Consider the following 144179-nt stretch of genomic DNA (forward strand, 5'->3'; position numbering starts at 1 on the left):
ACCGTGCGTGTTATTCACTGTGAAAGCAGCATGGCAGCAGCACAAAAAAACTGCCCTGAGGTTTAAGGCAAGAATACGCGCCCCAGACACCACACAAGACAGCGGTGCTGCCTGCGTGTTAGTTGTGCAGTACCGTGCGTGCTATTCGCTGTGAATGCACCACGGCAGCAGCACAAAAAACCTGCCCTGCCCTGTGACCTAAAAAAAAGCTGGGAAAACGGTCACTACTCGGTCCCTGACCTTATACTTTCAGCTCTGAAAAGAGCTTTTGGGTTTCAAAGAGGATTTCTGGCTGATTTGAACCAAAAAACACAACTCTCCCTAGCAGCTGCTCACACTCTCCCTACACTAGCTGTGTTCTGCATGCAATGTGCAGAAAATGGCAGCGGCAGGCAGGGCTTAGTGCCAGGCTATGATTGATGACTCATAGGAAGCTGGGCGGCCAGCCAATCATAGTAATGCCGCCCACAACCAAGAAGGGTGCGGAATTACTGTGATTGGCAACTGCTGGGTGGGAGAACCGAATAGCGAGTCGAGTAGTGAAATACTCGCTTTGGTTCGAGTACCGCGAGTATAGCTCTACTCGCCAAGTACCGAATACCCAGGAATATGCTCGCTCATCCCTAGTGCTGGCCAGTCACACCCATGACAATACTTGACATGAATGTGATAGCTGCAGAAGTGCCCACAGTCTAAAATCTTGCTTACTGGCCTTGCTGCAACCTTTCAACAAACTTTAATAGGCACAAAACCCGAACAGTAAATCAGGTTTCCAGAAAAAGGCTGTGTTCACAGTTCGGCACCAGACACCAGGCGTCTTTTAGGAAACCCAAAAATTATAGTTTGGGTTTGCTCATCCCTAGTCATCTCCTATCTCAGTAATGTAACTATCTGTCTTCACTGAATACTGATTTTACCCTTGAATTGAGAATTTTGAAAATGAATGATTAGTCCTGGCAGACAAAGAAGTCGATTTCTCTGATTAGACATATTACAACGTTTCTTATTTTCACGTGTATTACTAATGTAATAAAAATTATAACAACGGTTACGCTTTAAATATTGTTTCTAAAACTCTAGGTATAGCTCTAGAAAAAATATACCATAAACACCATAATTTCGGTGATGTTAGTGGCAGTAAACAATGCCAGACTTCTGGGTAGTGGTGGTCTGGTTTCAGCCCTCCTCACCTCAGCCATGTCACTGAGTACTGAACACCTTGTACTTCTGGGTGTTCCAGGGAGGCTGCAGTTCTGAAATATGACATCACTGGAGTATAATGGCTTCCTGGTCGCTTCACATTTGATTTTTCTCAAATCTTTGGCAGTTTATTGTGCGTTTTTTTTTCTCAACACGTTTTTTGTGACCTTGTTAAATATTTGCTGGTTCTGTGATTAGGCTTCAATATATCAGCAAATTCAAGAGTAATGCATCCAAGACTTTTCAGAATCGGTTAAATCTCTTTTTTGGCCAATTTTTCCTGAGGAAAACAAGCTGCCTAATAATTTTGCACACCTTGATAAAGGATGGTGATATCCTTACGTCTCTCTCTCACTCATTACACAAATGTAAATTACCTGATCTGCTTCATCCAATAAGCATTTATGTTTATACAGGCTGACTCTGATAAAATTTAACCCCTTCCTGACATCAGACGTACTATCCCGTCCATGGGGCCCGGGCCCCTATGCCCATGGACGGGATAGTACGTCTACCGCGATCAGCGGCGCCCACGTGGTGAGTGCCTCTGATCGCGGCCGGGTGTCAGCTGATTATCACAGCTGACACCCGACACTATGTGTCAGGGGCGGTCACGGACTGCCCCCGACACGTTAACCCCTTGCACACCGCGATCAAACATGATCGCGGTGTACCGGGAGTTAAAGGGAAGCATCGGCAGGGAGGGGGCTCCCTCCGTGCTTCCCTGAGCCCCCCACGGCAGCGCAATGTGCAGCGCTGCTGCGGGGGGCTCCTATCCTCCAGGCCCCCGAATCCAAGATGGCGACAGGGGCCTTCGGGGACCTGAGGAAGCTGGCTTCCTCAGTGCCTGCAAAGCGCAGGCAAGAGGAAGTCTGCTTCAATGCCTGTGACAGATTGCTGATCTGTCACAGTGATCTGTGATGTGACAGATCAGCGATCTGTCACAGGACAGTGATGTCCCACCTGGGACTATGTAATAAAGTAAAAAAAAATTAAAAAAATGTAAAAATAAATTAAAAAAAATCGCCAAATAAATTAGTAAAAAAAAAAAATATATATTCCCCAATAAATTCATTTTTTGAAAATAATAAAAAAAAAACCAATAAAAGTACACATATTAGGTATCGCCGCGTCCGTAATGACCCGCCCTATAAAACTGTCCCATTAGTTAACCCTTTTAGCGAACCCCTTAAAAAATAAAAATAAAAAACGAAGCAAAAAATAATGATTTATTATCATACCGCCAAACAAAAAGTGTAATAACGCGCGATCAAAAAGACGCATATAAATATCCATGGTACCGCTGAAAACGTCATCTTGTCCCGCAAAAAACGAGCCACCACACAGCATCATCAGCGAAAAAATAAAAAAGTTATAGCTCGCAGAATAAAGCGATGCAAAAATAATTATTTTTTATATAAAATAGTTTTCATTGCATAAAACCGACAAAAACATAAAAAAAGACCTAAACGAGGTATCGCGGTAACCATACTGACCCGAAGAATAAAACCGCTTTATTGATTTTACCGCACGCGGAACGGTGTAAACGCACCCCCCCAAAAGAAATTCATGAAACGCTGGTTTTTGTTCATTCTGCGTCCCAAAAATAGGAATAAAAAGCGATCAAAAAATGTCACGTGCCCGAAAATGGTACCAATAAAAACGTCAACTCGTCCCGCAAAAAATAAGACCTCACATGACTCAGTGGGTCAAAATACGGAAAAATTATAGCTATCAAAATGTGGTGATGCAAAAACTATTTTACAATAAAAAGCGTCTTTTAGCGTGTGACAGCCGCCAAACATAAAAACCGCCATAAATAGTAAGTCAAACCCCCCGTTATCACCCCCTTAGTTAGGGAAAAATAATAAAACTAAAAAAAAAGTATTTATCTCCATTTTCCCGTTAGGGTAAGGCTGTGTGCACACGCTGCGGATTAGGTGCGGATTCATCCGCGCGGATTTTGTAAAATCCGCAGGTGAAACCGCAGGTCAAAAGACCTGCGGTTTTACCTGCAGATTGCTCTGCGGTTTTGTCCTGCAGTTTTTCATCTCCTCATTAGAGGAGATGGCAAACCGCAGGAGAATCCGCAGAAAGAATTGACATGTCAATTCTTTCTGCGGATTGAAAACCGCAAATAATCCGCGCGGAAAATTCCGCACCGTCTGCACTGCGGTTTTTGATTCCCATAGGGAATCATGGTACTGGGGTCCGCAGCAGCCAAAACCGCTGCGGAACCGCAGCAAAATCCGCAGCGTGTGCACACAGCCTTAGGGCTAGGGTTAGGGCTAGGGTTAGGGCTAGGGTTAGGGTTAGGGCTAGGGTTAGGGCTAGGGTTAGGGCTAGGGTTAGGGCTCAGATTAGGGTTAGGGGTGTGTTGGGGTTAGGGTTGGAGTTATAATTGGGGGTTTCCACTGTTTGGGCACATCAGGGGCTCTCCAAATGCAACATGGCGTCTGATCTCAATTCCAGCCAATTCTGAGGTGAAAAAGTCAAATGGTGCTCCTTCCCTTCCAAGCTCTGCCATGCGCCCAAACAGTGTTTTACCCCCACATGTAGGGTATCAGCCTACTCAGGACAAATTGCAAAACAATTTTTGGGGTCCAATTTCTCCTGTTACCCTTAGGAAAATAAAAAATTGGGGGCAAAAATATCATTTTTGTGGAAAAAAATGATTTTTTTATTTTCACGTCCGAGTGTTATAAACTTCTGTGAAGCACTTGGGGGTTCAAAGTGCTCACCACACATCTAGATAAGTTCCGTGGGGGGTCTAGTGTCCAAAATGGGGTCACTTGTGGGGAGTTTCAATAGTTTAGGTACATCAGGGGCTCTCCAAATGCACATGACACCCGCAGACCATTCCATCAAAGTCTGCTTCCCTTCCGAGCCCCGACGTGTGTCCATACAGTAGTTTTCTCCCACATATGGGGTGTCAGCGTACTCAGGCCAAATTGGACAACAACTTTTGGGGTCCAATTTCTCCTGTTACCCTTGGGAAAATGAAAAAATTGGGGACTAATTGATCATGTTTCTGGAAAAAATACGATTTTTTTATTTTCATGCCCTGGCATTATAAACTTCTGTGAAGCCCTTGGGGGTTCAAAGTGCTCACCTCACATCTAGATAAGTTCCTTAGTGGGTCTAGTTTTCAAAATGGGGTCATTTGTGGGGGTTTTCCACTGTTTAGGTACATTAGGGGCTCTCCAAAGGCAACATGACACTCGCAGACCATTCCATCAAAGTCTGCATACCAAAACGTCACTACTTCCCTTCCGAGCCCCGACGTGTGCCCATACAGTAGTTTTCTCCCACATATGGGGTATCAGCATACTCAGGACAAATTGGACAACAACTTTTGGGGTCCAATTTCTCCTGGTACCCTTGGGAAAATAAAAAAATGGTGACTAAAAGATCATGTTTGTGGAAAAAATACGAATTATTTATTTTCACGCCCGGGCATTATAAACTTCTGTGAAGCACTGGGGGTTCAAAGTGCTCACCACACATCTAGATAAGTTCCTTAGGGGGTCTAGTTTCCAAAATGGTGTCATTTGTGGGGGATTTCCACTGTTTTGGTACATCAGGGGTTTTCCAAACGCGACATGGTGTCCGATCTCAATTCCAGCCAAAAACGTCAAATGGCGCTGCTTCCCTTCCGAGCTCTGCCATGCGCCCAAATAGTGGTTTACCCCCACATGTGGGGTATCAGCGTACTCAGGACAAATTGCACAATAACTTTTAGGGTCCTGTTACCCTTGGAAAAATAAGAATTGAGGGTGAAAAGATCATTTTTGTGGAAAAAATATGATTTTTTAATTGTATGGCTGTATGTTATAAACTTCTGTGAAGCCCATGGGGGTTCAAAGTTCTCACCACACATCTAGATAAGTTCCTTAGGGGGTCTAGTTTCCAAAATGGTGTCATTTGTGGGGGGTTTCCACTGTTTTGGTACATCAGGGGTTTTCCAAACGCGACATGGTGTCCGATCTCAATTCCAGCCAAAAACGTCAAATGGCATTGCTTCCCTTCCGAGCTCTGCCATGCGCCCAAATAGTGGTTTACCCCCACATGTGGGGTATCAGCGTACTCAGGACAAATTGCACAATAACTTTTAGGGTCCTGTTACCCTTGGGAAAATAAAAATTGGGGTGAAAAGATCATTTTTGTGGAAAAAATATGATTTTTTAATTGTACCGCTGTACGTTATAAACTTCTGTAAAGCCCTTGTGGGTTCAAAGTTCTCACCACATATCTAGATAAGTTCCTTGGGGAGTCTAGTTTCCAAAATGGGGTCACTTGTAGGGGGTTTCCACTGTTTAGGTACATCAGGGACTCTCCAAACGTGACATGGCGTCCGATCTGAATTCCAGCCAATTTTGCATTGAAAAAGTCAAACGGCGCTCCTTTCATTCTGAGCTCTGCCATGCGCCGAAACAGTCGTTCCCCCCCACAAATCAGGTATCAGCGTACTCAGGACAAATTGCACAATAACTTTTGCAGTCCAATTTCTCCTGTTACCCTTGGTAAAATAAAAAAAATTGAACCTGAATTATTTTTTTTGTGAAAAAAAGTTAGATGTTCATTTCTTTTTAAATATTCAAAAAAATTCCTGTGACGCACCTAATGGGTTAATAAACTTCTTGAATGTGGTTTTGAGCACCTTAAGGGGTTCAGTTTTTAGAATGGTGTCACTTTTGGGTATTTTCTATCATATAGACCCCTCAAAGTGGCTTCAAATGTGATGTGGTCCTAAAAATAAAATGGTGTTGTAAAAATGAGAAATCGCTGGTCAACTTTTAACCCTTATAACTTCCTAACAAAAAAAAATTTTTGTTCCAAAATTGTGCTGATGTAAAGTAAACATGTGGGAAATGTTACTTATCAAGTTTTTTGTGTGCCGTATCTCTGTGATTTAAGGGCATAAAAATTCAAAGTTGGAAAATTGCGAAATTTTCAACATTTTTGCCAAATTTCCATTTTTTCACAAATAAACGCAAGTTATTTGAATGAAATTTTACCACTAACATGAAGTACAATATGTCACGAGAAAACAATGTCAGAATCACTGGGATCCATGGAAGCGTTCCAGAGTTATGACCTCATAAAGGTACAGTGGTCAGAATTGTAAAAATTGGCCCGGTCATGAACGTGCAAACCACCCTTGGGGGTGAAGGGGTTAACAAGGACTGGATTTCACAACAGTATTTAAGCCCTCCAGATGACAGTATCCCAACCTAAAGTCACCCAACACGTTTTTTTTTTTTAAATTGGTGATCACATCCATCCTATCCCCTTCCCATACATGCCCCTTTTCTTCTTCTTACACATGTTTTCAAAACCTGCTTCTGACACATGTACCTCATGGTCAATATGCTAAAAACAATGTTACGTTAAATTAATATTTCCCATCGGAGGCACTTGTGATGAGAGTGAGACCCTTCTTCCTTCATCAACCATGCTATCATGCCATTGGGCTAATTTTTGGAGACACTATGGCTATGCATGGACACTGGGCACGGCCACCTCTATGCTTGTAGTCCTGGCTTTATCATAATTGTTAGGCCCTTCAGACCTGTCTTGCTTCCTTCATCAACTATGATACAGCCCCTTGGGCTAATTTTTGGAGACACTATGGCTATGCCTGGACACTGGGCACGGCCACCTCTATGCTTGTAGTCCTGGCTTTATCATAATTGTTAGGCCCTTCAGACCTGCCTTGCTTCCTTCATCAACTATGATACAGCCCTTAGGGCTAATGTTTGGAAGACACTAAATCTATGCCTACACATTGGGCAGTGGCACAACAAGGACAGTAGTTCAAGCTTTATAATTGTGAATCCCTTGTGATGAAGATGATGATGATGGGTGGTTTCTTCCTGCGTTAACCATAACACAGCTCCTACCCCTAGGACAGATCGCTCTCCTTACACCATTTACACACTTAGGTGTCAGTAGATTGCCTCTATCATCACTCGCTCAAACGGTACTTCTGATATATCACTGGCACTGCGTAAGTGGCGTACGAGTCCTGCTCTGCTGGCAAAAAAACCAAAGGACTTAAAATAGTGTTTGTACATTCTAGTGAAGCAGTGGTGTAAAAACAATCGTGCAGCCCCTGACCAGGTGCCCCCAGGTTATATACATTTGTTTACAGCATACATTTTTTTAACATTTACACATTTTTTAGTGTTTTCCTCAGCCCCCAGACCGCTTTGAAGGGTCCAGCAGACAATTACTCGCATTTTCCATTGACTATCATTGGACTCGCTATTCGTACCGAATACCCGAGTATTAGGGTATACTCGGGATGAGTATAGCGAGTTCGAATACTTCAGTACTCGCTCATCCCTAGCTATCACCACCATTGATCATAGGGATAGGATGCTGCTCGAGTGAGGGACAGTGTAAAAAAAAAAAAAAAAACTACTTGGGGTCCCCCGTAGTTTTAATAACCAGAAAGGTAAAACAGACAGCTGTGAACTTGTCTTATTATGCTGGGAAGGGCTCCATATCCATGTACCTTCCCAGCCTCCTAAGATCAGCCCCCAGCTGTCTGCTTTGCCTTTTCTGAGTATTAAAAATGTTGTTGACCCTAAAAAATGTTGTGGGGTCCTCCTTATTTCTAATAAACATTTAAGGCAAAGCAGAGGGCTGGGGGCTGATATTAATAGGCTGGGAAAATCCATTGATATTGACTCCTTCCCAGCCTAATAAGAGCAGCCCTCAGCTGCCCTAGAAATAGTGCTACATTAGATGCACCAATTCTGCACTTAGGCTCAGCTCTTCTCTATTTCACTGATGCGGGTAATAGTTTTTAGGGTTGTTGTCAGCTGTGTAATATCAGCTGGCATCAAGGCCAGGAGTTAGTAATGGAGAGGCTTCTCAGACTCCCTCATTACTAACCCCTTATTTAAAAATAAAAGATATGCACAGGAAAAATATGTTTATTTGAATAAAGGCACGCCAACATATCCCTGTTTCACCCATTTATTATTAAAAAATTATCCCCCCAGCTTCGACGTAATCCATTGTGGTTCCCACGACATCCAGCGATTCTCATCTGCAAACTATGGAACGTCGTTCTGAGGATGATGCTTCATAGGTCATTCGCAGTCATGTCTCACGAGCAATGATGCCAGAGAATGTGTTGGGGACTGTTTATTGAAATAAACTTTTTTTCCCCCGTTTGTGTGTATTTTATTTTTAAATAAAGGGTTAGTAATAGGGCTGTCTGATAAACACCTCTCCATTACTATCCCTTTGATGCCTTGATGCCAGCTGAACTTACACAGCTGACATCAACCACAAAAACTATTATCCCAATTGCTACCGCACCAGGATAATTAAGAAGAGTTGAGGCTTAACGCCAGAATTGGTGCATCTAATGGATGCAGCATTTCTGAGGCGGATGAAAGTTGGTCTTATTAGGCTGGGAAAGGGACAATATAAATACAGTTTCGCAACCTATTAATATCAGCCCCAGCTGTCTGCTTTGCCTTAGCTGCTTATTAAAAAAAATGGCAGACCCCAAATTATTTTTAAAGGTCACCTTGTTAGGGCTGGCAGAACACACCAGATTATAAAATAGTAGAGAGTGCGTTCGCAGCCCAGGGTCCACCGTGCAGAGGTGGTACACTGCTGCTAGGTAATGGCGGAAGGGAAGAGCGGCGTGAAAATAGTCACACGTGGGTTACGTCACCCAGTGTGAACAGGAGCGGATTCTGTTACTTCACAGAACTGCACAGCTGCATGAAAGTGAATGCCGGAGCCTGTTTAGCTCACAGAACCCAGCCACAGAGCGCACACCAAAAAGCCACAGAACTCCACCCCAAGGCACGGGGTTAGAGTCCTTCTAGGCCACTGAGCGCGCGGCATCGCTGCCACGAACGCCGCTATAGACGCTGGCTAAGGAGTGCGGAGCACTTGCTCTGAGGCGTGCCGAGTCACTGATAGTGACTAATATCTGACTCAACACTGTCCTACCTACGCCTAAGCCTGGGCGCTAGCAGGCTAGGCTGCACAACACATGCGTACCAAGGGTAGGGGTTTCATAATGAATCAGTCACCAGAGACATTCATACGTGCATCCATCACTCACTCCTTATAGTCAGAAAATACTGTCTATCCTTGCGCATGGTTGAGCGGCCATGCGAACCTTTTATAGTCGCGAGCGTCCGGGACCTTCCTGGCTTCTCGGATGGGCCAATCTGAACACGAGCAGGACCTGAGCACGTAACCTTCGATCTCCAATGGGAGATCACACCACGGGCATGCTCAGTTGCCTGACATGAGCACTTAGTCCCTTGAGAATCTCGCTGCTGAGCAGCATGCATTGCCATAGCTGTTCCAGAGGTAGCAGCAGCAAGCAAACCCACGGAGCTGGTCTGGGCAGAGCGCCGGGACTGACGAGTTTGCTGAGCAAGCTCCTCTGCGGCTGGAGAGGAATGGGAGACTGCCGGATGTAAGGCTCGGGATTCTCACTGTGCAGTGACAGAAATCCGACGCCTAACATTACATCCCCTCCTCTCTGAGCCTCACTCTGCTCAAACTCCACAATGAGAAGAGGAGCGTGGATGTTCTCCACTGGCTCCCAGGTCTGAGCCTCTGGACAATGACCCTTCCAATCCACCCAGTAAAACTTTTTGGACATTGGAAGAAGGACTGCCCCTCCTGTCTGTCATCCTCCAAGATGGCGGGAAATGACTAGGTCTGGGTAGTAGTCGAGGAGGCTACCCAGACCTTCAGGTACAATTTTCCTCATGTGCAAAAATGGTGCTGCAGGTGGAACTGGAACTTGGTTATGGTCCTGTTCAGACTACTGCTTTTACTGACTGCGGTTCTGCTGTGAACCTGATTGATACCAAGATTATGACTTTTAATAAGATAGGGACAATCAGGCTTCACGATCCTGTTAAACTTGTGGCAATTGACTCGTCGCCTCTTACCCAAAACGGTATCTGTTGCAGGTCTGAACTTTTTTCTCTAAAAGTGGGTTCCACTCATGTGGAAAAACTAAGTTGTCTTGTGCTAGATAACTTGCCTGCAGGATTGGTACTGGGGATGCCTTGGCTTCAACGCCATAATCCTACCATTGATTGGGTTACAGGGGAAATCACTCAAATGAGGATGCAATAATAAATGTGGTAACCTGGGACATCTTGTTAACGCTGTTAAATCCGTGTCTGTGTCGTCTGGAAGGTATTCCGGAGTACCTGAAGGATTTCAAAGACGTTTTTTCCGAAAGTGAGGCTGAGGCGCTGCCACCACATAGACCCTATGATTGTGCCATTGATTTAGTACCTGGAGCCAAGTTACCTAAGGCTCGATTGTTCAATTTGTCTGGGCCTGAGCGCCAAGCCATGAAGGAGTATATAGCTGAGAGTCTCCGCAAAGGGTATATCAGGCCTTCTGTGTCACCTGTGGCAGCAGGGTTCTTCTTTGTGAAGAAAAAAGATGGTGGTTTGTGGCCGTGCCTCGACTTTCGAGAACTGAACAAGATAACGGTTAGGAACTCTTACCCGCTTCCCCTCATCCCAGACTTATGTAACCAGTGAGCTGGGGCCCAATGGTTCTCCAAGTTAGAGCTGCAGGGGGGGGCCTACAATCTGATAAGGGTTCAGGAAGGGGATGAGTGGAAAACTGCATTACTCACATCAGAAGGACTCTTTGAGAACCTGGTAATGCCGTTTGGGTTAACTAATGCACCCGCTATTTTCAAAATTTCATCAATGTTGTGTTTTCTGATCTGATAGGCCATTTTGTTATTATTTATTTGGATGACAATTTGGTGTATTCCCCGGACAGTCAATCTCACTTGCAACATCTAAAGACAGTTCTCCAGAGACTCAGGGAGAACCAATTGTTCGCTAAATTGGAAAAATGTTTGTTTTTTGCACAGGAGCTGTCTTTTTTGGGGTTGATTGTGTCCTGTGAGGGGTTTCATATGGATCCTAAGAAGGTGCTGGCGATCGCTGACTGGGTTCATCCTCGAGATCTCAAGGGACTCCAGCGCTTCTTAGGATTTGCAATCTATTACCGGAGGTTCATTAAAGGTTTCTCACAAGTGATTAAACCACTCACGGATCTTACCCAGAAGGGGGCTGATGTAAAAAATTGATCTGTACTCGCTAAGGAATCCTTCTCAGCGATTAAGAAATGTTTCATGTCTGCCCCGATGTTGGTACAACCTGACCCGTCCAAACCATTCATTGTGGAGGTGGATGCTACTGAAGTGGGGGTGGGGGCTGTGCTGTCCCAGGGTCCGGCCACCCTTACCAATCTCAAACCCTGTGCCTTCTTCTCCAAGAAGTTCTCTTCAGCTGAGAAAAACTATGATGTAGGCAATAGGGAACTTCTTGCGGTCAAGCTGGCGTTTGAGGAATGGAGGCACTTTTTGGAAGGGGCGGCTCACCCTATCACGGTTGTCACGGATCACAAAAATTTGGCATACCTTGAATCTGCTAAGAGGCTTACTCCTAGACAAGCCCGTTGGTCACTTTTTTTTCACGATTTCAGTTCTCCATTACTTTTCGACCGGGGTCCAAAAATGTTAAAGCGGATGCCCTGTCCAGAAGTTTTGATCCAGTGTTCCCCTGAGCTGCCGTCCTCCATTGTTCCCCCAGGGGTGGTAGTGGCGGGGGTCTCAACTGAGTTGGAACAAGAAATTCTAAGGGCTCAGGCCCTAGCTCCGGCAACCAGGCCAGGGGATAAACTGTTTGTTCCAGATTCATTGCGGCCTAGACTTCTGCAGGCGTTTCATGAGTCTAGGCTGAGTGCTAATCCAGGTATCACGGCCACTAGAGAGGCAGTAACCAGGGGTTTTTGGTGGCCTTCATTAAGGGCCGATGTCAAGGAATTTGTTTCTGCTTGTGGCATGTGTGTCCGTTCCAAAAGCTCGCATAACCGACCTGTTGGGGAACTCATACCTTTACCGGTTCCTGATAGGCCATGGACTCATCTTTCCATGGATTTTATTACCGGCCTTCCACCTTCCAGGGGCAATACCGTGATCTGCATGGTGGTGGATAGATTTTCTAAACAGGCCTATTTCATTCCCTTGGCAGCATTACCCTCAGCAGAAACATTGTCAAGGTTGTTTGTGCAGCATGTGGTCCGATTGCATGGGGTACCCCTGAATGTTGTGTCTGACAGAGGTGTGCAGTTTGTTGCCAAATTTTGGAGGGCGTTCTGTATGAAATTGGGCATCTCACTCTCCTTCTCGTCAGCATATCACCCGGAGAGTAATGATCAGACAGAACGCACCAATCAATCCCTGGAACAAATTCTCAGGTGTCTGACCTCCGCCAGACAGGAGGATTGGTGTGATGCGTTACCGTTGGCTGAATTCGCTTTTAACAACCGGGTGAGTCAGTCCACCAGCATGTCCCCATTCCTGATTAACTATGGGTTTAATCCGCATTTTGGGAAGTTTTCTTGGGTGGATTCCGGTTGTCCAGGGGCAGAGGGGTCCGTTCAACGGTTAAAAAACCTCTGGGCTGAAGTCCGGAGTAATATCTCTCGGGCCTAGGGGAGATACAAATATTTTGCTGACAAAAAGAGAGCCTCGGGAGAAATGTTTCAGGTGGGAGAGAAGGTTTGGCTCTCCACACGTAACATCAACTTAAAGGTACCATCAGCTAAGTTGGGACCAAAGTTCATTGGTCCGTACGAGATTATGGAGATAGTCAACCCAGTGGCATATAGGATGCGTCTCCCCGCCTCCTTAAAAATATCCAATGTGTTCCATAAATCTCTGTTGAAACCCGCAGGATCTGTCAGAGAGAACTCTGAGTCTGTTGTTCCTCCAGTGCTGGTGGAGGGTCAATTGGAGTATGAGGTCGGACATATTGTGGACTCTCGGCGGGTGCGCCGCTCTTTGTAGTACCTGGTCCACTGGAAGGGATATGGGCCAGAGGAGCGCTCATGGGTCCCTGCTCGCTCGGTACATGCAGATCGCCTGGTTCGGGCTTTCCATGCCAAGTACCCGGGGAACCCTGGGGGTCCAGAGGCCCCCCGTTGAGAGGGGGGTACTGTCATGATCCCAGTGCAGATTTTTGAGCTGCACACCTGGGGTTAATGTCTGAAACTCAGCGCAGGTTTTGACCTGCACACCTGGGGTTAATGATTGTGGCCTCTTTCTGGTTCTGGGAGAGCTTCTTAAACCCCTGGGATTCTTCAATCCCTGCCAGTTAAACTTTTGCCTTTGGCCTAGTGTGCTGACCCCTGTGTGCCTGTTTGTTGCTATAGCTTGTTTATATGGTTCTGACCCAGTTCTGTTTCCCGTCGTGAGTTTGCCTGTTGATTTTGAACTGCGTTATTATCTCTGTGTATGACTCATTGCCTGTGACCTGACTACTCTCTGCTCGCCCCTCTTGTACCTTTGCAGCTATCTCTGTGTGTGACTCATTGGCTACGTCTTGACTATTCTCCCTGTCTATGCCCCTGGTCACTTTGTCTCGCAGTTACCCTGCTAGGAGTTATCTTGCAGCTCCTAGCTCTGTGGAGATTAGGCCACGCCCCTAGCAGTCACGTGCTTCAGATCCTGTAGCTCTGAAGTACGCATCTACTCGGCTGCTGCCCGCTCCACAGGTATCTTTGAGCACTGTTCGCTTTACTCAGGACACGCACACTGGCTCAGTGAGCAAGTTCAGTGCGGTGTTCCTGACAGAGCCCTTCTGAAAAAGGACCGCTCCAGCACCGACAGAGGAGGCATCCACCTCCAGGATAAAGGGCTTATCTACATCAGGGCGAAGTAGAATGGGAGCGCTAGCGAAGTGGGACTTAATGGAGGCGAAGGCCTTGGAGACAGTCTCCGACCACAGTTTGGAATTTGCACCCTTCTTGGTGAGGGCAACCAAGGGTGCGACCAAAGTTGAGAAATGGGGAATGAATTGGCGATAGCAATTTATGAACCCCATAAAGCGCTGCACCGCTTTGAGAGAATGGGGTTCCTGCCAATCCATCACTGCCCGTACCTTGGCAGGATCCATTGCCAAACCCTGGGCTGAGATGATGTAGCCCAGGAAAGGCAAGGACTCCTGCTCAAACACACATTTCTCCAATTTGGCATAAAGAGAGTTGGCCCGCAGGAGATCGAAACTTTGCGAACATATCTCCGGTGGGAGTCAATATCTGGAGAGTAAATGAGAATATCATCCAGATAGACTACTACCGAGGTGGTAAGCATATCCTGGAAGATGTCGTTCACAACGGCTGGCATGTTACATAGCCCGAAGGGCGTCACTAGGTATTCATAGTGCCCGTCTCTGGTGTTAAAAGCCGTCTTCCATTCGTCCCCCTCACGGATGCGAATCAGGTTATAGGCTCCCCGCAGATCGAGCTTAGTAAACACTCTGTCATGGTGTGTTTTGAGTTTTGGGTAGGTGGTGTTGGAGTTAACTCTGAGAGCCTCTCTGTGGATCAGGGGAGGGTTTTTATAGCTTCAGGGGAGAGCCATTCCCTGTCGCTTATACTCTTATCTGAGTGTGCCCGACCCTGCTCTGTTCATGCGTCACGCCAATCATTGTCCATCTGCCTGGTATTCTGACCCTGCTCTGTTACAGTTTACGTCTCTGGTTTGTTGACTATGTACCTGCTTTGCCTGTGCTGTGTATGACCCTTGGCTTTGTCTGACCTCCTTCCTGAATATCCCTCCTGTACCGCGCTTGCCCATACTGTGTATGACCTTTGGCTTTGTCTGACCTCCCATCTGTATATCCCTCCTGTACCTCGCTTGCCCGTACTGTGTATGACCTCCGTTTTGCCTGACTCTGAGTTTTCTGTATAGTGTCCTGCCATCTCTGTAAGCAGGATGCTAAGCCCCGCCCCCTTGCAGTCACAGGACCGTAGGTCCTGTGACTACTTGCTAAACTTCAGCATCCACAGGTCCTGTGCATCTGTAATTTCTGGCTGCACCTGTCCCCGGGCCCCCTACAGGGCGGGTGAGTCCCTGCTCAGCAGAGGCTGTACGCCAGCGCTGTCAGGATCCTGACATTATAAGTGACCTATAACAGTTAATTCCCCCCGCCCCTGAGAGTAAGGTGTGTGAGTGTGGGAATTACAGCTTGCATCATGGACCCCATGCAAACATTATCTGACTAGGTTAAACAACTATCACAGATGTTTCAGAAACTTAATGTGGAGCAGCGCTCTATGGCCCAAACCCAGCAGCAGCTGGTTAATACTGTACAGGGAGCTCTCGGTCCTGAGATCAGAGACGTGTCACTTACTTCCCCAGAGTCTCTGGTTAAACTGCCGGACTCTTTTTCTGGGGACAAAAGGGAGTACAGGGCTTTTAGAGAGGGATGCAAATTGTTCTTTTCCCTGAGACCCCGTTCGTCTGGGGGAGAATTTCAGAGGGTGGGGGTGATTATTTCCCTACTTCGGGGTGCCCCCAAGCCTGGGCGTTCTCTCTAGCCCCCACAGCCCCAGAACGTATGACTGTGGATGCATTTTTTGAGGCCTTGGGCAGCATTTATGATGAACCAGACAGGGTTCGCTTGGCAGAGGACATGGTGATGAGCACATGTCAGGGTCGGCACTCAGCAGAGTGGTTCTGCTCTGAGTTCCAACGGTGGTCAGCGGAAGTCTCCTGGGATGATGATGCTCTCTGTGGACTATTCCGTAGGGGCCTGTTGGAACGCCTTCAGGACGCACTGGCTCTGCTTCCACCTCCTGACAGTGTGGAGGATGCCATGACCCAAGCCGCGCGGATGGATCGCCGGCTCAGAGCCAGAGGGGTTATGCACTCTGAGTCGCCCTTGTTTTCCAGTAGTAAAGAGATGCAGGTCAGTCCTGTGCCTATGGAAATTGGTGCCACCTCGGTCAGAGAGAAAGAGAGGAAGCGCTGCCGTGAGAAACAACTTTGCTTCTACTATGGGGAACCAGGACATTGGAGGAGAGATTGTCCAGTGTGTCCAACGTCCTCCAAGCCGACGGGAAACTACTAGGTCTGGGTAGTGATCGAGGAGGCTGCCCAGACCCCCAGGTACTTTTTTACTCATGCCCTAAATTTCTACTTAATGTTGAACTGGTAGTAGACAACTGTCATTTTATTTCTACATCCTTGGTGGACTGCGGTTCATCACTTAACCTGGTCAGTTCCAGTACCGTCTCCAGGGTCAAGATAGGGACAGTTAGGTTGGAGACCCCTCTGAAAATTGTGGCCATTGACTCTTCCCCTCTCACCCATTCAGGGATTCATTATGTTACTAACAGTTTTGTTTTGTATGTTGGTTCCTCCCATGTTGAGGAGATGAAATGTTTTGTCATGGACAACCTGCCCGAAGGGCTGGTATTGGGCATGCCGTGGCTTCAATGGCACAACCCAGTTATGGATTGGGAGAAAAGAGAAATTGTTAAGTGGGGTCCTAAATGTATTGACTGTGCCTATAAACCTGTGTTCTGTGTTACACCTGCAAAATCTGCCTGTGAGTCTTCTGTTTGTCTGGAGGGTATTCCGGAGTACCTCAAGGACTTCAAGGACGTGTTCTCCGGAAGCGAGGCTGAGGCATTACCCCCACATAGGTCATTTGACTGCACCATAGACCTAATCCCTGGGGCCAAATTGCCCAAAGCCCATTTATTTAATTTGTCAGGACCTGAGCGTCTGGCAATGAAGGAATACATAACGGAAAGTCTCAGAAAAGGGCATATAAGACCCTCAATTTCTCCGGTAGCAGCAGGGTTTTTCTTTGTTAAAAAGAAAGATGGTGGCCTGCGCCCCTGCCTCGACTTCAGAGAACTCAACAAGATTACTGTCAGGAATACGTACCCCTTACCCCTGATTCCAGATTTGTATAACCAACTTTCAGGGGCAAAATGGTTTTCCAAATTGGATCTTAGAGGGGCTTATAATTTGATAAGAATTAAAGAAGGGGACGAATGGAAAACTGCCTTTCTCATGTCAGAGGGATTGTTTGAAAATTTAGTGATGCCGTTTGGCTTCACTAATGCTCCAGCGGTCTTTCAAAATTTCATTAATGTTGGGTTTGCGGACCTCATCGGCCGCTTCGTTGTCATTTACTTGGATGATATTCTGATTTACTCGACTGACAAAGAGTCTCATTTGTTCCTTGTCAAAACGGTACTTCAAAGAGTCAGGGAAAACCAATTGTTTGTTAAACCTGAAAAATGTACTTTTTTCGTCCAGGAGGTAACGTTCTTGGGACTCATAATCTCGCCACAGGGGTTTCGGATGGATCCCAAGAAAGTGCAAGCCATTGTGGAGTGGGTCCAACCTCAGGACCTGAGAGGACTGCAGCGCTTCTTGGGATTCGCAAACTATTACAGTAGATTTATCAAGGGCTTCTCACAGATTGTGAAACCTCTCACCGATCTCACATGCAAAGGGGGCTGATATCAAAAATTGTTCCCCCTCGGTGAAACAGTCCTTTCTGGTTTTAAAAAATTGTTTTATGTCTGCTCCAATACTTGTGCAACCATATCCATCCTTGCCATTTGTGGTGGAGGTTGACGCCTCTGAGGTAGGGGTAGGGGCTATGTTGTCTCAAGGGCCAGCTACCCTGACTAACCTTAGATCTTGTGCTTATTTTTCCAAAAAGTTTTCTCTGGCAGAGAGAAACTATGATGTTGGGAATAGAGAGCTTCTGGCAATTAAGCTGGCATTTGAAGAATGGAGACATTTTTTTGGAAGGGGCAGAACATCCGATTACAGTCATCACTGATCACAAAAATCTGTAATATATCAAAACTGCTAAGAGATTGACCCCCAGACAGGCCCGTTGGTCTCTTTTTTTTCCCGATTTCAATTCTCGATTACGTTCCGTCCAGGATCTAAAAATGTGAAAGCAGATGCATTATCACGCAGTTTTGAACCATTGTCTGCCCTTGATCCTCCGTCATCCAATCTTCAACCTGGGGTAGTTTTAGCTGCACTGTAATCGGAACTGGAGCGGGAGATTATGGAGGCTCAATCTTTAGCTCCAAGGTCCAAACCCGCTAAAAATTGTTTGTCCCGCAACACTTGCATTCTGATCTCCTGCGAGAGTTTCATTACTCTAAACTGGGCGCTCATCCTGGTATTGCTGCCACAGGTGAGGCGATAAAAAGAGTCTTCTGGTGGCCATGTATGTCGGGGGAGATTAAGAAACATGTCACTGCATGCGGGGTTTGCGCACGTTCAAAGAGCTCTCATTGCCGGCCGGGGAATTGGTGCCTTTACCAATTCCAAGAAGGCCTTGGACTCATTTGTCCATGGACTTCATCACTAACCTCCCTCCTTCTCTGGGTAATACCGTAATTTGGGTAATACGGTAATTTGGGTAATTGTGGATAGATTCTCTAAGATGGCACATCGTCTGCAGAAGTTCTATCTCGACACTTCCTTTCTCAAATTGTTCGCCTCCATGGGGTACCTACTAACAATGTTTCGGACAGGGGGACACAATTTGTGGCTACGTTTTGGCAGGCTTACTGTAGGAAGTTGGGGATAGCTCTGTCTTTCTCCTCAGCTTACCACCCAGAGAGCAACGGAGAGACGGATCGCACCAATCAGTCATTGGAACAGATCCTCCGGTGTTTAACTTCCACATTACAGGACGACTGGTGCGAGGCCTTTAACAGTCGAATAAACCAATCCACGAGTAGGTCACCATTTTTTATTAATTATGGATTGAACCCTCACTTTGGTGAGTTCTCATGGCTGGATTCAAGCTGTCCAGGGGAGGAAGACTCCGTCAGCAGAATAAGTGATTTATGGGTTATGGTTCGGACGAACATTTCCAGAGCACAAGAGAAATATAAACGTTTTGCTGACAATAAGAGGGATCCCGGTCTGACACTACAGTGTAGGGATAAGGTATGGCTTTCTACGCGAAACATAACCTTAAAATTACCTTCCGCCAAGCTGGGACCTAAATTCATTGGCCCTTATGTAATAACCGAGGTAATCAACCCAGTGGCATATCGTTTACATCTCCTGCATCCTTGAAACTTCATAATGTGTTCTATAGGTCTCTACTCAAACCAGTAAGCTCGGTGGTTGAGGAACCTGGTTCCATTCCAACTCCAGTGTTGGTAGACGGTCATATGGAGTTTGAAGTGCAAAACATTGTACAGTCTCGGTGGGTACATGGTTCCTTGCAATATCTTGTACATTGGAAGGGGTACGGTCTGGAGGACCGATCGTGGGTACCAGCCAGGTTAGTGCACGCTGATCGTCTGGTTAGAGCTTATCATGCTCGGAATCCTGAGAGACCAGGGGGTACGGAGGCCCCCCGTTGAAGGAGGGGTACTGTCATGGTGTGTTTTGAGTTTTGGGTAGGTGGTGTTGGAGTTAACTCAGAGAGCCTCTCTGTGGATCAGGGGAGGGTTTTTATAGCTTCAGGGGAGAGCCGTCCCCTGTCACTTATACTCCTATCTGAGTGTGCCTGACCCTGCTCTGTCCATTGCGTCACGCTAATCATTGTCCGTCTGCCTGGTATTCTGACCCTGCTCTGTTACGGTTTACGTCTCTGCTTTGCCTGTGCTGTGTATGTCCCTTGGCTTTGTCTGACCTCCCTCCTGAATATCCCTCCTGTACCGCGCTTGCCCGTACTGTGTATGACCTCCGTTTTGCCTGACTCTGAGTTTTCTGTATAGTGTCCTGCCATCTCTGTAAGCAGGATGCTAAGCCCCGCCCCCTTGCAGTCACAGGACCGTGCTAAACTTCAGCGTCCACAGGTCCAGTGCATCTGTAATTTCTGGCTGTACCTGTTCCCGGGCCCTCTACAGTGCGGGTGAGTCCCTGCTCAGCAGAGGCTGTACGCCGGTGCTGTTGGGATCCTGACACACTCTCGCTCCCCGTAGCCTATCAAACAGTTCCGATATCAGGGGAAAAGGATACTTGTTCTTAATGGTTATAGCATTAAGACCCCTGAAATCGATGCATGGACGTAATTCTCCATTCTTCTTTTGGACAAAGAAGAATCCCACACCCGCCGGAGACACCGACTTCCTAATGAATCCTCTTGCCAGATTCTCCCTGATATACTGAGACATGGCCTCTGTCTCTGGGAGAGATAGTGGATATACTCGACCCGGGGGAGGCTCAGCACCGGGCAAGAGGTCAATAGGACAGTCGAATGGGTGGTGCGGTGGAGAATACATCTGCATACTGTCAATATGGCTTGGGAAGCGAGGAGAGATCTGCAGGAACCTTAGAAGTGGCGACCTGTACGCAGTCCCTCAGACACCTACCCTCGCAGGCCTTGCTCCAACTGAGGATTTTTCCCGAAGACCACTCTATATGGGGAGAGTGAGATCGCAACCAGGGAACCCCTAGGAGGACCTGGTCGATCCCTTCGGGCATAACAAGGAGGGACAGCATCTCCTGATGAGAAGGAGACAAAGAGTGTCTCAGTGGAGCCGTCTGGTGGGTGAATTGGGACGAGAGTGTCGCCCCATTCACCACTCTGATGGTGACTGGTTGAGGTAGCAAAACCAGGGGATCGGCATGTTGTTGAGCGAAGGCAGATGACATGAAATTGCCCTCCGCCCCTGAGTCCACATAAACCTCCACCATCAGAGTGGAGGAATTAAATTCTAATGTCTCTTTAAACAGGAGCTTGGAGGAGAAAGTCGCGGTGTCTAGTAGGCCCCCTCCGATAACCACTAGACGGGAGCGTTTCCCGAGCGCTGTGGGCACTGGTTAGCAAGATGCCCAGTCTGCCGACAGCGGAAGCAGACTGGAGGTACACGCGCAGACCGGGTCCTGGACCCCGTGTGGGACACCTCCATGGCCTCTGGAGGCTCGGGAGGCTGACCGGAAGGTTGCAGAGGTCTCGCAAAATTTGGAGCCAACTTATAACGTTGGCGGGACCTGGAACGCTGCAGCCCTCGCTCCGTGAAGCGAATGTCTATTCGGTTAGCGACTGTAATTAGCTCCTCTAAAGTGGTGGGCACCTCCCTGGTGGCCAGGGCGTCTTTGACGTGATCAGCCAGGCCTCTCCAGAATATGGGTATGAGAACCTTATCTGGCCACTCCAACTCCGAGACCAGAGTTCTGAAGAGGATGGCATACTGGCTGACCAAAGACGCACCCTGGGTCAGAGCCAGCAACTGAAGTGTGGTGTCGTGCATGACCCGAGGACCCAGGAACACCTGCTTCAGAGTGACCAGGAAATGGATGCCACTCTGTACCAGGGAATACCCGCGCTCGCACAGCGGGGTGGCCCACTCCAGGGCCCTGCCCGACAGGAGGGAGATGATAAACCCCACCTTGGCCCGCTTGGAGGGGAATCGTGTGGCCAGCAACTTCAGGTGCATGGAGCACTGACTCACGAAACCCCTGCATGAAGCACTATCGCCCGAGAACTTCTCGGGCAGCGGGAGGCGGGACAAGGTCGGAGCAGGACTGGCCGTGGAGACACGGGCGACAGCCTCTGTAGCTGCTTGGACGGCGACCGAAGTAACATCCGCAGCTAAGGTGGAACGCTCTAGCGCTGCCATCCTACCCTCCAGCTGCTGGATGTATCTATGCAGTCGCTGTTCGTCCACCATTACTAGCCAGACCCTAGTGCTAGGATAATGTTAGGGCTGGCGGAACGCACCAGATTATAAAATAGTAGAGAGTGCGTTCGCAGCCCGGGGTCCACCGTGCAGAGGTGGTACACTGCTGCTAGGTAATGGCGGAAGGGAAGAGCGACGTGAAAACAGTCACACGTGGGTTACATCACCCAGTGTGAACAGGAACGGATTCTGTTACTTCACAGAATCGCACAGCCGCTTGAAAGTGAATGCCGGAGCCTGTTTAGCTCACAGAGCCCGGCCACAGAGCGCACAGCAAACAGCCACAGAACTCCACCCCAAGGCACGGGGTTAGAGTCCTCCTAGGCCACTAAGCGTGCAGTATCGCTGCCACGAACGCCGCTATAGAAGTTGGCTAAGGAGTGCGGTGCACTTGCTCTGAGGCATGCCGAGTCACTGATAGTGACAAATATCTGACTTAACTCTGTCCTACCTATGCCTAAGTCTGGGCGCTAGCAGGCTAGGCTGCACAACACATGAGTACCAAGGGTAGGGGTTTCATAATGAGTCAGTAACCAGAGGCATTCATACGTGCATCCATCACTCACTCCTTATAGTCAGAAAATACTGTCTATCCTAGCGCATGGCCGAGCGACCATGCAAACCTTTTATAGCCGCGAGCGTCCGGGACCTTCCTGGCTTCTCGGATGGGCCAATCCGAACACGAGCAGGACCTGAGCACGTGACCTTCGATCTCCAATGGGAGATCACACCACGGGCATGCTCAGTGGCCCGACATGAGGACTTAGTCCCTGGAGAATCTCGCTGCTGAGCAGCATGCATTGCCATAGCTGTGCCAGAGGTGGCAGCAGCAAGCAAACCCACGGAGCTGGTCTGGGCAGAGCGCCGGGACCGATGAGTTTGCTGAGCAAGCTCCTCTGCGGCTGGAGAGGAATGGGAAACTGCCGGAAGTAAGGCTCGGGATTCTTGCCGTGCAGCAACAGAAATCCGACACCTAACACACCTCCCATTATCAGCTGGGTGCTGATATTAATAGTCTGGGAAGGTCCATGGATATATGGTCCTGCCCAGCATAATAAGACCAGCTGTCTGCTTTCCCTTATCTGGTTATTAAATATAGGGGTGACCCCCCATGTCATTTTTTTATTAACAAGTACAGTTAAAGGCACTGCTCCCCTCCTCCATTTGGACCTCCAGCTCCTCATCCAGTATTATTATTTTTTTATTCTATGTTATTTTAAGTTATTTCTCTATCCACATTTGTTTGCAAGGTAATTGTCCTGCTCTAACCCTTATTTTGATTCCTTTAACAGGCCCTAGACTTTACTATGACTATTTTACAGTTATTTATGACACCACAGTTCTGGTCCCCACGGGATTTTATGGGATTTGGGTCAATGGTCAAGTTCTGGAACCCGAACCAAACTGTCAACTAAAGTTCGGCCAAACCAAATGAACCCAAATTTCCATGGGTCCACTCATCCCTAGAGATGACGATTGCTACTGAGAAGATTCTATGTAGATGAAGTGGTAGGAGGATGAAGAATTTCTGCCTCTAGCTCCTCTCTTCCTTTTCCATCTACATAGAATTTTATTAGTAGCAACCATCATCTCCTATCTCAGTAATGGGAAAGTCTCTGTTCACTGATTACAGGGAATTGAAAATTTTTAAAATGATCAGTTCAGGAAGAGAGAATCGGATTTCTCAGATAACATATATTACTAAGTTTCATATTTTAATTTGTACCACTGATTTATGAAATAAAAGTTAAAAAGACAGTTACTTTAAAAAAAAAAAAAAATACTCTATATCAACAAACCTTAAGCATGGCTTCCTATAATTTTATGAGGGGTTCTCCACAGGACAACAACATTTCAGCCTCAAACACAAGAGGTGTAAGGTAAAATGACTGAAAGATCACACTATAAAGGTTCTTTTTGCAGTCTGTGACCATGGATACACATTGATCTGCATAGGAGCTGTAGACAATAAACGGCAGGATGTTTTTTTTTTTAGAAGTCATAAAAAATAATTGGTTTCACAAGCATATAGCTGATAAATTTATAGCGAGTAAAAGCACAGACAAATATTGAACTTGATAGGGTTACCCTACTGTTTGAATGAGCACCAAATTTTCTGTAAAGCCCCCGTTACACATAGCGATATCGCTAGCAATATCGCTGTAACGTCACAGATTTTGTGACGTAGCAGCGATATTGCTAGCAATATCGCTATGTCTGATACTTACCTCCAACTGGCTCCCCCGCTGCTCATCGCTGGTCGCGCGAGAAGGTCCTGGATCATTTCTCGTCGGGCGCTTCGTGCTGGGCTTCCTGTGGCACCGACGAGCAACGTGTGGAGGCAGGTGGGAGGACGTCAGGATCGCCGCGTCTGACAGGTAAGTAGCGATCCCTGACCCCTGCTATGTCGCTGGTGAGATCTGCCTGTGTGGCAGCTCACTAGTGACCACTTAGCGATGCACCAGAATTCCATATCGTTGTCGGGATCGCTGGTGCATCGCTAAGTGTAACGGTACCCTAAGACTAATTTCTTTCTTCTTGTTTTAAATCCTATTGAAGTGGTTAAAAATCCCTGTCTACCCCACCTTAACAAGATTTCCATTTATTCCACTCTTCCTGTAAATTGATAAGGTGATATTATAACTTGGTACAGATGGGAAAAATGCTCCCTCAATATATTAATGTGGACTAAAGGCAATTGCCTAATCACTTCTGTCAGAATCTATTCAGATGAGTCGTTATTAATCTATTAGGAGCCAACAGGGCTCTACAGACCTTCACAAAGGAAAGTAATTACTTTGACTTCACAAGGAACAGATTCTTTGTGGCACTTGGTATTTACAGTTACATTGCAATGCCATTCTACAAACAGTGGACCTGTATTTGTATGTAATACACAGGGTGGTCCAAAAGTAGGTGGACAGAAAATAATAACATTTATTTTGATTTATATATAAAATTATATTTACTAACACAAGCATAACATTGACAATTACATTTTATTCTGAACAATAATACAAAAGCCCTTAAATTTTATCAACGCAGGAGCTCAAACTGTTTTCCACCACAATTTGCACAGCTTTGAAGTCAGCCTCTTACGCTTCGACAAATATTTTTGCACAAGTCTATTTGGGTATTGATTTCTTGAAATGCATCTCTTTTATAAGTTTTCAAATCACTGAAACTTTTTGGTTTTCGACTATAAACTTTGTCTTGAGTACTCCCCAAAAGAAAAAATTAATTGGGGTCAAGTATGGTGAACGTGCCAATCAAGTGGGCCTCTTCAGTCAATCCATTTATAATGAAATGTTTCATCAAGATACTCACGGACAACTCTTGAATAATGTGGAGGGGCCCCATCTTGCTGGAAATAAAGGGCATTGGAATTAGGCTGTTGCTGTAACTGGGGAACAAGTTGATTCATTAGAATTTCGAGAAACTTATCTCCTGTGATTGTTCCATAAAAAAAAAATGGTCCAAAAACACCAAAAGTTGAAATACCACCCCAAACATTGACACCAGGCTCATTTAGTTGTTGCTCTAATGTTAAATGCATGTTCTCATTATACCAGTAAATACAATTATGTCTGTTAATATGGCCAGATAATTAGAAAGAAGCTCCATCACTCCACATGTTATCTAAAATTACTGGATTTTCTTCAATTTCTTTAAGCATAATCTCACTAAATTGCAGCCATCTGTCTGGATCTTCCTCCAATAAACCATGAATTAGACGTGGACGATAAGCTTTCCACCCAATAGATTTCAGGACTCGCATGATGGAAGCTCGTGAGATTCCCAATTCTAAAGAGACTCTTCTGGTGGACTTTTTGGCCTTTGAACAAATGTTTCAGCAACAAGTTGTTTATTATTTTCTGTACAGGCTGTTTTGGGTCGACCAGTTTTTGGAGCATTAAGGATTGAGCCAGTGGCATTGAATTTGTCACAAATGCAGTAAATTGTTTGTCTCTTTGGGGCTTGAGTACCAAATGTTTCAACCCAATTTGCTCTAACTGTTTCAGCATTTTGAGATTTCCAATACTCTTTTAAAATCCATTTTCTTTGATCTGTATTTAAATTATTTGCCATCATGGGTTATCTGAATTATCTGAAAAGAAAACAGATTTGGGGGAGATTTATCTGTGAAAACTGGATCTGTGAAACTGACTCAGTTGCCCTTAGCAACCAATCAGATTCCACCTTTCATTTTCCAAAGAGTCTGTGAAGAATGAAAAGTTGAATCTGATTGGTTGCTAAGGGCAACTGAGTCAGTTTCACTTTACACCATTTTTGATAAATCTCCCCCCCTTCATAACCCTATTACACATACTGTCCACCTACATTTGGACCACCCTGTATATGTATGTAAATTGACACAGGTACAGATTGGACTCCAGTGCAGATATTTAGAAAAGACACATCCCAATAAAAAAGTTGATGCATCTATGTCTGATCAGATAGAATAGTCGATGAGTCTTATTGCGCAGTGTATAGGAAACAATATTAAATATCTCTCACCATTCACTTACTTGAGAGTTCTCATCGCAGCAGTAATTCACGCCCAGTTCCATCATTGGTAGGGAGAAAATGTAATGAATTGCAGAAAGTTTTGTAGGCACCAAATGATGTGAATCAGTCATAAAAATAAATGATCTTTCTATTAGGATGGGAGAATTGCCAATTCCTTCTTTCTCTGCTGTCATTGTTTTTCTCTTATCATTCGTGGCTTGCCACCATGCTTCCCTCCATATTTCTTGTGCTATCACAAACTTTTCGAGCTATTGTTTTAATGTGACTCTAATTAAGGTGTTCAAGTTACTTAAACAGGATTAATACACGTTTAAAAATTGGATGCGCTGCTGGAAAGAAGACTCTTGCTTTGATATTCTTTGAAGGTTCAGAAGAAGTTAAAGTGGGCCACCATGAAAGTGCGCTGGCAGGATAACCATTGAAGGGGTGGTCAACCCAGTAGATAGTATTTCCATATCTGAGCTGAAGTCAGTTTCAGGGAGATATATTGAAGTGGCATTTTCACCGGGTTCCTCATCCCGTTATATCTTTGTGGTCTATTCCTGTGAAGAAGTTAGGGAAAGACGAAGAAAATGCATTGCTGGTACTGTCACAAGTGTGCAGGAAGTGTTATGGATTTGCTGTGTCCTGAAGAAAATAAACCAGTTTTGTTTAAAGTTGCTTTGGACTCTGCCTCCTGTCTTTTGAATGCAAGGAAGAACGGGGGACACAGCAGGGAAGAAGCAGCTGCCAGTACAGTCAGTATGGATTGTGCTGACATGACTACAACTCTATTGCTATTTTACAGTAACATGATTATTCTGACCCACTGGGATTCATCCCGTGAAGACTGGGGTTGCAAGATACAAAATAACCTACAGCTTTCCCTGAACACCCTGAACTGATCTTTGCCCCCTGAAAATCTATCAGGGAGGGTAACAACTGGTTCGGGAGACACCAACTGTACATCAGAAGGTACAGCCCATCATAGCTACTGCCTGCAGTGGAAGGTTCTGACTAAGTAGCATCCATCGTGGTAAAAAACTGACCCTGCATCTGAGACTGTGACATTTCTAATTTCTGGTACTCCCTGGCAAAATCCTGTTCTTCTTTCACCTGCATGACATCTCCTGCTTATGATTGGTCAACATCATGTAGGGAAAAAAGTACACTCCCTCAGAGCAGACTCTGGTAACACTCAGTAATGCTTTTCATAAATTATAACCTAAACAGAACAAGCAAGAATATCTTTGCTATGGAATGGTGCAATTGAAAAAATAAAAACTACGCTTTACTCATCTATTTCATGTTGTGGAAGGTTTAACATGATCAAACTGGTGCAAGGTCCTCTTTTAGTGTCATTAACTGATTACTTTCTATTGCCACTCACTGTATGCAAATTGGCAAGGACAGGTTGTAGATGGAAGAAAGTAAAACACGACTAGAATAAAACTGCATAGCATTTACTTGGTCTTTAATAGTGATGAACGAACGTGCTCAGATAAGGCGTTATCTGAGCATGCTCATGTGCTAACCGAGTAACTTTGGCGTGCTCGAATAATATCTTTGAGTCCCCGCGGCTGCATGTCTCACGGCTTTTCGACTGGAACACATGCAGGGATTGTCTAACAAACAGGTAATCCCTGCATGTGTTGAGGCTGTCAATACAGCAGTGAAGACATGCAGCCACGGGGACTTGAACATATTATTTGAGCACGCCGAAGAAAATCAGTTAGCACCGAGCATGCTCACTCATCACTAGTCTTTAACTATGAATAGATGTGCATAAAAGCAATATATTAAAAAAGTAAGCTATGTTTTAAAGGGATCTGTCTCCAAGTTTTTGCTATTTAATCAGAGAGCACAGTTATGTAGTGGAAGAAAGCCTAATTCCAGGCTGTGTTACTTACTGGGCTATGTTTCCCTGTTTCAATCAGTGTTTTATCAGCAAGGGATTATGACTACAGGACAAGCCGCCTCATGCCTCATAGTCTAACCATGACGCCAACACTGATTAGCAGTTTTACGTCACTATACAATGTAAACAGAAAGCTGCCAATCACTGGTGTAAGCGGGGGGGGGGGGGGGGCGGGGATATACAGGTCTCCGCATTTGAGCTCTGCAGCAGAGAAAACTGTGATTCCATTACAATTGCCACAACCATTAAACAAAGTGATACATCACTGGAGTCAGTGTCTCTATCTCTTCCACAGATTACATAGCAAAAACCTGCTGAAAAGTTAATCAAGCCAATTTGAAAATCTGCTTGCTCTAAATGGATTAATAATAATAATAATAGTAAATTAATTTGTATTGATGTATTTTCACCTTGATAATAGTCTTTTTCTTTTGAACAGCATGAAAAACAAACCATTTGCTATGTACAATATAGCAATTAATTTCACTATGTAAACCCTAACATGCATAAATAAAGGCTAATTAGTGATGAGTGAAAGTTCTCGGATGAGGTGTTATCTGAGCATGCTTGTGTGCTAACCGAGTGTCTTCGGCATGCTTGAAAAATATTTTTGACTTCCTGCCTGTCTCGGGGCTGTTCGACAGCCACAACACATGCAAGGGTTGCCTAACAAACGGGAAATCACTACATGTGTTTCGGCTCTTGACCAGTCATGAGACATGCAGCTGTGGGGACTTGAACGTGATGCGCCCCGGGGGCTGCGGGGTACTCGGAGCCGGGCCCGTCGGCTTCAATGGGAGACGGTGTCACGGCGGCTGGGACCTGGTCCGTGGCCCCAGGCGGTCACAGGCAATTGCTTGTGTGGTATTTATGGAGATGAGAATAAAGTTTATAGTTGAATACGTGACGCCACCTGTGGTAATCTGGTCAGAGGTGACAGTGTTGCTTCTCTGGGATGGATGATGGGCGCAGCTGTGATGTTGTAGCCCTCCACAGGTAGGGCTGTAGTCCCAGGGCAGAATAGATGTAGTTGTTAGTAGAGTTGGTAGATGTGGAGTGAAGTGAAGGAGTGGTGCAGGAGTAAAATGAAGGACACAGTCGCATGTAGTTCAATGGGCTTTACTCACTGTCTGGTGCACACAGACGCCCGCTTCGGTACCGGGTCCTCCAGGTCGGGGGTCCAGTAAACTTCCAGGTAAATGAGTACACCCCTCCAACACTCCCTTTCAGTATGTTCCTTTCTAGGCCGTCTCACTGTGCTGATTTCATCTCCTTTCTCCCTTTCCAGCACCTTCACAGTCAGTGTCCCAGGCTGTGTCCCTGTCAGAATTCGTCACTTCCTTGATCCTATATTGCTGCCTTTCTGGGAAGATAACTGTGGGATTCGCTGTGGCTCATACAGCAACCACAGCTGTCAGCTTGCTAGTTAAGTTCGTTGTTTACTTCGCTAGGCTAGGGGCTGAGACCCTTCTGCGACCTATTTTCTTTTCCCACTTGATAGCAATCAGTGTGGGACTCTAGAAATTCCCTTCTTTCCTCCCAGGAGCTTCTCCTTCCAGCCAATCTATTCGGCAGCTACTCCTGACAAGAGCTGCTCCAAGCACATCCTTCCTCCTGCTCTTCCCCTGAGGGGACTCTCTCAACTCTCTTCAAATATCCCACTCTTTCTCTAAGCTCCACCCACTCGCTGTTCCCATTGGCTACTTTGCATCACTCCACGTTCTAAGCTCCTCCCCTTTTCCTACCTTCCCACTAGCTCCCAACACCCTTTCCTAACCAGTCTGGGATGAGGCCCTCCTCCCGTAGGGTACGCCCAAGTGCCCTCACTAACTAGTGTGTGTGTGATGAATGCAGTGTAAAGAGTGTGGTGAGGTGCCCCCATCTTACCTGGTCGTGAGATACCACACCTCTGGATGAGATGCAGTATTTCTGTGGCGACTGGACCCACAGTGGCGCCACAAACACATTTTTAGAGAACTCCAAAGACCCCCGGTTAGCTCACGAGCATGCTCAGATAACACTTTATCCAAGCATGTTCATTGAACACTAATGCTAATCTCTTATCACCCGGTGAAAGATTTTTTTTGCTTCATATACCTCAAACTTTACAACATGTCCACGTCTTTTCAGATCTCAGCTGGAAAGGAAATACTGAGCTGGAAAGGAAATATTGAGCTTATTCGAAAAGTAGCAAATCCAACACAAGTCAAATAAAAGTTTGACATAAACAATATCTAACCTTTCGTATTCTATTAGGTTCTGCATCTGTACAGCTAAAGAATTCATTGCGGCCTTGGTTGTATTAATACACTGAAAGGATTGCGTGCTGAATGGATTTTTCAAGATCAGATGTTCTCTTACTGCCCACACAGGTGACTTAATAACTGAGACGGCTTGAGCAAATATAACCTCTACCCGGTAAAGTATGCAGTACAGACATTTTTCCCTTTTTGATAATATTGAAGCCGTAGTTGTACAGTAAGTAGCGAGAGTTAATGCTCTTATGCACTTTTTACTTCTGGTTCACATATTGTCATCCTCACTATTTTTGAAAACACCGCATAGGATTCTCTGTAATTTAGATTTTTTCGATATTTATAGAGCAAATTTTAAAAGACAGACTTTTTGCTGTGTAGGGAAGAAACGCTACCGAGCAAAATTGTGCTTATACTGTAAATTACGCTTCTAACCGGTTACTAACCACAGACGATCCACAGGGACCCTTACCCGGGATTTATTCATTGCATGGTAGAAATGAACTATGATTATAGCAATACCTAACTTACCATATATAGTTTATTATTTTAGTGGTTAAAACAATTCTGAATTTTGTAAAAAATAAATAAATAATTTGTTACCGCCATTTTGGTACACCCATACGTTTTGGTTTATTTTGGCAATAGCGTTGTATAAGGGCATTTTTTTGCATAATAAGTTGGCGTTGCTGTTAATACCATTTTGAGAAACATCTAACATTTTAATCACTTTTATTGCATTTTTGAAAAGAGGGTCTGCAAACGAAAAATGGCATTTTTTTTACGCTGTTGATTGTATGGGTTAATAACTTTTAGGTGTTGCGTGATCAGACTGTTATGGCAACTCCATATATGTTTTTTTAATTTATTTTAAAATTGATAAAAGGAGGGATGATCTGATTTTATATATTTAAAAAAAACATTTTTTTCATCTTTTATCAGCAGCAATGACAGCTAGCTGTGGTCGCTGCTGTTACGGGCAGAGCCTGCCTCTTCTGTATGGAGCCAACTCAGCTCTTGAGCTCCCCTCACACTTGTGTACCCTAATGTGGATGTACAGACTCATCCATTTGCGCAAAGGAGTTTCCAATTAATAGCAATCTTGTATTTTTTTAAGGTTTCTTTGTGTCCTGTCCTGATATTTTGACATAATATGTTAATGTATTTTGACCACGTATTCACAATTGTTAAATCTTTTTCAAAGATCAATTGGTCGTAATTGAGTGCAGTTTACAGATCTAGTACTTTTTAGCGCACTTGTGGACACAGACAAAAGAGCGCTCCCGTGCAAGAACAATATTTGGCCCCATTGTGGTACAAAAAGTCATCATAATGCACAATTTCACCTGATTTTCAGAAATGGGCCCGATACCCCGAGGCTGCACAGGTTGCACAGATGGTATGGCCGCCCCTTTGTTAGCAAGGTATTATGCATTTTCTGCATACAGTTTGCAGTCATGCTCAGCATAGCTATTTAGTCTGCAAATGTCATCTTTTCCTAAAGATAAACCTGGCCAATGTTATAGAATTGTGTAAAATTATGAGAAACAAGATTTTTTCTTTTTCTTGTTTGCAAAAATTATGTTTGTTACAATTATTAACCATTTTCATTTTTTTTCTTTCCTTATGTTACTTCATAATAATAATACACTTTATTGATCCCGAGGAAAATTATGGTATCGTATCGTATATAAGACAACCTTTTAAAGCCCATTTTCATGTATCTGTTTGGTAGGTTTGCAAATCAGAACAGTTAGTGCTTCTATATAGAATAGTTAATAAAATTTCACTTCTCTGACATCCACATATGGAATTTATAGGGAGCAATGATGGAGGTTAGAAGCTAATGATGTCACTGGTGGAAAAAAGAACTCAAACAGACCCAGGTAGTTAGGAAGATAACCAGAAGAGGGAGACATTGAAGTCATAAGAAAAAGAAATCTTTAGTGTCGTTCGCTGGTGTTCTACTGATGGATTCTATTATGTAGTTGTATTTCCTTGTATATTATCATGAGTACATCTTTTAACTGCACATTAAATTAAACTACAATTGAATTCAACATGTTACCTGTACACATAGTGCCAAAGGGCAGGATTATACAGGTATGCATACATATGGTACATGCTGTATGTATGTAATCTTATCAGATACTGAGCTTATTCGATTTGTTGAGTCCTATAGATCGCAGCTGGATTTTAGCAATATAAATTCATTGTTTCCTTGTGTTGTCCTTAATTGTTTCCAGATTACCCAATTGTCTAAATTCCTATCACATGAATCTGCATCCTTTCCACAGTGTTAGTGATTTTCCACTTTTTTCCTCCTGTACTTTTACTTTTAGCTTTCTTTAGGCAGTGCAGCTTAGGCTAGTTTCACACTAGCGTTACCGCCGCTCAGCTCCTCCCCTGGCCACGCCCCGTACGGTCATCTCCTCCTCTGATAGCATGACACTTCATGCGATCAGCGTACCCTATATTTAGCGTTGGGTATGCTGGTCGTGCGCTGGTAACCTTTTGCCGAGGCTTACGCCCTTTTGGCACTGTGCCTAGCACACAAAAATGCAACACAGTCCGTCTTTGTGCACTCGGCGCAGCGCCAAAAGGGCGCAAGCGCCGGCAAAATCATACCATCGCACAGCGTACCCAATGCTAAATATAGGGTACGCTGATCGCATGCAGCGTCATGCTATCAGAGGAGGAGCTGACTGGAGGAGGTGTGGCCAGGGGCGGAGCTTAGCGGCGGCTGTGCACTGCGCCCATTAACGCTAGTGTGAAACTAGCCTTATATACTAATCAAAGCACATTGAGGGCTTATTCATGTACTGTGCAAGATGTATATTTGGGCTGTTTGTGGAATATCGATTTGGTAGTGAAGGAGTTAGTGAATACATGCCATTTTCCTCCTCTCCATTTGCATATTCATCAATGTATGATGATTGAGAGTGGGCGGTATAAGTATATCTTAGAGTACCATATTATGAGAAGCCAACAAAAAATCTGTACTGAAATTCCATTAGTTTTCTTTCATTTCTTTGTCTAAATTGTCATCGGAATCAGACTCGCAGTGAGCATTTTTAGGAATCATAGAAATCATAGAATTAACAACGTGCAGAAAATGAAGGAGAACGTCTTGTCCAAACATCTGGTGCAGATAATATTCCTCTATGACCACCTTTCTTATCAATAACCTCAAAAGCTACAATTCTGTCTTCACTACACAACCACAAAATACTGGGTACAATTCAGGAGGTACATGCAATACATCAGGTATCGTACACGGGTTCAAAATATAGGTCCTACCAACTAGAAAAGAACTGGTAGGATTTTGTTTGATGAATGTGTGGGTCCAGCAGGTTAATGGTGTTGTACAGTGCATGTGATGAGATGGATTAGGTAGAACGTAGCAGTCAGTGTTGGCATGCACGCAGTGCCAGAGGGTATAACGGCCCCTGTTTCCTGCCATTCTGATTCAGTTGCAGAGGCCATATGAACAATTTGGAACTTTTGCTGCCTGAATAGCGTGCAACTAAGTAATTTGGAGGACGGGCACACTCGTTAGTTTACGAGGGGGGTGATTACAACCTACAACCTGCAGTTACCATCGATCCACCAAACCACTGCACAACCAGTTCTACCCTCGCCTACTGTATCCTCACCCATCTCGTTGTAGATTGTGAGCCTTGGTGGGCAGGGTCCTCTCTCATTCTGTACCAGTCGTGACTTGTATTGTTTAAGATTACTGTACTAGTATGTATTATGTATACCCTCCTCACATGTAAAGCACCATAGAATAAATGGCGCAATAATAATAATAAATAATAATAATTACCTTGTGATTACCTATCCTGACATGGAAGACTAACCAGCCTAATGAGAGATGGTTTTAAATAAAAGAATCATGACCTCTTTGCTGGTAAAGTAAATGCGTTCAGTCTATCATATCCAGGGAGGCAAAGAGTGCCATGTTCATGAGTTAGTGTAGGTCCTGATGCAAAAAGGCTGGGTTCAGATTGCATTATGGCAGTCCGTCTAACGGACTGCGTTACACCGCGGCATTAACGTGATGTAATGCACCTGTTAATGCTGCCATAGACCGCCATAACGCGGAGCATCACTAACGCATGTCCTAAACGGCATGCATAAGCGATGTGCCGTCATTATGTGACGGACCCTCGGACGCGGTCTGCAGTGTTCGAGGGTCCGTCACTGCCAGCGCAGATGGAGACATCTGTGCTAGCGGTATCGCATAATGCAATCGCGCTAGGGAGTAGTGTTAACGCAGTGCGTCAACGTTATACACTGAACAGACTGCATTGACTCTATGTGAACCTGGCCAAAGGCGTGATGAGCCACACAAAACCAGTGTATAGGCAACTGACAGAAGCCAAATGAAGGGAGAGGCAGTAGTAGTACTTTGTAAGAGGCAACTGTCCACGAGTGAGAAAAACAACTGAGTGAAGTGGTCATTAACTGAGATGCTGGGGAATCACAGACAGGGAGAAGACCCAGTGCACAGTCCGGCCCCTGAGCACCAAAATCTAATTATAAGAAAACTTCAAATGGTGATTAAAAGAGAACAACAAAGCAGATTGTTTTTCTTCAAAGGTTTCAAACTAATTAGTACTACAGCGCCTGTACAGCCATGTGTTTACTTTACATTACTAAATTGTACTGGCATGATCAGTGAGGCCACATATTTACAGATTGGTGGCTGCAAGCCAGCAGAACTTAGGAGACTTTTTGAGACGTTAAATAAGGCAAAGTAACATGAAATAAATAGGCAGGTAAAAACCGTCGATAACTGAAATAGAAAGGCAAATAGTCACAAACATGCCACAGTACCTACTGCCCATGTATTTTGAATGGAATGGCATAATAACTTGTGTACAGTTGTGGCCAAAAGTATTGACACCCCTCCAATTCTGTCAGATAATACTCAGTTTTCTTCCTGAAAATGATTGCAAACACAAATTCTTTGGTATTATTATCTTCATTTAATTTGTCTTAAATGAAAAAACACAAAAAGAATTGTCCTAAAGCCAAATTGGATATAATTTCACACCAAACATAAAAAAGAGGGTGGACAAAAGTATTGGCACTGTTCGAAAAATCATGTGATGTTTCTCTAAATTGTGTAATTAACAGCACCTGTAACTTACCTGTGGCACCTAACAGGTGTTGGCAATAACTAAATCACACTTGCAGCCAGTTGACATGGATTAAAGTTGACTCAACCTCTGTCCTGTGTCCTTGTGTGTACCACATTGAGCATGGAGAAAAGAAAGAAGACCAAAGAACTGTCTGAGGACTTGAGAAACCAAATTGTGAGGAAGCATGAGCAATCTCCAGGCTACAAGTCCATCTCCAAAGACCTGAATGTTCCTGTGTCTACCGTGCGCAGTGTCATCAAGAAGTTTAAAGCCCATGGCACTGTGGCTAACCTCCCTAGATGTGGGCGGAAAAGAAAAATTGACAAGAGATTTCAATGCAAGATTGTGCAGATGTTGGACAAAGAACCTCGACTAACATCCAAACAAGTTCAAGCTTCCCTGCAGTCCGAGGGTACAACAGTGTCAACCCGTACTATCCGTCGGCGTCTGAATGAAAAGGGACTGTATGGTAAGAGACCCAGGAAGGCCCCACTTCTTACCCCGAGACATAAAAAAGCCAGGCTGGAGTTTGCCAAAACTTACCTGAAAAAGCCTAAAACGTTTTGGAAGAATCTTCTCTGGTCAGATGAGACAAAAGTAGAGCTTTTTGGGCAAAGGCATCAACATATAGTTTACAGGAGAAAAAAAGAGGCATTCAAAGAAAAGAACACGGTCCCTACAGTCAAACATGGCGGAGGTTCCCTGATGTTTTGGGGTTGCTTTGCTGCCTCTGGCACTGGACTGCTTGACCGTGTGAATGGCATTATGAAGTCTGAAGATTACCAACAAATTTTGCAGCATAATGTAGGGCCCAGTGTGAGAAAGCTGGGTCTCCCTCAGAGGTCATGGATCTTCCAGCAGGACAATGACCCAAAACACACTTCAAAAAGCACTAGAAAATGGTTTGAGAGAAAGCACTGGAGACTTCTAAGGTGGCCAGCAATGAGTCCAGACCTGAATCCCATAGAACACCTGTGGAGAGATCTAAAAATAACAGTTTGGAGAAGGCACCCTTCAAATATCAGGGACCTGGAGCAGTTTGCCAAAGAAGAATGGTCTAAAATTCCAGCAGAGCATTGTAAGAAACTCATTGGTTACCGGAAGCGGTTGGTCGCAGTTATTTTGGCTAAAGTTTGTGCAACCAAGTATTAGGCTGAGGGTGCCAATACCTTTGTCTGGCCCATTTTTGGAGTTTTGTGTGAAATGATCAATGTTTTGCTTTTTTCTTCATTTTCTTTTGTGTTTTTTAAATTAAGACAAATTAAATGAAGACAAATTAAATGAAGATAATAATACCAAAGAATTTGTGTTTGCAATCATTTTCAGGAAGAAACTGAGTATTACCTGACAGAATTGCAGGGGTGTCAATACTTTTGGCCACAACTGTAGGTGTAGTGTGAATGTGTCCGGACTTCCAATACTTTTAGCTATATAATGATTGTATCTATCTATCTAAAAAAATTAGAACAGCATCATACACATGTGTTTTGAATGCAAAGCCTCTCAAACAAATATTCGTTTGCAATGGTTGTAAACTAAATAAAAATCAGGCAGGCCATATGGTGTGGCAATGTTTCAGTTGTGACCCCTTTTCACAGAGGAATTTTTTTTTTTTGGAATGCTGCCTGCTTTTCATTTAGATTACTATCTTTCTATCTATCTACTGTCATGACCAAAATTGTTTTCACCCTTGACATTGTTCCAGAAAATGAAGTATTTCTACCCCAAAATTACAATTAGTTATGGTTTGTTATACACATGTTTATTTCCTTTGTGTTTATGGAAACAACAGAGCAAAACCTGAAAAGGCAAATATGACATAATTTTACCCCAAACCCCCAAAAATGGGCCGGACAAAATTGTTAGCATTAGTGAAGGGCGAGTAGCATCGTTGCTCGAGTCTCCCCCAACATGCTCGAGTAGTCTCCGAGTATTTTGGCGTGCTCGGAGAGTTAGTTTTTGTGGTCTCAGCTGCATAATTTGTGACTTGTAGACAGGCTGAATACATGTGGGAGTTCCCTAACAAGCAGGCATTCCACACATGTATTCGAGCTGTCTAGCAGTCACAAATCATGTAGCTAAGGCGATGAAAACTTAATCTACGAGCACGCCAAAATACTCAGAGACCACCAAAGCATGCTCGGGGAGACCTGAGCAACGAGTATACTCGCTTATCACTAGTTGGCATCTTTCCAAAATTGTGGGTAAACAACTTTGTTTCAAGCATGTGATGCTCCTTCAAACTCACCTGTAGCAAGTAATAGGTGTGGGCAATATGAAAATCACACTAGAAACCAGACGAAAAGTGGAGAAGTTGACTCAGTCTTTGCATTGTGTGTCTGTGTGTGCCACACTAAGCATGGAGAGCAGAAAGTGGAGAAGAGAACTGTCTGAAGGCTTGAGTTCCAAAATTGTTGAAAAATATCAACAATATCAAGGTTATGAGTCCATCTCCGGAGATCTTGTTGCAGCGCAGGCTAGATCAGTGTCAGAGCAAACTATCCATCAACATTTGAATGAGAAGAAACACTATGGCAAGAGACCCAGGAGGACCCCACTGCTGACACAGAGACATTAAAAAAAATAGTCTGCCTTTTGCCAAAATGTATGTGAGTAAGCCAAAATCTTTCTAGGAAAACATCTTGTCTATAGAGCTTTTTGGTAAACCACATCATTCTACTGTTTACTGTAAACAGAAGGAGACTTACAAAGAAAGGAGCACAGTACCTACAGTAAAGTATGGTGGAGGTTCAAAGATGTTTTGGGTTTGCTTTGCTGCCTAACACTGGGTGCCATGAGTATGTGCAAGGCATCATGAAATCTAAAAATTACCAAAGGATTTTAGGTTGCAATGTAGAGCTCTGTGTCAGAAACTGGGTTTGCGTATTAGGTCATGTGTGTTCCAGCAGGACAATGACCTTAAACATACTTCAACAATTACCCAGACATGGATGGAAAAAAAAGTGCTGGAAAGTTCTGAAGTGACCAACAATGAGTCTGGATCTACATCCCATTGAACATCTGTTGAGAGATGTTAAAATTGCGATTGGGAAAAGGCGGCCGTCAAATATAAAGAGACGTGGAGCAGTTTACAAAAGAAAAGTGGTCCAAATTTCAACTTGAAAGCTGTAAGAAGCTTCCTGATTGTTATATGTAGCAAATGATTGCAATCAAATATTAAGTTTGGGGTTTCAACAATTATGTCCTGGCCATTTGTGGGGTTTTGTATGAAATTATGTCCAATTTGCCTCTTTTTCTGTTTTTCTTTGCTTTGTTCCAATATACTAATTAGCAAAGCCACTAAAAAGATTCAAAGTCTCCAAAAATTCATTTTAAACAGCATAAAAAGGCAGCAGCACTTACAGTACCTGCCCAGATCTTGGAACAAATGCACTACAGGGTGCAGCCAGCCCATAAAGTAAGATGTTAGTAACACAGGTGCAAAATACTAGATCAACAGCCACTCTACACATAACCATTCCTGGAAGGGGTGACTGCCCAGTAAACAATTGCACAATAAAGGCCCTTCACACTAGGGTACTGCATAGTGTCTGGTTCACAGCCTATTAGTAATGCTCCTACTTTTCGATTAGGCGGGCAGGCCAGCACACTCTCAATGCATAACAGTGTGAACACCCCTCATGCGAGACAAGACGTGTTTGGGCTTGGCTGCACCCTGAAAAATCTAGTGCAAAAAATGCAAAAATAATGAGGTATTAGTTGATATTTTGGCCAAAATACGTAAGCTCGTAACCTGCGCCAAAGGTCCCACGCTTACGAGTCCCTGCGCTCAACCTTTGGCACAGGTTACAAGCTTACATATTTTGGCCAAAATATCAACCAATACCTATTTTCGTATTTTTTGCACTATATTTTTCGGGGTGCAGCCAAGCCCAAACACGTTTGGTCTCGCATGAGGGGTGCTCACACTGTTATGCATTGAGAGGGTGCTGGCCAGCCCGCCTAATCGAAAAGTAGGGGCGTGACTAATAGGTTGTGAGCCAGACACTCAGCAATAACCTTGTGTGAACAACGCCCTATGCAGGCCTTTATTGTGCAATTGTATACTGGGCAGTCACCCCCTTCAGGAATGGGTAGGTGGAGAGTGGATTTTGATCTGGTATTTTGCACCTGTGTTGCTAACATCTTGCTTTATGGGCTGGCTGCACCCTGTAGTGGATTTGTTCCAAGATCTGGGCAGGTAAGTGTTACAAAGAAACAGACAAGATTATTAAAAAGCGGAAAACCAAAAATTTGGCAACAGGAGCCCACCACATATTGTAAAGAGGTTGTACATAAAAATTGATTGGACTAACACACTGATCAGTATATTACATCAAAGAAAAGAGCTAAACTTCTTGGTAGAAAAACATTCTCCTAAAGTAGTGTGAAGGACTGCAAAAAATTGATCACAATTAGAGTTGAGCGAAACGGGTCGGTCAAATTCAAAAGTCGGCGACTTTCGCTGAAGTCGGGTTTCATGAAACGAAACCCGACCATAGCGTGAGGTCGGCCACGAGGTCGGCGACCCGAGCGCCAAAGTCGCGTTTCCAATGATGGTTCCAGCGCCCTTTTTCAGCCAAAGATGGGCAACGCGGGCAACGCTGTGGGCAACGCGATGACATAGGCATCGGTCACCACCATCTCTGAGAAGGGCATGCAAGTGATTGGCTGGCTTTGTGGGGCGTCACAGGGGCTATAAAGGGCGTGCACACCAACCGCCATCTTACTTCTGCCGATCTTAAAATTAGGGAGAGGTTGCTGCTGGTGATTCAGAATAAGGGAGAGCGTTAGGCAGGGAAGAAGAACCAAAAAACTGCTTCTGCTGGTAGCGATTTCCTCTGTACAACACAACAGTTTGTGTGCAGTGACAGGGGAGGATATATTTTTGTGCATTAGCTCTGTTGGTTATTAGGCTGCCTTACAAGGCTCCCTGATAGCTGCATTGCTGTTTGCACACTGCTGTGCAAACTGCTTTTTTAAAAGCAAAAATACTTTCTTCCTCTTTTCTGCACAGTTACCAAGCGTTCATTTTTCCACCCTTTTGTGTGCAGCAGTCCTGCTTATTAGGCTGCCTGCATCCATACTTGGACTGAGAGCATCATTGTCAGCCTCCTAAAATCTCTAGTGAGATTCAAATTCTCACCAATACTACATACACCCTCCACCTTGTCATACACCATCCAATTTCAGCCTAGTACACTGAGGTGTAATCTCTACTGGGCCTGAGACAATAGTTCAGCGTCCTCAAATCTCCAGTGAGATTCAAATTCTCACCAATACTACATACACCCTCCACCTTGTCATACACCATCCAATTTCAGCCTGTTACATTGAGGTGTAATCTCTACTGGGCCTGAGACAATAGTTCAGCATCCTCAAATCTCTAGTGAGATTCAAATTCTCACCAATACTATATACACCCTCCACCTTGTCATACACCATCCAATTTCAGCCTGTTACATTGAGGTGTAATCTCTACTAGGCCTGAGACAATAGTTCAGCGTCCTCAAATCTCTAATGAGATTCAAATTCTCACCAATACTATATACACCCTCCACCTTGTCATACACCATCCAATTTCAGCCTGTTACATTGAGGTTTAATCTCTACTGGACCTGAGACAATAGTTCAGCGTCCTCAAATCTCTAGTGAGATTCAAATTCCACCAATACTATATACACCCTCCACCTTGTCATACACCATCCAATTTCAGCCTGTTACATTGAGGTGTAATCTCTACTGGGCCTGAGACAATAGTTCAGCGTCCTCAAATCTCTAGTGAGATTAAAATTCTCACCAATACTATATACACCCTCCACCTTGTCATACACCATCCAATTTCAGCCTGTTACATTGAGGTGTAATCTCTACTGGACCTGAGACAATAGTTCAGCATCCTCAAATCTCTAGTGAGATTCAAATTCTCACCAATACTACATACACCCTCCACCTTGTCATACACCATTCAATTTCAGCCTAGTACATTGAGGTGTAATCTCTACAAGGCCTGAGACAATAGTTCAGCGTCCTCAAATCTCTAGTGAGATTCAAATTCTCACCAATACTATATATACCCTCCACCTTGTCATACACCATCCAATTTCAGCCTGTTACATTGAGGTGTAATCTCTACTGGGCCTGAGACAATAGTTCAGCATCCTCAAATCTCTAGTGAGATTCAAATTCTCACCAATACTACATACACCCTCCACCTTGTCATACACCATCCAATTTCAGCCTGGTACATTGAGGTGTAATCTCTACTGGGCCTGAGACAATAGTTCAACGTCCTCAAATCTCTAGTGAGATTCAAATTCTCACCAATACTATATACACCTTCTACCTTGTTTTACAGTACCATATAGCTGGTGGTATTTTGGGTACATTTTCACAAAAATGAGGAAGTATGGTGGAAGAGGCCGTGGAAGTGGGCGGGGGTTGCCAGCTGGTCCTGATGGTGGTGGTGTTGATGGTGCATCTCTTGGTAGTGGCAAAAGCACAATAGCACCTAAGGCAGGAAGTGTTGAGCCTGCGTCATCGTCTGGCTCCACAAGGCCTCGAAGGCTCCCTTTTCTAGTAGGTAAACCACTTTTATAGCCGGAGCTTCAGGAACAAGTTTTGGCTTACATTGCTGACACAGCCTCCAGCTCTCTCGCCTCCTCTTCTGAAGTTTCAAAAAATAAAAGCACTGAGTCGTCAGTGGAGGCTCCTGGTCAGGAACAACACCTTTCCTTGTGTCCTTCACCCCTACCAAAAGTGAAGGATGCAGCAGGCCACACCTCACATTAGTCCATGTAGCTCTTTCTATCATACCATGCCTGGGTTATCAAGTCAAATCATGAATTCCCCAGTCTAAGATGAATCTGACATGGAGTGTGGGTGGCCAGCCATGGCAGTGGGGTTAATCGGTTCCGGGCCGGTGTCTCAGAGGGATGTGTCACGTTGGTGATGACCCATTCCGTGGCCCTGGTCATCCATGTAAAGGGGTGAATAACGTTTATAGGTGAATGATACGTGACGCCACCTGTGGTTTCTGATCAGATTGACCCGCGCTGCAGTGTCGCTTCTCTATGACAAATGTTGTGGTGCAGCTAGGATGTGGAAGCCCTGCACAGGTAGGGCTGTAATCGCAGGGCAGATGAAAGAGTTGGTAGATGGTGTGCAGTGCAGGATGTTGCAGAGCCGTGCGCCAGGCGCAGGAGAAAGATGACAGACACAGTCGTGCAGTTCCTTTACCTGTACTTGGTAAGTGCCATCCAGGACCCAGAGTACAGATGGAGAAGGAGTTGGTCAGCCTGGAAGCCAATTTGGAATTCTCTCTCTGCAGATAGGTAGTGTGGCCTCCGTTCTAGCGCTTATCTGAGGTACTCGCAGTGCTGAGTTCACTGTAGTTCCCCGAGTTCACTGAAGTTCCCCCTGTTGACTCTCTTTTAGAACTTTCTCGTATGGCAGGCAGCCGTAGCCTTTTCCTTCTGGCTCACACAAGTCGCTGCTGGGGCCTCCGAGCCTTAGTTGGGAACAGAGCATTTACAGCTGCTACTTCCTCCGGTTTCTGCTGCAGGACCGTCAGTGTCTGTTGTGAGCTCATCTGTTCATTCACCTTTTGTGTCCAAGGATCTCCCTCTTCTGGTGAAGTAAGGTAGTGAGGCTGATTTGGATGAAAGAAACCAAACACCTGATCAGGTGGATTGTGACTGGGTAACGGGAACTTCAGACTGGATATAAGGCAGCTGACGCCCTTCTGAGTGGCTGGTGATTTCTCTGCTGGATTCTTGGAGACCAGTCTGATTCCTGCTTCCCAAAGATAAGTTTTTGCTCTGCCATTGAGCTTATTAGTTTTGGTTTTGTTTACCTTGTTTTTTGAGTTCAGCCATCCCCGGCCGAGGATGTGCTGGATTCTTATTCCTTGATCAGTGTTCTCTTTTGCTCTGCTTTCAGAATATTCTGAGTGCTGATATAGGGTTTGAAGTCTAGTGACTTCAGGGTCGTTTCTGCTTATCAGTTGTGTTGGTAATATTTTTAGCAGGGTTTTGTCGGATTGCAGACAGCAGCTTTTCTGTCCTGTTCTTTTTAGTTAGCTTGGGCCCCATCGTTTGCTCAACCTATCTTTCTATCTGTGTTAGTGTTTTCATCTTATTTCACCGCCATTATATCTTGGGGGCTGCCTATTGCTTTGGGGTCTGCTCTGGGGCAGTCAGTTTTTCCCTTTTCTCTCTTTAGGCTTATTTAGATCTCCGGCTTTGACGAGGTGTCTAGGATCACCTTAGGAACACTCCACGGCTACTACTAGTTGTGTGATAGGATTAGGGGTCTGCTATCCGCTAGTTTCCAACCTCTCTGATTTTCTGGGCTGAGCTTGTGTTTTGTTTTTTCCTCCTCAGTGACTCAATCATAACAGAATCAAAAGCCGCTGTCTGCAATCCGAGAAAACCCTGCTAAAAATATTACCAACACAACTGATAAGCAAAAAGGACCCTGAAGTCACTAGACTTCAAACCCTATATCAGCACTCAGAATATTCTGAAAGCATAGCAAATGAGAACACTGATCAAGGAATAAGAATCCAGCACACCCCCGGCCGGGGATGGCTGAACTCAAAAAACAAGGTAAACAAAACCAAAGCTAATAAGCTCAATGGCAGAGCAAAAACTTATCTTTGGGAAGCAGGAATCAGACTGGTCTCCAAGAATCCAGCAGAGAAATCACCAGCCACTCAGAAGGGTGTCGGCTGCCTTAAATCCAGTCTGAAGTTCCCGTTACCCAGTCACAATCCACCTGATCAGGTGTTTGGTTTCTTTCATCCAAATCAGCCTCACTACCTTCCTTCACCAGAAGAGGGAGATCCTCGGGCACAAAAGGTGAATGAACAGATGAGCTCACAACAAGTGTCCCTACAAACTCGGAGACCGGAATCCAGACCATGCGCTCCAGCTAGCAGTGAGCCTTAACTCTGCTCATCCTCCAGCTCCCCTTCTCACGTCCACACACTTCCCCTTCCCTTCACACACTGCCTTAACCTCCCCCTCCCGACCACAGAGAGGAGCTCCTCAGCAGTCAGGTTCAGAGCTCTCCCTTCTGGCCTGGAGTGGGAACTGTGTTGTGTGTTGGTTTAACTGCTAGAGAGATCCTTCATTGCTCCCAAGCATGACATCACACTCCCTAGGCGGAAGGTAATGCCACTGTCGCGACCGTACTCCTGGAGGCACCACAAGTGCACTGATGCCCAGCCACTGCTAGATGATTCTGCTGGTACATTGACCCAGACCACTACATTCCCCTCGCACTCTACACAGCCAGAATCTGACCCTGATGAAACTCATGTTCCCCTTCCCACATACTATACCACCTTACACGGTGACAAAGAGGAAGGTGCAGATGAAAGTGCAGGTTCCTTGAGCAGGTGGGGGGGGCATACTCATGGGCGATGACACTGGCACAGGGCCCCTCATAGTACGCAAAAGTGTCTCTGCCGGTGTAAGGGCCCTCCACCCGCCGTCAGACACACTGCCGTACTATGAGGGGCCCTGTGCCAGTGCCGTAGCCAACGAGTGGGCCCCCCTGCTTGCTCAGGATCACAGCACTTGCAAAGTTGAAATACTTACCTCTCCCTGCTCCACCGCCGTGACGTCTTCCGCATTTCCTGACAGTGACATTCTGGTCAGAGAGTGCAATGATATCATGTCTGTACTCCCTCTGTCTAAACAGTCCAAGTGCAGTGAGATGGAAGATGGGGACGACGAGGAGTCTAGACTAGTACAGGGATTCCCTAGCGAGGAGACTTATTTAATTGTTTTCAATGTTGGGACAGCTATTTTTGGGGAGCACTATACTCTGGAGAATGATATATGAGGCCCACCATACACTGGAGCATTCCAAAGGTGGACATCAGACACTGGAGCAGCATTTACAGGGCCCATTATACACTGGAGCATTAGAAATGGGGCCCATTATATATGGAGCATTATTTGGGCCCATAAACCAGTGGAGCTTCATCCATGGGGACCAACATATACTGTAGTATTATGTGGAGCTCATCATATACTGTATCGAACAATATATGGGACCAATGATTCTGTATGGAGAAATATATGGGCCTCATTACTCTGTATAGCGCACTATGCGGTGGCCATAATACTGTATGGAGTAATATACTGTCTGTTTTTGGAGCTATTGGAGAATTTAAAATGGATATCAGTCATGAGTAGTGTTGAGCATTCCGATACCGCAAGTATCGGGTATCGGCCGATACTTGCTGTATCGGAATTCCGATACCGACTTCCGATATTTTTTCAATATCGGAATTCGGCATCGGAATCGGAAGTTCAAAGTTGATTGACAGACTGACGTCATCATGATGCGCGGTGTGTGCGCATCATGATGCGCCGTCATTTCGGGCCTTCCGGGGGTCTCTGCCGGCCTGCCGGGGGGCTGTGTGGACTGCCCGGGGTCTGTACCGGCCTGCCGGGGGGCTGTACCGGCCTGCCGGTGGTCTGTGCACCCTGTGGGGGTCTGTACCGGCCTGCCGGGGGGCTGTGCCGGCCTGCCGGTGGTCTGTGCACCCTGTGGGGGTCTGTACCGGCCTGCCGGGGGGCTGTGCCGGCCTGCCGGGGGGCTGTGCTGATGTCCGGGGGTCTGTGCAAGCATCGTCCGATGGGACTACAAGTCCCATCTGGCGATGCCTGCTACCATGACAGTGATTGACACATTAGCCAATGATGGGACAGTAGTAGTCCCATCATCCGGCTAATGTGTTAAATGTTAAAAAAAAAAAAAAAAAAAAAAATACTACATACATACTACATGCATGCTACATACATACTACATGCTACATACATACTACATACATACTACATGCATGCTACATACATACTACATGCATGCTACATGCATGCTACATACATACTACATACTACATACATACTACATGCATGCTACATACATACTACATGCTACATACATACTACATATATACTACATACATGCTACATACATACTGCATGCTACATACATACTACATACATACTACATGCATGCTACATACATACTACATGCATGCTACATGCATGCTACATACATACTACATACTACATATATACTACATGCATGCTACATACATACTACATGCTACATACATACCACATACATACTACATACATGCTACATACATACTACATACATACTACATGCATGCTACATGCATGCTACATACATACTACATGCATGCTACATGCATGCTACATACATACTACATGCATGCTACATACATACTACATGCATGCTACATGCATGCTACATACAGTCATATGTAAAAGTTTGGGCACCCCTATTAATGTTAACCTTTTTTCTTTATAACAATTTTGGTTTTTGCAACAGGTATTTCAGTTTCATATATCTAATAACTGATGGACTCAGTTATATTTCTGGATTCAAATGAGGTTTATTGTACTAACAGAAAATGTGCAATCTGCATTTAAACAAAATTTGACCGGTGCAAAGGTATGGGCACCCTTATCATTTTCTTGATTTGAACACTCCTAACTACTTTTTACTGACGCACTAAATTGGTTTTGTAACCTCATTGAGTTTTGAACTTCAGAGCCAGGTGTATCAAATCATGAGAAAAGGTATTTAAAGTGGCCACTTGCAAGTAGTTCTCCTATTTGATTCTCCTATGAAGAGTGGCATCATGGGCTCCTCAAAACAACTCTCAAATGATCTGAAAACCAAGATTATTCAACATAGCTTTTCAGGGGGAAGGATACAAAAAGTTGTCTCAGAGATTTAACCTGTCAGTTTCCACTGTGAGGAATATAGTAAGGAAATGGAAGGACACAGGTACAGTTCTTGTTAAGCCCAGAAGTGGCAGACCAAGAAAAATATCAGAAAGGCAGAGAAGAAGAATGGTGAGAACAGTCAAGGACAATCCACAGACCACCTCCAAAGACCTGCAGCATCATCTTGCTGCAGATGGTGTCACTGTGCATCGGTCAACAATACAGCGCACTTTGCACAAGGAGAAGCTGTATGGGAGAGTGATGCGAAAGAAGCCGTTTCTGCAAGCAGGCCACAAACAGAGTCGCCTGAGGTATGCAAAAGCACATTTGGACAAGCCAGTTACATTTTGGAAGAAGGTCCTGTGAACTGATGAAACAAAGATTGAGTTGTTTGGTCATACAAAAAGGCGTTATGCATGCGCTGTATTGTTGACCGATGCACAGTGACACCATCTGCAGCAAGATGATGCTGCAGGTCTTTGGAGGTGGTCTGTGGATTGTCCTTGACTGTTCTCACCATTCTTCTTCTCTGCCTTTCGGATATTTTTCTTGGCCTGCCACTTCTGGGCTTAACAAGAACTGTACCTGTGTTCTTCCATTTCCTTACTATGTTCCTCACAGTGGAAACTGACTGGTTAAATCTCTGAGACAACTTTTTGTATCCTTCCCCTGAAAAGCTATGTTGAATAATCTTTGTTTTCAGATCATTTGAGAGTTGTTTTGAGGAGCCCATGATGCCACTCTTCATAGGAGAATCAAATAGGAGAACTACTTGCAAGTGGCCACCTTAAATACCTTTTCTCATGATTTGATACACCTGGCTATGAAGTTCAAAGTTCAATGAGGTTACAAAACCAATTTAGTGCTTCAGGAAGTCAGTAAAAAGTAGTTAGGAGTGTTCAAATCAAGAAAATGATAAGGGTGCCCATACTTTTGCACCGGTCAAATTTTGTTTAAATGCAGATTGCACATTTTCTGTTAGTACAATAAACCTCATTTGAATCCAGAAATATAACTGAGTCCATCAGTTATTAGACATATGAAACTGAAATACCTGTTGCAAAAACCAAAATTGTTATAAAGAAAAAAGGTTAACATTAGTAGGGGTGCCCAAACTTTTACATATGACTGTACATACTACATGCTACATACATACCACATACATACTACATACATACTACATACTACATATATACTACATGCATGCTACATACATACTACATGCTACATACATACCACATACATACTACATACATGCTACATACATACTACATACATACTACATACATACTACATACATACTACATGCATGCTACATGCATGCTACATACATACTACATGCATGCTACATGCATGCTACATACATACTACATGCATGCTACATACATACTACATGCATGCTACATGCATGCTACATACATACTACATGCTACATACATACCACATACATACTACATACATACTACATACTACATATATACTACATGCATGCTACATACATACTACATGCTACATACATACCACATACATACTACATACATGCTACATACTACATACATACCACATACATACTACATACATACTACATACTACATATATACTACATGCATGCTACATACATACTACATGCTACATACATACCACATACATACTACATACATGCTACATACTACATACATACTACATACATACTACATGCATGCTACATACATACCACATACATACTACATACATACTACATGCTACATACATACCACATATATACTACATACATACAATACATTCATACAATACATACATAGACATACAGTACATATAACATAGAGTAACATACTTACCAATACTTGTCACATTGTTCCCCGAAGCCATTGTCTTTTCCGGAATAAATATTAACATAACAAACCACAAAAATACTCACCCACGATCCGAAGCAGTCCACGAGTGTGTCCCACGACGATCTTGGGTAGAGAACAGCAGCATCAGATGATGCTGCCGTTCTCTACGGGCTGCAGGAATCCAATGACGGAAGGTAGGTATCCTTCCGCACTGTATTCCTCCGCCACTTAAAAAAAAAAAGTCCCTAGTCTCACTTTATGCCATTGCTGCGTGGGAAATTCCCACACAGCAATGGCATAAAGTGAGACTAGGGACTTTTTTTTTTTTTTTAAGTGGCGGAGGAATACAGTGCGGAAGGATACCTACCTTCCGTCATTGGATTCCTGCAGCCCGTAGAGAACGGCAGCATCATCTGATGCTGCAGTTCTCTACCCAAGATCGTCGTGGGACACACTCGTGGACTGCTTCGGATCGTGGGTGAGTATTTTTGTGGTTTGTTATGTTAATATTTATTCCGGAAAAGACAATGGCTTCGGGGAACAATGTGACAAGTATTGGTAAGTATGTTACTCTATGTTATATGTACTGTATGTCTATGTATGTATTGTATGAATGTATTGTATGTATGTAGTATATATGTGGTATGTATGTAGCATGTAGTATGTATGTAGTATGTATGTGGTATGTATGTAGCATGTAGTATGTATGTAGCATGTATGTAGTATGTATGTAGCATGCATGTAGTATGTATGTAGTATGTATGCATGTAGTATGTATGTAGTATGTATGTAGTATGTATGTAGTATGTATGTAGCATGTAGCATGTATGTAGTATGTATGTAGCATGCATGTAGTATGTATGTAGTATGTATGTAGTATGTATGTAGTATGTAGCATGTATGTAGTATATATGTAGTATGTATGTAGCATGTAGTATGTATGTAGCATGCATGTAGTATATATGTAGTATGTATGTAGCATGTAGTATGTATGTAGTATGTATGTGGTATGTATGTAGCATGTAGTATGTATGTAGCATGTAGTATGTATGTAGCATGCATGTAGTATGTATGTAGCATGCATGTAGTATGTATGTAGCATGCATGTAGTATGTATGTAGTATGTATGTAGTATGTATGTAGTATGTAGCATGTATGTAGTATGTATGTGGTATGTATGTAGCATGTAGTATGTATGTAGCATGCATGTAGTATATATGTAGTATGTATGTTGCATGTAGTATTTATGTAGTATGAATGTAGCATGTATGTAGTATGTAGTATGAATGTAGCATGTATGTAGTATGCATGTTGTATGTATGTAACATGTAATTTTTTTTTTTTTTTTCCTTTACATTCAACACATTAGCCGGATGATGGGACTACTACTGTCCCATCATTGGCTAATGTGTCAATCACTGTCATGGTAGCAGGCATCGCCCGATGGGACTTGTAGTCCCATCGGACGATGCCTGCACAGACCCCCGAAGCCTGCACAGACCACCGGCAGGCCGGCACAGCCCCCCGGCAGGCTGGCACAGCCCCCCAGCAGGCCGGTACAGACCCCCGGAGCCTGCACAGACCACCGGCAGGCCGGCACAGACCACCGGCAGGCCGGCACAGCCCCCCGGCAGGCCGGCACAGCCCCCCGGAGCCTGCACAGCCCCCCGGCAGGCCGGCACAGCCCCCCGGCAGGCCGGCACAGACCACCGGAGCCTGCACAGACCCCCTGGCAGGCCGGCACAGGCCCCCGAAAGGCCCGTACAGACCCCAGAGAGGCTGTACAAGGGCAGGAAAGGGTTTTTCTTATTCCGATACCGGAAGTCCCATAGACTTGAATGGGACTTCCGGTATCGGAATCGGCGATACCGATACTTTTTTTAAAGATCGGCCGATACCATCCGATACGATACTTTGAAGTATCGGACGGTATCGCTCAACTCTAGTCATGAGATGTAAGAAGTGAAGTATTTTTCATTGTACTATACCGCTATTTCTCTGCCGTATCAGAGGTTCATGAATTGTGGCATGTGTTAAAAGAGCCTAGTGACACTCTTTGGCCCAGGGCCCATGGAAATCTGGAGCCAGCCCTACCCCCCCACAACTTTAGCCAAATAACCCCCAGTTTTCAATGCCTAATTATTATTATAAAGTAAATTAAGGTTGACAAGCTTAAGTAATAAGAATTGATGTTTTTGGCATTAAAATGGGCACTGTAGGTGTGTTTCCTGCCCTCCACTCCCTGCCGACCTTGGTTCTACATTGACTTGCATTGGGTTTCGTGCTTCAGTCGGCCTTCGACTTTTCACGATAATCGACCGATTGCGTTCGACCCGACTTTTGAGAAAGTCGGGTTTCTAGAAACCCGACTCGACCCGAAAAACGGCAAAGTCGCTCATCCCAAATCGCAATAGTACAATAGTTACCTCTGGTGGGTGCCAGTTCCTGCCTCTAAGTACGTTTCAGCTATTGCCTTCTTCTGACCCCCATATATACCCACATACAGTATATTGTATTTGGTACATTTTTTATTTGATTTGACCCAACCCCTCCCTCCTACCTAATCTGCAGGTACATTCCAACTTTGCCATGCAATTTTATTATAATTATTATTGAATTGGAGCTGTAATTTCTCCACTTTTTTTCACTTGGTATTATACATTTGATCACACAGCTTTCCCTGCTCTGGTACGCCTTTAGATGCCCAGGTGAGATAGTTACAATCCTCCTCCTTACCACATATTGAATCATAGCTATAATAAATAAAGTAAAATAGCGTGCAATAAATTCAACATGATAGCAAAATGCTCAGATATAAATATCAGTGTGTAAAAACATATATCAATTTCTTCATTATGTGAATATAAAATTCCTTAATACAGACAAAATGTTCCATAATATATTATAATTACTCAATTATACAGGACAGGTGAATTAATATTATACAGGTGTAATTCTATAATATAATTATTACAGTGTGGCCTGAGAATGCATTATGGTGCTAAATTCATGCATAAATCTAGTAGACAGTAGCATTATGCTGGATGCAGCAGCGTACTAAGCATTTCTTAGTACATTTACAACTGCAAGAATCTTTCTCAGAAAATATAGAAGCTTTGCGTAGAAATATTAATGTTAATGATTAGTAGAATGAGTTTTCCCTGGTTGAAGCAGGATTGGATAGTAAAGCATACAATTAAATTGTGTTCTGCAGCCCTACCCACAGCTCCTAGGAGACATTAGGCAAACACTCGGCTTCTTCTGGCTGCTCTATGCAGCAAGAGTAGTGGTTAGCTCAGTGTGTTTCCTCCTTTAGATTTGTCAGATCTGCAAAACCATGATCTGCAATGCTCATGATGAATTTCCACAGCAATCTGGACATTACAGTGTGACTGATCTCAGGTGAGAGCTGGTATATCCCCTGCAATTATACAAAAAATTGAGTGACTCTGGATATCTGTCCTCCTAACCATATTTCCAGAGAGAATCCATTAGTCAATATTTTTTAACATGAAGTTTTATCTTCACAATACTCGCTTAACAAATAATGCATTTTAAAACGTATTTGTCCACTGCTTGCTTTCTTCCAAGACTAGGCAAATAATCAATTTGTTCTGTCATCTTGACAGGCGGAATATTGGCTTCCAAAAATTCTACAATCTCTGAACAGAAAGCCGGTTCTCATGAATATGAACTTTATTCCACATTTGCAGATATGTTTATTTGGGATTTATATGCAGGGACCTACTGGTCCATTGACGCTTCATAGATGCCTTTTTTTGCCAACATGTTTTGCCCAGTAGCACACTGAGGATTTCAGGTTATCTTCTATTATTCTTAAGTGACCTTCTAAACAAAACATACACTCTGTTCCTGGAAAAGGGAGCTATTTGCAACACTACTAAAAAGTCTTAAAATTGGCAGGCAAAAAAGACATCTGGAAGGTTTCATGGACCAGTTAGTAACCTGACATGAACTCCATAGAACATGCTTGGGCTATGCTTGATCATGCAGTAGATAATATTCACAAAAACCTACTTTACATGGAGTGGTTTTAGAGTTTGTGAGCTAAGTGGGACAATATTCCACAGGTCAAGTTAGAAAAATTGATTGATTAATTCTAAGACTTTGAAGAAAGCAAATGGTGGGACAACTTAGAATTAATATGCATATTTAGCATTTGCATCAAGTGGATTATAAAAGAGAAGATGCAAAATCATTGAATCTATTTATTATGTGTTGTCTCTAGGTAATATATGGTATTTTAGATTACATTTAGGATAACTGCCTTCTTCTAGTCCCATTTAGTGACTTATGTGTAACGTTAATGTATGCAGATTGACAGACACAGGCTGTCATAAAATAGATGTGACTTCTGACAATATGACAAGGAAAATGTGTGGAATTATTCAATGTTCACAAAACATTTATTGTGGATGCATTTGATGAGTATGGCAAGAAAATCCCAGCCCAGATACAGTATATGCAACTGTATACCACACATCTATATACAAAGCTATGAACAGAAGATAAATCAAATCAATGTTTGGTTGGACCATTCTTTGCTTTCAAAACAGCATCAATTCTTCTAGGTCCACGTGTACACAGTTTTTGCAGGGACTCGGCCGGTAGTCTGGTCCAAATATCTTGGAGAACCAACCACATATCTTCTGTGGATGATGGCTTGTGTCTAGTCAAGTAATTAGAGATTGACTTGATTATATTGAGTTCAGAGCTCTATGGGGGCCATATCATCACTTCCAGGATTCCTTGATGTTCTTTATGCTGATAATGTTTCCTAATGACATAGGCTGTATGTTTGGTGTCATTGTCACACTGCAGAATAAGCTTTAAAGCCAATCATATGCCTCCCTGATAGTATTGCATTATGGACAAGTAGCTTCTTATGATTCTCAACATAGTGAGCACCAAGAAATGGGCAAAGTTGAGGAATGTAGAAGCACTGATCAGTCATGAAAATGTAGTGCAGCAGATAAAAGGCACATCATGCTTAGTTGCCTTCTAAATAACAAGATGTTCAGCAGTGCCCGAACTGGTAGCAACCAGTGGTACTCATCTGTTCAGAGAATTGTGGCCAAAAAGCCATAGCTTCATTATGGAAAGAAGGCCAAGCGACTCAATTATTCATGAAAACCTAGAAGCTAGCAACAGAAAAGTGGCAGCTGGTGCTGTGGACTGATAAGTCAAAATGTGAAATATTTGGCTGTAACAGTTTTAACCGAAAGAATGGAGAACAGTACAATAGTGAGTGTCTGCAAACAATAGTAAAGCATAGTTGAGATTACGTGCAAGTTTCGGGCTGTAACGTCTGCCAGAGGCCACAGGCTCAAAAGACTGCCTGAGGCAGACTTGGCACAAGCCACCCTGTCTGGCTGACTCCAGATAAATCCCAATACCCTTTAACCTCAGTACAGGGATTTGGTTTTACAATAGGACCGGGTGGAATGCTACCATGGAAGGGCTGCCGTCTATAGGAAGGAATGATCGGCAAGCAGGATCAGAGCCAAGAGGTCACGTCAAAGACAAAATCAGGATCTGTAAGAATAGTCAGAAACAAGCTGGGGTCGAAGCAGGAATACACTTAACGAACCAGGAGCAGAACCAAACACATAAACAGGGAACACTAAGCTATATCTAGCAGCTTCTAGCAGTAATCTGGAAGCTTTATTAGGGTGTGGTGCTCTCCAATTGGCTGGAGCAGGAAGCTGACAGCTTAAGTTGGAAGCACACAGCTATGCTGCCAGACTGGATGGCACTAGAGGTCCCAGTCACTCTAATCTAAGTGACTGGACAGAGCTTGCCATTCAGAACTTCTGGTTCTGACATTTCTATCAACAGCGCTGCCTGCAAACTGAATACCGTGGCGCCTGGTGACAGAAGTAGAATTAAAAGGAATCTGTCACCTATTTTTTGCCCTATAAGATGCGGCCACTGCCATCAGGGGCTCATCTACAGCATTCTGTAATGCTGTAGATAAGCCCCCGATGTAACCTGAAAGAAAAGAAAAACAAGTTATATTATACTCTCCCAGGGGCATTCCGGGTCCGGGACCGATGGGTGTCCCGGTCCGGCACCTCCCATCTTCTAACGATGACGTCCTATTCTTTGCTTCCCATCGCGGCTCCGGCGCAGGCTCACTGCTCTGCCCTGTTGAGTACTGCAGCGTGCAGGTGCCGGGAAAGGTCAGAGAGGTCTGACGCCTGCGCACTGCAGTACTCTGCTCTGCCCTCAACTGGGCAGAGCAGTGCGCCTGCGCCAGAGCCGCGACGGGAAGCAAAGAAGAGGACGTCATCGCTAGAAGATATGAGGCGCTGGACCGGACCGCGACACCCATCGGACCCGGACCGCCCCTTGGTGAGTATAATTTAACTTGTTTTTCTTCTCTTTCAGGTTACATCGGGGGCTTATCTACAGCATTACAGAATGCTGTAGACAAGCCCCTGATGTCGGTGGCCACATCTTATAGGGCAAAAAATAGGTGACAGATTCCCTTTAAAAGGAGCAGGCTCTAGTGGAGATGTGACAGGGCTGCATTTCAGTAAATGAAGTTGGAAATATGGTCAGAATTGATGTCTTCAATTTTGACAAATGCAAGCAGATCAAGCAGATACTAATGCATCATGCAATTTAATCAGTGAGGCGTCTGACTGGCTCCAAATTTATTATGCAGCAGGACAATGTCAATAAGAACTATTAGAAATTATCTAAATGTTTTGCTGTGAATTGAATTTGAGTTGAATTTTATGAAATTTTTAGGTCCTAGCAAATTCCAAGTTGCGATTGCAGAATACTGCATCAGTCATAGAAGACTGACATGACCTCAGATTTGACTGTGCAGGCTTCCCTGTAATGCCTTGCAGCTATAACATCACATGTTATAGCACAGTCAATCAGGAATAACTATTATACCCTGTATAAAAGCATAAGCAATGATTGCCCGGACATGTACAGGCTTAAGCAGTGGGACACATCTGGCACTGCAGGATCTGAGTCCATGGTGGCGTAGTGTGTTACTTATGGTAGGCCTTGTTACATTGGTCCCAGCTCTCTGCAGTTTATTCACTAGGTCCCCCGCGTGGTTCTGGGATTTTTGCTCACCGTTCTTGTGATCATTCTGACCCCACGGGGTGGGATTTTGCGTGGAGCACCAGATCGAGGGAGATTATCAGTGGTCTTGTATGTCTTCCATTTTCTAATTATTGCTCCCACAGTTGATTTCTTCACTCCAAGCTGGTTGGCTATTGCAGATTCAGTCTTCCCAGCCTGGTGCAGGGCTACAATTTTGTTTCTGGTGTCCTTTGACAGCTCTTTGGTCTTCACCATAGTGGAGTTTGGAGTCAGACTGTTTGAGGGTGTGCACAGGTGTCTTTTTATACTGATAACAAGTTTAAACAGGTGCCATTACTACAGGTAATGAGTGGAGGAAAGAGGAGACTCTTAAAGAAGAAGTTACAGGTCTGTGAGAGCCAGAAATCTTGATTGCTTGTTTCTGACCAAATACTTATTTTCCACCATAATATGCAAAAAAAAAGAAAAAAAAACAGACAATGTGATTTTCTGGATTTTTTTTTCTCAGTTTGTCTCCCATAGTTGAGGTCTACCTATGATGTAAATTACAGACGCCTCTCATCTTTTTAAGTGGTGGAACTTGCACTATTGCTGACTGACTAAATACTTTTTTTCCCCACTGTAGTAATGTGCTGTACATCTGCAGCAGTGAAGAAGTAGTAGTCTGCAAATAATACAGAGAATCAATTCATTAAGGGAGAAAGATAGGAGAGGTGCCATCAGCAGCAGTGCCAGACTCAGTATGATTATCAGTTATGTGGTATAGTTGGCACCTGTCCTGCATTTAAATTTCAATCACACATTTTTCCTCTTCAGTCATGATGCAATAATAAACAGAAGCAAGACAGCACAATATTTTTTGCAGAGATGAGAGTCAGATGGTATGATTGCTTGTCACAACTGTCTACTAAGTTTTTGCCTTTCTTGTTTAATAATTTTTGTGAAGGGGAGAATAATTGTTTTTTTCAAATACAAAATAAAATTCCATGAAATCCGGACATTTAATTAATTATAACTGTATACTACACAAAATGTATGTGTCACAAACAATATTTTAGAAACATTTGTTTTACTAAACAAATTTTCCATCAGTACATGACACACTAGTATGAATATAATACTAACTTGGCCCATGCAAAATTTTCCCACATTGGTCGTCGGGGTGCAGGCAATTTCAGAATAAGTAAGGCTGGTTTCACATTTGCGTTTTTTAGCGCTGGAAAAAAACGCATATGTGCGCATGCGTTTTTTCCCCTATATTTAACATGGGTGCGCATACCTGCGCGCTTGTAAGCGCATGTATGCGATTTTCATGCGCTGCGTTTTTTTGGGGTGTGCGTTTGTATTTTCCAGACGCAGCATGTTGCATTTTTTGGCCCTGCAAAAAAGCGCATGCGCACATATGCGCACGTTTTGCGCTAAAAATGGCCATTATAGCCTATGGATGCGCATATGTGCGCACTGGCATGCTCATGTATGCGTTTTTTTGCATATGCGTTTTTTTTTTTAACCATGGAATTTAGGGGTTTGGGTTAGAGTTAGGGTTAGTTAAGGGGGTTTAGGGTTAGGGTTAGGGTCAGGGTTAGGGTTGGGGTTTGGGTCAGGGTTAGGGTTAAGTATGGTTTGGTTAAGGGTTAGGGTCAGGGTTAGGGTCAGGATTAGGGTTAAGTATGGTTTGGTTAAGGGTTAGGGTCAGGGTTAGGGTTAGGGTTAGGGTCAGGGTTAGGGTTAGGGTTAGGGTCAGGGTTAGGGTTAGGGTCAGGGTTAGGGTTAGGGTCAGGGTTAGGGTTAAGTATGGTTTTGTTAAGGGTTAGGGTCAGGGTTAGGGTTAGGGTCAGGGTTAGGGTTAGGGTCAGGGTTAGGGTTAGGGTCAGGGTTAGGGTTAAGTATGGTTTTGTTAAGGGTTAGGGTCAGGGTTAGGGTCAGGATTAGGGTTAAGTATGGTTTGGTTAAGGGTTAGGGTCAGGGTTAGGGTTAGGGTTAGGGTTAGGGTCAGGGTTAGGGTTAGGGTTAGGGTCAGGGTTAGGGTTAGGGTCAGGGTTAGGGTTAAGTATGGTTTTGTTAAGGGTTAGGGTCAGGGTTAGGGTTAGGGTTAGGGTCAGGGTTAGGGTTAGGGTTAGGGTTAGGGTTAGGGTCAGGGTTAGGGTTAGGGTTAGGGTTAGGGTTAGGGTCAGGGTTAGGGTTAGGGTTAGGGTTAGTTAGGGTTTAGGGTTTGGGTTAGGGTTAAGTATGATTTGGTTAAGGGTTAGGGTCAGGGTTAGGGTTAGGGTTAGGGTCAGGGTTAGGGTTAGTAAAGTCATGGTTTGGGTTAGTGTGAGGGGCCACTTAATGTTGGAAAAAAACGCAAACGCGGTAAAAACGCACTAAAAACGCATACAAACGCATAAAAACGCTGTGTTTTTTTCATGCATGCTCATAAAAATGCTTGAAAAAAACGCAGCAGTTGTATGCTTTTGTATGCGTTTTTTCAATGTGTTTTTTTGCGGGAAAAACGCGCTGCAAAAAAAAGCAAGTGTGAAACTAGCCTAAGCTGGTCAAATGTAAGGGTACCATTACACTAAGCGATGCACCAGCGATCCCGACAACGATATGGATCGCTGGTGCATCGCTAAGTGGTCGCTAGTGAGCTGCCACACAGGCAGATCTCACCAGTGACATAGCAGCGGTCGGCGGTCGCTACTTACCTGTCAGACGCAGCGATCCTGACGTCCTCCCGCCCGCGTCCACGCGTCGCTCGTTGGCGCCACAGGAAGCCCAGCAGGAAGCGCCCGACGAGAAATGGTCCAGGACATTCTCGCGCGATCAGCGATAGCGAGCGGGGAAGCCGGTCGGAGGTAAGTATCACATGTAGCGATATCGCTAGCAATATCGCTGCTACGTCACAAAACCAGTGACGTTACAGCGATATTGCTAGCAATATCGCTATGTGTAACGGGCCCTTAAATGTATTTCATGAGATGATGAACACAGACAGGTATTTATATATGTAGATTGGTAATACAATAAATTGATTTGATAAGTAGAGGCCAAAAAATGTTTTCCGGTTGAGGTGCCACCCGCAGGTCTTTGTGCCTTTCTGCAGGTTTATGAAAATGAATGTTTAATCTGTATTTAGTGACAAAATCGTGAATGTGTGGTTTGTTTGGCTTTTTTCTTGCTGAAGAAAGCAAGTTTACCTTTCAAATGGTGTATCATTTGTGTGTGTGGGGCGAAGTAATCACCGAAAAAGCAGTGCATGTATACAAATGTGTTTGCATATGTGACTCACCTGCAGTGAAGTGTGCAATCCTCCAATGTGCCTGAAATATGCTGGGCAAGCACTTGAGCAAGCTGGAAAGACCCCAAGGCAAATGTTTGGATTTGTTTGTGATGTCTGTAAGCAGCTTTGTGGTAGTGTGCTGTAGGGTAGTGTGCTTCCACCTGCAGGTAATTTGACCTTTCAAATGGTGCATCATTTGTTTGAGTGGGTGGAGTATGAACGGAGCAAGTGTGCAATTCAATAGGCAGTGCATGTTTACAAATGTGTTTGCATATGTGCCTCACCTGCTGTTAGGGCTGGCGGAACGCACCAAATAATAAAATAATAGTAAGGTGTGTTCACAGCCCGGGGTCCACCGTGCAGGGGTGGTAAACTGCTGCTTAGTAATGGTGGAAGTATAAAGCAGTATACAAAAGGTCACACGTGGGTTAACGTCACCCAGTGTGAACAGTAGCAAACACTGTTATGACACAGAGCAGCACTACCGCTGAGCATAAATGCCGGAGCCTGTTTAACTCACAGCACTTGGCAAGAGAGCGCTCAGTATGTGGTCACAGGACTCAGCCCCAAGGACACGAGGTCTGAGTCCCTCTAGACCTACTGAGCGTGCGGCGTCGCACCTGCGGACACCTCTAATGAATGCTGACCACAGAGGAGTGCAGACTATGTGCACCGTGAAGTACAGACAAAGCCACCGGTGGATGTTGATGCCAGTCTCTGACTCTACCTCTACCTGGACCTCAGCCTGGGTGCTAGCAGGCTAGGTTACACAACACATGTGTACCAAGGGTAGGGGTTTCCAATGAGTCATTCACCAGAGACATTCATACATGCATACAACACTCACTCCATATGGTCTAAATCTTTCTTTATATTAGCACATAGACGAGCGGCCATGCGAACCTTTTATAGCAGCGTTCTTCTGGGACCTTCCTGACCTTCCTGATGGTCCAATCCGAGCTTGGAGAAGGACCTGAGCATGTGACCTCCAATCTCCAAAGTGAGATCACCCCACGGGCATGCTCAGTGGACCAAAAGGAGGACTTAGTCCCTGGAGTAGCTTGCTGCTGACCAGCATGCGTTGCTATAGCTGGACCAGAGGAGCCAGCAGCAGCAACCAAACCCACAGAGCTGGTCTGAGCAGAGCACCGGGATCGACGAGTCTGCTGAGCAGTCTCCTCTGCGGCTGGAGAGGAATGGGAGACTGCCAAATGCAAGGCTCAGGATTCCTGCTGTTCAGCGACAGGAACCTGATGCCTAGCAAAAAATAGAATAAACAGGCACCATCCTAAATTTAAATTTTCAATAGTTTGAAGTGGGATCACCTGATGCATACAAATGAACATGAAGCCACACAAGAGAAAAGTGTATGCACCAAAATACAGGGATCACCACCAAGCCAAATATTCAGGTTTAACAAATTTCTATATTACAATGAGCAACACAAACAAACACTTGTTTAAAAGTAGTTAAAAAGTCTGGAAAAGAACAGATATGGATCAATAGACAAAAAATGGGTCATGATGTTAAACAATAAAGAGTCAAATACTTAGATCCCCATAGTAACGCCACAATCAGTGTGCTGTAAACCAATACAAATGATTGCTGGCTAATATTGCCTAGCTCCTGCTATAGCAGTAGTCTATTCATATGCTGTTTGCATGTGAGCCTCAATCATGAAGTGCTATCAGTATTAAATACACAGCCAAAGATAACATAATCAAATAAAAACAAAAATATGCTGTATGCCTACAAATCATGAGCACTCAGTTCTGATATAGCAGAAATACAATTATGCCATGCAAACACAGCTTGTTACCAGCAAAGATGGCTAAAGAGGTACTGATTAAATCACTCCTTCCCCCAGCATGATGGCGGTTAGCCCCTGAGCACAAGCACACATCTCAGTTACATGGGGCCCAGGACCCACGCGTATCGACACAATAATGTGTCTTTCTCAAGGTTAGTGCATCTGACCTTGAGAAAGACACATTATTGTGTCGATACGCGTGGGTCCTGGGCCCCATGTAAATGAGATGGATCCCATCACCTAACACCTGCAGTGAAGTGTGCAATCCTCCAATTTGGCTAAAATAGGCTGGGTTGCAGTTCGGCAAGCTGGAAAGCCGCCAAGGCAAATGTTTGGATTTTTTTGCGATGTCTGTAAGCAGCTTTGTGGTAGTGTGCTTTGGGGTAGTGTGGTGCCACCTGCAGGATATTTTTCCTTACTGCAGGTTTATGATAATTAATGTTTAAACTGTATTTTGTGATCAAATTGTGGATGTGTGGTTTGTTTGGCTATTTTCTTGCTGAAGGGGGCAAGTTTACGTTTCAAATGGTGTATCATTTGTGTGTGTGGGTGCAGTATGAACGGAGATACAAAGTAATCACCGAAAAACAGTGTTAAGAAATAATAGAATAGATAATAAAAATATATTGCCAGGGCAATCGAAGTACTTGCGATTCACAGCAAGTTAAATAAAAAATAAATTGCTGAATCTTGTGAATTTGAATTTCAAAAGGTTCGATAATTATCTTTATTGTAAAGAAGAAAAAGGAGTACTGGAAGTGATGATATTACTCCCACAGAGCCCTGATTTTAATTTCAAGTATGTCTGGGATTGCATGAAAACATATAAAGATTTGCGCAAGCAACATCCGCAGAAGATCTGTGGCTAGTACTTCAAGATGTTTGGAACAAACTCCCTGGGTACCTAGAAAAGCTGATGGTGCTTTGCTGCTTTGACAGCAAAGGATGGTTATACCAAATATTGATTTGAATTAGGCTTATCTTATGTTCATTCACTTTACATTTTGTTAACTGAGAAAAAAAACTGTCAACTATCTTCTTTGTTTCTCAACATTGTGAGCACCAAGAAATGGTTGAGGAATGTACAAGCACTGAATGGTCATGAAAATGTACTGCAGCAAATAGAAAATGCATCATGCTTACTGGTTTTCTGAATCACAAGATGTCCAGCAGTGCCATCAGTTCACAACTTTGGAAGAATGAATTAAGCGGTCTCTGGGGAGCACTGAGGACAGAGCCACAGAGGGTGAGCTATTGAAGGAAGCAATATGTCCGAGGCAGCACCAGCCATGAGCTCTCAAAGAGGGATGGACTGTACAAGGGGCAAATAAACGCGGTCAAAGGAGTGCCAAAGGATATTGCAGAAATGTTCCTTTATTCCACAACGTGTTTCGACGGCAGTGCAGCAAATAAAAAACGCATCACGCTTACTGGTTTTCTGAATCACAAGGTGTCCAGCAGGTGGCAACATCTGATGAAGATGGCGTCTGGCCATCGAAACGCATTGTGAATAAAGGAACATTTCTGCAATATCCTTTGGCACTCCTTTGACTGCATTTATTTGCACCTTGCATCAGTTCACAACTAGCACCAACCATTGGTACCCTTTTTCTGTTCTCAGAAGTCTGGCCAAAAAGCCATATCAGTATGGAAACTAGGCCAAAACTCAAAGACCTAAGACTTATTCTATGTATACAAAGGCAATTCTCCCTCAAATATTGTTCACGAATTTGTCTAAATCTGTGTTAGCGATCTCTTCTCCATTGCTGAGATAATCCATCCATCTCACAGGTGCGGCATATCAAGATGCTGACTAGACAGCATGAATATTGAACAAGTGTGCCTTGGGCTGACCACAAGAAATGACCACTCTAAAATCTGGCAATTTACAGTATTGGTGAGGTCTTGGGAGGTTGGAAGTCCAGTCAGTATCTGGTGTGACCACCATTTGCCTCTCGCAGTGTAACAAATCTCCTTCACATAGAGTTGATCAGGTTGTTGACTATGACCTGTGCAATGTTGGTCCACTCCTCTTCAATGGCTTTGTGAAGTTGTTGGATACTGCCAGGAGCACGCTGTCATATACGCCGATCCAGAGCATCCCAAACATGCTTAATGGGTGACATGTCCGGTGAGCATGCTGAGCTTGTTTAGGTAACTTTAGATATATTATGTCGCTTAATGTGGGTGGAAGAGCAGGTATGTCTTTGTCTGGCTTGCAGAGATAAACATTATAATCAAAAGGTTCAGTCACAAACTTGTATACTTTTAAACAAATGCTGTTGTAAAATGGCCACACATAATATCTATCATTCCAATAATGCAATTTGTGTGCATTGAATATGATATGTATTTTTTGGGCTGAATTTATCAAATGTAACAAAGGTAGGGTAGGGCAAGGTAAAGAAATACAACAGTCCACACAAGCATGAAAGCAATCCACACTGCTGGCTCACCTGTGAATCACAGACCTCTGAAGCGTCTGCTCCTATACACTCTATAGGCATGTAAGCCCAGAATATTGGGTGCACACCCTGGAAAACACAAAACTGTAGATCCAAGAGAATAAAGAAAAAGAGGGTTGCGCTTCTATGGGTCATCATGACCCGTAGAAGCGCAATAGAGCAAAACGGCCGTCGTTGTCCTCACACTCCTTCTTCCATGTTTTAAGAAATGAAATAAATGGAATTTTTTAGACTGAGTGCCACCCTCTTTTTCTTTAAATGCTTGGATAAACAAATACAACGTTTAGCCCCTTTAAAAGTTTTATCAGCACATGATGTGACTTTGGTCGTGTGGTGTAATATATACTGAAGGCATACCCTGAATAGGAAACTACAGAGTCTCATTGACTTCCTAAGCCTAATGATCAAGGGAAACTTCTATTTTCTTTTTTGCTCCTTTTAGATGATGCCGCTCGGTCTACTGCAGTAAACAAACATACACAAATGTGACATATGTGACCAACACATATCTATTAATATAAATTAAACTGCCCCTGTGTTTTAGCATTTTCATAATTAATGTAAAACATATCTGATGGTACAGAGAGACGTATTTTACTAGCAGAACAGAAAAATTGAAATTGGTGAAATAGGTGATCAATCAGGATTAGTAGAGATTTTGATGTGAAAATTCTTTAGAAGACCTTTACTATCCATGCTGAGTCCTTTAATTATTAGTCACTTGAGAGACTAAGAAAGGAAGGAAAATAGGGGAAAAAACATTAATAAAAGACCTACTTACTGCTTTTAAACTTCATTTTATGTGCTGTATTTCTGAAAAAAATAAATTACATGTTTTGCAGCATTTAAACGCAATAAAAAAGTACAAAAATATCTGATTTAATGATACAAAGTTATGGCTAACTTATATCCGAAAGATCATGGAAAGTTTTTTGTAACTATAACTTCTGCTTTAGAAAACCTGCTAAAACGTTTAAAAATATATTTCTCCCCTATTACAATATGCTAAAATATACATTGAGTATAAGTGAAATGTAATAAATTATATGTATGTGGTATATTACTATACATTGCCTGCGGCAGGTGATAAAAATGGATGAACATGACAAATTATACTCATATTTTCCACATCTGTCATTTAAGTAGGATACTGGTTTGGATGATAATACTTTTTGATACTATGCATTCTTAATAAGTGAGTGGTTGTTTGTTTTGTTTTCTGTGTTCTCTGTAAGATAAAGGCAGCACCAGGGCCGGACTGGGACAAAAAAGCAGCCCTGCCACACAAACCCCACCAGCTCACAAACTATAACACTCCTCACCCCGATCAGTGAATTTTTGCTATACTTTGTCGTCCCCTCATCACTCTCCTAAAAGGATATATTTGAAGACCCACATGTGAATGGCGCCACAGTGCGTATGATCGACCACAGCTGCATTTACATGGTGCTCTACAGAGTTCCGATTTTCAGGATCATGATGGTCCTAGCAGTTGGATCTCCAGGAATTGGAAAGTTATCCCCTCTCCAGAGGAGAGGGGATTACTTGGGATAATCCATTTAAACAACTTTTCCAATATTTTACTTTTATTTGGCCATAGTAATATTAAAAATACTAAACCGATATTGACCCTCGCAAAGTCCAATGTCGACAGGAGAAGTGGTACTGTGCAGTTCATACAGAGCTGGCTCCAGTTTTTTGTGGGTCCCGGGCGAAAGTCTCAGTGGGCCACTTTAACACGTACCACAATTCATAATGCACAGATACAGCAGAGAAATATAGGTATACAATGCCAAAGATTTCACTTCTTACATTACATGACTGATATCTTTTGGACATTCTACAATAGGTCAGAAACTAGACATTATTGTCCTCCATACACTATTATGGGCACCACATAGCGCTCCAAACAGAATAACATGCCCCATATATTGCTCCATACAGTATAATGAGCCCCATATATTGCTCCATACAGTATAATGAGCTCCATATATTGCTCCATACAGTATAATGAGCTACATACTGTATATTGCTCCATACAGTATTATGGGCACCACATAGTCCTCCATACAGTATTATGGGCACCACATAGTCCTCCGTACAGTATTAAGGGCACCACATAATGCTCCATACAGAATAATGAGCCCCATATATTGCTCCATACAGTATTATGGGCACTACATAATGCTCCATACAGAATAATGAGCCCCATATATTGCTCCATTCAGAATAATGAGATCCATATATTGTGCCATACAGAATAATGAGCCCCGTATAATGCTCCATACAGAATTAAGAGCCCCATATATTGCTCCATTCAGAAAAATGAGCCCCATATAATGCTCCATACAGAATAATGAGCCCCATATAATGCTCCATACAGAATAATGAGTCCCATATATTGCTCCATACACTGTAATGAGCTCCATATAATGCTCCATACAGAATAATGGGCCCCATACAATGCTCCATGCAGTATAATGGGCCCCCATATAATGCTCCAAACAGTATAATGTGCCCCACATAATACTCCATACAGTAAAATGAGCCCAATACCTTGCTCCATACAGAATAGGCCCATATAATGCTCCATACAGAATATGATGGGCCCATTATATTGCTCCAAACAGAATGGGCCCCATATAATGCTCCATGTATAATGGGCCCCATATGAGTTTCCATATAATGCTCCAGTGTAGGATGGGCCACATATGATGCTCCAGTGTATGATGGGCCTCATATATTGCTCAAAACGTTAAAAGAAAAAAAACTGAAATCCTGACATCTCCTAGCTGGCCGCTGCTCTGCTCTGGTCCCCTCAACGTCGGTGTCTTCCATCACTCTGCACTGTGACTGTTCAGGCAAATGAAACAGCACAGTCAGAAGACGCCGCAGCGGAGGAGCAGGAAGAGGAAAGAATCGCAAGTGCCGCAATTATCGAAAGCCCAGCAGCACTTGTATATACATCACCACACCAGCCCCGCAGCACCTGTATATACATCACCACACCAGCCCCACAGCACCTGTATATACATCATCATCCCAGCCAGGACCCCCCAAACCTTGTATATACATCACATCAGTCATCTCATCAGACCAGGCAGACGGCGGCCCCCAGCCCTTGTGTAAACATCATCATCAGTGCAGGCAGATGGAGGCCCCCCCAGCCCCTGTGTATACATCACATCAGCACAGGCAGATGGCAGCCCCCCCAGTCATGCCCTGTATATACATCCACATCAGTGCAGGCAGATGGCGGCCCCCCAGTCCTGCCCTGTATATACATCCACATCAGTGCAGGCAGATGGCGGCCCCCCAGTCCCTGTATATACATCCACTTCAGCGCAGGCAGATGGTGGCCTCCCCAGTCATGCCCTGTGTATACATCCACATCAGTGCAAGCAAATGACGGCCCCCCAGTCCCTGTATATACATCCACATCAGTGCAGGCAGATGGTGGCCCCCCAGTCCTGCCCTGTATATACATCCACATCAGTGCAGGCAGATGGCAGTCCCCTGTCCCTGTATATACATCACATCAGCGAAGGCAGATGGCGGCCCCCCCAGCCCTGCCCTGTATATACATCATGATCCACATCACTGCAGGCAGATGGCGGCCCCCCCAGTCCTGCCCTGTATATACATCCACATCAGCGCAGGAAGATGGCGGCCCCCCAGTCCCTGTATATACATCCACATCAGTGCAGGCAGATGGCAGTCCCCTGTCCCTGTATATACATCACATCAGCGAAGGCAGATGGCGGCCCCCCCAGCCCTGCCCTGTATATACATCATGATCCACATCACTGCAGGCAGATGGCGGCCCCCCCAGTCCTGCCCTGTATATACATCCACATCAGCGCAGGAAGATGGCGGCCCCCCAGTCCTGCCCTGTATATACATCCACATCAGTGCAGGCAGATGGCAGTCCCCTGTCCCTGTATATACATCACATCAGCGAAGGCAGATGGCGGCCCCCCCAGCCCTGCCCTGTATATTCATCATGATCCACATCACTGCAGGCAGATGGCGGCCCCCCCAGTCCTGCCCTGTATATACATCCACATCAGCGCAGGAAGATGGCGGCCCCCCAGTCCCTGTATATACATCCACATCAGTGCAGGCAGATGGCAGTCCCCTGTCCCTGTATATACATCACATCAGCGAAGGCAGATGGCGGCCCCCCCAGCCCTGCCCTGTATATACATCATGATCCACATCACTGCAGGCAGATGGCGGCCCCCCCAGTCCTGCCCTGTATATACATCCACATCAGCGCAGGAAGATGGCGGCCCCCCAGTCCCTGTATATACATCCACATCAGTGCAGGCAGATGGCAGCCCCCCAGTCCTGGCCTTTACAAAAATCCACATCAGCGCAGGCAGATGACGGCCCCCCCAGCCCTGCACTGATAACCTTTTTTTTCCTCTCTCTCTAGCTTTGTGCTTAGAGATAGTTTTGCCCCCGGTGGCCAGTATGGTCATTGCACTGGTGTTTTTAGAGATAGTTTTGCCCCCGGTGGTGATTAGTGTAATTGCACGGGAATCACTAACAGGTGTGTTTACTCAATAAAGGTGTGTCAGTTGTGCTCACTGACGTTGGTGATATTGTTGGGCTTTTCCAACCATCCTGGGTGAAGGAAGGAGCTGAGTCAGAGTCCTGGAGTGGCAGCTATGGTATCAGCGAGGAGTTCGTGTAAAGCATGGTGGAGTGGCAGCTATGGTGTCAGTGAAGAATTCTTGCAAAGCTTGGTGGAGTGGCAGCTATGGTGTAGAGCTGCACTCAGCTGCTGGATTCTGTTGCTGGAATCTGCACTCAGGTGCTGGACTCCATTGCTGGATAGCTGCACTCAGGTACTGGACACTGTTGCTCCAAGGCGGCACTCGGGTGCTGGACGCTGTTGCTGTAAAGCTGCACCCAAGTGTTGGGCATGGTGGGAGGAAGATGCACTCAGGTGTTGGACTCTGTTGCCTGGAGCAAGTGCATCAGAGCAAAGCTAAGTGTTTCCCTGTTTGTCACTTTTCCTCATGTTGGTGTTAGTGCAGTGGTGGGGCCACTGCCTGCACCACCCAGCTCCCTAGTAAGGAATAGGTGTAGGGTGTGCTAGGGTGACAGGTATCCTGATCGGCAACAGGTGAGGAGCCTGTATAGGGAACGTTAGGAGTGTTAGGGACACTGACTCAATGGAGTGCAGGAGGTCTCCACGTCCCCTGTTCCCTATCGCAGGGCCCACTGTTGTAAATGTTTCCCTATGCCCTGTGTCTTGTTGTATTAGGCCGGTTTCACATTAGCGCTTTTTCAGCGCGCGCACGGCTGGGGGTAGCTCCGCCCCCGAGCCGGCTCTCTGCCCGGCGTGCCCGCCCCTTCCTTGTAGCGCCGCCTCCTAGCGGACAGCGGCGCCTGCGATCGGCGCACCCTATCTTTAGCATAGGGTGCGCCGATCGTGCGCAGGCCGTGCGCTAGTTGCGCTTTGACCTGCGCTGCGCACTTTTGACGGTGCGCCGTGCGCGCCAAAATCTGAAAAGTTTGATTTTGGCGCGCACGGCGCACCGTCAAAAGTGCGCAGCACAGGTCAAAGCGCAACTAGCGCACGGCCTGCGCACGATCGGCGCACCCTATGCTAAAGATAGGGTGCGCCGATCGCAGGCGCCGCTGTCCGCTAGGAGGCGGCGCTACAAGGAAGGGGCGGGCACGCCGGGCAGAGAGCCGGCTCGGGGGCGGAGCTACCCCCGGCCGTGCGCGCGCTGAAAAAGCGCTAATGTGAAACCGGCCTTAGTTACCGGCCTGCGGGCCGTGTCACACTGGACAATTACATGTGCCGTGTCCTGTTGTATTAGTTACCAGCCTGATAGCCGTGTCACACAGGACAGGGAACGTGACAACATCCACATCAGTGCAGGCAGATGATGGCCCCCCCAGTCATGCCCTGTATATACATCCACATCAGCGCAGGCAGATGGCAGCCCCCCTGTCCTGCCCTGTATATACATCCACATCAGTGTAGGCTGATGGCAGCCTCCCCAGCCCTGCCCTGTACATACATCCACATCAGTGCAGGCAGTTAGCTGCCCACCCCAGTCATGCCCTGTATATACATCCACATCAGTGCAGGCAGATGGCTGCCCCCCAGTCCTGCCCTGTTTATACATCCATATCAGTGCAGGCAGATGGCGGCCCCCCAGTCCCTGTATATACATCCACATCAGCGCAGGCAGATGGTGGCCCCCCAGTCCTGCCCTGTATATGCATCCACATCAGTGCAGGCAAGTGGCGGCCCCCCAGTCCCTGTATATACTGTACATCCACATCAGTGCAGGCAGATGGCGGCCCCCCAGTCCTGCCCTATATATACATCCACATCAGTGCAGGCAGATGGCAGCAGCCTAGTTCCTGTATATACATCACATCAGCGCAGGCAGATGGCGGCGCCCCAGCCCTGGCCTGTATGTACATCATGATCCACATCAGCGCAGGCAGATGGCGGCCCCCCCAGTCCTGCCCTGTATATACATCCACATCAGCGCAGGCAGATGGCGGCCCCCCAGTCCCTGTATATACATCACATCAGTGCAGGCAGATGCCAGCCCCCAGTCCTGCCCTGTATATACATCCACATGAGCGCAGGCAGATGGCGGCCCCCCAGTCCCTTTATATACATCCACATCAGTGCAGGAAGATGGCAGCCCCCCAGTCCTGCCCTGTATATACATCCACATCAGCTCAGTCAGATGGCGGCCCCCCCAGCCCTGCCCTGTATATACATCCACATCAGTGCAGGCAGAATGCAGCCCCCCAGTCCTGCCCTGTATATACATCCACGTCAGTGCAGGCAGATGGCAGCCCCCCAGTTCTGCCCTGTATATACATCCACATCAGCGCAGGCAGATGGCGGCCCCCCCAGCCCTGCCCTGTATATACATCCACATCAGTGCAGGCAGATGGCAGCCCCCTCTGTTATGATTGAGTCACCATAGGAGGCAAAAACAGAAATGCTAGCTAAGTCCTGAAAACCAGAGAAGTTGGCAACTATCAGATTGCAGACCCCTGAACCTATCAACACAACTAGCAGTAGCCGTGGGGGGTTCCTACGATGACCTAGACCCCTCGATCACAGCCGGAGAGATACATAGGCCTAAAGAAGGAAAGGGGAAATCTCACTGCCCCAGAGCAGACCCCAAAGCAATAGGCAGCCCCCCACATATAATGATGGTGAAGCAAGATGAAAACACTTACACAGACAGAAAGACAGGCTGAGCAAAGACGGGGCCCAAAAACTACCTAGATAGGAACGGATAGGAAGGCTGCTGTCTGCAATCTGCCAAAACCCTATCAGAGACAAAAGCCAACAAGCTGATATAAAAATGGCCCTGAAGCAACTAAGCTTCAAAAACTAAATCAGCACTCAGGTACTTTCAGAAGACAGAGCTCAAGGAACACTGCACACTCCAGCAGGGAGTGGCAGAATCCAAAAAGCAAGAAAAACAAAAACAAATCTTAGATGCAAAAAGGCAAAACAGAAAACTTAGCTTTAGGAGAGCAGGAATCAGACTGGTGTCCAAGAGTCCACAGAGAAATCACCCGCAGGGCAGAAAGGGCGTAGGCTGCCTTAAATCCAGTCAGTGACTCCACTCAGCCAATCGTCTTCATTAGTCCCAGGTGCCTGATAATCAGGCTCACTACCTTCCTTCACTAGCATAGGGAGTTCACCAGGCCTCAGTGACGGAGGGGAAAATGAACTCACAACAGTACCCCCCCTTGAGGAGGGGTCACCGAACCCTCAACAACGCTACCAGGGCGATCAGGGTGAGCCCGATGAAAGGCATGCACCAATCTTTTGGCATGAATATCAGAGGCAGAGACCCAGGAATTATCCTCCTGACCATAACCCTTCCACTTAACCAAATACTGGAGTCTCCGTCTAGCCAGACGGGAATCCAGAATTTTCTCTACCTCATATTCCAAGTTACCTTCAACCAATACAGGGTCCGGAGGTGCCACCTCAGGCACAACTGGCTCAACAAACCTCTTCAACAAGGACTTATGGAACACATTATGGATCTTAGATGTGACAGGAAGAGCCAAACGAAAAGAGACCGGATTAATAATCTCCAAAATCTTGTAAGGTCCAATAAATCTAGGCTTAAACTTAGGGGAAGCCACCTTCATAGCAATATTTTTTGATGATAACCACACCATATCACCAATCTTAAACTGGGGACCAATGGTCCTATGTCGATTGGAAAACCGCTGGGCCTTTTCCTGGGAGAGAGATAACTTATCCACCACTTGGTCCCAGATCTGGTGCATTCTCTCCACCACAGTGTCAACACCTGGGCAGGCAGAGGGCTCCACCTGCCCTGAAGAAAATCGAGGGTGAAAACCAAAGTTACAAAAAAAAGGTGACATCAAAGTGGCAGAACTAGCTCTATTATTTAAAGCAAATTCGGCCAAGGGCAAAAATGAAACCCAATCATCCTGATCAGCGGAAATAAAACATCTCAAATACGACTCCAAGGTCTGGTTTGTTCTCTCTGTCTGCCCATTGGTCTGAGGGTGAAAAGCAGAGGAGAAGGACAACTGAATTCCCAACTTGGAACAGAATGTCCTCCAAAATTTAGACACAAATTGAACTCCTCTGTCAGACACAATGTTCTCAGGAATCCCGTGCAAGCGAACCACCTGTTGCAAAAACAGAGGCACCAACTCAGAGGAAGATGGCAACTTAGGGAGTGGTACAAGATGAACCATCTTAGAGAACCTATCACAAATCACCCAAATAACAGTCATTCTTTGAGAGACCGGCATATCAGAAATGAAATCCATTGAAATATGGGTCCATGGCCTCCTGGGGACCGGCAAAGGCATCAACAACCCACTAGAGCGAGAACAAGATTTAGACCGGGAGCAAGTCCCACAGGACTGCACAAAATTCCTGACATCATGAGACAAGGTGGGCCACCAAAAAGTGCGACTCACCAGATCTCTAGTACCAAAAATACCTGGATGACCAGCCAATGCAGAGCAATGAACTTTAGACATCACTCTCTTCTTCCACTGGTCAGGAACATACAACTTTCCACTGGGGCAACGCTCAGGTTTGTCCTCCTGGAACTCTTGCAGAGCAAGTCTCAAATCGGGCGAGATGGCAGAAAGAACTACCCCTTCGCCTAAGATGGTGGCAGGCTTGGTCACCACAGGAGAATCAGCAAAGAAACTCCTAGAGAGGGCGTCTGCCTTGACATTCTTAGTTCCAGGAAGGAAAGAGACCACAAAATCAAAACATGTAAAAAACAAGGCCCACCTAGCCTGTCTAGGGTTCAAGCGTTTAGCCGACTCTAGGTAAATCAAATTTTTGTGGTCAGTGAGGACCACAACTTGATGTTTGGCTCCCTCCAACCAATGTCTCCACTCCTCAAATGCCCATTTCATGGGCAAAAGTTCCCGATTCCCCACATCATAGTTACGTTCAGATGAAGAGAACTTACGGGAAAAGAAAGCACAGGGATTCATTTTAGATGTTACCGGATCCTTTTGGGACAACACTGCTCCTGCACCAATCTCAGAAGCATCCACCTCTACCTGGAACGGGAGTGAGACATCAGGTTGCCGCAGAACCGGGGCGGAGGTAAATCTACGCTTCAGCTCCTGAAAGGAAGCAACCGCCTCTGGAGACCAATTCAACACATCCGCACCCTTCCTGGTCAGGTCAGTCAATGGTTTGGCAATACTAGAAAATTTTGCTATAAATTTCCGATAAAAATTAGCAAAACCCAAAAACTTCTGGAGGGCCTTCAAAGAATTGGGCTGAACCCAATCATAAATGGCCTGTACCTTGGCCGGGTCCATTTCAATAGTTGACGGAGACAAAATAAATCCCAAAAAAGAAATTCTCTGTACTCCAAAAAGGCATTTTGATCCTTTGACATACAGAGAATTCTCTCTCAAGATACGGAACACAGTCCGAATATGTTCCACATGAGAATCCCAATCCTTGGAGAAGATCAAAATATCATCCAGATAGATAATCCAAAATTTATCGACAAAGTCTCGGAAAATATCGTTCATGAAGCACTGGAAGACAGAAGGGGCATTAGTGAGCCCAAAAGGCATCACCAGGTACTCAAAATGTCCCTCTGGAGTATTAAACGCCGTCTTCCATTCATCCCCCTGCTTAATGCGGATAAGATTATACGCCCCCCTGAGGTCAAGCTTGGTAAACCAGCAAGCACCTCTGACTCGAGAGAATAGATCCGAAATCAGGGGTAACGGATACTGATATTTAATAGTAATTTTATTGAGGGCACGATAATCAATACAAGGCCTTAAAGAACCATCCTTCTTGGCCACAAAAAAAAACCCGGCACCTAAGGGTGAAGAGGATGGTCTAATATGACCCTTCTCCAACGCCTCCTTAATATAGGACCGCATAGCCTCGTGCTCGGGTACAGATAAATTGTAGAGCCGACCCTTAGGAAATTTACACCCCGGGTTTAGTACAATTGCACAGTCATAACTCCTATGAGGAGGCAAGGACGCAGACTCATTCTCACTAAATACATCATAGTAGTCCGCCAAATAGTCAGGAACCTCATGCGACTGAGGAGAGGTGGATAAAACCGGAGCCTCACTAAAGGTACACCGGCAACCCCAACTCACCACAGACACAGACTTCCAATCCAAAACTGGATTATGAATCTGCAACCAGGGAAACCCCAGAACAACGGCATCATGCAGACCATGCAACACCAAAAATCTGCAATTTTCTTGGTGGTCTGGGGCGACCCGCATGACCAACTGGGTCCAAAACTGAGGTTTATTTTTAGCCAGAGGGGTAGCATCAATCCCCCTCAAAGGGATAGGCGTCTGCAGAGGTGTCAACGGAAATCCACAACGTTTAGCAAAATCCAAGTCCATTAGGTTTAGCGCTGCTCCCGAATCCACAAAAGCCTTGGCGGAAAATGTGGACAGGGAACAGATCAGAGTAATCGCCAAAAGAAACTTAGGCTGAACCCCACCAACAGAAAACGTGTGTGCAAAGCGTTTCTCACGTTTAGGACAAACAGAAATAACATGTGAGGCATCTCCACAGAAAAAACACAGCTTATTACGCCTTCTGAATTCCTGACGTTGCGCCTTAGACAAAACTCTATCACATTGCATAGGTTCAGACGTCTGTTCAACCGGTGGCAACACCTCTCGTGTAATCCTGCGTTCACGTAAACGCCGATCAACCTGAATGGCTAAAGACATAGAATCATCCAGACCAGAGGGAACAGGAAATCCCACCATAGTATCTTTTACGGCTTCTGACAAACCCTTCCGAAAGAGAGCAGCCAAGGCACTATCATTCCAGGTAGTAAGGACCGCTCACTTTCGGAACTTTTGACAGTACAACTCTGCAGATTCTCGACCCTGGTTCAATGCTAACAGGGTCTTTTCAGCCTGATCAATAGCATTAGGTTCGTCGTACAGCAACCCCAAGGCTTGAAAAAATGCGTTCACATTAGTCAGAATAGGGTCATCTGGTTTCAAAGAAAACGCCCAATCCTGGCGATCGCCGCACAGCAAAGAGATGACAATTTTAACCTGCTGCGTGGGGCTCCCTGACGAGTTAGGCTTCAAAGCAAAAAATAATTTACAATTATTTTTGAAACTCAAAAATTTAGATCGATCCCCAAAAAATACATCAGGTGTGGGGATCTTTGGTTAAACAGCATGTGAACGAGCAAGATAGGCGGAAATTCCTCGCACTTCAGCAGTGAGCTGCTCCACACGATCAGACACTTGCTTTATCTCCATTGAGAGAAAAAAAAAATTCCCCCTATGGCCTCAGAGATATAGAGGAAAGAATATACACACACCCTTTTTTTTTTTTTTAAACACAATTCTTTCCTGCTATTGAGTACCCCAGGATCTGCGGTTTGGCGGGTGATTCAGTTATGATTGAGTCACCGTAGGAGGCAAAAACAGAAATGCTAGCTAAGTCCTGAAAACCAGAGAAGTTGGCAACTATCAGATTGCAGACCCCTGAACCTATCAACACAACTAGCAGTAGCCGTGGGGGGTTCCTACGATGACCTAGACCCCTCGATCACAGCCGGAGAGATACATAGGCCTAAAGAAGGAAAGGGGAAATCTAACTGCCCCAGAGCAGACCCCAAAGCAATAGGCAGCCCCCCACATATAATGACGGTGAAGCAAGATGAAAACACTTACACAGACAGAAAGACAGGCTGAGCAAAGACGGGGCCCAAAAACTACCTAGATAGGAATGGATAGGAAGGCTGCTGTCTGCAATCTGCCAAAACCCTATCAGAGACAAAAGCCAACAAGCTGATATAAAAATGGCCCTGAAGCAACTAAGCTTCAAAAACTAAATCAGCACTCAGAAGACAGAGCTCAAGGAACACTGCACACTCCAGCAGGGAGTGGCAGAATCCAAAAAGCAAGAAAAACAAAAACAAATCTTAGATGCAAAAAGGCAAAACAGAAAACTTAGCTTTAGGAGAGCAGGAATCAGACTGGTGTCCAAGAGTCCACAGAGAAATCACCCGCAGGGCAGAAAGGGCGTAGGCTGCCCTAAATCCAGTCAGTGACTCCACTCAGCCAATCGTCTTCATTAGTCCCAGGTGCCTGATAATCAGGCTCACTACCTTCCTTCACTAGAATAGGGAGTTCACCAGGCCTCAGTGACGGAGGGGAAAATGAACTCACAACACCCCTCAGTCGTACCCTGTATATACATCCACATCAGTGCAGGCAGATGGCAGCCCCCCCAGTCCTGCCCTGTATATACATCCACATCAGTGCAGGCAGATGGCAGCCCCCCCAGCCCTGCCCTGTATATACATCCACATCAGTGCAGGCAGATGGCGGCCACCAGTCCTCCCCTGTATATACATCCACATCAGTGCAGGCAGATGGCGGCCCCCCAGTCCTGCCCTGTATATACAAATGTGGCGCCCCCAGGAGTATGGTCGCCACAGTGGCTTTGCCTTCCTCCAGGGGAGGGTAATGCCAGGCTTGGAGGCAATGATGGGTCTCTCTCGCAGTCAATCCATACACGCAACACAGTTCCACTCCAGGCCAGCAGGGGGAACTCTGAACCAGGATTAAGGGGAGGATTGAACTCTGAGGGCCAGGAGGAAGGGGAGTTAGTTAGTCTGCAGAGGGTGAAGTGTGCAGACGTGTAGAGAACTGCTGGAGGTTGAGCTAGGAAAGGAGAGCTCCCTCGCAGTGAGAGCGCAAGAACTGGAGCCTGGTCTTCACGCTGCATGGATACTAACGGTCCTACAGCAGATACCAGAGGAGTAGGAGGCTGTAAATGCCCTACTCCCATCTAAGACTTGAGGCACAACAACAGCTTAGATAGAGAGCCAGGACTAGAGAAAGGAGTCCCCGAGAGAGGCTACAGCTGTCTGCCGTGCAAGTGAGGTTCTTGGGAATATCTGACAGGAGGAACTCTAGAGTAACTAAGTACTGGAGAGCTTCACACCACAAGGCGCTAGGAAGGAGACTGCACAGCCCGTCTGTGAGAGAGAATCCCTGAGTTGCTTCCAGGCTAGCCTGCTCCAATACCATCTATAATCAGGACCCTGGACTGCAGTTATCAAGTAAAGGTACAGAAATTGCACCCCGCTGTGTCTTGTCTGCTTCCTACCCTTACGGCACTGCTACATCACTGTGCCAACCACCGCTACACTGCCCTGGGACATTAGCCCTGCATGTGAAGGGCTATACCATCACTGCTGCACCACACCATCTGTCCCAGCGGAGCTGTCTGCAGCGTCGGCTTATCATCTCCCTTGCCGAACACCACAGGTGGCGTCACAAACTATTCCATTGCATTAACTACAACCCCCATTACTTGGGCGCCCAGGGCCACGGACCGGGTCACTGCTGCCGTGACACATTCCCCTGACATCGGCCCGGTACTGAGTACCCCACAGCACTGGGAGGGCGACCCACATCCACATCAGTACAGGCAGATGGCGGCCCCCCCAGTCCTGCCCTGTATATACATCCACATCAGTGCAGGCAGATGGCAGCCCCCCCAGTCCTGCCCTGTATATACATCCACATTAGTGCAGGCAGATGGCAGCCCCCCCAGTCCTGCCCTGTATATAGATCCACATCAGTGCAGGCAGATGGCAGCCCCCCCAGCCCTGCCCTGTATATATATCCACATCAGTGCAGGCAGATGGCAGCCCCCCAGCCCTGCCCTGTATATACATCCATCACATCAGTGCAGGCAGATGGCAGCCCCCTCAGCCCTGCCCTGTATGTACATCCATCACATCAGTGCACTGACTGCAGGCAGATGGCCCCCCCAGCCTCTTTTAACTCACCCCCAGCCCCGGCCAAGGCCCACACCGCTTTGAGTGAACTTACTGGACCTGTCCTGAACTTCAGCATGCCCTGAGCCCGGCGCGCGAGGGTAGGAGTCGAGTCGCGCACAGCAGCTCCCACTGCCCAGCCTCCTCTAGATAGATTCCTGCTTCCTGGCCTGGGTCGGTGAACGTGGCACCGGCGATGCTGATGATAGGCCAGTGTCTGCCAGCCAGTGACGGAAGAGCAGAGCATAGGCACGCTCTTTCCGGCTCTCCGCCCTCAAAGAACATCCGACGACGTGCAGTTTCACGTCATGGCACGTTCTTAACCCCTAGGGTGCTGCTGCCTGCCGCCCCAAATACCTTTGGAACTGCTGCCACCGTGCCAGCAAATTTAAAGGGCCGGTGGCAGGAAAAAAGAGGCCGGTGGTCGCCACATTATCTGGCAAGCGGCCAGAGGAGCGAGCACCGCCAGTCAGTGGCCCATAACTGGATGATAAATAGCGGCCCAGTGGGAAAATGCCCGGTTGGGTAAGTTACCAATCCGGGCCTAGGCAGCACAATGGTTAAAGCTACTAAAAAAGTCAATCCTGTAAATTGTCAAGATAATTTATTTGGCTTACATAGGCTTTTTGACAGGGCAGGTATAATTTTAAGGTTACAATTATTTTGGGGTTGTCAGCCTATTTCTACTAATAAGCATCCATATCTGTGTTCAAAACCTAATGTTAAAAAAAGAGAGTCATTGAGAAGAGTGGCACAAACAATAGTTTTAAAGACAAATTTAACACAATGGACACTTAAGTATTTCAACTAATATTGGTCATTATTTTCAGTGTGAGAATATTAGAATATTGCAGCATTGCAGGGTGAAAATATTGCGGCATTGCAGAGTAGGAGTATTGTAGCATTTCAGGGTGATAATATAATGTCAGTGGAGTTTTAGTCTTGCAATTAGAAATCGTCCAGACCTGAATAAGTAAGATGTTTCTTTATTGGTCATGCAGGCATGGAGAGAGAGAATGACGACCACACCAGGTGTGGGCCGTCCTCTGTCTGCCCTCATACATATTCTTAGAGTTTAAATAATACAAGAGGAGGGTATTGAAACATACTTTATTTGCAAAAATAGTACTTACAATATGCTTAGCTGTTAGCAATCCTTATATCGAGAGCTTTGGAGATTCTCCCAACAGGATCTGTATTAGGGATAAAGGGTGCAACAAAATCCACCAAACATTTTATATACACCTCCCTTTTCTGCTAAGAGCTTGTCTAATGCCATCCTATTCTACCAAGCCATAAGAGGAGTTGGTCCTAATTGCTCAGCTATCCCTTTAACTGCATCTCGGGTATAATTAGCAAATCTCTGCTGGTTATAGTATAAGTAATTTATCCAATCTACATTCATTTTTATAATCACCCACCAAATTATGGATTCCCACCCGGCTGCTACCTGGTTCCTAGCCTTGTACTCGTTGGTCACTCCCCTGGGAACTCCAATGGCATCTATGTAGATACTAGAATGGAAGGATCCTTGCAGAGCTTCACACTTCTGTCTCTTCCCACTACGTACCTTTGGCCATATCCCTGTTGACAACAGGTGGAACAGCATGATTAGCTGGACCACCGCACAATCCCTTCGGGAACCATGTAGTAGTCTGGCTCTTATGCTTTTATCACCGCATAACCACCATATATCTGCTCTCAGGGTAGTGTAGTCTGACCATATGGCTGAGTACTTGGCCCTGTGGGAGACAATGATCCATTCTCTACAAGAGTCGCCTTGGAGCTCTCCGAAGTCGTGCCCATGCCCTGGAAGACTAAAACAAGTATAGTTACAAGGATTAACAATCACCTGTGGTGGGATATCCGGTTTCTCAAGTGGAGGATATAAAAATGATAACATTTTACATTTTCCTTCCCTTTCTGAGGAGACATAAGTTTTACTATACAACTTAATTTTGTTTTAAACCTTTTTGCAGTGTATTTAAGCCATTCTAACCATTCTTTCTTCTCACAGCCTCTCTCTAGAGATAGTTTATCTTCATAATTTAGGTTAGACAATCTAACTATGAGCCCTATGGACTCTGTTATGGTTCTCTCTGGCATACCTGTCTTGGGTCTTGGTTTGGTATTATTCTGAACTTTTATGTAGAAATGTCCTATTGGGTCTGTTGCTGATATATCAGCTCTTCTAACTTTTGAACCCTCATCTTAGGGTTTTTTAAAAGTTCTCAGTAGCTGATTACAATTATTCTTATTTGTGTAAGGGGATCTCCTTTTTCCCAATGGAGAATCAGGCTTTAAAATCTATGTAGCCATAAAGCTTATACAGTCATATGTTAACGTTTGGGCACCCCTATTAATGTTAACCTTTTTCTTTATAACAATTTTGGTTTTTGCAACAGCTATTTCAGTTTCATATATCTAATAACTGATGGACTCAGTTATATTTCTGGATTCAAATGAGGTCTTTTGTACTAACAGAAAATGTGCAATCTGCATTTAAAAAAAATTTGACCGGTGCAAAAGTATGGGCACCCTTATCATTTTCTTGATTTGAACACTCCTAACTACTTTTTACTGACTTCCTGAAGCACTAAATTGGTTTTGTAACCTCATTGAGTTTTGAACTTCATAGCCAGGTGTATCAAATCATGAGAAAAGGTATTTAAGGTGGCCACTTGCAAGTAGTTCTCCTATTTGATTCTCCTATGAAGAGTGGCATCATGGGCTCCTCAAAACAACTCTCAAATGATCTGAAAACAAAGATTATTCAACATAGCTTTTCAGGGGAAGGATACAAAAAGTTGTCTCAGAGATTTAATCTGTCAGTTTCCACTGTGAGGAACATAGTAAGGAAATGGAAGAACACAGGTACAGTTCTTGCTAAGCCCAGAAGTGGCAGGCAAAGAAAAATATCAGAAAGGCAGAGAAGAAGAATGGTGAGAACAGTCAAGGACAATCCACAGACCACCTCCAAAGACCTGCAGCATCATCTTGCTGCAGATGGTGTCACTGTGCATCGGTCAACAATACAGCACGCTTTGCACAAGGAGAAGCTGTATGGGAGAGTGATGCGAAAGAAGCCGTTTCTGCAAGCACGCCACAAACAGAGTCGCCTGAGGTATGCAAAAGCACATTTGGACAAGCCAGTTACATTTTGGAAGAAGGTCCTGTGGACTGATGAAACAAAGATTGAGTTGTTTGGTCATACAAAAAGGCGCTATGCATGGAGGCTAAAAAACACAGCATTCCAAGAAAAACACTTGCTACCCACAGTAAAATTTGGTGGAGGTTCCATCATGCTTTGGGGCTGTGTGGCCAATGCCGGCACCAGGAATCTTGTTAAAGTTGAGGGTTGCATGGATTCAACTCAGTATCAGCAGATTCTTGACAATAATGTGCAAGAATCAGTGACGAAGTGGAAGTTACGCAGGGGATGGATATTTCAGCAAGACAATAATCCAAAACACTGCTCCAAATCTACTCAGGCATTCATGCAGAGGAGCAATTACAATGTTCTGGAATGGCCATCCCAGTCCCCAGACCTGAATATCATTGAACATCTGTGGGATGATTTGAAGCGGGCTGTCCATAATCGGCGACCATCAAACTTAACTAAACTCGAATTCTTTTGTAAACAGGAATGGTCACAAATACCTTCATCCAGGATCCAGGAACTCATTAATAGCTACAGGAAGCGACTAGAGGCTGTTATTTTTGCAAAAGGAGGATTTACGAAATATTAATGTCACTTTTATGTTGAGGTGCCCATACTTTTGCACCTGTCAAATTTTGTTTAAATGAAGATTGCACATTTTCTGTTAGTACAAAAGACCTCATTTGAATCCAGAAATATAACTGAGTCAATCAGTTATTAGATATATGAAACTGAAATAGCTGTTGCAAAAACCAAAATTGTTATGAAGAAAAAAGGTTAACATTAATAGGGGTGCCCAAACTTTAACATATGACTGTATTTAGTGCAACCAATAGGAGACAGTGCAACCAATTTTTCCTGTTTCCTGCATGGTCTTTGTCAACCTATTTTTCAAGATCCCACTGTGTCTTTCAACCAGTCCGGCTGACTGAGGATGACAGGCACAGTGGTTTCCCAACTCAATTGACAATGTTTAGGTAATAATAACATTACTTAGTTTACTATATATTTTCTGGAACCCCAAATCTGGGTATGATTTCCTTTAGAAGGACCTTCGGTACCATTAATGCATCAGGGTGGACAGCTTCAATCCACCAAAGCATCCATAATAACAAGGCCGTACTTTTTCCCTCACACTTGTTCAATAAAATCCATACAAATGTGTTGGAATAAGTATTCAGGGTGAGGACATTGTCCTCTCTTTGGTCTCAGATTCCTTTAGGAACTATTTTTTGCACAAGTAATGCAGATTAAACAAAAAATTTTAATAGGTAGTAAAGCTATACGTCATAAATACGTAAGATACGATCTCTACCATCCCTCCTGTTGAGACATAGCTTATGCCATGGCTCAATACTGTGACATATCTTAGGAGGTTACTGGGCAGTTTATACATATTGGTCATCTTTAAAGATAACCCCTTTGGTTACCAATTTTTTTTTTGAATGCCAATAGCATGTTATCCACATATAAGAGTATCTGGCTACCTTCTGATACAGGAAAGATGTATATCTTTGTACCTTCTGGTGACTCACATTGAGCTACAGTGGTGGCCAAAAGTATTGACACCCCTGCAATTCTGTCAGATAATACTCAGTTTCTTCCTGAAAATGACTGCAAACACAAATTCTTTGGTATTATTATCATCATTTAATTTGTCTTAAATGAAAAAACACAAAAGAGAATGAAGCAAAAAGCAAAACATTGATCATTTCACACAAAACTCTAAAAATGGGCAAGACAAAAGTATTGGCACCCTCAGCCTAATAATTGGTTGCACAACCTTTAGCCAAAATAACTGTGGCCAACTGCTTTCGGTAACCATGAATGAGTTTCTTACAATGCTCTGCTGGAATTTTAGACCATTCTTCTGCTCCAGGTCCCTGATATTTGAAGGGTGCCTTATCCAAACTGCCATTTTTAGATCTCTCCACAGATGTTCTATGGGATTCAGGTCTGGACTCATTGCTGGCCACCTTAGAAGTCTCCAGTGCTTTCTCTCAAACCATTTTCTAGTGCTTTTTGAAGTGTGTTTTGGGTCATTGACCTGCTGGAAGACCCATGACCTCTGAGGGAGACCCAGCTTTCTCACACTGGGCCCTACATTATGCTGCAAAATTTGTTGGTAGTCTTCAGACTTCATAATGCCATGCACACGGTCAAGCAATCCAGTGCCAGAGGCAGCAAAGCAACCCCAAAACATCAGGGAACCTCCGCCATGTTTGACTGTAGGGACCGTATTCTTTTCTTTGAATGCCTTTTTTTTCTCCTGTAAACTCTATGTTGATGCCTTTGCCCAAAAAGCTCTTCTTTTGTCTCATCTGACCAGAGAACATTCTTCCAAAACGTTTGAGGCTTTTTCAGGTAAGTTTTGGCAAACTCCAGCCTGGCTTTTTTATGTCTCGGGGTAAGAAGTGGGGTCTTCCTGGGTCTCCTACCATACAGTCCCTTTTCATTCAGATGCCGATGGATAGTACGGGCTGACACCATTGTAGCCTCGGACTGCAGGGCAGCTTGAACTTGTTTGGATGTTAGTCGAGGTTCTTTATCCAACATCCGCACAATCTTGCGTTGAAATCTCTTGTCAATTTTTCTTTTCCGTCCACATCTAGGGAGGTTAGCCACAGTGCCATGGGCTTTAAACTTCTTGATGACTCTGTGTAGACACAGGAACATTCAGGTCTTTGGAGATGGACTTGTAGCCTTGAGATTGCTCATGCTTCCTCACCATTTGGTTTCTCAAGTCCTCAGACAGTTCTTTGGTCTTCTTTCTTTTCTCCATGCTCAATGTGGTACACACAAGGACACAGGACAGAGGTTGAGTCAACTTTAATCCATGTCAACTGGCTGCAAGTGTGATTTAGTTATTGCCAACACCTGTTAGGTGCCACAGGTAAGTTACAGGTGCTGTTAATTACACAAATTAGAGAAGCATCACATGATTTTTCAAACAGTGCCAATACTTTTGTCCACCCTCTTTTTTATGTTTGGTGTGGAATTATATCCAATTTGGCTTTAGGACAATTCTTTTTGTGTTTTTTCATTTAAGACAAATTAAATGAAGATAATAATACCAGAGAATTTGTGTTTGCAATAATTTTCAGGAACAAACTGAGTATTATCTGACAGAATTGCAGGGGTGTTAATACTTTTGGCCACAACTGTAGGTTAGCTGATTTTACCTGGAAAACAATAGTAGGTGATTCACAGTAGCCTTGTGGGTTTCTGGTGAATGTATACCTGCTCCCCTTATATGTGAATACAAACCAAACCTGGCTATCTGGATGTACCAGGATGCTGAAGAAGACATTACTGATATCTATCACTGTAAAGACCTTATTTTCCGGCCTCCAGTCATTCAGCAGAGTATGAGGGTCTGGCACTGTGGGGGCTTTTGGAATCACAGCCTCGTTTACAGATGGGGGCGCACTCCCTACTGGAAACAAGGTTGTGTTAAATGTGAGCTGGACAGGGCATAATCACCTTTTTTATCAATCCCACATCTGCAGGTCATGTGGACCACAAAGATCCTGGGTATGTGGTCAATTCTTCCTCTAATTCTAGGAAAGGATAAGCATTTCTCACTCGTTCCCCCGCCTCGCTGCAGGTGGACACTGGGTTTAGAAATGGTGTTCCACTTTAGTACTTGTGAATATGCCTACAGTCTGGCATTGTAAAATAAGGCATCACCAAAAACCTCCCATTGTTACTTTCCTTACACTCCAACAAAATCATCAAGGAATTTCCATGATCTACCTTTACATCTGGAGAGGGAAACATGTGGCACAGAACCTCTAAAAATCAAAAACAATTTAATTTGTTCTGACAGTTTACAACTGATGGCACAGTTCCCTTTATAATTCCAGTATATGGTGTGCAAAGAACAATCTAGAGCATGAAAATTCTCAGATTTTACATCAGGACCCCTAAAATACCTGTAGTACATGGAGCAGTGTAGTTTTTCAAGTGTGTGAATATCTACATTTGTATACCTTTATCTATTGCTTCCTTGATGAAGGACTCAGTAATAAAGGATGGTCCTGCAGTTATTAGATCTAGACTGTAATAATATCTAGATTCCCCATACCCCTGGAGCACCATTGTCTCAGCCATGGATTTTACCTATAGTCCTGCAGCAGTAGGAATTATTCCCAGGCTCACGGCTTGCATCATATCCCTCCCACACAATTGATATTATAATTTGTGTAATTGCACTTTTACCTGTGCTGAGGGCCTGGTGTCTCCACAGGCGTAGACAATGGTTCTCTGTGGGTCTTACCACTTGCTCCTTTTACCATTATGCAGGCAGCAGACAGTCCAATAGTAGGTATCTCTTCAGGATGTACTAAGGTTCTAGTGGCTCCTGAATCAACAAGAAAAGTGACCTCATGGCTTCCCACAAGGAGAGTTACTTCTGGAAATACAGTGTTTTTATAAATGTATTTCTACTTTAGCCAAATTAAATATTTCCTCTCATTACACCTTTCTTGTACCAAATTTTCACATTTTATGAAACTAAGCTTATCATAAAATACAACCCATCTGTCAAGGGACACATTCAGGGTCTCCTAGTGGCCCCTTCTTATCTCAAAACCACAACCACATTCCAAAACAATCCTCATGCTCACAGCTTATCTACCCACCTCAGGACTGTTTGCTCTGGGTGGTGCCTACTCCTAGTTTTTCAAGATTAAAAAGACATTGTCAGCGATCTACAATTTGTACTCTCTATTTGTTATATTAAATAAGAGTTAGGCCTATAAGTTACCAATAAGGACACATTGCACATTTGATCTGAAGACTGTTTTCTCTGGGTACCTGATAAAAAAGGACCATATTCGGTTTCATTCCAGGGATACCTTCTTGGTACAATCTTAATAACTTTCCAGCCTTCAGATGAAATGGTCAATAACAATTCTGCCTTACAATGAGGACAAGATCTTAAAAAATATATATCTATATGGGACAAAGTCCCATAAGGATGTTACATAAAATTCTTAAACACAAGAAGACCAACAAGATGAGGACTATACAATATAAATCCTGGAGCACAATGGATTTCTACCCACTTGCAAAAAATCTTGACAAATATCAGTGAAATTCATATGTCAACAAGAAGATAAAAAACCAATAGCAACAATACAATTACTGTTACTAATATCCAGGATCTAAATAATCCTCACTGATTACACTATGCCCTAGGTATTTACCAGCTTGTATCTCTATATCCTGCCACCTCCATCCAATGAAGACCTGTAAGGGGCTAGTGTGACAACACAGTGCAACAAGCATGAAAGGTCCCCAAGGAATGGGGTCACGATGATAAATGTGGTCACTGATATGAACGAGATAAATATGCTCACATGGACTTCTAACTAGCGTCACAGTGCAAACACACAAGGTACAACAACTTCCACAGTTAGGGACTGGACATACACACGTACACAGAGACATGTATTATCAGACAAGAACATATAAGACAGGAGAGTAAAGTTCCCTCGTACTCCTAGACCTGAATTGCCAATGATACCGCCTCTTTATATCCAGAGACATTCCCGTTCTTAAAATCAGGTATTTAGAGCACCACCGGCGCAGACTCTACTAACTCCTCAGTGATCGTGATAAGGTCCCATTTGACCTCCACAAATCTGACTTTGTGTCCACTTTTTAAATGAGGAGGGTTCAGTCACTCTGTGTTATTAAAAGAAAAACATATAACAAAACTACATTGAATATTCTCTATGGGGATCAGGTGGCGTGTACCTAGGTGATTTATACCACTATAATAACCTATGATTTGTCTCCAGTCCACAGATGTCTGTTAACCACGCCTACTCGACTCCCTTATTTACATTCAGGATTTTATATTTAAATCCTCATACATTCACTCAAGATAACATTCAAGGAGTCTCATGTGTAATATAAAACATATATTTATGGTGTTTTAGTTCTATAAGTTTAAAAGACAGACAAAAGAGCACACTTAACAGGAAACAATATTCAACAAAGTACAGAAGACAAAACAGAATACCGGCAAAAATTCATCTTATACTGGGTTCTATTTTAGGATAATCCAGCGGATTCCTTAATCCGATGAGAATCTCCCTCGAGTCTCCCATCTAGATCAATTTAACGTGTGCACGGAGTTTTTTATTCCACAGTAGCCTTCTCACACTGGCTTTGTACCCATTCAAAAATAAAAAAAAATAAAAAAATAAAGATTACTGTTATTCACCGGTATATCTTAAAAGAACAAACAACAAACCCCATTCCTATGGAGCTTCGCAACTTACAGGAGTTATTATAACTCCAATTGCATGTAAACCTCCAACTTACAGGAGCCTCTCACAAACCCCAATTGGAAAAGTCCACAAGTTCCCTATTCAATTCCTAAAATAACATTCATGCCATTCAAAAAAAAATAAAAAAATAAAGATTACTATTATTCTTTGTAAAATTTTACAAGTACAACAAACCCCATTCCCTTGGAGCTTAGCAACTTACAGGAGTTATTAAAACTCCAATTGCATGTAAACCTCCAACTTACAGGAGCCTCTCACAAACCCCAATTGGAAAAGTTCACAATCACAGTTCCCATTCAATTCCTAGAATAACAGTCATAAGATAAAATTAAATTAAAAATTAAAAAACATAAATATTATTATTATTCTATGGAATATTTTACAAGAACAAACAAACCCCATTCCTATGTAGCTTAGCTACTTACGGGAGTTATTAAAACTCCAATTGCATGTAAACTTCCAACTTACAGGAGCCTCTCACAAACCCCAAATGGAAAAGTCTACAATCACAGTTCCCATTCAATTCCAAGAATAACATTCATAATGGATTAACAAGGTTACCCAATATAATGAAAATGATTAAATGTTCTTACCTGTATTCAGATACAGACGATTCCCAAAGATCCTTAGTCTATGCGAAATCTGTCACTTTCCCTCAGACCGGGATAAATGATAATGCCCCTGTTGACGCCTAATGTCAAGGAGGAGGACTTACTTAAGGAGTCCCAGACTCCCCCGTGCACGGTTTACAGTACTCACCGGTGAGGGAAAGGTGTTGGATTTGTCGGCCAACGCACCAAATGTCAGTGGAGTTTTAGTCTTCCAATTAGAAATCGTCCACACCTGAATAAGTGAGATGTTTCTTTATTGGTCATGCCAGCATGGAGAGAGAGAGAAGGACGACCACACCAGGTGTGGGCCGTCCTCTGTCTGCCCTCATACATATTCTTAGAGTTTAAATAATACAAGAGGAGGGTATTGAAACATACTTCGTTTGCAAAAATAGTACTTACAATATGCTTAGCTGTTAGCAATCTTTATCTACGTTACCAGAGAAGCATAGATATGACTTTTATTTTGTACGTTAGATAAGGTTTGCAAGCCAAGCATTACACCCATGTCTTCATATTACATCAGCTGAAAAGAGTGACTAGGCATACTAATGGCATACATACAATCATTTATATACTGTGGATATATATATATATATACTCACACACATACACATATGTATATAGATATATATATATATATAAATATATATACATGCACATAAAAGAAAACTTTATTACAATTATTATAACATATTGTACATTGCAGGGTGAGAATATTGTAGCATTGCAGAGTGAGAATATTGTACCATTGCAGGGTGAGAATATTGTAAAATTGCAGGGTGAGAATATTGTAGCATTGCAGGGTGAGAATATTGTAGCATTGCAGGGTGAGAATATTGTAGCATTGCAGGGTAAGAATATTGTAGCATTGCAGGGTGAGAATATTATAGCATTGCAGGGTGAGAATAGTGTAGCATTGCAGGGTGAGAATATTGTGGCATTGCAGGGTGAGAATATTGTGGCATTGCAGAGTGAGAATATCATAGCAATGCAGAGTAAGAAGATTGTAGCATTGCAGGGTGACAATATTGTGTTATTGCAGGGTTAGAATATTGTGGCATTGCAGGGTGAGAATATTGTAGAATTGCAGAGTAAGAATATTATAGCATTGCAGGGTGAGACTATTGTGGCATTGCAGGGTGAGAATATTGTGGCATTGCAGAGTGAGAATATTATAGCAATGCAGAGTAAGAAGATTGTAGCATTGCAGGGTGACAATATTGTGTTATTGCAGGGTGAGAATATTGTGGCATTGCAGGGTGAGAATATTGTAGAATTGCAGAGTAAGAATATTATAGCATTGCAGGGTGAGAATATTGTGGCATTGCAGGGTGAGAATATTGTGGCATTGCAGGGTGAGAATATTGTGGCATTGCAGAGTGAGAATATTATAGCATTGCAGGGTAAGAATATTGTAGCATTGCAGGGTGAGAATATTATAGCATTGCAGGGTAAGAATATTGTGGCATTGCAGGGTGAGAATATTGTGGCATTGCAGAGTTAGGATATTGTGTCATTGCAGGGTGAGAATATTGTAGCAATGCAGAGTGAGACTATTGTGGCATTGCAGAGTTAGGATATTGTGTCATTGCAGGGTGAGAATATTGTAGCATTGCAGCGTGAGAATATTGTAGCATTGCAGAGTAAGAATATTGTAGCAAGGCAGAGTGGGAATATTGTGGCATTGCAGAGTGATAATATTGTAGCATTGCAGGGTGAGAATATTGTAGCATTGCAGGGTGGGAAAATTGTAGCAATGCAGAGTGAGAATATTGTAGCATTGTAGGGTGATAATATTGTAGCATTGCAGAGTGAAAATATTGTGTCATTGCAGGGTGAGAATATTGTAGCATTGCAGGGTGAGAATATCGTAGCAATGCAGAGTGAGAATATTGTAGCATTGCAGAGTAAGAATATTGTAGCATTGCAGGGTGAGAATATTGTAGCATTGCAGGGTGATAATATTGTAGCTTTGCAGGGTGAGAATATTGTGTCATTGCAGGGTGAGAATATTGTGTCATTGCAGGGTGAGAATATTGTAGCATTGCAGAGTGAGAATATTGTGTCATTGCAGGGTGAGAATATTGTAGCATTGCAGGGTGATAATATTGTAGCTTTGCAGAGTGAGAATATTGAGTCATTGCAGGGTGAGAATATTGTGTCATTGCAGGGTGAGAATATTGTAGCATTGCAGAGTGAGAATATTGTGTCATTGCAGGGTGAGAATATTGTAAAATTGCAGGGTGAGAATATTGTAGCATTGCAGGGTGAGAATATTGTAGCATTGCAGCGTGAGAATATGGTGTCATTGCAGGGTGATAATATTGTAGCGTTGCAGGGTGAGAATATTGTAGCTTTGCAGGGTGAGAATATTGTGTCATTGCAGGGTGAGAATATTTTGTCATTGCAGGGTGATAATATTGTAGCTTTGCAGGGTGAGAATATTGTGTCATTGCAGGGTGAGAATATTGTGTCATTGCAGGGTGAGAATATTGTGGCATTGCAGTGTGATAATATTGTAGCATTGCAGGGTGAGAATATTGTGTCATTGCAGGGTGATAATATTGTAGCTTTGCAGGGTGAGAATATTGTAGCTTTGCAGAGTGAGAATATTGTGTCATTGCAGGGTGAGAATATTTTGTCATTGCAGGGTGATAATATTGTAGCTTTGCAGGGTGAGAATATTGTAGCTTTGCAGAGTGAGAATATTGTGTCATTGCAGGGTGAGAATATTGTGGCATTGCAGTGTGATAATATTGTAGCATTGCAGAGTAAGAATATTGTAGCAGTGCAAAGTGAGAATATTGTGGCATTGCAGGGTGAGAATGTTGTGGCATTGCAGGGAGAGAACATTGTGACATTGCAGGGTGAGAATATTATGTCATTGCAGGGTAAGAATATTGTAGCAATGCAGAATGAGAATTATATAGCATTGCAGTGTGAGAATATTATGGCATTGCAGGGTGAGAATATTGTGGCATTGCAGAGTGAGAATATTGTAGCATTGCAGAGTGAGAATATTATAGCATTGCAGGGTGAGAATATTGTAGCATTGCAGGGTGAGAATATTATAGCATTGCAGGGTGAGAATAGTGTAGCATTGCAGGGTGAGAATATTGTGGCATTGCAGGGTGAGAATATTGTGGCATTGCAGAGTGAGAATATTGTAGCATTGCAGGGTGAGAATATTATGGCATTGCAGGGTGAGAATATTGTGGCATTGCAGAGTGAGAATATTGTAGCATTGCAGAGTGAGAATATTATAGCATTGCAGGGTGAGAATATTGTAGCATTGCAGGGTGAGAATATTATAGCATTGCAGGGTGAGAATAGTGTAGCATTGCAGGGTGAGAATATTGTGGCATTGCAGGGTGAGAATATTGTGGCATTGCAGAGTGAGAATATTATAGCATTGCAGGGTGAGAATATTATAGCATTGCAGGGTAAGAATAGTGTAGCATTGCAGAGTGAGAATATTGTGTCATTGCAGGGTGAGAATATTGTGGCATTGCAGAGTGAGAATATTGTAGCATTGTAGGGTGAGAATATTGTAGCATTGCAGAGTGAGAATATTGTGGCATTGCAGAGTGAGAATATTGTGTCATTGCAGGGTGATAATATTGTAGCTTGGAAGGGTGAGAATATTGTGGCATTGCGAGTGAGAATATCGTGGCATTGCATGGTGAGAATATTATAGCATTGCAGGGTAAGAATAGTGTAGCATTGCAGGGTGAGAATTTTGTGGCATTGCAGGGTGAGAATACTGTGGCATTGCAGAGTGAGAATATTATAGCAATGCAGAGTAAGAAGATTGTAGCATTGCAGGGTGACAATATTGTGGCATTGCAGGGTTAGAATATTGTAGCATTGCAGAGTAAGAATATTATAGCATTGCAGGGTGAGAATTTTGTGGCATTGCAGGGTGAGAATACTGTGGCATTGCAGAGTGAGAACATTATAGCAATGCAGAGTAAGAAGATTGTAGCAATGCAGGGTGAGAATATTGTGGCATTGCAGGGTGAGAATATTGTAGCATTGCAGAGTAAGAATATTATAGCATTGCAGGGTGAGAATATTGTGGCATTGCAGGGTGAGAATATTGTGGCATTGCAGGGTGAGAATATTGTGGCATTGCAGAGTGCGAATATTATAGCATTGCAGGGTGAGAATATTGTGGCATTGCAGGGTGAGAATATTGTAGCATTGCAGAGTAAGAATATTATAGCATTGCAGGGTGAGAATATTGTGGCATTGCAGGGTGAGAATATTGTGGCATTGCAGGGTGAGAATATTGTGGCATTGCAGAGTGAGAATATTGTAGCATTGCAGGGTAAGAATATTGTAGCATTGCAGGGTGAGAATATTATAGCATTGCAGGGTAAGAATAGTGTAGCATTGCAGAGTGAGAATATTGTGTCATTGCAGGGTGAGAATATTGTGGCATTGCAGAGTGAGAATATTGTAGCATTGCAGAGTAAGAATATTGTAGCAGTGCAAAGTGAGAATATTGTGGCATTGCAGGGTGAGAATGTTGTGGCATTGCAGGGAGAGAACATTGTGACATTGCAGGGTGAGAATATTATGTCATTGCAGGGTAAGAATATTGTAGCAATGCAGAATGAGAATTATATAGCATTGCAGTGTGAGAATATTATGGCATTGCAGGGTGAGAATATTGTGGCATTGCAGAGTGAGAATATTGTAGCATTGCAGAGTGAGAATATTATAGCATTGCAGGGTGAGAATATTGTAGCATTGCAGGGTGAGAATATTATAGCATTGCAGGGTGAGAATAGTGTAGCATTGCAGGGTGAGAATATTGTGGCATTGCAGGGTGAGAATATTGTGGCATTGCAGAGTGAGAATATTGTAGCATTGCAGGGTGAGAATATTATGGCATTGCAGGGTGAGAATATTGTGGCATTGCAGAGTGAGAATATTGTAGCATTGCAGAGTGAGAATATTATAGCATTGCAGGGTGAGAATATTGTAGCATTGCAGGGTGAGAATATTATAGCATTGCAGGGTGAGAATAGTGTAGCATTGCAGGGTGAGAATATTGTGGCATTGCAGGGTGAGAATATTGTGGCATTGCAGAGTGAGAATATTATAGCATTGCAGGGTGAGAATATTATAGCATTGCAGGGTAAGAATAGTGTAGCATTGCAGAGTGAGAATATTGTGTCATTGCAGGGTGAGAATATTGTGGCATTGCAGAGTGAGAATATTGTAGCATTGTAGGGTGAGAATATTGTAGCATTGCAGAGTGAGAATATTGTGGCATTGCAGAGTGAGAATATTGTGTCATTGCAGGGTGATAATATTGTAGCTTGGAAGGGTGAGAATATTGTGGCATTGCGAGTGAGAATATCGTGGCATTGCATGGTGAGAATATTATAGCATTGCAGGGTAAGAATAGTGTAGCATTGCAGGGTGAGAATTTTGTGGCATTGCAGGGTGAGAATACTGTGGCATTGCAGAGTGAGAATATTATAGCAATGCAGAGTAAGAAGATTGTAGCATTGCAGGGTGACAATATTGTGGCATTGCAGGGTTAGAATATTGTAGCATTGCAGAGTAAGAATATTATAGCATTGCAGGGTGAGAATTTTGTGGCATTGCAGGGTGAGAATACTGTGGCATTGCAGAGTGAGAACATTATAGCAATGCAGAGTAAGAAGATTGTAGCAATGCAGGGTGAGAATATTGTGGCATTGCAGGGTGAGAATATTGTAGCATTGCAGAGTAAGAATATTATAGCATTGCAGGGTGAGAATATTGTGGCATTGCAGGGTGAGAATATTGTGGCATTGCAGGGTGAGAATATTGTGGCATTGCAGAGTGCGAATATTATAGCATTGCAGGGTGAGAATATTGTGGCATTGCAGGGTGAGAATATTGTAGCATTGCAGAGTAAGAATATTATAGCATTGCAGGGTGAGAATATTGTGGCATTGCAGGGTGAGAATATTGTGGCATTGCAGGGTGAGAATATTGTGGCATTGCAGAGTGAGAATATTGTAGCATTGCAGGGTAAGAATATTGTAGCATTGCAGGGTGAGAATATTATAGCATTGCAGGGTAAGAATAGTGTAGCATTGCAGAGTGAGAATATTGTGTCATTGCAGGGTGAGAATATTGTGGCATTGCAGAGTGAGAATATTGTAGCATTGTAGGGTGAGAATATCGTAGCATTGCAGAGTGAGAATATTGTGGCATTGTAGGGTGAGAATATTGTAGCATTGCAGAGTGAGAATATTGTGGCATTGCAGAGTGAGAATATTGTAGCATTGCAGGGTGAGAATATCGTAGCAATGCAGAGTGAGAATATTGTAGCATTGCAGGGTGAGAATATTGTAGCATTTCACGGTGAGAATATTGTAGCATTGCAGGGTGAGAATATTATAGCATTGCACGGTGAGAATATTGTGTCATTGCAGGGTGAGAATATTGTAGCATTGCAGGGTGAGAATATTGTGTCATTGCAGTGTGAGAATATTGTAGCATTGCAGGGTGAGAATATTGTAGCATTGCAGGGTGAGAATATTGTGGCATTGCAGAGTGCGAATGTTATAGCATTGCAGGGTGAGAATATTGTGGCATTGCAGGGTGAGAATATTGTAGCATTGCAGAGTAAGAATATTATAGCATTGCAGGGTGAGAATATTGTGGCATTGCAGGGTGAGAATATTGTGGCATTGCAGGGTGAGAATATTGTGGCATTGCAGAGTGAGAATATTGTAGCATTGCAGGGTAAGAATATTGTAGCATTGCAGGGTGAGAATATTATAGCATTGCAGGGTAAGAATAGTGTAGCATTGCAGAGTGAGAATATTGTGTCATTGCAGGGTGAGAATATTGTGGCATTGCAGAGTGAGAATATTGTAGCATTGTAGGGTGAGAATATTGTAGCATTGCAGAGTGAGAATATTGTGGCATTGCAGAGTGAGAATATTGTAGCATTGCAGGGTGAGAATATCGTAGCAATGCAGAGTGAGAATATTGTAGCATTGCAGGGTGAGAATATTGTAGCATTTCACGGTGAGAATATTGTAGCATTGCAGGGTGAGAATATTATAGCATTGCACGGTGAGAATATTGTGTCATTGCAGGGTGAGAATATTGTGTCATTGCAGGGTGAGAATATTGTGTCATTGCAGGGTGAGAATATTGTAGCATTGCAGGGTGAGAATATTGTAGCATTGCAGGGTGAGAATATTGTGGCATTGCAGTGTGATAATATTGTAGCATTGCAGAGTAAGAATATTGTAGCATTGCAGGGTGATAATATTGTAGCATTGCAGAGTGAGAATATTGTAGCATTTCAGGGTGAGAATATTGTGGCATTGCAGAGTGATAATATTGTAGCAATGCAGAGTGAGACTATTGTGGCATTGCAGAGTTAGGATATTGTGTCATTGCAGGGTGAGAATATTGTAGCATTGCAGCATGAGAATATTGTAGCATTGCAGAGTAAGAATATTGTAGCAAGGCAGAGTGGGAATATTGTGGCATTGCAGAGTGATAATATTGTAGCATTGCAGGGTGAGAATATTGTAGCATTGCAGGGTGTGAAAATTGTAGCAATGCAGAGTGAGAATATTGTAGCATTTTAGGGTGATAATATTGTAGCATTGCAGAGTGAGAATATTGTGTCATTGCAGGGTGAGAATATTGTAGCATTGCAGGGTGAGAATATCGTAGCAATGCAGAGTGAGAATATTGTAGCATTGCAGAGTGAGAATATTGTAGCATTGCAGGGTGAGAATATTGTAGCATTGCAGGGTGATAATATTGTAGCTTTGCAGGGTGAGAATATTGTAGCTTTGCAGAGTGAGAATATTGTGTCATTGCAGGGTGAGAATATTGTGTCATTGCAGGGTGAGAATATTGTAGCATTGCAGGGTGAGAATATTGTGTCATTGCAGGGTGATAATATTGTAGCTTTGCAGGGTGAGAATATTGTAGCTTTGCAGGGTGAGAATATTGTAGCTTTGCAGAGTGAGAATATTATAGCATTGCAGGGTGAGAATATTGTAGCTTTGCAGAGTGAGAATATTGTGTCATTGCAGGGTGAGAATATTGTGTCATTGCAGGGTGAGAATATTGTGGTATTGCAGTGTGATAATATTGTAGCATTGCAGAGTAAGAATATTGTAGCAGTGCAAAGTGAGAATATTGTGGCATTGCAGGGTGAGAATGTTGTGGCATTGCAGGGTGAGAATATTGTGACATTGCAGGGTGAGAATATTGTGTCATTGCAGGGTGAGAATATTGTAGCATTGCAGCGTGAGAATATTGTAGCATTGCAGAGTAAGAATATTGTAGCAAGGCAGAGTGGGAATATTGTGGCATTGCAGAGTGATAATATTGTAGCATTGCAGGGTGAGAATATTGTAGCATTGCAGGGTGGGAAAATTGTAGCAATGCAGAGTGAGAATATTGTAGCATTGTAGGGTGATAATATTGTAGCATTGCAGAGTGAGAATATTGTGTCATTGCAGGGTGAGAATATTGTAGCATTGCAGGGTGAGAATATCGTAGCAATGCAGAGTGAGAATATTGTAGCATTGCAGAGTAAGAATATTGTAGCATTGCAGGGTGAGAATATTGTAGCATTGCAGGGTGATAATATTGTAGCTTTGCAGGGTGAGAATATTGTGTCATTGCAGGGTGAGAATATTGTGTCATTGCAGGGTGAGAATATTGTAGCATTGCAGAGTGAGAATATTGTGTCATTGCAGGGTGAGAATATTGTAGCATTGCAGGGTGATAATATTGTAGCTTTGCAGAGTGAGAATATTGTGTCATTGCAGGGTGAGAATATTTTGTCATTGCAGGGTGAGAATATTGTAGCATTGCAGAGTGAGAATATTGTGTCATTGCAGGGTGAGAATATTGTAAAATTGCAGGGTGAGAATATTGTAGCATTGCAGGGTGAGAATATTGTAGCATTGCAGCGTGAGAATATTGTGTCATTGCAGGGTGATAATATTGTAGCTTTGCAGGGTGAGAATATTGTAGCTTTGCAGAGTGAGAATATTGTGTCATTGCAGGGTGAGAATATTTTGTCATTGCAGGGTGATAATATTGTAGCTTTGCAGGGTGAGAATATTGTGTCATTGCAGGGTGAGAATATTGTGTCATTGCAGGGTGAGAATATTGTGGCATTGCAGTGTGATAATATTGTAGCATTGCAGGGTGAGAATATTGTGTCATTGCAGGGTGAGAATATTGTAGCATTGCAGGGTGAGAATATTGTGTCATTGCAGGGTGATAATATTGTAGCTTTGCAGGGTGAGAATATTGTAGCTTTGCAGAGTGAGAATATTGTGTCATTGCAGGGTGAGAATATTTTGTCATTGCAGGGTGATAATATTGTAGCTTTGCAGGGTGAGAATATTGTAGCTTTGCAGAGTGAGAATATTGTGTCATTGCAGGGTGAGAATATTGTGGCATTGCAGTGTGATAATATTGTAGCATTGCAGAGTAAGAATATTGTAGCAGTGCAAAGTGAGAATATTGTGGCATTGCAGGGTGAGAATGTTGTGGCATTGCAGGGTGAGAATATTGTGACATTGCAGGGTGAGAATATTATGTCATTGCAGGGTAAGAATATTGTAGCAATGCAGAATGAGAATTATATAGCATTGCAGTGTGAGAATATTATGGCATTGCAGGGTGAGAATATTGTGGCATTGCAGAGTGAGAATATTGTAGCATTGCAGAGTGAGAATATTATAGCATTGCAGGGTGAGAATATTGTAGCATTGCAGGGTGAGAATATTATAGCATTGCAGGGTGAGAATAGTGTAGCATTGCAGGGTGAGAATATTGTGGCATTGCAGGGTGAGAATATTGTGGCATTGCAGAGTGAGAATATTGTAGCATTGCAGGGTGAGAATATTATGGCATTGCAGGGTGAGAATATTGTGGCATTGCAGAGTGAGAATATTGTATCATTGCAGAGTGAGAATATTATAGCATTGCAGGGTGAGAATATTGTAGCATTGCAGGGTGAGAATATTATAGCATTGCAGGGTGAGAATAGTGTAGCATTGCAGGATGAGAATATTGTGGCATTGCAGGGTGAGAATATTGTGGCATTGCAGGGTGAGAATATTGTGGCTTTGCAGAGTGAGAATATTGTAGCATTGTAGGGTGAGAATATTGTAGCATTGCAGAGTGAGAATATTGTGGCATTGCAGAGTGAGAATATTGTGTCATTGCAGGGTGATAATATTGTAGCTTGGAAGGGTGAGAATATTGTGGCATTGCGAGTGAGAATATCGTGGCATTGCATGGTGAGAATATTATAGCATTGCAGGGTAAGAATAGTGTAGCATTGCAGGGTGAGAATTTTGTGCCATTGCAGGGTGAGAATACTGTGGAATTGCAGAGTGAGAATATTATAGCAATGCAGAGTAAGAAGATTGTAGCATTGCAGGGTGACAATATTGTGGCATTGCAGGGTGAGAATATTGTAGCATTGCAGAGTAAGAATATTATAGCATTGCAGGGTGAGAATTTTGTGGCATTGCAGGGTGAGAATACTGTGGCATTGCAGAGTGAGAATATTATAGCAATGCAGAGTAAGAAGATTGTAGCAATGCAGGGTGAGAATATTGTGGCATTGCAGGGTGAGAATATTGTAGCATTGCAGAGTAAGAATATTATAGCATTGCAGGGTGAGAATATTGTGGCATTGCAGGGTGAGAATATTGTGGCATTGCAGGGTGAGAATATTGTGGCATTGCAGAGTGCGAATATTATAGCATTGCAGGGTGAGAATATTGTGGCATTGCAGGGTGAGAATATTGTAGCATTGCAGAGTAAGAATATTATAGCATTGCAGGGTGAGAATATTGTGGCATTGCAGGGTGAGAATATTGTGGCATTGCAGGGTGAGAATATTGTGGCATTGCCGAGTGAGAATATTGTAGCATTGCAGGGTAAGAATATTGTAGCATTGCAGGGTGAGAATATTATAGCATTGCAGGGTAAGAATAGTGTAGCATTGCAGAGTGAGAATATTGTGTCATTGCAGGGTGAGAATATTGTGGCATTGCAGAGTGAGAATATTGTAGCATTGTAGGGTGAGAATATTGTAGCATTGCAGAGTGAGAATATTGTGGCATTGCAGAGTGAGAATATTGTAGCATTGCAGGGTGAGAATATCGTAGCAATGCAGAGTGAGAATATTGTAGCATTGCAGGGTGAGAATATTGTAGCATTTCACGGTGAGAATATTGTAGCATTGCAGGGTGAGAATATTATAGCATTGCACGGTGAGAATATTGTGTCATTGCAGGGTGAGAATATTGTAGCATTGCAGGGTGAGAATATTGTGTCATTGCAGTGTGAGAATATTGTAGCATTGCAGGGTGAGAATATTGTAGCATTGCAGGGTGAGAATATTGTGGCATTGCAGTGTGATAATATTGTAGCATTGCAGAGTAAGAATATTGTAGCATTGCAGGGAGATAATATTGTAGCATTGCAGAGTGAGAATATTGTAGCATTTCAGGGTGAGAATATTGTGGCATTGCAGAGTGATAATATTGTAGCAATGCAGAGTGAGACTATTGTGGCATTGCAGAGTTAGGATATTGTGTCATTGCAGGGTGAGAATATTGTAGCATTGCAGCATGAGAATATTGTAGCATTGCAGAGTAAGAATATTGTAGCAAGGCAGAGTGGGAATATTGTGGCATTGCAGAGTGATAATATTGTAGCATTGCAGGGTGTGAAAATTGTAGCAATGCAGAGTGAGAATATTGTAGCATTGTAGGGTGATAATATTGTAGCATTGCAGAGTGAGAATATTGTGTCATTGCAGGGTGAGAATATTGTAGCATTGCAGGGTGAGAATATCGTAGCAATGCAGAGTGAGAATATTGTAGCATTGCAGAGTAAGAATATTGTAGCATTGCACGGTGAGAATATTGTAGCATTGCAGGGTGATAATATTGTAGCTTTGCAGGGTGAGAATATTGTAGCTTTGCAGAGTGAGAATATTGTGTCATTGCAGGGTGAGAATATTGTGTCATTGCAGGGTGAGAATATTGTAGCATTGCAGAGTGAGAATAGTGTGTCATTGCAGGGTGAGAATATTGTAGCATTGCAGGGTGAGAATATTGTGTCATTGCAGGGTGATAATATTGTAGCTTTGCAGGGTGAGAATATTGTAGCTTTGCAGGGTGAGAATATTGTAGCTTTGCAGAGTGAGAATATTATAGCATTGCAGGGTGAGAATATTGTAGCTTTGCAGAGTGAGAATATTGTGTCATTGCAGGGTGAGAATATTGTGTCATTGCAGGGTGAGAATATTGTGGTATTGCAGTGTGATAATATTGTAGCATTGCAGAGTAAGAATATTGTAGCAGTGCAAAGTGAGAATATTGTGGCATTGCAGGGTGAGAATGTTGTGGCATTGCAGGGTGAGAATATTGTGACATTGCAGGGTGAGAATATTGTGTCATTGCAGGGTAAGAATATTGTAGCAATTCAGAATGAGAATATTATAGCATTGCAGGGTGAGAATATTATGGCATTGCAGGGTGAGAATATCGTGGCATTGCAGAGTGAGAATATTGTAGCATTGCAGAGTGAGAATATTATAGCATTGCAGGGTGAGAATATTGTGGCATTGCAGGGTGAGTATATTGTGGCATTGCAGGGTGAGAATATTGTGGCATTGCAGAGTGAGAATATTGTGTCATTGCAGGGTGATAATATTGTGGCATTGCAGAGTGAGAATATTGTGTCATTGCAGGGTGAGAATATTGTAGCATTGCAGGGTGAGAATATTGTGGAATTGCAGGGTGAGAATATTGTGGCATTGCAGGGTGAGAATATTGTAGAATTGCAGGGTGAGAATATTGTGGCATTGCAGAGTGAGAATATTGTGTCATTGCAGGGTTAGAATATTATAGCATTGCAGGGTGAGAATATTGTGGAATTGCAGGGTGAGAATATTGTGGCATTGCAGAGTGAGAATATTGTAGAATTGCAGGGTGAGAATATTGTAGCATTGCAGGGTGAGAATATTGTGGAATTGCAGGGTGAGAATATTGTGGCATTGCAGGGTGAGAATATTGTAGAATTGCAGGGTGAGAATATTGTGGCATTGCAGAGTGAGAATATTGTGTCATTGCAGGGTGAGAATATTATAGCATTGCAGGGTGAGAATATTGTGGAATTGCAGGGTGAGAATATTGTGGCGTTGCAGGGTGAGAATATTGTAGAATTGCAGGGTGAGAATATTGTGGCATTGCAGAGTGAGAATTTTGTGGCATTGCAGAGTCGGTATAACCTATGGTACAATCATTTACTTGTCTGATTTTACTTGGATTTTGGGTCCAGTGGGCGGTCTTTTCTGTGACTGACAGCTTTCTTTGCATAAGTGCACACCTAGAGATAGTTGTCATTCACTGATAGGACTGCCTAATGAACACAAAGTCCCCAAATGCGCAGTTTTATTGGATTAAAACACAGGTTATAATGTACTATAAATCAATCTGCTCAGTTTCCCCTGCTCTATGATCACACAGATCCTGGTGGCAGCGAACAAAGAGTGGAGAACAGATGCAATAAGTAACATAGGCTTTAATAAGACATCAAGTATAAAAAGTACCACAAAATATAAAAAGTATCAAAGGTTTCGTTACTCTTTGTCACTTTACCAACATCTGCCATACAAGTTGGGAGCAGGTGTATGGAGCAGGCTCACAGACTGTGCCCGATCCAGATTGGGCAGATAATAGCTGTGTGTCACAGCCATAACCTGCATCTGACCGCTGGTGGATCAGAACCCACAGCTGTTACCCTGTTAAATGCCACTGTCAATTAGAGTTGAGTGAATTTGTTCTGGTTCCCTCTTATTCGGCAAGCTATAGCGCTTACTGAATAAGCTACATCGGGAACCCGACTTCCTGGATTGTGCCGGCTGCTCAGCTGATCGCCGCCGCACTGCATGTGTCACAGCTGTGTGACAGTCACAGCACATGCATGGAGAGGTCAACAAACAGGCTCCCCATGTATGCTCTGTGACACAGCCGTGACACATGCAGTGCGGCGCTGATCAACTGAGCAGCCGGCATGATCCAGGAAGTCGGGTTCCCTCTGTAGCTTATTCGGTAAGTGCTATAGCTTGCCGAATAAGAGGGAACCCGAAAAAATTCGCTCAACTCTACTGTCAATCTCTGACAGCAGCAATTACATTGCATGGGGCATGTCATTCTATGCACTAATCGAGGCCTCTGTGATGCGATTGTGGGGTGCCAATTGGTTATTATGGCAGCTGGGGGACTACTGAAGGCCTCTTTGTCTACTATCACAAAGTTCCACTGAAATCAAGCCTGCGGATCAGATATTTGCAGGTTCTAGTCGCATAAACAAACTAGCAAATAAAGTAAAAAAAGTATAAAAAAAATTAAAAGTTCAAATCACCTACCATTTCCCCCCCATGAAAAAATATATGTAAAAATGTATAGTATCACCGCATCCAAAACAGTTCAATCTATCAAAATATAAAAATAAGTAACCTGATCTGTAAACACCGTAAACAGAAAAATATGAAAAAATGCGCAAATTGCGGGGTTTTGGTCCCACAATGCCACAAAAGATACAGTAAAAGGTATTATAATGTCATATCTATCCCTAAATAGTATAAATGAAAATGTAATTTTGCCTGACAAAAACAAACCATCACACTGCCCCATCAACTGAAACAATGTCAGAATTGTGTGTTTTTCACAACGGCAAAAAATGAAATTGCCATGTCGGGGACGAGTGAAGCAAAAAACCCATCTATTTCTGAACCTATAGTATTAGCAGATGTCAGTTCTTCTCTGCTTTCACAGTCACTATATAATAATGATCCTGTCGTATAGATCTTCACGGATCATACCAGATTACACTTGATTTGTGTCATCTGCAATGTGTCCTATAAAAACAAAATATTCCAAAGTTTCACGTTGTTACGTCTCCTTTGTCCTTTAATCATTGTGGTTTAGGCCTCTTTCACACTTCAGTTTTTTACAATCAGTCACAATCCGCCAGGTTTTGAAAAAAACGGATCCTCAATTTTCTTTTGAGGATCCGTTTTTTTTCCCCATTGACTTGCATTAATGGCGGATTGTGACGGTTTGCTGTCCGTTGCATCCGTTTTTTTTGAGGATCCGCCAAAAGTTTCTGTCCGTCACCATCGTCAAAGATTTCAAAACGGAGCTTGCAACGTTTTTTTCTCTGGCGGATCCTCCAGACACTAATTTAACCCGAATTTCTTTCTGGGTGCTGGACAAAAAAAATAAAAAATCTCTCTCTCTCTCTCTCTCTCTCTCTCTCTCTCTCTCTCTCCTTCCCGGCCAGCAGTTCCTTTATTTCCTCATTTTCAGGATCCGTCTGAAAACGGATCCTGTGCCATCCGTTCACATCAGTTGCGAACGGATCCGCTTCTCTGACTTTTTGGCGGATTTGAACTGATGCAAAAAAACTGAAGTGTGAAAGAGGCCTAGTCCTGATGAAGAGGTTTGAAAACCTTGAAACACATTGACACAATAAACCCGCATTCATGCTCTAACTTTATGTGTGAACCTTTGAACCTTGAACCTTGAGCAGCATGGACTCTAAATCACTGTATTCCTCTTTTTCTGCATGACATCTTTATCCTATGGGTTGATAATTTCAATTGAGGTTTTATTAAGGGCTTATCTAATGGAGTGCAAGGTTGGAACATGCTTCTTGGCCATGATGCTTACGATATGAGAATTCACTAGTGTAGTAAATGGCATATGCTGCAGTACTTAGGGGTCCTGTTATCAATTTTACACTGGGGCCAGAAGCTTCAAGCAACCCTTTGGGGTTTATTGGTTACAATCAGCAAGTATACATGTAATGTGGAGTCTACTAAATGCGAATGACAGAGACTTGTGGCTCTGCAAGATAAATAGACATGCTGCAGTCTGGAAAGACATGTCCTTCTCTGCAGGTAAGCCGCCGGCGTCTCTAGACACCATAGTGTAACATCTGAAACATAGTTGTAACATCTGAATTTTGCAGGCTGAAAGCTGCTCAAGTACACAGCATCCAACCCGCAGCGTTTACTGACCGTGTGCACATACCCACACGATATTTTTTAACCTATTTATCTTTGTTCCTCATGTATCAGTGATATCACTGGAACAAATGTTAGGGATAATGCCACTTGTAACAAGATTTTCTTGCTATCTACCTCACTAGACTCTCATTTGACTTTTCTAACCAATTATCAATTTGGAGTTGAAAGGTTTCTGTGTAGAACGGGTCTTAAATTATGTACTTCACAGGTTCTAGTGAGCACATTTAACCTTAATGTTGTAGGCATTCATAAAAATGTAAAGGATCGCTAACATTTTTTTCACTTTTTCTTTTAGGAGGCTAGCATCTGCACTTGGAGTAAGTATAATCATATGAGTCCTTAGCAGTAGCCCACCTTCACCATGCTGGCATCTGAATCGAAGTGGAAGTCTGTGCCCATTACTGATCCAGCCACAGGCCCATCCTTCTGGTCCTTCAAGAGTCACCTTCATCTCATCACTCATTAAATCCTTTGAAAAATCTGACTCTGACTCTGATATTTCTTGGCCCAGTATTGACGTTTCCACTTCTGGGTCTTGCCCAGTGATGGTCGGGTTTCAGCCTTCCTTATCTGTGCCACATCTCTGAGCATTGAACATCTTTGTACTCCTGAGAACTCCAGGGAGGTTGCAGTTCTGGAATATGTCAACACTAGATGATAATGGCTTCCTGGAGTGGAGGCTTCACATTTGACTTTTCTTAAATCTATTTCAGCTAATGGGCGTCTTTTTTTCTCAGCATATTTTTGTGACCCTTTTGACTATTTGAAACAAAACTTAGCAATGTTAACAGAGCTGAATCCCCCTGTAAGACTTTTCCATTTTTTGACTTTTCAGAGTCAATTGATTTCTTTTTTTGACCCCATTTCCCAAATTTCAAATACACATTACTTGATATGCTTCATCCAATAAGCATTCAAGATTATACAGCGCAGAGTTGGAAGATCTGCAGAAACAAGATGATATGGTCAAAATAATCACTTTCTACCACATTACCTGGACTTACCGTATTTACTCATGTATAAGCTGAGATTTTCAACACTTTTTTTGTGCTGAAAATGCCCCCCTCGGCTTTTACACGAGGTAATTGTCCCAGAAAGCCGGCGGGGGAGGGGGAGCGGTGAAGCAGCGGGTCACTGAGGCAGGAGCTGGTGGCTGTGGCTAAAGCCTGTGCCGCTGCTGTAATAGCACACAGTGCCAGCCGCAGCCGCTGGCTTCCAGCACACATACTCACCTTCCTGCGTGCCTGTTGCTGCATCTTGTTTGTTCCAACACCAGCAGCTCTACCTGTGCTGAGTGATCATGTGGGCCTGCTCATTAAGGTAATGATAATGCATGACTCTCCACTCCCATAGGCGTGGAGTGCAGATTTATTACCTTAATGAGCGGGGGCCGCGTGATCACAGGAAGAGCTGCTGGTGTCTGAACCAATGAGATCCAGTGAGGGCGTGCAGGCAGCACGGGACTGGGGGAGCCATGCACATCAGGACAGGTACCAGGGGAGCCATTTATATGAGGACAGGTATCGGGGGAGCCATGCATACAATGACAGGGACCGGGGGAGCCATGCATACAATGACAGGCACGGGGGAGCGATGCATGCCAGGATAGGGATGAGGGGACAATGCATACCCAGCTTATACTCGAGTCAATAAACTTACCCAGTTTTCATGGCAAAATTAGGTGCCTCGGCTTATACTCGGGTCGGCTTATACTTGAGTATATACGGTAATCTGATTCATTTAAGTCCTCTAAAAGATTCTAATCAACATAATGACATTATTGGAAAAAAATATTTACATCATCATCTTGTGGATTGTCATTTGTTGAATACATACTGTAGTGCAGTGGGGTTGCGACAGATAGGCAGGGACAACAGAAAAGTACAAAACAAATGTCTTTAATGTCCAAAAACTCACAAATGGAAAGCAAATGGTATCCTACAAATCACATCTGGGGCATCAAGACAGTCTGTATCTGAGACCGGTTGCTGTGGGTGACTGCACCACCGTGTTACATTAGAGCCACTTCCAAAACCCAGAGTAGATAGAGGGATTTGTCCCACTACCAAACCTGCAAATCCCTCTAAAAATAAAAGCCCTTAACAGGTTTTTCTGACAAACTAATTGAAGCATTGATTTTACTGCTGTAGCCAAAATACAGAAACTGCAGCAGCAGTGGGGAGCTGGTGATGGACACAGAGAGGATGACAACTCTCTGACTTTATAATTTTACATAACTGCCAGCAATTGGGGACCACTTTGTTGGAAGTTGGAACCTCTTTAAATGTGATTCTACATCTTAGATATCTGCTTGCCAAAAGCTCTCACTCCTGACTTTCCGACACACTTGAATATTTGACCAAGAGTTCATGTGTTCTCCATAGGGAGAGCAGCATAAGAATAATATGCCAAAATCGCTGGGTTTGGCAAACTTTAACCTAATGTCTATAGGGGCATTTCAACAGCCTAAGTGAAACAGAGTTGTTATAATTTAGCATTATAAAGGTTCAGGTAGCTTAGATACAATAAATTAAGATACAAGATGCGAAATAGTTTGCTCTTTGCAGTAAAAACAGTTCTTGATTTACTTCAGTTCAAATTATAGTAATCCAGACTCCTGTATGCTGCTACAATTGTTTAACATATTCTCAAAGCAAAGTGACACTACTTAGTTTTGACAAACCAGTCATTTTCTTAATTACAATGTATGATTAAATGTGAAATGTATTTTTTTGAAATTCTATATGTGAAGGATGGAGAGATCACACAGAATCCTGCCGCTGCCACCACATATGATGAACCTGCACCTCGCCCCCTGCCTGATGTCACTATTATGTCAGACGGATCACATAATGCAATCTTCCCAATATCATCAGTTTCGTACAGTTTTACACAGACAACATCAAATAAAAAAGAGGAGAAGCCAGCGCTGCTTGTGGTCAGAACGCAATACATAAAGTGCATATTCACATATTGATTTCTAACTGTATTTCAAAATGAGACATTTAGCAAACAATTGATCAATATTTTGAGCCACCCTGCCATGTTAAGGCATTCTCATATGGGGCAGTCCTACTCTACGTTTTTTATATTCGCTGTGCCATTACGGCCTCCTAAATGTATTAAAAGCAAGACCACATTAAATGCGTTTCTGAATCACTCCCATTTAGGAGGCCGTAATGGCACAGCGAATATAAAAAACGTAGAGTAGGACTTCCCCATATGAGAATGCCTTGGCGCGGTGAGGTGGCTCAAAATATTGATCAATATTTTCCTAAATGTCTCATTTTGAAATACAGTTAGAAATCAATATGTGCATATGCACTTTATGTATTGCGTTCTGACCACAAGCAGCGCTGGCTTCTCCCCTTTTTTATTTTATACAGACAACCCCTGTCCACATGGGCCCAAGGAGGCATGGGGAGTGAGAGGATGTGGCAGACACAGTCAGTGACGTGGCACACACTGGCTCACAACTCTGACAGGCTAAGAGGCCCCTTTCACTACTACTGCTGAGCCAGAGCGCTGCCAGCCTGGTAGGACTGCCACCGGTTCCTTGTTAGCTATAAGCCCGATCCATTAATGGGATTATATTAGACCAGAAACCAGCCCCATTAGCATAGAAAGTTAAGCTGTGTGGATTCATGGATCGAGATAAAAGAAAAGCCCAAGGTTAAATTATATATTTAATCATCTTAAGGGGACACTAGACAATACACTATATACATGATGGTTACACATATGCAATGGTCAGATATGCAAATGCAGATAGTGGTAGGAGAAAACTTGTAACCAAAATATATGGGTCAGTTACAAGTAGATGAAAATCCTGGCTTTCGCAGGAAGGGGCTGTCACATGGGAGGTGTGTGTTCATTGACTTCTCCCCACAAAATATGTTGTTGCGACGTCCCCAGAGAAAAAGCAATAGGCCATGCTTTACATGAGCATTTAACCCTTTTAGGTTGCTTCCCTGCTGCCATCTGTGCTGAACTTAAATACCCTCCCCATGGGGTACCACAGGGCTCTGTCCTAGGCCCTGTATTGTTCAACATCTTTATCAACGATTTAGATGAAGGAATTGAGGGTAAACTGATTAAATTTGCTGATGACACAAAGCTAGGAGGGATAGCTAATACTAGAGAAGAGAGAGAGAGGATTCAAAAAAATTTAAATAAACTGGAGAAGTGGGCAGCAACTAACAGAATGGTTTTTAACAGGGAGAAATGCAAAGTACTACATCTGGGCAATAAAAATGAAAAAAAGCATATATAGAATGGGAGGAATAGGGCTAAGTGACAGCACATGTGAAAAAGACTTGGGTATACTAATAGATCACAGACTGAATATGAGTCAACAGTGTGATGCAGCAGCAAAAAAGGCAAATGCAATTCTAGGATGTATTAACAGAAGCATACAGTCTAGATCACGTGAAGTCATTATTTCCCTCTACTCCTCTTTGGTCAGACCTCATCTGGAATATTGTGTCCAGTTTTGGGCACCACATTTTAAAAAAGACATCAACAAACTGGAGCAAGTTCAGAAAAGAGCGACCAGAATGGTGACTGGTCTGGAAACCCTGTCTTATGAGAAAAGGTTGCAGAATTTGGGAATGTTTAGTTTGCAAAAGAGAAGACTGAGAGGAGACTTAATAGCTGTCTACAAATATCTAAAGGGCTGTCACATTGTAGAAGGATCAACTTTATTCTCATTTGCACAAGGAAAGACTAGAAGCAATGGGATGAAACTGAATGGGAGGAGACACAGATTAGATATTAGAAAAAACTTTTTGACAGTTAGAGTGATCAATGAGTGGAACAGGCTGCCACGAGAAGTGGTGAGTTCTCCTTCAATGGAAGTCTTCAAACAGAGGCTGGACAGACATCTGACTGGGATGATTTAGCGAATCCTGCTTTGAGCAGGGGGTTGGACCAGATGGCCCAGGAGGTCCCTTCCAACTCTACGATTCTATGATTCTATAATTCTATGATTCTAAGCCTCTGACAACTAAAAACTCCAAAACCTAAGATGCAGCCCATGCTACACGTTAAGACGAAACACAGCTTTGCTATCTGGTTTCTCCTGGCTGCTCTATGTATCTCCATACCCTGGGTGCTAGAACGTGTCGAGACCTAGGTGGGCATTCGCCATGTTCTGGGGATCTCATAAACATACAGCTAGGACATATAGTATCTCCATAACTCCTTGTGAAATCATAGCTGACTCAACAAAGCAATTTAGACCACATGTTATCCACATGACAAGCAAGCCTTTTGTTCTGAGCTTAGCTGGCTCAAGGTGTGAGATCTGTCACTCACAGCCTTTTGAGGCTTGACCCACCCCCCTTCTGCTGCTATCTACACACTGAAGGGGGTCTCAGTCTTCTGTTACATCTGCACACTGAATGGGGGTTTTATAACTCCATGCAAACATAGGATACAAACGCTTGGCATGAAATTATATCTCCAATATTCTTCACGCCACATATGCAACATTTCTGAAGATCCGAAAAATCTTAAAGCATTTCCTTATATCTCATTATGAGATTATCTCCTATTAATGTAGCACAATAATTATGTTCGGTAACATATACTCTTTCGAAGGAGCTGCTAAGTAAATTAACTGTATCTTCTGGGATATGTGAAATTACTTATTGCTTTCCTAAATCCCTTTTTAATTTAGTTGCAATTTTCTGTTTGTGTTATTACTAAGTAGGAAAATGTATTAGTTACATCACAAAAAGCCATGCTTTTCTATTAAACTCTACTTTCTATCAGGACAATTAATATTACTATTTTTCTCTGCAACTTTAGTTTCCAAGTAATTCCCTGGAGAGTTGTCTACCTTCTGGATCACTCCATAAAGGGACTATTAACTCCAAGGTAATGTTGATATCTTCCTCTTTTTCCCTGATGGCAAACTGTGCATTCAGATTCACACATTTACAATCTGTCTCAGACTTTTCCAACTCTTTTTCAGAACCAGTCAGCACTAGAATAGAGTTTGTGGGTGCAGAAAGTGCCCCACAGCAAGAATCACTGAAAATTTAAAGGGTTAATTAGCCGGACAGGCTGACTGTCCTATCACCTAAGCTGGGTCAGCAGATGAATGAAGGGTTGTATTTGAATGCCTATAGAAACTTCTGGCAATTCTTCTGAGTATACCCTGGATGTCCTCATTGGTTAGACTATTGGACTACCTGACGCCTGTCTACTTATTTTTTCTGGTGAACCTCTTGAATACTGACCTAGTTATCCACAACTATTCATTCAGATATCAGCGATTTTGTCCAATTTTGTCTGTTCAGAAGCTACTCTGCCAACAAGACCTAGGGCCCATGCTGTGAAATCCAGATACCTGTATAAGAGTTAAAGGGTGAAAATCAATGAGTCCTTTTACTCTGCTATAAGAGTGTGTAGCATCAAGCCTGGCCATAGAAGCCTGTTTTAAGATGATTGTTTTTCAGCCTATTTTTATCATAACAGATTTCACCAATTCCTGATGTTTGGGGCATTTTAAGGCCCCGTCACACACAGCGAGATCGCTAGCAAGATCGCTGATTTTGTGATGCAACAGCGATCTCGCTGTGTGTGACACGCATCATGATCGTGCAGGAATGTCCTGGGCCATTTTTTGATCGCTAGTCTCCCGCTGACCAGCACGCATCGCGTGTGGCAGCGGGAGACTAAAGGGCCTATCACACTAAGTGATATCACTAGCAATATCGCTATAACATCACTGGTTTTGTGACGTAGCAGCGATATTGCTAGTGATATCGCTATGTGTGATACTTACCTCCGACCGGCTCCTCCGCTGTCTATCGCTGATCGCGCGAGAACGGCCTGGGCTGTTTCTTGTTGTCAGCTTCCTGCTGGGCTTCCTGCTGTGGAGACCAGCGACGCGTGGATGCGGGCGGGAGGAAGTCTTCATCGCCTCATCTGACAGGTAAGTAGCGACCACCGACCGCTGCTATGTCGCTGGTGAGATCTGCCTGTTTGGCAGGTCACTAGTGACCACTTAGCGATGCACCAGCGATCCTGAACAGGTCATATCGTTGTCGTGATCGCTTGTGCGTCACTAAGTGTGACAGTACCTTAACAATCAGCGACCTCCCAGTGCTGTAAGCAGACGCTGGGAGCTAGTATCTAAGGTAAATATTGGGTAACTAAGCGCGCGCGTTGCTTAATTACCCGCTGTGTACCTTGGATACCTGCGTGCTCAAGCTGGGAGCTGGTATCCAAGGTACACAGCGGGTAACTAAGTGACGCATGCTCTTAGTTACCTGATATTTACCTTGGATACCTTCTCCCAGCGTGAGCACGCAGGTATCCAAGGTACACAGTGGGTAACTAAGCGACACGCTCGCTTAGATACCCAATATATACCTTGGATACCAGCGTCCTCGCTGGTCCTGATCACTGGTGAAATCTGCCTGTTTGACAGCTCATCAGTGATCATGTAGCGAGGCACCAGCGATCCTGACAAGGTCGTATCATTGTCGGGATCTCTGGTGCATCGTTTAGTGTGACGGGACCCTTAGTCTTCGTCAGTGCAAGATATGGAAACCATATCTTTATGGAGGAAGGAATTAGGAGGTCTTACTCCTAGATATGTTACAAGACTAGGGGTAGCTGTAGACAGCCTCAACACATACGGGGATTGCCTGTTTGGGAATTCCCGCACATGTTGTAGCTGTCTACAGCTGCAAAACATACAGTTGCAGGGACTCAAATATATTATCCGAGCCCGCCCAAGATACACGGATAACACCCGAGCATGTGTAGGGTCGGTAGGCCGGGCTGGGGGGTGGTCCCTCTGTATACCGCGCAGTGACGTACAGACATAAGATGGAGGCAAGTTTCAGGTGCAACACGTTGCAACCATACATATTACAAAATTCTCTGAAGATCTCTGATTCAAAGGCTGTACCTTGGTCTGTGAGTACCTGTTCTGGGTATCCATGGGGTCTACAAAAGTACGTTTGGAACGCCTTGGCTGCTGTTTTTGCTGTCAGATCTTTTATGGGTACTGCTACCAAGAAGCGTGAATAATGGTCCACAATGGTCAAGGCATAAACATAGCCGGATCGGCTTGGTGTCAACTTCACGTGGTCTATGGCAACAAGTTCAAGTGGCTGCTTGGTGATTATGGGCTGCAGTGGTGCTCTTTGGTTTCTTTGATCTTTTCTTCTAAGGTTACAAGGGCCACAGTTTCTGCACCATTGTTCAATTGATTTTCCCATTCTGACCCAATAAAATCTTTCTCTTAGGAGTACTTCGAGCTTTTTCCATCCGAAATGACCGGCACCATTGTGGTAAGCCTCTAGGACCATTTTCACATCTTGTTTAGGCACGATGATCTGCCAGACCAATTCATGCGTTTTTTGATTAGTGTACCTTCTGCAGAGCTTCCCTTGGTACAAGAACATTTTGCCTCTCTCTTTCCAGAGTTGATGCGTCTCTTCTGGAGCATTCTCATCAGGGTATGCACTTTGCTCAGTCAACAGTTCTTTCACCAACTTCACAGCCGGATTGCTATCTTGTGTGTCAACCCATCTATGGTGTGCCAACGGGTTAAAATTCACCTCTTGTTGTTTCTGGTAGGTACTTGACTGATGTTGTTTTGCCTTGGGATGATGGAAGGCTGGTAGCTCAATCTCTTCAAGCTCTTCCGGTTCTTCTTCCACGTCCCTCAAGTGTGGCATCCGGGATAGGGCATCGGCATTTCCATTCTTGCGACCTGCTCTATACTTGATCACAAAGTTGTAATTGGACAACCGGGCTATCCATCGCTGTTCTAGCGCACCTAATTTAGCCGTATCCAGGTGGGTCAATGGGTTGTTGTCAGTATAGACGGTAAATTCTGCAGCGGCCAAATAGTGTTCGAAACGCTCAGTCACAGCCCAGACTACTGCCAGAAGTTCCAACTTGAAGGAGCTGTAATTTTCCGGATTTCTTTCAGTAGGCCGGAGCTTCCTACTTGCAAAGGCGATGACTTTCTCCTTGCCTCCCTGCTTCTGAGACAGTACGGCTCATAGTCCCACATTACTGGCATCTGTGTAGAGGATGAAGGGTTGATGGTAATCTGGGTATGCTAGAACCTCTTCTCCTGATAATGCCTTCTTTAGCTTCTCAAAGGAGTCTTCCCTCTCATCACTCCACTGGAAAGGAGGATTTCGGTTTGAAGGCTTCTTCGTCTGCCCTACCAGGACGTCTTGTAGGGGTGCTGCTAACTTCATGAACCCTCTTATGAATCTGCGATAGTAGCCCACCAGTCCCAGGAATTGCCTCACCTCTTTCACACTGGTGGGCCTTGGCCAATCCCTTATTGCGGTTACTTTCTCAGGATCCGGTGCTACTCCCTCTGAACTCACAACGTGTCCCAGGTACTGTACCTTTGGCTTGAGAAGGTGACATTTGGATGGCTTGATCTTCATGCCATATCTGGATAAGGCTTCGAACACTTCTGCCAGGTCTTGTAAGTGTTGTTCGTAAGTTTTTGAGTAGACGATAACATCGTCTAGGTACAGGAGGACGGTCTCGAAGTTCTTGTGTCCGAGGCAGCATTCCATCAGCCGCTGGAAGGTACCGGGTGCTGTTATGATTGAGTCACCGTAGGAGGCAAAAATAGAAATGCTAGCTAAGTCCAGAAAACCAGAGAAGTTGGCAGCTATCGGATTGCAGACCCCTGAACCTATCAACACAACGAGCAGTAGCCGTGGGGGGCTCCTACGATGCCCTAGGCCCCTCGATCACAGCCGGAGGACTACATAGCCTAAAGACAGAAAGGGAAATCTAAACTGCCCCAGAGCAGACTCCAAAGCAAAAGGCAGCCCCCCACATATAATGACGGTGAAGCAAGAAGAAAGAACAAAACACAGACAGAAAGATAGACTGAGCAAAGATGGGGCCCACGCTAGCTTAGATAGGAAAGGACAGGAAGGCTGCTGTCTGCAATCCATGAAAAACCCTATGAAAATAAGAGCCAACCAACTGACAGTAAAAAAGGCCCTGAAGACGCTAGGCTTCAAAAAAGCTATGTCAGTACTAAGGAATATTCTGAAGACAGAGCAACAGGCAAAAGGAGATTCAGCTCACCCCAGCAGGGAATGGCAGAATCCAGAAAAGCAAGGAAAACAAAACACTAATGCAAAAAGGCAAAGCAGAAATCTTAGCTTTAGATGAGCAGGAATCAGACTGGTTTCCTAGAAGTCCACAGAGAAATCACCCGCAGGCCAGAAGGGCGTCGGCAGCCTTATATCCAGTCATTAACTCCACTCAGCCAGTCATCATCATCAGCCCCAGGTGTTTGACAATCAGGCTCACTACCTTTCTTCACCAGAAGAGGGAGTTCCTTGGGCCTCAGTAGTGAAGGGGAAAATGAACTCACAACAGTACCTCCCCCTTGAGGAGGGGTCACCGAACCCTCCACCACACCACCAGGGCGATCAGGGTGAGCCCGATGAAAGGCACGCACCAATCTTTTGGCATGAATATCAGAGGCAGAGATCCAGGAATTATCCTCCTGACCATAACCCTTCCACTTAACCAAATACTGGAGTCTCCGTCTAGCCAGACGGGAATCCAGTACTTTCTCTACCTCATATTCCATGTTACCTTCAACCAATACAGGGTCTGGAGGTGCAACCCCCGGAACAACAGGTTCAACAAACCTCTTCAACAAAGATTTATGGAACACATTATGGATTTTAAATGTGACAGGAAGAGCCAAACGAAAAGAGACCGGATTAATAATCTCCAAAATCTTGTAAGGTCCAATAAATCTAGGCTTAAACTTAGGAGAAGCCACCTTCATAGCAATATTTTTTGATGATAACCACACCATATCACCAACCTTAAATTGGGGACCAATGGTCCTATGTCGGTTGGAAAACCACTGGGCCTTTTCCTGGGAGAGAGATAACTTATCCACCACTTGGTCCCAGATCTGGTGCATTCTCTCCACCACAGTGTCAACCCCTGGGCAGGCAGAGGGCTCCACCTGCCCTGAAGAAAATCGAGGATGAAACCCAAAGTTACAAAAAAAAGGAGACATCAAAGTGGCAGAACTAGCTCTATTATTTAAAGCAAATTCGGCCAAGGGCAAAAATGAAACCCAATCATCCTGATCAGCAGAAATAAAACATCTCAAATATGACTCCAAGGTCTGGTTTGTTCTCTCTGTCTGCCCATTGGTCTGAGGGTGAAAAGCAGAGGAGAAGGACAACTGAATTCCCAGCTTGGAACAGAAAGTTCTCCAAAATCTAGACACAAACTGGACTCCTCTGTCAGATACAATGTTCTCAGGAATCCCGTGCAAGCGAACCACCTGTTGTAAAAACAGGGGCACCAATTCAGAGGAAGACGGCAACTTAGGGAGTGGTACAAGATGAACCATCTTAGAGAACCTATCACAAATCACCCAAATAACAGTCATCCTTTGAGAGACAGGCATATCAGAGATGAAATCCATTGAAATATGGGTCCATGGCCTCTTGGGGACAGGCAAAGGCATCAACAACCCACTAGAGCGAGAACACGACTTAGACCGGGAGCACGTCCCACAGGACTGCACAAAATTCCTGACATCACGAGACAAGGAGGGCCACCAAAAAGACTGACTCACCAGATCTCTAGTACCAAAAATACCTGGATGACCAGCCAAAGCAGAGCAATGAACTTCAGACATCACTCTCTTCTTCCACTGGTCAGGAACATACAACTTTCCACTAGGACAACGCTCAGGTTTGTCCTCCTGGAACTCTTCCAGAGCACGTCTCAAATCGGGCGAGATGGCAGAAAGAACTACCCCTTCGCCTAAGATGGTAGCAGGCTTGGTCACCACAGGAGAATCAGCAAAGAAGCTCCTAGAGAGGGCGTCAGCCTTGACATTCTTAGTTCCAGGAAGAAAAGAAACCACAAAATCAAAACGTGTAAAAAACAAGGCCCACCTAGCCTGTCTAGGGTTCAAGCGCTTAGCCGACTCAAGGTAAATCAAATTCTTGTGGTCAGTGAGGACCACGACTTGATGCTTAGCTCCCTCCAACCAATGTCTCCACTCCTCAAATGCCCATTTCATGGCTAACAGTTCCCGATTCCCCACATCATAGTTACGTTTAGATGGAGAGAACTTTCGGGAAAAGAAAGCACAGGGATTCATTTTAGATGTTACAGGATCCTTTTGGGACAAAACAGCTCCTGCACCAATCTCAGAAGCATCCACCTCTACCTGGAACAGAGGTGAGACATCAGGTTGCCGCAAAACCGGGACAGAGGTGAATCTTCGCTTCAGCTCCTGAAAGGAAGAAACAGCCTCCGGAGACCAATTTAACACATCAGCACCCTTCTTAGTCAAATCAGTCAATGGCTTGGCAATACTAGAAAATTTTGCTATAAATTTCCGATAAAAATTAGCAAAACCCAAAAACTTCTGGAGGGCCTTCAAAGAAGTGGGCTGAACCCAATCGTAAATGGCCTGTACCTTGGCCGGGTCCATTTCAATAGTTGACAGGGACAAAATAAATCCCAAAAAAGAAATCCTCTGTACTCCAAAAAGGCATTTAGATCCTTTGACATACAGGGAATTCTCCCTCAAGATCCGGAACACAGTCCGAATATGTTCCACATGAGAATCCCAATCCTTGGAGAAGATCAAAATATCATCCAGATAGATAATCAAAAATTTATCGACAAAATCTCGGAAAATATTGTTCATGAAGCACTGGAAGACAGAAGGGGCATTAGTGAGCCCAAAAGGCATCACCAGGTACTCAAAATGTCCCTCCGGAGTATTAAACGCCGTCTTCCATTCATCCCCATGCTTAATGCGAATAAGATTATACGCCCCCCTAAGGTCAAGCTTGGTAAACCAGCAAGCACCTTTAACTCTGGAGAATAGATCAGAAATCAGGGGTAACGGATACTGATATTTAACAGTAATTTTGTTGAGAGCACGATAATCAATACAAGGTCTTAATGATCCATCCTTTTTGGCTACAAAAAAAAACTGGCACCTAAAGGTGACGAGGATGGTCTAATATGACCCTTCTCCAACGCCTCCTTAATATAGGATCGCATAGCCTCGTGCTCGGGTACAGATAAAATGAAGAGCCGACCCTTGGGAAATTTACACCCCGGGCTCAGTTCAATAGCACAGTCATAACTCCTATGAGGAGGCAGAGACGCAGACTCATTCTCACTAAATACATCATAAAAGTCCGCCAAATAATCAGGAACATCATGCGACTGAGGAGAGGTGGAAAACACCGGAGCCTCACTAAAGGCACACCGACAACCCCAACTCACCACAGACACAGATTTCCAATCCAAAACTGGATTATGAATTTGTAACCAGGGAAACCCCAGAACAATAGCATCATGCAGATTATGTAACACCAAAAACCTGCAATTTTCTTGATGGTCTGGGGCGACCCGCATTACCACCTGGGTCCAACACTGAGGTTTATTTTTACCCAAAGGAGTAGCATCAATCCCCCTCAAAGGGATAGGCGTCTGCAGAGGTGTCATCGGAAATCCACAACGTTTAGCAAAATCCAAGTCCATTAGGTTTAGAGCTGCTCCCGCATCCACAAAAGCCTTGGCGGAAAATGTGGACAGGGAGCAGATCAGAGTAATAGCCAGAAGAAACTTAGGTTGAACACCACCAACAGAAAACATGTGTGCAAAGCATTTCTCGCGTTTAGGACAGACAGAAATAATATGCGAGGCATCTCCACAGAAAAAACACAACTTATTACGCCTTCTGAACTACTGACGCTGCTCTCTGGAAAAAACTCTATCACATTGCATAGGTTCAGACATCTGTTCAACAGGTGGCAACACCTCTCGTGCAGCTCTGCGTTCGCGTAAACGCCGATCAACCTGAATGGCTAAAGACATAGAATCGTCAAGACCAGAGGGAACAGGAAATCCCACCATAGTATCTTTTATGGCTTCTGACAACCCCTTCCGAAAGAGAGCAGCCAAGGCATTATCATTCCAGGTAGTAAGTACTGCACACTTTTGGAATTTTTGACAGTACAATTCTGCAGAATCACGACCCTGGTTCAATGCCAACAGGGTCCTTTCAGCCTGATCAATGTACCCTCACTTGTCTTCCCTTCTTTTGAGGTCCATGCCGTCAGACTCTACACCCCCCTCTCCATGCGAGTGGCGGTGGTGTATCGTCCTCCCGGCCCCTCCCATCAGTTCCTGGATCATTTTGCCACTTGGCTTCCACATTTTCTCTCCTGTGACATCCCTACCCTCATCATGGGAGATTTCAACATCCCCATTGCTCTTCCCCTCTCACCATCTGCTACTCACCTTTTATCTCTAACCTCCTCATTTGGCCTTTCTCAGCTTACTAATTCTCCAACGCATGAAGACGGAAACTCCCTCGACATGGTCTTCTCTCGGCTTTGTGCAGTGGATGATTTTGCAAACTCCCCTCTCCCGCTCTCTGACCACAATCTTCTTTCATTCTCTATCAAGACAGCCAGGCTGCTCAGGTCTCCCCCACTGTCCATACTTATAGAAACATACAGGCCATTAACACCCAGAAACTTATGAAGAATTTGCAGTCTTCATTGGCCCCTATCTCCTCCCTCTCATGTCCTGATTCTGCATTGAAGCATTACAATGAAACACTTCAAAGTGCCCTGGATGAATTTGCACCCGCTATAAATAGAACACCACAACGCAGACGGCGACAACCCTGGCACACGGTGCAAACACGTTTCCTGCAGCGGTGCTCCAGGTGCGCCGAACGTCTGTGGAGAAAATCCAATCTACACGAAGATTTCATACATTTTAAGTTTATGCTTAGAACATACAACACTGCCCTTCACCTCTCCAAACAAACCTATTTCAACACCCTCATCACCTCACTGTCAAATAACCCAAAACGTCTCTTTGACACTTTTCATTCTCTACTCAATCCAAGAGTACAGGCCCCAACCACAGAACTCAGAGCTGACAATCTGGCCAATTACTTCAAAGAAAAAATTGACCAGATTCGACAGGAAATTATCTCCCAATCACCTCATACCACGCACTGTCCTCCCTCCCCCACTGCATCTAGCTCACTCTCTGATTTTGAACCAGTCACAGAAGAAGAAGTAAGCAGGCTCCTTGCATCTTCTCGCCCAACTACTTGCACCAGTGACCCATTTCCGTCACATCTCCTCCAGTCCCTTTCCCCTGCTGTCACCCCTCACCTAACTAAAATATTTAACCTCTCTCTCTCTTCTGTATTTTTCCCTCCTCATTTAAGCATGCCATCATACATCCACTACTTAAAAAACCATCCCTCGACCAAAACTGTGCCGCTAACTATAGACCTGTCTCTAATCTTCCCTTCATCTCTAAACTCCTGGAACGCCTGGTCCAATCCCGTCTTATCCGCTATCTCTCAGAAAACTCTGTTCTCGACCCTCTTCAATCCGGTTTCCGCTCTTTACACTCCACTGAAACTGCCCTCACTAAAGTCTCTAATGATCTGCTAACAGCTAAATCAAATGGTCATTACTCCATGCTAATTCTCTTGGATCTCTCTGCAGCATTCGACACTGTGGATCATCAGCTCCTCCTCACTATGCTCTGTTCCATTGGCCTCAAGGACACCGTTCTCTCCTGGTTCTCCTCCTATCTCTCTGACCGCTCCTTTACTGTATCTTTTGCCGGTTCCTCCTCCTCTCACCTTCCCCTTACTGTTGGGGTCCCCCAAGGATCGGTTCTAGGCCCCCTCCTCTTCTCCTTGTACACTGCCCCTATTGGTCAAACAATCAGTAGATTTGGGTTCCAGTACCATCTCGATGCTGATGACACCCAATTATACGCTTCTTCTCCTGACATCACGCCAGCCTTTCTAGAAAATACCAGCGATTGTCTAAACGCTGTGTCTAACATCATGTCCCCACTATATCTGAAACTGAACCTGTCAAAAACTGAACTCCTGGTGTTTCCTCCCTCTACTAATGTACCTATACCCGACATTGCTATTTCTGTGGGTGGCTCCACTATTACTCCCCAGCAACAGGCCCGCTGTCTTGGGGTCATACTTGATTCTGAGCTTTCCTTTGCCCCCCACATTCGATCACTGGCTCGCTCTTGTCATCTGCACCTCAAAAACATTTCTAGAATTCGACCTTTTCTTACTTTGGACTCTGCAAAAACTCTTACTGTTTCTCTTATTCATTCTCGTCTCGACTATTGTAACTCTCTTCTAATCGGTCTCCCTCTTACCAAACTCTCCCCTCTCCAATCTGTCTTGAATGCTGCAGCCAGGATCATATTCCACACCAATCGTTACACCGATGCCTCTACCTTGTGCCAGTCATTACACTGGCTACCCATCCACTCCAGAATTCAGTATAAACTTATTACCCTCACCCACAAAGCCCTCCATAGCTCAGCACCACCCTACATCTCCTCCCTTGTTTCAGTATACCACCCTACCCGCGCCCTCCGTTCTGCTGATGACCTGAGGTTAGTATCCTCAATAGTCAGAACCTCCCACTCCCGTCTCCAAGACTTTACACGTGCCGCGCCAATTCTTTGGAATGCACTTCCCAGGTCAATACGATTAGTCCCCAATCCCCACAATTTTAAGCGTGCCCTGAAAACGCATTTATTCAGACTGGCCTATCGCCTCAACACATTAACCTAATCTATCCCTGTGTGGCACAGCCAAAAGTTTAACCACAACCAGATTTTCCGCATCATGTTCCCACATGCTTTATGCATCCATTAGCCCTCTGTCTGTACTGTCACACACTTAACATTATGGCTGGTCCATACAATCAGGGCAACTGTTACCACCCACCTTTCGTGTCTACCTCTTTCCTCATAGACTGTAAGCTTGCGAGCAGGGCCCTCATTCCTCTTGGTATTTGTTATAATCTACTGTATGTGATTATTGTTATGCTGTAATGTCTATTGTCTGTACAAATCCCCTCTGAAATGTAAAGTGCTGCGGAATATGTCGGCGCTATAGAAATAAAATTTTATTATTATTATTATTATCAATGGCATTAGGTTCGTCATACAACAACCCCAAGGCCTGAAAAAATGCATTCACATTAGTCAGATTAGGATCATCTGGTTTCAAAGAAAACGCCCAATCCTGGGGATCGCCACGCAGCAAAGAGATGACAATATTAACCTGCTGCGCAGAGCTCCCTGACGAGTTAGGCTTCAAGGCAAAAAATAATTTACAATTATTTTTGAAATTCAAAAATTTAGACCGATCCCCAAAAAATACATCAGGTGTAGGAATCTTTGGTTCAGCAGCATGTGAATGAGCAAGGTAGGCGGAAATTCCCCGCACTTCCGCAGCGAGCTGCTCCACACGATCAGACGATTGCTTTATCTCCATTGAGAGAAAAAAAAATTCCCCCTACAGCCTCAGAGATATAGAGGAAAAAATATACACCTTTTTTTTTTTTTTTTTATACAATTCTTTCCTGCTATTGAGTACCCTAGGATCTGCGGTATGGCGGGTGATTCTGTTATGATTGAGTCACCGTAGGAGGCAAAAATAGAAATGCTAGCTAAGTCCAGAAAACCAGAGAAGTTGGCAGCTATCGGATTGCAGACCCCTGAACCTATCAACACAACGAGCAGTAGCCGTGGGGGGCTCCTACGATGCCCTAGGCCCCTCGATCACAGCCGGAGGACTACATAGCCTAAAGACAGAAAGGGAAATCTAAACTGCCCCAGAGCAGACCCCAAAGCAAAAGGCAGCCCCCCACATATAATGACGGTGAAGCAAGAAGAAAGAACAAAACACAGAAAGAAAGATAGACTGAGCAAAGATGGGGCCCACACTAGCTTAGATAGGAAAGGACAGGAAGGCTGCTGTCTGCAATCCGTGAAAAACCCTATGAAAATAAGAGCCAACCAACTGACAGTAAAAAAGGCCCTGAAGACGCTAGGCTTCAAAAAAGCTATGTCAGTACTAAGGAATATTCTGAAGACAGAGCAACAGGCAAAAGGAGATTCAGCTCACCCCAGCAGGGAATGGCAGAATCCAGAAAAGCAAGGAAAACAAAACACTAATGCAAAAAGGCAAAGCAGAAATCTTAGCTTTAGATGAGCAGGAATCAGACTGGTTTCCTAGAAGTCCACAGAGAAATCACCCGCAGGCCAGAAGGGCGTCGGCAGCCTTATATCCAGTCATTAACTCCACTCAGCCAGTCATCATCATCAGCCCCAGGTGTTTGACAATCAGGCTCACTACCTTTCTTCACCAGAAGAGGGAGTTCCTTGGGCCTCAGTAGTGAAGGGGAAAATGAACTCACAACAGGGTGCGTTGCAGAGTCCAAACGGCATACAATTGAATTCACAGAGACCCATTGGTGTGGTGAATGCTGTCTTTTCTTTATCTCTCTCAGCCACAGGGACATGCCAATACCCACTTGTAAAGTCTAGGGTGGAAAAATAATTAGCAGATCTTAAAGCAGATAAGGACTCTTCTATCCTAGGCAAGGGGTAGGCGTCTTTATGAGTAATGTTATTAATCTGCCGGTAGTCTACGCACATTCTCATGGTTCTGTCCTTCTTTTTAACAATCACTAGAGGTGCCGCCCAGGGGCTACAGCTGTCTCTTATTACCCCGGCCTGTTTCATCTCCCTGAGCATATCTTTTGCACATTGGTAGTGAACGGGTGGTATGGGGCTATATCTTTCTTTTATTGGTGGGTGGTCACCAGTGGGGATTGTGTGTTCTATCCCTTCTATCCGTCCGAAGTCCAATGGGTGTTTACTGAAGACCTGTTCATATTCCGTCACTAGCCTATACACCCCTTGTTTTTGCTGGGTAGGGGTTGCATTTGTGCCCACGTGCAGCTGTTGGCACCAATCCTCCAATTCTCCATCTGAGCCGTTGTCTTCCACCTGACAGGTTGGTTCTAAGGGCCCAATGGTCATGATGGCATTGTTGTCAACAGTATATAGCTTTGCCACTGTAGCATACCTTGGCAAGATGACCTCTTCCTCTCCACAGTTTAAGAGCCGTACCGGCACTCATCCCCGGTGTACCTCGGCTACCCCTCTTGCCGTGAGTATAGAGGGCCTACTGTCAGTGTACACTGGTTCTACCAAGGCTTGATAATTTCGTCCCTTCGTACCAATGGCTGCTCTACACCATACCAGCATTTCTGTTTTTGGTGGAATTACAATGGACGTTGGATCACTTACCCTCACACTGCCGATTTCTCCACCTGCAACCTCTACCTGTTGCTTTATCATCAATACTTTTATTTCCCTCCGGAGAACTCTCTGCTGGCAGAATTGGGCAGTTTCAGCAATTTGCTGTAAGACAGAAATAACTTCGGAAAAGCAGTTTTCTAACACATTCATTCCTATCAGTACAGTTGGTTCACAGTTCCGCCGGTCAACATCAACAACAATTATACCCTGTTTCTTCAATTCTACTTTACCAATCTTTACAGTCATCTCTCGGAATCCTAGTTGCGCTACCAACTTACCATTACTGGCCCATATATCTAGCCCAACATCAGAGGGTCCTTTATCAATATCTGCATCAGCCCAGTACCTCTTATAAAGGATATATGGTATAGATGAAATCTGGGAACCGGTGTCCAGCAAAGCGTTGAGGGGGATTCCGTCCAGCACAATAGGGATAACGGGACGTCCTCCGATGTACTTGTCGTGCCAAGGTGTTGGGCCTTGAAAGTTCATTCCTGTGAAGCGGCCAGCATTCCCAGGGGATCCTTGTTTAAATCACAGTCTCGTGCAAAGTGGCCTGGCTGCTGGCAACGGCGGCAGATGGGCTGTCCATCCAGTTGGTAGCGGTCGCTGGGTCGTCCTCTCCACGTTGGGTTTCTCCGGGGTCTCATCCATGGAACATCCTCTCTACGGTTCGCCAACTCCATCCGGGGTCCTCTCATCTCCTGCATGGTTTTAGCCATTGAGGCAACAACATCAGTTAAAGAGTCAAGCTTTTGTTGAAGAGCCTCATTGGTGCTGGGCTCCAGGGACTTAGCACTGGCCCCGGACATAGCTGATGTCACTGGTACACCCGGTTGCTGAGATGCTTCTGCCATGGGGTGCACAGGATCCTGATCCCAAGGTGCCTATGCCAGCTGGAGACGTATAGCATTCTCTTTTAACTGGGCAAATGTCAATTCAGGGTCCTTAAAAGCCAGCATGCTCACATGACCCCTGTGAGAAGGGGCGTAGAGTCCTTCAATGAATTGATCTTTTAGCAGCTTATCCACTCCGGTGTTAAAAATGGGTTCAGCCAATGTAAGTGCTTTAAGGGCTTCCTGCAGGTTTAAGGCAAAGTCTCTCACGCCCTCATTGGCTTTCTGCTTGCAATTAAAGAATTGTGCTTTAGCTTTAACACCGGCTATGGGTTCAAATGCTGCTTTTAATCCAACAAATATACGTTCAACAGTGTCTCTGAGGTCAGCTGCCCATGCTGTGACTTCCCGCTTGGCATTGCCTCCTAACTGTGCTATCAGATACCCAACACGCTGCTGTTCTGGCATGGGGAATATGTTGAAATGGGCCAGCATCTGTTCCTTAAAATCATCGAGGGTATTTGGCTTACCTTCATACCTCGGATGCCATGGGGTGCCCGGGGTATATGGCATCAGCAGCGGCATAATGAGCGCTGCTCCTTGCGCCACTGTACCATCGGGCGCTTTGTTTACATTCTGCCCTTCAGCTGCAGTTGCGTCGCCGGGTGCTTCAGCGTCCCCGTGCTGCGACATTCTGTGCCCCCTTAGTTAATCTGAACCCTTTCAGCTGAGTGCCGCCCACAATGACACGCCCCTTTGTGCTCCCGCTCGCCCCTCGCTCTGTAATGGCGGATTCTGAAATTTTTCTGTCAGATCAGGGTTCAGGCTGTGGCGCAGTTCAAACAGCAGTCTCGCGCCCTGGCAGTTATGAGGTATTTACCTCAGAGGCTGGCGGCCATTTTAACTCCATGTTAGTCAATGGGAAAAAGTCAGATGCAATGATTCTCAATGGGGACAGCAATTTTTCTCTAATAAAGTCAATTTTAGGTCTTTTTCTTCCGAATTTTCACAATTTTGGGCTCAAATCACGGCACACAATACCCGAATAGCGGGCACGGTGAATCCTGTTCTTGACGCCAATTTGTGACGCCTGGGAGACCATGGAATACCCAGCACCGGATAAGTGGTGTCCTTGCTTCACCTCTGGGGAATGTCACGGGTGGCTTGACCCGGTGCTGTGGCCTCAGGCGATGCACAGTGCAAAAGGGGGTATTATGAGGGGACTTGAAGAGCACAGGCACTTACTTGTTCAGCAGCGGATTCTCTCAGCGGTAATGCTCCTGATCTTGGGTAGATGGCTACTGTCCAAATGAAAGTCTGAGACACTGGAAACGGTTAACCAGTTTACTTCAACAAATAGGGGGTTACAATAAGTCCTGTCACCGGAGTCTGTATGGGAACTTTTGGGTTACTCTGGCCCTGCCGGGGCTTTTACCTCCTATTTTGCGCTGTTTCTGTGTGGCCCTGCTGCTGTGTGTGAACGGGCTGCCGGCCCAATCTGTCCTCTCCGGGTCTTGATTCAACGGGCAACTCAAGTCCTTTCCTTTTCTTGCCCCCTCCGGGAGTACCGCTGAACTCTACACCTGTTGCTGCGTTTGACCCTAGTGAGGCTGGTATCGCCTCACGTTTTCCGGTTGCTGTATTATATATAATGAATGCAGCCACGGATCCGGTATCCGTCTCTGCGCCTGTTCTGGGTAGTAATTAGTGCTACCCGGTTCTTAAAATGTCCTCTTTCTCTGTCCCTTTTTCCTCAGGCCGGTGTTCTGTTGGCCCTGAAATTGTCAGTCAGTCCTTCAGGAGCCTGATACTGCTCCTCAAACTCTGACCCTCCAAATCTGAACTCCTGGGAATAACTGACTCCTTTTCCTCAGGTCAGAATTGATATAGGGGAGTCTCTGGAGCTCCCCCTTCTGGCCGGAGGTGGTAATGCAGTGTTCCTATTCTTGTTTGTGTCTTGTATCAAAAATATATAAAGTGCTCTCAGTGAGAGAAACAAAATAGGAATCTTGTGGGTATGATACCTTTTAATGGCTAACAAATAATAGTGAATGTTGTTACAAAGCAAGCTTTCGGGACTGCTTATGTCCCTTCATCAGGCTGATATGACAAAATATTTGAAGAAACCTTATTTATATACAGTTTAAAGCACAACATTTCAATAAACAAACAATGAGCTTGGAGAGAGAATCCTTAATTAGGTAAGATCAGATAGGTAGTATGAAAAGTTCTGAAGATCAAAGGGCTACTTGGAGGAGATAGCTCAGATATGATAATGGGTCATAAAACCTTCTGACAAATTGAGTCCTGTGTGAATAGAATCAAAGATAGTAATGAATTTATGCTCCCACACTCTCCGATGTGTCTGTGATTTAAAATTGCCTTTTAAAATGACAACTTTCATATTGCCTATGTTGTGTCCTGGACCACAGAAATGTTTAGCCACAGGTAAATGGGTTTTTTTGTCTGTAATTGTATGACGATGAGACCTCATCCTTGCTCTCAGTCTCTGTCCTGTTTCTCCAACATAGAGGCCACCCACAGGACATATATTGCATAGAATTAAATACACCACATTGGAAGAGGAACATGTGAAAGTCCTGGGGATCTTATAGTCCTGCTGTGTGTTGGGGATTTGGATTTTGTCTTTGGTCTCTATATGAATGCAGGTTTTGCATCTTCTCCCATTGCAAGGATATGTTCCTCTTGGTGAATCAGAGGGCATTGAACTTCGGATAATGATGTTTCTTAGATTGGGAGGTTGTCTGTAACATAGCAAGGGGGGGTCTTTGAATATTTGAATAGTGTTTTTAACCGGTCATCCTTGTGTAGGATATGGTGAAGTTTCTTAGCCATTTTTCTGAGTATTTCAAGCTGTGGGTTGTAGGTCACTACCAGAGGTACACGATGATTTTCCTCTTTTTTTCTGTATTGAAGTACTTGACTTCTAGGGATCCTTGTGGCCCTAATGATCTGATCATCAATTGAGGTGGGATGGTAACCTTGATTTAAAAATGACATTTTAAGCTCGGTTAGGTGTTCATCCCTGTCCTTGGGACTGGAACAGATACGGTTATATCTGAGGGCCTGGCTGTAGACAATGGATTTCTTAATGTGTTTAGGATGGAAGCTGTCCCATTTGAGGTATGTGGGATGGTCAATTGGTTTCCGATATACTGATGTTTGGAATGAACCATTTTGGATTTTTATGGTGGTGTCTAGGAAGTTGATTTTTGTTTTTGAATGGTCTAATGTCAAGTTTATGGTTGGATGAAATTTGTTGAATTTGTCATGGAAATTTAGAAGTTATTGTTCAGGCTCAGTCCAGATTATTAATATGTCATCAATGTAACGGAAATAGGCTAAGGGTTTGACGGAGCAGAATGCTAAAAAGTCATTTTCCAGTTTAGCCATGAAGAGATTAGCGTACTGGGGTGCCATTTTACTTCCCATAGCGGTGCCGGTGCGTTGTAGGTATAGCTCCTCACCAAAAGAGAAAACGTTGTGTGTGAGGATGAATCTGGTAAGTGCTATTACAGACTTGGAGGGGATCCCATTGGCCTCAAGAAACATTCGGCAGGCCGCTAGTCCATCTTCGTGTGGGATGTTGGAATATAAGGATTCAACGTCCATGGTGGCTAAGATGGTGCTGTCGGGGAGGGGACCTATCGTGGATAGCTTATTAAGCAGGTCTGTAGTGTCCTGTATATAGCTGGCTGTCTTCCTTACCAGCTGCTTGAGGATGTTTTCAATCCACCCTGAGAATTTTTCAGTTAGTGTTCCCACCCCTGAGATGATTGGCCTCCCTGGGTTGCCTGGCTTATGAATCTTGGGAAGCATATAAAAAGTTCCCATCCTTGGATTCTCAGGTATTAAATCCAGAAGGTTTATGGGGTCTGTACATAGACCTTTGATGACTCTTTTCAACTCCCTCAGATATTTTGGAGTTGGGTCATCATCCAGTTTGGTGTAGTACTGTATATCCATCAGTTGTCTGTGAGCCTCTTTGATGTAGTCGGTTGTATTAAGAAGAACTATGGCACCACCTTTATCCGCAGGCTTAATAGTGATCTCCCTGTTGTTCTTAAGGCTGTGAATCGCCTTTTTCTCCTGCAAACTTATATTAGATGTTTCCTTTGCTTTTTTATCCAATATCGTGGACTGCATCGAATGTCTAAATGAGTCAATATATTGGTCCAAAATGGTGTTGCGGCCAGAGGGAGGTGTCCAGTCAGAGTTTTTCTTATTCTCTAGTTTGACTTGAGTCTGGCTGCCCAGAAGCCCCAAGTCCTCTTTGACAGAGAAGAACTCCTTCAGTCTAAGTCTCCTGAAGTATTGTTCCATGTCACTACAAAGTTCTGTTTTGTCTAGAGGTTTTGTAGGACAGAATGTGAGACCTCTGGAAAGTACATTAAGTTCTAGATTAGTGAGTTTGTAAGATGACAGATTAATAACACAGCTGACTGTACCTGTGTGGTTTTGCCCCATGCTGTAGTGTTTAGGAGGGTCTTGACTGGTGTTGGAATGTAATCCTGCTTTCAGTCGAAGTCTGTGGAGTTTCTTTTTCTTGTTGTATATTAGGTACGACTGCAGTGTTGTATAGAAAAGCTGCATTTTCTGCTGTATGTCACCAGCAATTGTACTCCTTAAAGTTTGTATTTCCATTTGGACCGTTTTCTTGGTGCTGTAGAAAACATGAATAAGGTGGTTCCGTAGTCTCTCCGAAGTCCTGTAGCAGAGGTGTTGTGAGTAATGAGTATTGTAGGTATTCCGAATGGGATTCTTTAAGCTTAGTCCTTTGGGTATTAAGTGCTCCTTCTTGCATCTTGTTAAAAAGAAGATGTCGCTATCTAGTTGTGCCAGTTTCTTGTGTCAGTAACTCTGTGGTGATCCCACTTTTGTGGCAAATACCCCTAGGGGTGCCACAGATGTATATATGCACCGTCCCTTCGTGCTTAGTGACGCTCTGACAGCTCCGTCACTGTGGCTGCCTTAGGCCTGTACGCCAACAGTAATTTTATTGGTCAAACGTCGTTCCCTATAGGATATCCTTCGCCCAGAGCCTCGTCTATACTGCGGTACTTCGTGTCAGGACCACCCCCCTGACTTTTTTTGTTGTGTGCAGCAGCGCTGGTGATGATTAGGCTGCCTTTTAAGGCTACCTGCTACCTGCATTGGTGTGTGCACACTGCTGTTCAAACTGCTTTTTTCAAAGCACTCCAAATTTTATTATTTTGTCCTGGTGAGTTACTGAGCGTTCATTTTTTCACAAAACGTCTAGCGGTGTACGCTCCTAACACAATACCGTGTACCAGCTAGTATCACGGACAAATAGAAGCTACCTGGGTGTGACTCTGGAAAAAAAAAAACGAGGAGTTTTTCCGTTTTTCCAGACCTACACCTTAGAGTGCTGTCCGTTTTTCAAACTGTTTCGTATATCTGCTGTTTGATTACAGTCAAAACTAGACAGAGACAGCGTGTGTCAGCCTGTATACAAATACACAGAGCTTGACAATTTTACATACACACCGTACAGCGGTGTACGCTCCTCACACACTACCGTGTATTCCGGCTGGTATCACGGACAAATAGAAGCTACCTGTGTGTGACTCTGGAAAAAAGAAATGAGGAGTTTATCAGTTTTTCCACACCTACACCTTAGAGTCGTGTCCATTTTTCAAACAGTTTCGTATATATCTGCTGTTTGATTACAGTGAAAACTAGACCTGGCTAGTCATTGCTTGCGTTGAGAAACATGTGATGGTGTCTCTGCGGCTTCTGTTTTGCATGCTTTTGCATATTTCCCATAAGGGATGGGGGCAGTGCTCTAGAATCACTGCGTTGAGAAACACGCGATGGTGTCTCCGCAGTGTCGGATGTTGATCTCCATGAGGTCAATCATCCTCATTTTTCATAGTGAAAACTAGACAGAGACAGCATGTGTCAGTCCATATACAAATACACTGAGCTTGACAATTTTACATACACACACCGTACAGCGGTGTACGCTCCTCACACACTACCGTGTATTCCGGCTAGTATCACGGACAAATGGAAGCTACCTGTGTGTGACTCTGGAAAAAAGAAACAAGGAGTTTTTCCGTTTTTCCAGACCTACACCTTAGAGTCCTGTCTGTTTTTCAAACAGTTCCGTATATCTGCTTGTTGTATTACGGTCCGATACATACTGTGAGAGCATCTGTGACTAAGATAATATATACGTTGATTTAATTTGTTTAATACACCTTACACAGCTGGACACTCCTCATACAGTACCATCTCTCTGCTGGTATTTTTGGTACATTTTCCCAAACATGAGGAAGTATGGTGGAAGAGTCCGTGGACGTGGGCAGGGGGGCGCAGCTGGTACTGATGGTGGTGGTGCATCGGAAGGTTCTGGCAAAAGCACAATAGCAGCTAAGGCAGGAGGTGTTGAGCCTGCGTCATCCTCTGGCCAAGAAGGCCTGTAAGGTTGCCTTTGCTTGGAGTCAGAAAACCGCTTTTAAAGCCAGATCATCAGGAACAGGTTTTGGCGTACATAGCCGAAACAGCCACCAGCTCTATTGCCTCCTCTTTTGAACGGTCGAAAACTCCAAGCACGGAGTCATCAGTGCAGGGTTCTGGTCATAAAAAACCCCTTTCCTTGTGCCCTTCACCCCTACCAAAAGTTACGGATGCGGCAGTCCACACTTCAGATTACTCTATTGAGCTCTTTTCACATACCATGCCTGGGTTATACAGTCAAATCCAGAATTCCCCATTCCAAGATGAATCTTACATGGAGTGCACTGATGCACAGCCACTGCTAGATGATTCTGCTGGTACACTGACCCGCAGCACTACATTGCCCTTGCAGTCTATTGAGTCAGAATCTGACCCTGATGAAACCCAGGTGCCCCTTCCCGCATAACATACCACCTTACACGGTGACACAAAGGAAGGTAAAGAGGAAGGTGCAGATGAATTTGAAGAGGAGGTGATGAATGACCCAGTTCAGGACCCGGCTTGGCATCCATTGGGGGAGGAGGGTGGCGCTGGCAATAGTTCAGATACGGAGAAGGATCCACAGCAGGCATTGACATCCCAGCAGCGGTTATCTAGCAGGCCCATAGCTGTCCTAAAACGTGGAACAAAAACTAAAAGAGTTGCAGGACAGCGTGACCAGTCGGTCAACTTAGCACGGCGTGCAAGGCCAGAAAATGTTTACCATAGTAGGAAGAGTGCAGTGTGGCACTTCTTTGTCCAAAATCCTACTGACGAAGCAAAGGTTACCTGTAAGAAGTGCGGATGGACCTTTTGCCGAGGTAAACAACTCAGAAATTTGAATACCAGTTGCATGCTTAGACATTTAATCAACATGCACTTGCAAGCGTGGACGGACTACAAAACCTCAGGTAGCACATGTGCACCTGCTCCGACTGAAGGTAGCCAACAACGCTCCATTACTACCCCCTCTGTAAGACCACCGCCACCATTAAGCACACCACCAGCACTAAATGTGGAGGTGTCGTCGCAAGGCCAAAGCACTCAGGGAATCACAATGATTTTGCAACACAACACTGAATCTAAGCCATCACCACCAATACCATCACCAACCCCCTCTCACTCCATCCGGTCCACCGCTACTTCCCCCATATGCAGTTCTCCAGTCCAGCTCACCCTACCAGACACTCTGAGTAGGACAAGAAAGTACTCATCCTCTCATCCGCATACACTGTGTTTCAATGCCTACCTTGCCAAACTAATCTCATTAGAGATTATGCCCTACCGTTTGGTTGAAAGCGAAAGCTTTCCGCGACCTCATGGCCTACGCTGTCCCACGCTATGACCTACCCAGTCGTCACTTCTTTTCTCGAAAAGCCATCCCTGCCCTCCACCGGCATGTGAAAGACCACATTGTCCATGCACTAAAACAGTCAGTGAGTGGAAAGGTGCACCTCACAACGGATGCATGGACCAGTTTGCATGGCCAGGGCTGTTACGTGTCCATCACTGCACACTGGGTTAATGTGGTGGATGCAGGCTCCACTGGGGACAGTGGCGGTGGAACAGTGCTGCCTAGCTCAAGGTATAGGAAATAGTTGGCTGTAGGCTTTCGCTCCTCCTCGTCTATCAGTGAAAGCTCGTCCACAGAGCGCAGTCGCACGAGCACTACATCCACAGCTGGCAGTGTTGCACACGAGGTGTCCCACTATCGAACAGCTAGTGGTAAGCGTCAGCAGGCTGTGTTAAAGATGATGTCTTTGGGCGACAACAGACACACCGCGGAGGTACTGGCCGACTACTTGCGGCGACAAGCAGAGTCATGGCTGGGCAGTCTACATCTTGAGGCTAAGTCTAATATAGAGTCACTGCACACGTGGATTTTTGCAAAAGTGGAATATTTTTATTTTTATTTGACGGTGAAGAAGCGACAGCTTTTTTTGACGTTTCGGCCTCACAACGGCCTTAATCATATAGTCGCTGCAAGAATAAAATATATACAGTAAAAATCAAAGACATATATACAATAAAAACAAAATATAAAAAACAGATTTTGGAATAAGTATCTCATAGAAGTACATAAGTAGAGTCACATGCCGAATGATCATTTAGAGAGTATGGAGACATTTTTAAGACAAGAATTTAGGAGAAAGAAGGCATGGCGGTAGACAAAACATGACTATATAGAAGAAATATTATAATCATACCCCTTTTAGAGAAGAGAGCTTGTAGTCACCGGGTGAATAGTTTCACTTTTAGGCAATGTTTTAAGAGTCAATGGATTATCCTGTAGGTGGAAGTTGAATGGAGGTATAGTTAGATGGGCACAAAAAGTATGGTATACTGGTTATGATATCAAAAAAATACATGCGATCTCAGTATCAGAATGATTATTTGAGTAGGATATTATCTAAACCGTCCGGTGTGGTGTGATTAATATGGAATATCTTATAGTCATGGAGATAGGGGAGTGCGGTCTGTGGTAAGAGTTGAAATAACTCTAGGGTCAGAGACATTGTATCTTGAGGAGAATATTCTCGTTATAGTATGATCAAATTGTAAAAAAAAGGGAAGTTACAGTGGGGCAAAAAAGTATTTAGTCAGTCAGCAATAGTGCAAGTTCCACCACTTAAAAAGATGAGAGGCGTCTGTAATTTACATAATAGGTAGACCTCAACTATGGGAGACAAACTGAGAAAAAAAAATCCAGAAAATCACATTGTCTGTTTTTTTTTCATTTTATTTGCATATTATGGTGGAAAATAAGTATTTGGTCAGAAACAAGCAATCAAGATTTCTGGCTCTCACAGACCTGTAACTTCTTCTTTAAGAGTCTCCTCTTTCCTCCACTCATTACCTGTAGTAATGGCACCTGTTTAAACTTGTTATCAGTATAAAAAGACACCTGTGCACACCCTCAAACAGTCTGACTCCAAACTCCACTATGGTGAAGACCAAAGAGCTTTCAAAGGACACCAGAAACAAAATTGTAGCCCTGCACCAGGCTGGGAAGACTGAATCTGCAATAGCCAACCAGCTTGGAGTGAAGAAATCAACTGTGGGAGCAATAATTAGAAAATGGAAGACATACAAGACCACTGATAATCTCCCTCGATCTGGTGCTCCACGCAAAATCCCACCCCGTGGGGTCAGAATGATCACAAGAACGGTGAGCAAAAATCCCAGAACCACGCGGGGGGACCTAGTGAATGAACTGCAGAGAGCTGGGACCAATGTAACAAGGCCTACCATAAGTAACACACTACGCCACCATGGACTCAGATCCTGCAGTGCCAGACGTGTCCCACTGCTTAAGCCTGTACATGTCCGGGCCCGTCTGAAGTTTGCTAGAGAGCATTTGGATGATCCAGAGGAGTTTTGGGAGAATGTCCTATGGTCTGATGAAACCAAACTGGAACTGTTTGGTAGAAACACAACTTGTCCTGTTTGGAGGAAAAAGAATACTGAGTTGCATCCATCAAACACCATACCTACTGTAAAGCATGGTGGTGGAAACATCATGCTTTGGGGCTGTTTCTCTGCAAAGGGGCCAGGACGACTGATCCGGGTACATGAAAGAATGAATGGGGCCATGTATCGTGAGATTTTGAGTGCAAACCTCCTTCCATCAGCAAGGGCATTGAAGATGAAACGTGGCTGGGTCTTTCAACATGACAATGATCCAAAGCACACCGCCAGGGCAACGAAGGAGTGGCTTCGTAAGAAGCATTTCAAGGTCCTGGAGTGGCCTAGCCAGTCTCCAGATCTCAACCCTATAGAAAACCTTTGGAGGGAGTTGAAAGTCCGTGTTGCCAAGCGAAAAGCCAAAAACATCACAGCTCTAGAGGAGATCTGCATGGAGGAATGGGCCAACATACCAACAACAGTGTGTGGCAACCTTGTGAAGACTTACAGAAAACGTTTGACCTCTGTCATTGCCAACAAAGGATATATCACAAAGTATTGAGATGAAATTTTGTTTCTGACCAAATACTTATTTTCCACCATAATATGCAAATAAAATGAAAAAAAAAACAGACAATGTGATTTTCAGGATTTTTTTTTCTCAGTTTGTCTCCCATAGTTGAGGTCTACCTATGATGTAAATTACAGACGCCTCTCATCTTTTTAAGTGGTGGAACTTGCACTATTGCTGACTGACTAAATACTTTTTTGCCCCACTGTATGTACAGTGCCTACAAGTAGTATTCAACCCCCTGCAGATTTAGCAGGTTTGATAAGATGCAAATAAGTTAGAGCCTTCAAACTTCACACAAGAGCAGGATTTATTAACAGATGCATAAATCTTACAAACCAAAAAGTTATGTTGCTCAGTTAAATTTTAATAAATTTTAAACATACAAGTGTGGGTCAATTATTATTCAACCCCTAGGTTTAATATTTTGTGGAATAACCCTTGTTTGCAATTACAGCTAATAATCGTCTTTTATAAGACCTGATCAGGCCGGCACAGGTCTCTGGAGTTATCTTGGCCCACTCCTCCATGCAGATCTTCTCCAAGTTATCTAGGTTCTTTGGGTGTCTCATGTGGACTTTAATCTTGAGCTCCTTCCACAAGTTTTCAATTGGGTTAAGGTCAGGAGACTGACTAGGCCACTCCAACACCTTGATTTTTTGCCTCTTGAACCAGGCCTTGGTTTTCTTGGCTGTGTGCTTTGGGTCGTTGTCTTGTTGAAAGATGAAATGACGACCCATCTTAAGATCCTTGATGGAGGAGCGGAGGTTCTTGGCCAAAATCTCCAGGTAGGCCGTGCTATCCATCTTCCCATGGATGCGGACCAGATGGCCAGGCCCCTTGGCTGAGAAACAGCCCCACAGCCTGATGCTGCCACCACCATGCTTGACTGTAGGGATGGTATTCTTGGGGTCGTATGCAGTGCCATCCAGTCTCCAAACGTCACGTGTGTGGTTGGCACCAAAGATCTCGATCTTGGTCTCATCAGACCAGAGAACCTTGAACTAGTCTGTCTCAGAGTCCTCCAAGTGATCATGAGCAAACTGTAGACGAGCCTTGACATGACGCTTTGAAAGTAAAGGTACCTTACGGGCTCGTCTGGAACGGAGACCATTGCGGTGGAGTACGTTACTTATGGTATTGACTGAAACCAATGTCCCCACTGCCATGAGATCTTCCCGGAGCTCCTTCCTTGTTGTCCTTGGGTTAGCCTTGACTCTTCGGACAAGCCTGGCCTCGGCACGGGAGGAAACTTTCAAAGGCTGTCCAGGCCGTGGAAGGCTAACAGTAGTTCCATAAGCCTTCCACTTCCGGATGATGCTCCCAACAGTGGAGACAGGTAGGCCCAACTCCTTGGAAAGGGTTTTGTACCCCTTGCCAGCCTTGTGACCCTCCACGATCTTGTCTCTGATGGCCTTGGAATGCTCCTTTGTCTTTCCCATGTTGACCATGTATGAGTGCTGTTCACAAGTTTGGGGAGGGTCTTAAATAGTCAGAAAAGGCTGGAAAAAGAGATAATTAATCCAAACATGTGAAGCTCATTGTTCTTTGTGCCTGAAATACTTCTTAATACTTTAGGGGAACCAAACAGAATTCTGGTGGTTTGAGGGGTTGAATAATAAATGACCCTCTGAATAAACTTTTCACAATTTAAAAAAAAATTAAACAAAGAAATAACATTCTTTTTTGCTGCAGTGCATTTCACACTTCCAGGCTGATCTACAGTCCAAATGTCACAATGCCAAGTTAATTCCGAATGTGTAAACCTGCTAAATCTGCAGGGGGTTGAATACTACTTGTAGGCACTGTATGTCCATATGAAACATATATAGATATATAATATGTAGAGCAATGAGATATAGAGGTGGCTTGTTGTATATGGGGAAATAGGATAATGGCGGTAAGACATATAGAAAAAAAAATATATTTTTATTTTTTATTTTTCCCCTTTTTTCATTTTTTAGGCAATTTTTCTTTTTCTTTTTTCCTTTTTTTCCCCCCTTTTTCTTTTTTCTTTTTTTCCTCAAAGTTTCATTTATTTATTCATTTATTTTTTTTTTCCCTTTTTTTTCAACATTTTTTATATTTATTTATTTTCATTATTTACTATTCTTCTCTATTTTCTACATGTGAATACACTTTTATTTACATTTATTATTTAGTTTTTATTTTTTCCCCATTTTCCAGCATTTTTTGAGTTTACTAAAACCTATATTTCAAACAGGTCGAACCACATTTCCCCTCCCCCCCCTCTTTTTTTCCTCTTTTCTCCTTTTTTTCCCCCTTTTTTTCCTCTTAAAATAAAATACCATCTGTTCCCTTTTTTTTCCCTTCTCCTTTATAATTTTTTTCCTTTTCAGTTTGGACTTCTACAATACAGAACTGTCACCTTTATTATTTGTGTCCAATATATAATGGATTGCTGTTATTGTATTACATGTTCAATTTTCCATGCTTTATCATGATGTGTCTCTCAAGAGGTATTTAGATGTAGAGCCTACATCTTTTTCTGCTATATCTGCACATAGCGATACTAACACCACATTATTCCTGCCCCTCAGCGTTTCTCCTCTGTTGAAAAATCCTCCCACAAGCGCTTCTGCGCATGCGCGGTCTTCCAGTACCATTTCTTTGGTGGTTTCCCCACATGGGGCGACAAAAACTTCATCCCACAGCGCAGGCGCCGGCGTCTGACTTCATTTCCGGTCATGTGCCCGGCCCAGGCATTAATAACAGTGCTGACATAGACATAGCGCTCATTCACTGCACAGGCACCGCGGTGCCTGCATCCACCACTGCCACCAATGATTGTAAGTAACGTAGCATGAACCTCTATGTAACTACCGCTGCACCACCAATATAGCTTCTTTTTGCATAACTTCTTTTTGGATAGTGCTAAAAAATATTTTTTCTCCTTAAAGGCAATTTATTTTGGGCTCACTTACTTAACTGTGGATCCTCTGGAATCATTTGTCATAAAGGTATCCAAAATTTTTTTCCGATTTCTCATATTTCTGTTCACATTTAGCCATGCATCTCCAATGTAATCACTCTTTTTTTTATATATTTATATATAAAATGTTTTCTTTCAAGGCAACTTGCTTTGGGCATATTTGCTTTATTGTGGATCCTCAGGAATCAGGACTACCTGCCACAAAGGTATCCTATTTCCCCATATACAACAAGCCACCTCTATATCTCATTGCTCTACATATTATATATCTATATATGTTTCATATGGACATACATAGCTTCTCTTTTTTTACAATTTGATCATACTATAACGAGAATATTCTCCTCAAGATCCAATGTCTCTGACCCTAGAGTTATTTCAACTCTTACCACAGACCGCAGTCCCCTATCTCCATGACTATAAGATATACCATATTAATCACACCACACCGTATGGTTTAGATAATATCCTACTCAAATAATCATTCTGCTACTGAGATCGCATGTATTTTTTTGATATCATAACCAGTATACCATACTTTTTGTGCCCATCTAACTATACCTCCATTCAACTTCCACCTACAGGATAATCCATTGACTCTTAAAACATTGCCTAAAAGTGAAACTATTCACCCGGTGACTACAAGCTCTCTTCTCTAAAAGGGGTATGATTATAATATTTCTTCTATATAGTCATGTTTTGTCTACCGCCATGCCTTCTTTCTCCTAAATTCTTGTCTTAAAAATGTCTCCATACTCTCTAAATCAGGGGTCCCCAACCGCCGGTCTGCGGCCCAGCACCGGGCCGCTGCAGTGCCCTTGCCGGTCCGCGGACACAAGGGGAGCCAGGGGCGGTCAGTGGCGTAGCGGGGGCTGGGGCGGCGCGCAGCAGTTCTTAGCGGCAGCCAGGGAGCGATCCAAGCAGCTCCGCTGCCTGCAAGAGGGAATAGCAGGAGCGGAGCTGCAAGGACCCGTCCAGCTTCCTGCCCGCCGCCCGCGCTTCCTGTCTCTGACTGACACAGAGAGGAGCGCGGCCGCTGCTGTGTCAGAGCGAGGAATCGCGGGCGATGCTGCGACAGGTGAGAGGAGAGAGGTGGTGTGTGTGTATGTCTGTCTGTGTGTGTACATGTATGTCTGTGTGTGTGTGTGTTGGTCTGTGTTTGTGTAGCCTGGCCCTGGAGGAGATGGGGACATGAGGAGAAGGCCATGAGGGGAGTGATGGAGAGACAGCAGTGATGGGGTGAAGGCAATGATGGGGAGAAGGGAGTGATGGGGAGAAGGGAGTGATGGGGAGAAGGGAGTGATGGGGTGAAGGCAATGATGTGGAGAAGGGAGTGATGGGGTGAAGGCAATGATGGAAAGATGGCAGTGATGGGGTGAAGGCAATGATGGAGAGAAGGGAGTGATGGGGTGAAGGCAATAATGGGGAGAAGGCAATGATGGAGAGAAGGGAGTGATGGGGTGAAGGCAATGATGGGGAGAAGGCAATGATGGGGAGAAGGGAGTGATGGGGAGAAGGGAGTGATGGGGTGAAGGCAATGATGGGGAGAAGGGAGTGATGGGGTGAAGGCAATGATGGAAAGATGGCAGTGATGGGGTGAAGGCAATGATGGAAAGATGGCAGTGATGGGGTGAAGGCAATGATGGAGAGAAGGGAGTGATGGGGTGAAGGCAATGATGAGGAGAGGGGAGTGATGGGGTGAAGGCAATGATGGGGAGAAGGGAGTGATGGGGTGAAGGCAATGATGGGGAGAAGGGAGTGATGAGGTGAAGGCAATGATGGAAAGATGGCAGTGATGGGGTGAAGGCAATGATGGAAAGATGGCAGTGATGGGGTGAAGGCAATGATGGAGAGAAGGGAGTGATGGGGTGAAGGCAATGATGGGGAGAGGGGAGTGATGGGGTGAAGGCAATGATGGGGAGAAGGGAGTGATGGGGTGAAGGCAATGATGGGGAGAACGGAGTGATGGGGTGAAGGCAATGATGGGGAGAAGGGAGTGATGGGGTGAAGGCAATGATGGGGTGAAGGCAATGATGGGGAGAGAGGAGTGATGGGGTGAAGGCAATGATGGGGAGAGGGGAGTGATGGGGTGAAGGCAATGATGGGGAGAAGGGGGTGATGGAGCACTCATTCAAAACCTATGGTGAGTTGAGTCACATTATAAATGTTATTTAATTATAAGTATGCACTGCTACACTACAACCGTGTCCATAGCCCCGCCCTCTTATGACCAAAGCCCCGCCCCTGCACACCTCTATCCCCGCCCTGCCGGGCCATGGAAGAATGGTCTTGCTTGAAACCGGTCCCTGGTGCAAAAAAGGTTGGGGACCACTGCTCTAAATGATCATTCGGCATGTGACTCTACTTATGTACTTCTATGAGATACTTATTCCAAAATCTGTTTTTTATATTTTGTTTTTATTGTATATATGTCTTTGATTTTGACTGTATATATTTTATTCTTGCAGCGACTATATGATTAAGGCCGTTGTGAGGCCGAAACGTCAAAAAAAGCTGTCACTTCTTCACCGTCAAATAAAAATAAAAATATTCCACTTTTGCTAAAATCCATGTGTGCAGTGACTCTGTATTAGACTTAAGCTAGCGGGACCACTGGTTCCCTTTTCACTAGCACCGTATATTCACACCATTTAGTCGAGTGCTAATATCTCTATTATCTGTTATATCTTGAGGCTGGCAAGGTAGTCAGTGATAACGGCCGTAATTTTGTGGCAGCCATAGCCCGTGCAAAACTCACACACATACCTTGCCTTTGAACCTGGTGGTGCAGTGCTTCCTTAATAATTATCCGGAGTTAACATCCCTGCTCCATAAGGTGCGAAGACTGTGCTCGCACATCCGTCGCTCGGCCGTACACTCCAGTCGTATGCAGAAGCTGCAGCGATTGCTCCACTTCCCTAAGCACCGCCTAATCATAGATGTTGCAACAAGGTGGAACTCCACCCTGCACATGGTTGAGAGGCTGTGTGAACAGAGGCAGGCTGTAATGCATTTGTGGGAGGATACACGGGCAGGCAGTTTGAGGGAACACATGGAATTGTCGGGTGTGCAGTGGTCAAAGCTGAAAGACCTCTGTAAAGTCCTTCAGTGTTTTGAGGAATGCATACGGCTGGTAAGCGCAGACGATGCCATCATAAGCATGAGCATCCCACTTATGCGTCTGCTCATGCAAAGTTTGATGCACATTAAGGATCAGGCATCTGCAGTGGAGGAGGAGGGAAGCCTTGATGACAGTCAGCCATTGTCTGGTCAGGGAACTGTCCTGGACAAGGTGGAGGAAGAAGAGGAAGAGGAGGAGGATGAGGATGAGGGGGATGATTATTTTGGGCAGGAGGATGTTTCTCAGGGGGCAAGAGAAAATGTTGGCATTCCAAGGTCAGGGGCAATGTTTGTGCGTGCCTGTAGGGTTGTGGATTTGCCAGAAACTGCTCCTCCACCCACCACGGACAGTGCATCATTGACACCTGGAACATTGGCCCACATATGCGATTATGCCTTGCGGATCCTAAAAAGGGACCCCCACATTGCCAAAATGATGAAGGATGATGACTACTGGCTGGCCATCATCCTCGATCCACGCTACAAAGGCAAATTACACAACATCATGCAACAGGAGAACCTAGAGATAACATTGGCAAACAAACAAGCAACTCTGGTATACCATTTGTTTGAGGCTTTGTCAGCACACAGCAGTGGTGCTGGTTCTCCCACGAGCCGTAGTGGGCACAATGGAAGAGGTGTTCATGGTGCACACAGCAGAAGTGGCGTCGGAGACAGGGGTTTAATGACCATGTTGTGGAATGATTTCTCAAGTACCGCTCACACGACTGCTAATACTGCATCAATTAAAAGTGACAGGAGGCAGCAGTTGTCAACTATGGTTACAAACTACTTTTCCTCCCATATCGATGTTCTCCCTCACAGGTCATTCCCCTTTGACTATTGGGCCTCAATCCTGACAGAAAAAAGGACCCGTCTGTCGACCCAAAATGTTGATGATCTAACCTTCATTAAAATGAACCATGCATGGGTTTCAAAGGATTTTGTACCACCTTCCCCGATGACACATAGGTTACCGGAAAAGTGCCTCGGTTTTTCCCTCCTCTTCCTCGGACCAATTACACCCTTTGCAGCAGCTGAATGTCCAGCCAATACATCTACTTATGCCAGTTTTTAAACCTCCATAACTGGGCTGCCCACCCCTCCCCCAACGGCTGGGGTCAAGACCTGGCGCACCCCGGCAAGTGCCGTTGCTCTTAACAGGTGGATGGGCCCACTGATGGCCGACGGCAATGGCACAGGGTCCCTCATAGTACAATACAGTGTCTCAGACGGTGGGAGGGCCCACTCGCCGTCAGACACACCAGCGTACTATGAGGGGCCCTGTGCCAGTACCGTCGACCACGATTGTGCCCCCTCTGTTTTTTCATGGCCACAGCACTTTTTATAGTTGCAATGCTTACCTCTCCCTGCTCCACAGCTGTGTAGTCTGGGCAGTTAAATCCTTCACAGGGACAGCCACTAGAAATTTGGTGTATTGATCAATGATGGTTAAGATGTAGCTATGGCCTGTCCTGCTGGTCTCTACCTTCAGATGATCAATGGCTACCATTTGAAATGGACGTCAACTTACAAGCGGATGCAGTGGTGGTTTATGATCACCTTTCACAGTTGTGATAGTCACAGACGTGTGACATTCCTGCTACCATTTTTCAATGTCTCCTCTCATGACAATCCAATAGAATCGCCTACGGCCTGTGGCTTCTGTCTTTTGCACTCCAAAATGACCAGACACATCATGATAGGCAGTGATAACCATGGGTATATCTCTCCCTGTGATCACAATTTGATGGAGACGAGTAACGGTGAAGTGATCCACGCTACTGTGATAAAGCAATCCTTTCTTCACAAAGAACCTTTTTTACTTTCTCCACAGTCACAGTAATTGAGGGTCTACATCGCCTCTGCAACATTTACCGGGAGGTTTTCCCGCAATGAGTAATTCCAAAATTTCTGCTAACACTCAACTTTGCGTCTATACTTGTATCCATGTAGTTTCCAGTAGCGGAGATTCTTGACTGGCTTACTGAGATTGAAATGTATACGAACATTTAAAAGTACCACAACACTGTATACTGATGTACGCTATGAATACCTTTCCCTTTTTCTACTTTTTTAATTCTGGTGTAATACATAGTGAGTCTGTGAGTGTCTGTGTCTGACTCCGGAAGTATAGATGGAAATTTAACCCTAGACTGGACACACCTGGTATGTGCTGATACAGTACCTTGTTTCAAAAATTTGTATTAAGGTATCATCTATAGGATAACCAACTGTGGGGGGGGGACCCTCTTCTTGCCACAGACAAACACGAGACTGAGACAGAGTTTGTATTGAACAGGTCCGTTTTTAGTGCCCATCCTTCTGTCGACAACAGCAATTCACCACAGCCGTTTCACATTTCTCTGTACACAGGCCCCGGTACCTTCACTTCCTTTGTAACTATAATTGTGGCGTAATCTCTGTGGCTCTTCCACTGTGGCTGGCCTAGGCCCAACCACCACAGTGGTGCACCAGTCTGAGCTCACTGTCCGTATAATAGCCCCAGGCCATCTTTGTCTGCGGCTACCATCTTCTGGGCCACCCCCCCGTGACAACCTCAACTGTCAGTCCTCTCTGGAGCCTTTCCACTGTCTCTATTTCCTCAGCAGAACTTCCTCTTTACTGTGCTCCATTCACTGACTGACTCTTCCAGAACCTTCCCTCAGCCTTTTATTCTTCCAGTTCTGGTAACTCCGCCCACCATCACCTAACAGTTTCTCTGACCAATGGCAGTTATTCAGTCCCACTCCTACACTCTCCACTGCCCTCCACTGGGCAAGCAAAAACACTGCACCCTTTCTCTTTATCTTAGCGGTTTCACACCTACACTGCGCTACACCTCTGCTTCTCACTACAGGCTGGTTTGTCTGTCTGTCCACCTTCCCTACATCATCCATAGTGAGCGAGCGTGTGTGGGTTATGCCTTCTATATATACGGTGAATCGGAGAAACACATTTTTATACTATACTCAATACAGCTTGTATCTTGTTATACAGTACCTTTGTTCGACATTTATCATTACGGTCAAATCCATACTGTGTAAGCGTCTGAGAGTGACTATGGGACTATTTATATGGAGATTTCAATTGTACCCTAAAAAATATATACTTGCTATCTTGTTATCCAGGCATTTTTTTACAACAGTTTTTATTATGGTCAAAACCAAACTGAGTGAGCGACTGAGGGTGACTATGGAAATATATACCGATATTTTCAATTTGGCCAGCACTGTATACAGCAGAACGATTCTGATACAGTAACCTTTTTAGCTATTTAGATTCTGGTGTAATC

The 144179-nt window shown here is 44.2% G+C and overlaps 1 long non-coding RNA gene across 1 annotated transcript; it reads left to right on the plus strand.

Moving 5' to 3' along the window:
* Nucleotides 1-52437: 52437 nt before the first annotated feature.
* On the plus strand, nt 52438-110188 carry LOC141056736 (uncharacterized). Its single transcript, XR_012221917.1, has 3 exons — nt 52438-52554; nt 104603-104624; nt 110119-110188. It is a non-coding gene; the product is annotated as an uncharacterized lncRNA (long non-coding RNA).
* Nucleotides 110189-144179: the final 33991 nt, after the last annotated feature.

This window comes from Dendrobates tinctorius, unplaced genomic scaffold (assembly GCF_039654945.1).
Source record: "Dendrobates tinctorius isolate UK_male_01 unplaced genomic scaffold, ASM3965494v1 ptg000199l, whole genome shotgun sequence".
NCBI classification, from domain to species: domain Eukaryota; kingdom Metazoa; phylum Chordata; class Amphibia; order Anura; family Dendrobatidae; genus Dendrobates; species Dendrobates tinctorius.